General features: G+C 40.3%; 1 protein-coding gene across 3 annotated transcripts; it reads right to left on the bottom strand.

Annotated features, from left to right (window-relative positions):
• Positions 1-42,622: 42,622 nt before the first annotated feature.
• Positions 42,623-118,733, bottom strand: MYRFL (myelin regulatory factor like). 3 transcript variants are annotated; one of them, XM_072146703.1, is made up of 25 exons: positions 118,410-118,733; positions 111,236-111,326; positions 109,604-109,662; positions 103,546-103,783; positions 99,372-99,463; positions 99,125-99,275; positions 96,487-96,682; positions 95,260-95,336; positions 94,124-94,234; positions 93,439-93,529; positions 90,960-91,160; positions 87,073-87,181; positions 85,514-85,623; positions 82,669-82,832; positions 82,354-82,444; positions 78,707-78,786; positions 77,660-77,734; positions 77,393-77,448; positions 77,035-77,199; positions 75,988-76,050; positions 72,762-72,849; positions 71,573-71,647; positions 51,460-51,568; positions 47,697-47,771; positions 42,623-46,060 (listed from the first exon to the last, which is right to left on the bottom strand). In XM_072146703.1, exons 1-25 carry the CDS (start codon positions 118,462-118,464, stop codon positions 45,974-45,976), a joined length of 2,709 nt encoding a protein of 902 aa, XP_072002804.1. In that variant the 5' UTR covers positions 118,465-118,733; the 3' UTR covers positions 42,623-45,973. The 3 variants fall into 3 exon arrangements, with proteins under 3 accessions (XP_072002804.1, XP_072002805.1, XP_072002806.1); XM_072146704.1 differs by having other exon boundaries at positions 77,035-77,196; XM_072146705.1 differs by having other exon boundaries at positions 82,384-82,444.
• Positions 118,734-120,886: the final 2,153 nt, after the last annotated feature.

Genomic DNA, 120,886 nt, shown 5'->3' with positions numbered 1-120,886 from the left:
TCTGTTACCCAGGGGCAGACAGTAGATTCGCAGTGGAATATTTCTAAAATAACTTGATACCCAGGGCCTAGGAGTAAACAAAAACATGTTTTATTGGTAAAAATAGAAAATACCTCCCTAAAAAAATGTAATTTGTTTCTTGGTGAACATCTTCTGTAAGCATGCACTGCATAAAAGTCTAGAACTATGCAGAAGATAATTGGAACTTTACGGGCAGAAATTTCACTGTTTGAATGTGCAATTTGATTGAACTGTTTATGCAGAACCACTTTGCTGTAGTCTATGATTTTATTTTATGACAATGTACATGTAAAGGGATCATAGTTGTCATGGGTGATCCTCGGTGTGCCCCAGCGCTGTACGCCCCCCCCCCCCCCCCCCCCGGCGTTTCCTGGTTCCTGATTTCCTAGGGCACGTACAAGCCGGCTTCAGAAGATTTAAAGGGACAGTTAATTGGTGCTGGCCCTTTTCAGGAAATTGATAAAGCATTCCCTGACGGATCTTTGAGCCTATGACATTAAGGAAAATCCCTGTGATGTCCCTGAGTATTCCTGCATTCCTGGTTGTTCCATTTTCCTACGTTCTTGTGCGTTCCTGCTCCCGTGTTCCTGCGTTCCTGTTCCTGTGTGTTCCTGTTCCGGTACTCCTGTGTGTTCCTGTTCCCATGCTCCTGTGTGTTGTAGTCCGTTCCTGTGTTCCCGTTCCTTTCTGCCTGGACCTCTCTTTGCTGACCCCGGATAGGACTTGACCTTGCATCTCTGCCGCTTGCCCTGACCCTGTGCCTGAACCTTACCATGAGACTATCTCCTACAAAGGTACCTCCACCTTGGCTGCCACCGCAGGCTAGTCGCACCTGTGGATCGACCTGGTGGCACTGCGCCGCAGCAAGACCGCCGCAGTGAAGACCAGGTGCCACTTAGATTGTCACCACTCAGGTGTCGGCTAGTACCACCTCCCGCCGTGGTCCAGAGGATCCTGACAATAGTATAATAAAGTGTATATATAATATGTAATTTTTTTAATTAATCCGTGAATAACCAAGCAATTTGTGGCCTTAAATTGTATCTTTTCAACAATATTTGCATATATCCGTAGTACAAAAGTATAAGAAACTTTGCATATTTTAGCAGAGAAAAGGGTTTCTTTGTTAACTTATCTAGCCTTTGGCAACTGACACTCTATATGCTAAACTATGTCTGGTGTATACAACTCACAGAGATGTCATTTTACAGCTTTACAAAGACATCTATGGAAAAGGAATGTCACAGAGAAGTCAGAAAGAAGTTAGAGATGGTAGAGACATGCTAATGAAGGTAATGTCCAATATGACCCTACTACTGCTTCTGTGTAAGAGACTCATATTAGCAAGATCTCCGCTATCCACAGGATAGGGCCTAATAGGGCTTAATCAGTGATGAGACCCCCACAGATCACAAGAACGAGGAGTCCCATGGGGTCTCAGGTACCTCAGTCGGACCCCTCGTTGCTCCTGGAGATTAATGGAGCAGATGGCCGTGCATGACCGTTCTGCTCCATTCATCTCTATTCATCTCTATGGAGCTGAAGGAGATCGACGAGCATACATTGAGATGTATGGAGGGGAAAACCCCTTTAAACTTCTTTGTAACCAGGCACTTCAGGGAGTTTCAGTCATGCTGCTTGTGAAACTGAATTCACTGAAATTTCTGAGGGAGTGAGAGTCCTTGCATCATTGTGTAATTTTATGTAAGAGATGAACTGCAGGTCTAAGTGGACAAGAAAGCACTTTGTTCTGATAAGATCCCTTGTCCCTTGTACTACTGATTTATGCAAAGTGTGTTTTAAAAGTTATTGACCATTTAAAGTTATGTAGCAATTAGATATTGGTTTTGGTGTTGGTTTTCTTTAAATTTAATTGAGATGATATTTGATAGCTTTTTATTTTTTAAAGAATATATTTATTTTTTTCATTATATTTTTGCATTTGTGAATTTTGCTTATTTAAAAAGCAATACTGAAGTGCAACATTACAGTACTTCTGCAGGACAGATAATTGACAGCTGGGTTATCTCACTGCCACTAATAGAGCACAGTTAAAAGGATGGTCCAAAATTAGGTAATGATGGCCTATCCTTAGAATAGAAGTAAGTGTCCAGCACCCAGATACCCCATAATGCAGCTTCTACAGGAACTTGCTGTAATTCTTTTTGTTAAAAAATTACAACATTGCACATTGCATATTTGATGTTATTGTCATGTATTTGTGGCATGTTTTTTCTCAACAAAAACAGAATTCTGAGAATCATGAAATGTATGTTTAGGAATTTTATAAACACAGTACTGGTTTTACTGGTGGGATATTTCCTTTAAAGGGCACCTACCACCACAAATCTACCTATAAAGGTAGATTGGGTGGTAGGTGGATCAATGGGACGTGAGGATAGCCCTTTTAAGGGCTAATCCTCACGTCCCTGCACTTTTTTGATAACTTTTATTAGATATTTATTCAAATTTACTTATGCGGCTACTGGGGCGTGGAGTAGCCGCATATGAGATTACACAAGGCGGCTACTCCACGCCCCGGTAGCCTCTTTTCCCCTCCTACTCACCCATCTTCGGCGCGCAGCTCCGCGTAGCTGCGCGCCCTCGTCCGGCGATCCTGCCGTCTGCGCATGCGCAGAAGAGCAGGCCCGCGCCTGCGCGGTCACTGCTCCGAAACAGGCGATGGCCTGCTCTTCTGCGCATGCGCAGACGGCAGGATCGCCGGACAAGGGCGCGCAGCTACGCGCCGAAGATGGGTGAGTAGGAGGGGTAAAGTGGCTACTGGGGCGTGGAGTAGCCGTCTCGTGTAACCTCAGATGCGGCTACTCCACGCCCCAGTAGCCGCATAAGTAAATTTGAATATATATCTAATAAAAGTTATCAAAAAAGTGCAGGGACGTGAGGATTAGCCCTTAAAAGGGCTATCCTCATGTTCCATTGATCCACCTACCACCCAATCTACCTTTATAGGTAGATTTGTGGTGGTAGGTTCCCTTTAAGCTGCATTTTTAAGGAAACCTACCACAGGATCCCGGCCGAAATTACCTCCTCACACCACCCTCTGGGCTCTTTACCACTGACCCTAGGACATATTTTGTTTAGGGACAAAAACCGCTAGTTTAGGCAAAAAAGGATTCTATAATCTATAGAAATGAGGCTTTGGCGCTTCACTTACGTCACCCTGGCAATTCAGCGCACCTCCGATATTTAATTATGCCCCCCCCCCCATCTTCGTTGTGTTCCTCTTCCTTGGACCGAGAGCCGGTGATGTCACTCGGCTCTTCTCGTGCATGTGCAGTCAGTGAATCTTGCACAGCCGGTTGTGACACATTGCAGCTGTGTGAGATTCACTGACTGCACATGTGCGAGAGGTGCCAAGAGCTGAGTGATATCACCGGCTCTCGGTCCAAGGAGGAGGAAGGCAACAAAGATGGTGTGTACATAATTATCGGAGGTGCACGGAATCGCCAGGGCGACGCGCCGAAGCCTCATTTCTATAGAGTATAGAATCCTTTTTTTGCCTAAACTATCGTTTTTTGTCCCTAAACAAAATATGTCTTGGGTTCAGTGGTAAAGAGCCCAGAGGGTGGTGTGAGGAGGTTATTTCGGCCGGGATCCTTTAAGTGTTTGACAAGCTATCAATTTGGAATGCAAAAAACCTTTACTACAACGTATCTTAGGACTGCTTATTTTTGTCAAACTCAGAAAACTGTACTTATGGACATCTTTTTTAGTGTAAGTAACTATATGGTTATGTAAACAATTATTTGATAATGATATCCAGACTACTATCCTCTGTGGGGCACATTTACTAAGGCCCTTGCTCCAGTTTTCCATCAGACTTTGCACATTATTTCTAGTGCAAACTACTTGTACAGGTATTTTTTGGCGCAGCTGCACTAGGCATCATTCGACACAAATTAGGGGGAGTTCTGGAGCTAAGTGTGACCGTGCGGCAGATTTATCATGTAAAGTCACACAGAAGTGTGTTGCACGATCTATGTGAAAGGTGCACCACAAAAAAGTTAGTGAACTCTATCAAGCCAGTGCAGGGAGCGCCACATTTATGATTTCTGGCGCCCATTGTCATGAATCTGGTTCACCCTGATCTATACACAGGCAAACAGATTTTAGTGCAGTTTGCACTACTCTTAGTAAATGTGCTCATGTATCTTTATATCATTCCTGATTTTACTTTATCTAAAGGTCGTTTTAGGTGGATTTTTTAATGATCTATTCTACCAGACATACTTGCTAAGACATTGGTTAAGAGTAATGTGATACAAATTCCTCCAACGTTCACTGTTTTCCTCTAGTTGAACGTATTCTTGTTCCAACTCTTTTCTTTCCTTCTCCTTCCTCTGTTCTTCAAAGATAGAAAGCTGTGTAGAACAGAAACATGTAAGATAAATCTAAAATAAGGACCTGTCTTCTCCAATACCGGAGTCCTGCTAATAGGCTATTGTCAACGTGCTCACTCCATGTACAGTTGAAACCAAAAGTTTAGATACACTTTAACACGTGCATGTTTTTCTCACATCTGACATGAATTCAGAATAACTCTTTTCTGTTTAAGGTCAATTAGGATTACCAAAAATATTTCCCAAATGCAAGAATAATGAGAGAGAGAGAATTTTTAAAGGGAACCTGTCATCAGAAATTGGCCTAATAAACTAGTATGTTGCCAAGCAGCTGAGCAGTTTCTAGATGATGTTTCTGTGATGGCCTGGTGTGGTGGCATCAACCAGAAAATCAACTTAGAAGTGAGATGTAAATTGGTTTTATGAAGTCAAGGAGGTGGAGAGTTGAACACTGAAGTTAAGCTCTCCCTACCTTACAACGCTAACTTCACTATAATGGATGGTCCTGAATCCCAGGGACATCATTGACTAGATCTACTGTCCATTGTCCATTGTATGAGGAGGTGTTTAGAGGCAGGGAGAGCGTGACTTCAGTGTTAAACTCTCCTCCACAATGACTTTATACATCTGAGATCTCACTTCAAATTTGATTTTCCTGCTGATGCCACCACACTGCGCCATGATCTAGAAGCTGTTCAATTGCTTGACAACACACTGGTATAGGTTTATATAGGCCAATTTCTGATGACAGGTTTTCTTTCGGGCATTTTTATTACTTTCTGCAAGGTCAAATGTTTACATACATTAAATATGTTTTTGGTACGATAGCCCTTAAACTGTATGACTTGGGTAAAATATTTTGGAAATCCTTCCACAGGCTTTTCCAATAGATGGTTGGAATGTTGACCCATTCCTACTGACAGATCTGATGTAACTGAGCCACGTTTGTAGGCTGTCTTGCTCGTGCCTGCCTTTTTAGCTTAGCCCATAAATTTTCTGTTAGATTGAGATCAGGGCTTTCAGATGGCCATTCCAAAACATTTATTTTGTTATTTTTATAGGAAATCTACCACTAAGCACACTTGCATGTGTGCCCCCTCTAGCAGGATCCACTCTTCCTCTGCCCTTGTTTTTACAATAATATATGCAAAATATATGCAAATAAGCCAATTTTTAAGCCACTTGTAACCAGTTTGGCAATATGCTTTGGGTTATTGTCCATTTGAAAGACCCACGTGTACCCAAGCTTTAATTTTCTGGCTGATATCTTGAGATCCAATATTATCACATAATGTTCTTTCATCAAGATGCTATCCATTGTGTCATGTGCACCAGTCTCTCCTGATGTATGAACATGATGCTGCCACCCCAATTTTTCACAGCAAAGATGTTTTTGGTCTTTGTTCCTGCATGCATTTGCAATAATTTATCTAGCTTTTTTATGTTTCTTTTGGAGTAATGGGTTCTTCCTGGCAGAGTGGCCTTTCAGCTCATGTTTTTGCAGTATTGGTTTCACACCCTTACTGCCAACATATTCACAAAGTCTTCTACTTTTGTTTTTGGGTTGAAATGCACATTTAGGTCCAACACACATTCATCTCTGGGACACAACCTGTCTTAAGTGGTATGATGAAAAATTCCCCTTTGTTTTCATCAATTTCTTTTGTATATCAGTAAAAGTATATGCAGCAACTCGTCGCACATTATTGTTATATGTGTTTCTTATTAAACCTTCTCTCTACTGTAATCCATGTCAATAGAACACAAGAAATTGACCAATCCCAACCCTAGAAGTACATAAAGCAGTCATGGCATGTGTATGTACATTTCAGTGCTACTTTCCTTATTAAATATATACAATGTAATGCATTTACAGATCTTACCTCTTCTAAGTAACTAAATGATCCTGCAATTTCTTTTGTCTGAACTAACTTAGTTGATGCTTTTACGTTTTCTGACCTAGAAAAAAAAACAAGTCATTGAATGAATATGCATTACAAGTTCCTGTATTATTTCACTGAAAATTCACTTTGTCTTACAGTTTTCCCTGCACAGCAGAAACCTTCAGTTTTATATAAATGTAGTGTAATTGTTCATTTTGTGTTCAAGTCACTAAAATTAGCTTCATAATTTAAGCTTAGGGAATTGCAGTGTTTACTTGTTTTTATGTTTTTGCCAATGTACTACAAAATATTGTTTGTGGATGAAATTATACAGTATATGACATATCAGCATTAATTTATGCTACAAAATCTTTATTATGCAATTTTAATACTGCAGTGTTTTAGTATTAGTATTTGGAAGGAAAATCCACAAATGGAGCCTATAGAGAAGCAGAATATAATGTAAAACTTTTCTGTATTCGACAAACATTTCTGCCTGATTTGCTTCAAACTACTGATGGAAAATACTAAGGAAAAGGATCATATGTCAGGTTTCAGGGGTAGTGGACCCACTGGACCACCGTGGATGATGAAATAAGCCGACACCTGGGACCGAAATCTAAGTGGTACCCGGTTTTCACCAGCAAAGCAGCTTAGACTTGCTGCGGCGTGGTACCGCCAGGTCATTCAACAGGTGCGACTTTGTTCGCAGTGGCAGCCAAAGCGAAGGACAAAGATGACAGGTAGATTTGTGGTCGGGGAAAGGCAGTAGGTTGAGACAGGCAGCACAGGATCAACGTCAGGCACAAGGCAGGGATACAAGCTTTCTCAACGGCATAAGCACAAACATCAGGCGGGGAATGCTCGGAGAGACCGGCTTTTATGCAATTTCCAGGGAACATGCAGCACCAATCATCGGTGCACTGGCCCTTTAAATCCCTGAGCACCGGCGTGCGCATGCCCTAGAACGCACACTCACCGGGATGCTGGAGCCTATACATACATAGTATATATGCTGGAGCCTATACTTATATAGTATGCGTTATTATAAAATAATCAGAGAGATTACATTTCTTTATATTTACTTGGAACCTTGGAAGTGAATATATTTGAAGTTGGAATATGAAGTCAGTTTGTTATGTCCTATTTGATATGTCCTTCTTGATGGAGATGAAGTTGAATTAAATAGAATAAAAATTTAAATAGTCCAATCCAATTCATTACAATACTTAAGGTCTCCATTGCTATGCCCATTTATTAAATACATATGAAATACATTGTGATAACTAACATATATGGTCCTTTGTTTTAGCTGAGATGATTAACAAAAATAAAACAATTACTTTGGCCGTGTTGATCGTAAAATTTCTCCTTTTATCTTTGGCATGTCCTGCTGCATGAAACTTGAATGTGGTCCACACAGCTTACTTCTCTGGTCCTGAGAGTGACGGCACTACAAAGCAAAATGGATGTCAATGTCAGATGGCTGTAGGAAAGCAATACTTCTGAACAGTAAACATCACTGTCTTGTTTTCGGAGTGGGACTTTTCTGAATACAAAAGTGGTTTAGCAGCACTTTCAGAGCATACATATTAATATGGGAAACTCATTTTGGGGTAGTGTATAATTCATAAGCACAATTTATGAAAAGTGACATTTACAAATATATTTCCTGAGCAGAATGAAGTGTAGAAAAACCTGAAAAATGGTAACATTTAAGGAAATAAAAATGTAATTGTCTAAACTATTGATGATGAGAATATTAAAAAGTTAGAGAATGATAGGTTTATTAATGTAGTAAGAAGGGATTTATCTACATGCAGCTAAATTATTGGGCACAAAATAGGGATTGTAAACTGGTGTAGAAGCCCGGAAATAGCCGCAATTCCTGGTGCACCTACAGACAGTCCCCGGGTTACATACAAGACGAGGTTCCATAGGTTTGTTCTTAAGTTGAATTTGTATGTAAGTCGAAACTGTATATTTTATAATTGTAGATCCAGACAAAAATTTTTTTGCCCCAGTGACAATTGGAGTCCCAAAATTTTCTGCTGTAATGGGGCCAAGGATTATCAATAAAGCTTCATTACAGACACCTTACAGCTGATTATTGCAGTCTGGGAGTAAAGTAAAGCATCCAAAGAACTTCACCAGAGGTCACAGTGAGCCAAGGGGTCCGTCTTTAACTAGGGGTTGTCTGTAAGTCGGATGTCCTTAAGTAGGGGACTGCCTGTATTTCCTCTATTATGCCATCTCCACTCCAAGTGGGTGTGGAGTGGCATAAACTGGGCACAGCCAGCAGGAAAGTGGCCCAGGATATGGGACAATTCTCAGGAGTGGATTTATCAGGGGGCCAGAACCGTGTGATAAATCCAGCGGCTGCCATATAATAAATGTGCCCCTAGGTGTATTATCTTGGAATATTAGGGCATAGCCCTTGAATCACAGACAATCACAGAAATACAGACCACTAAACAAACCAGACACCCAAAAAATACAGACTAAGAAATTCACTGCCTAAATATGGACTCAATATTCTTATAGAGCGTTTAGGCAGTCCTCGCCCCTTATCCCCCTTGGGAAATCGTCATGTCACCTTATTTGTGCAATTTTTCTAACAGTCCCATGTGTGACATCATGTGCAGATCCTTTGCACAAAGATTTTAGTTTCTGCAATCAGTGTAAAAGACTAAATGAAACAGTAATGTGCATTAGTTTTATTCCCCTCAATTTTTCAGTAAGAATGACAAAAAAACTATTCCATATAAAATTTAAAAAAATCATAATGTGATTGATGAAAGTAAAATGGAAGTCTATACAATTGAAAAACATGACAATTTGAAATCAGTGTCGCCATTTGTAATGTAAAGCTACATTTTTATTTCTTCTCTGACAATATTTCCACTTTCAACATTTATTAGTTAAATATATTTAAATAATATGGTATATAATATGGCCTCCTCTCATGTTGTCATCTAACCCTGTGCTGTTGTATATCTCAGAAGGGATAAGTTTGTTACTTAGCTGCCTAAAACTATGCACAAGTATTATATAAATAATTGCAAATAACCATTGGTACCTGGCAGTCTTCTGCTGTCTGGAGGTTGATAGGATCTGGTGTCCCACAAATAAAAACATGTAGAAAAGCCTTAGATGCTGCACACCCCTCCTTTACACAGTAAAGGGAAGATGAAACTAATGATGAAACATCAACCATGATGAATGAAAAGAGGCTGTTAAAAGATTGCAGGTGAGCTGTCTGGCCCTCTAACAATGTGACTGCTAGCAGGGTGGCCTCTATCCATCCATTTTATCTTAAAAATTAGGATTTTTACTGTCACTGTGACAGCTGGGAAAACCTTTACATGTAAGCTTCATTTGGGCAAACTAAAACTAAACTTTTATACAATTGGACTATTTATATTTGTTTGATACTCATGTTTTATTTTTTGACTATTAGAATTAATAATTTAGCTTGCACCTTTATACACTCTACTTAAGTATGTGATAATTATATTGTCATTACTTATAGGTTTTATGTATTTAGACGCTGGTGTTATTTTATTGTTAACATTTTAACAGTTCAATGCTTTTATATCATGACATATTGGCCCAAATGTATTATTATTTACTATCTTGGCAATTTGCCTCACTAATGTGCTGAGTGGGCAAGATTAATGGTGACCGGTGCACAGTCTTCATTAATAGGGTGCACCCTACACGTGCTGATGGTGCATAAACTGAGTGCACTAGTTTTTTTTAAACTGGCATTCACCTTTTAGCTGCGCAGTATTGTGTTGTGGCGCACATAGTGCTGTTGTGCCAAAATACTGTCTTAAATGCATCATAAATACATGTGCGAGTATAGACCTGGAGGGAGAGACCGATACTGGGTGGGCAAAAGTTGCTCTGACCCAGAAGTCTCAGGGTAGAGGGAAACAAAAAGGGGACAAGAGCGCTCTCCTTGTGTAGTACGATAAAAGATATATTTATGATTAAAACAATGAATGGGTGCTCACCTTGAAGCACAATAAAATGTGCATGTAGAATGAAAAGGGAGGTTTCCCGGCGCCGACCTTCTTCACCTATATTTGCCCAGGTAGAGGCCAATAGGTTTTTGCAGCTTGTTTGTTTCTGAATTCCAGTACTTATTTAAAGCATACAAGAAAATTTCCTCTCCCATACAAACTGTAGGGGGAGGAAGATAGCCCAGTTTTAGACCCAAGGATTTAGGTCAAGACCCAGGGTGGCCGGGATGCAAAAACATATTTAGGAAAAAACTCTCAAAGCCGCTCGGCCAGCGGCCAAAAATATCCCTTTTGCCACCCGGGTAGGGGATAAAATATAACTTTTATTGGTTATTGAATAAAAATGAAAGCAACTGAACTGAATTGTTAAAATACACAAGGGGCAGTAGATCGGAGGTCGAATATAGCAGGTCGGGGATGCTTAATTGAGACTGAGATACGTAAGTATTGCTGCTGGAAGGATTGATCAGTTCCCTCTCTTCTTGCAAACAAAGTTGCAGTGAACATCTAAATAGAGATGAAAATTACTCTCAAGGTCATCCCTACTCTGCCTGCTCAATTTGCATAGCCTATGTGTGACTTCGACCTAGGTGAAACCTTTGAACTGCCCTATGCTGATTAAAATATTTCGCTCAACCAGGCCCTCCCGACATGTTTCGCCGAAACTGGCGTCATCAGGGGATTAGGGGCTGACTGCAAGGTGGTGAGCGTGTGTTAAGGGTTTATATCAACTATCAAAGAGGACTCATCAGAGGGCGCCAGTCGCCATAGGAGAAATAAACCTATGCGAAGGGCTTTTAAAAGAAACAAGGAGTCAGGAGCCTGTCTTAAGATCCTGGATAGGCTGATTATTCGCATGGTCCCTTACCTGAAACCGGATGTTTACAAGGATGGGATTCTGGGAGGTGTCGTCTACTTTCGACGTCACAGGATTCTTCCGTGGGATGGGATTCCGCGCACGCGCATCGTAAGGGGGAAGGCAGCGCATGCGCATTGAAATCCTTTCGGTCTCTTTCAGAACAGAAGTGTCGGCTCATGCGCACAAGGATCTCAGTACGTACATACGGAGCCAAGTGCCTGCCGAAAGTGTCAGTGTGAAGATTGAAGATAAAGGGAAGAAGGAAGGAAAAACTGGGTAAGTATTTGTTGGTTTTTTAACAAAAGACATATACTGTCTAGTTTGTCAAAAAAAGATCATTTGCAGCCAGGTCATGACTTGTATAGTTATAAATAAATGGCCCCATGGTATAACACCCTATGGTTCCTCTAAATGAGTCCATAAATGTTTAAAAGTCAAATAGATGACAATAAAAATCGTGTTGTTCTTCTGCATTCATTTAGTGTCCATTCAAAATATGCAAAAGTTGAGATGGTTGTTATTTGGTGCATCATTGATATCGGATAGCATATATTGAGGCATGCTATAAGGCAAAAGAGCAAAGCATGTAAAGAGACATAATCGAGATGTATTAGACAGCATGTAGCTGTCATATCATAAAAGAATCCAAAGGGTCCATCGGGATGACTGTAAGGAGGTAGGTAGACACAAGAGGCATTTTCATAGATAGAGGAATAATCCTCGTTCATGAGGTTATAAGAATGGTAGGAAGGAAAAACCTTCATTTAGTCCCTTTGGACTAAGGCTCTCCAATCTAAAAATCCATTTGGCCTCTTCTTTCAATAGTTTTTGGTCCAGATTGCCTTTACGTGGACCCAGTCTTACCTGTTGTAGGCCCCAGAATTTTAGACATCCCTGGTCTCCTCCATGAAGCATCCTTACGTGGCGAGAGATTGGAGTGTCTTCACCGTTTCGTATGGTGCTGATATGTTTGGAGATCCTTCTTCGGAACTCCTGAATTGTTTTCCCAACATACAACTTTGGGCAGGGGCAGGTGGCAACGTATACAATCCCCTTACTGCGGCAGTTAAAAAACTGTCGAATTTGATAACATTTGTTGTTGATGGGATTGGTGAATTCTCTAACTTTAGGCAGGAGGGGGCAGAAGGAGCAGTTTCCGCAGGGGTAGGAACCTACGGTGGTTTGCGTGAGCCAATCTTGCGGTGTTTTGGGTTTAGACTCTAGATAGCTATGCACCAATTGGTCTCGTAGATTGGGGCCCCTCCGGTACGTAAGTTTTGGGGTTGTACTTAAGACTTCCCCTAAGTCTGGGTCTGCTTTCAATAGAGGCCAGTATCTCTGTAGAATTCCTGTCACCTCACGTGTGTAGCCATCAAATTGTCCTATACATCTAATTTGGGAGGGAAGGCTTGGCTTTGGTGCCTTTGGTCTCAGGAGGTCCTCTTGGTGTAGATCTCTGGCACGATGGAAGGCTTTGTTCAGAGCTTGTTTCGGATAGTTTTTGTGTCTGAATCTTTTGTAGAGATCCTTACATTCTGTCTGAAAAGTCAAGTCATTCGAACAATTTCGTCTGGCACGCAGGTATTGGCCCACCGGTATACCCTTCTTAAGGGCCGGTGGGTGCCAACTTCTGAAGTCCAGGAAATTATTAGTAGATGTAGGCTTTCTATAGATTTTAGTGTCCAGATGACCTTCAGGGGATACAGTGATGGTTAAGTCGAGAAAATTTATTTGGGTGGCATGTATCTCATGAGTGAAATGCATGCCTACCTCGTTCTGGTTCAGTATTTTTACAAAGGCCTCAAAACTTGGTTTGTCTCCTTCCCATAAGATTAGTATGTCGTCTATAAAACGACCCCAAAATTGTATGTGATTGGTATAGATCTCCAGAATTTCAGAAAAAACAATAGTCGCTTCCCACCACCCAAGAAATAAATTTGCATAATTTGGGGCACATGCCGTGCCCATGGCGGTTCCTCTGACCTGCCAAAAGAAAGTGCCTTCAAATAAAAAATAATTGTGTTTTAGGACAAACTCAAGAAGTAACAACGTAAACCGGTTGTGTGCTTGATATTGTGTGCCCCGTGTGGATAGGAAAAATGAGACTGCCTTTAGACCCAAATCATGGTAGATGTTACTGTAAAGGGCCTCAACATCAAGTGAAGCCAATAGAGTGTTTGGAGATATGTGAATACCTTGCAGGCGGGAAATGGTATCTTTAGTGTCCCTGAGATATGATGGGAGGCTTTCAACAAAGGGCGCCAAAATTCTATCAATGTAGATACTGGGGTTCTGTGTAAGATTATCATTCCCCGAGACAATAGGTCTCCCTGGCATAGGGAGACGTTTCTTGTGCACTTTGGGGAGTGCGTAGAAGGTCGCAATGGTGGGTGAGGAGTTAAACATGAATAAATATTCATCTTTTGATATCAGTCCCTGTTGCAGGGCATTGTCAAGAATGATTTTTAATTCGCCAAGGAACATGTCCGTGGGGTTCCTCTCTAGTCTGGTGTAGGTCTCTGTATCATTTAGAAGTCTTCTGCACATATCAATATAGTCTTCTTTATTCTGTATAATGATGTTACCGCCTTTATCAGAAGGCTTTATAACTATATTGGGGTTCTTCTTTAGTTCCATAAGTGCCAGCTGTTCACTAGAGGTTAGATTCGATGCAATCTTACTTTTAGATGGCTTCAGGTTTTTAATGTCTGCCGTTACCAGTTTTACGAACATATCAATATGTTGGTATTGTGAGAAGGTTGGTGTAGTTTTGGACCGAGGTCTAAGATTGGTGAATGGTCCTATGGATGAGGACAAATCTTCCATATTCATGGATCCCCTTTCATTTTCTAGTAATAGATCTTCTAGAGCCTCTAGTGCCTCTTCCTCTCTACTCTGTGAGGACTGTGAGTCTTTACTCTTAGACATGTGACATTTGTGCAGTGCAAGTTTGCGGGCAAAGAGATTCACATCTTTGACCCATGTGAAGTGATCAAACCGTGGTGTAGGGGTGAAAGATAGACCTCTTTTTAAGAGGTTCAGTTGAGCCTCCGTGAGGTTATGCGTGGAGAGGTTGTATATTTGTGATACAGAGGTGTCTACATTTGGCTCTTCAGGTTCCAGCGTTCTCGCTGACCTTGAGCCTGTGTCCCTAAAAAAATAGGGGCTGTGGGTACCGGGGTAGGAGGAGGGGCCATCAAAGTTATATTTTTCGAGGGGGTTTGTATATTGGATAGAGTTTGTCCCTGGGAAAGGCTTGTGTAACCAAGTTGTCCCGCTGTGGACATAACGTTTCCCGATGGTACAGGCACTGAGAGAACAGGCCCTGGTTGAATCACACTTGTGGAAAAGGGTTGTAAATTGTTTTGCAAGGAGGGTGTATAAAAGGACGAAGGTGCTACTGTACTGCATGCTGTTGCTGTTGTGTGTACAGGATTAGATCCAGGTCGTCTGCCAGAGTCAGTATTTGGATTATTAGAATGTTTAGCACGTTGCTGTGGTCCCTTGTTTCTGAATTTCCGTTTGGTATTACGTGTACTGTTTGATTTGGAAGAGGTACTAGATTCAGCCCCAGAGAATTCTGATTCAGAGATATCAGTTTGTACGTTGCTATAGTATGGGCGACTAGTACGCTGTTTCCATGTATAAACTTCACCAGTGTCAAAATCCCTTCGGTCTCTTAGATATTTGCGATGTTTCTTGTCTCTGATCTCTTTTTTGAGTGTTTCTATGTTTTTTTGTAATTTTAGTTCAAGTGTCGCAAATTCAGGAGCGCTAGCGAAAGACCCAATATCATTGAGTTCCTTCTCTAGACGTTTACTTGTTTTGTCAAAGACCTCCCTTTCATAGGATAGAAGATAATTTATTAGCCTTAGGGAACTATCAGTCAATAGCCGTTCCCAGCCACGTAAGAATTCAGGGTCTTCTCGGTGTGAGTTTGGTGTTAGAGGTATACGTAAGCCTCTGTACACAAGACCCTGCTGAAGGTAGGTCTCAAAACTTGCAATCTCCCACCAAGATCTAATATTCTGTTTATATGTCTGTTGCAAGTTATGAAATGCAGAGTGTATATCCGTCTGATTTAGGGGAATTTCGTTGGTGGAGAATACCTGAAGGGCCTCAGTGGTGAATGATTCAAAGTTTAACTTTTGTGATAAAAAGCCTGCCATGCCTATATAGAAGATGCACTGAAGGAATTGGGTCACTGGGATGTGGGGTAAAACTACTGTTCCCCTACTGCCGTGTTTATTTAAAGCATACAAGAAAATTTCCTCTCCCATACAAACTGTAGGGGGAGGAAGATAGCCCAGTTTTAGACCCAAGGATTTAGGTCAAGACCCAGGGTGGCCGGGATGCAAAAACATATTTAGGAAAAAACTCTCAAAGCCGCTCGGCCAGCGGCCAAAAATATCCCTTTTGCCACCCGGGTAGGGGATAAAATATAACTTTTATTGGTTATTGAATAAAAATGAAAGCAACTGAACTGAATTGTTAAAATACACAAGGGGCAGTAGATCGGAGGTCGAATATAGCAGGTCGGGGATGCTTAATTGAGACTGAGATACGTAAGTATTGCTGCTGGAAGGATTGATCAGTTCCCTCTCTTCTTGCAAACAAAGTTGCAGTGAACATCTAAATAGAGATGAAAATTACTCTCAAGGTCATCCCTACTCTGCCTGCTCAATTTGCATAGCCTATGTGTGACTTCGACCTAGGTGAAACCTTTGAACTGCCCTATGCTGATTAAAATATTTCGCTCAACCAGGCCCTCCCGACATGTTTCGCCGAAACTGGCGTCATCAGGGGATTAGGGGCTGACTGCAAGGTGGTGAGCGTGTGTTAAGGGTTTATATCAACTATCAAAGAGGACTCATCAGAGGGCGCCAGTCGCCATAGGAGAAATAAACCTATGCGAAGGGCTTTTAAAAGAAACAAGGAGTCAGGAGCCTGTCTTAAGATCCTGGATAGGCTGATTATTCGCATGGTCCCTTACCTGAAACCGGATGTTTACAAGGATGGGATTCTGGGAGGTGTCGTCTACTTTCGACGTCACAGGATTCTTCCGTGGGATGGGATTCCGCGCACGCGCATCGTAAGGGGGAAGGCAGCGCATGCGCATTGAAATCCTTTCGGTCTCTTTCAGAACAGAAGTGTCGGCTCATGCGCACAAGGATCTCAGTACGTACATACGGAGCCAAGTGCCTGCCGAAAGTGTCAGTGTGAAGATTGAAGATAAAGGGAAGAAGGAAGGAAAAACTGGGTAAGTATTTGTTGGTTTTTTAACAAAAGACATATACTGTCTAGTTTGTCAAAAAAAGATCATTTGCAGCCAGGTCATGACTTGTATAGTTATAAATAAATGGCCCCATGGTATAACACCCTATGGTTCCTCTAAATGAGTCCATAAATGTTTAAAAGTCAAATAGATGACAATAAAAATCGTGTTGTTCTTCTGCATTCATTTAGTGTCCATTCAAAATATGCAAAAGTTGAGATGGTTGTTATTTGGTGCATCATTGATATCGGATAGCATATATTGAGGCATGCTATAAGGCAAAAGAGCAAAGCATGTAAAGAGACATAATCGAGATGTATTAGACAGCATGTAGCTGTCATATCATAAAAGAATCCAAAGGGTCCATCGGGATGACTGTAAGGAGGTAGGTAGACACAAGAGGCATTTTCATAGATAGAGGAATAATCCTCGTTCATGAGGTTATAAGAATGGTAGGAAGGAAAAACCTTCATTTAGTCCCTTTGGACTAAGGCTCTCCAATCTAAAAATCCATTTGGCCTCTTCTTTCAATAGTTTTTGGTCCAGATTGCCTTTACGTGGACCCAGTCTTACCTGTTGTAGGCCCCAGAATTTTAGACATCCCTGGTCTCCTCCATGAAGCATCCTTACGTGGCGAGAGATTGGAGTGTCTTCACCGTTTCGTATGGTGCTGATATGTTTGGAGATCCTTCTTCGGAACTCCTGAATTGTTTTCCCAACATACAACTTTGGGCAGGGGCAGGTGGCAACGTATACAATCCCCTTACTGCGGCAGTTAAAAAACTGTCGAATTTGATAACATTTGTTGTTGATGGGATTGGTGAATTCTCTAACTTTAGGCAGGAGGGGGCAGAAGGAGCAGTTTCCGCAGGGGTAGGAACCTACGGTGGTTTGCGTGAGCCAATCTTGCGGTGTTTTGGGTTTAGACTCTAGATAGCTATGCACCAATTGGTCTCGTAGATTGGGGCCCCTCCGGTACGTAAGTTTTGGGGTTGTACTTAAGACTTCCCCTAAGTCTGGGTCTGCTTTCAATAGAGGCCAGTATCTCTGTAGAATTCCTGTCACCTCACGTGTGTAGCCATCAAATTGTCCTATACATCTAATTTGGGAGGGAAGGCTTGGCTTTGGTGCCTTTGGTCTCAGGAGGTCCTCTTGGTGTAGATCTCTGGCACGATGGAAGGCTTTGTTCAGAGCTTGTTTCGGATAGTTTTTGTGTCTGAATCTTTTGTAGAGATCCTTACATTCTGTCTGAAAAGTCAAGTCATTCGAACAATTTCGTCTGGCACGCAGGTATTGGCCCACCGGTATACCCTTCTTAAGGGCCGGTGGGTGCCAACTTCTGAAGTCCAGGAAATTATTAGTAGATGTAGGCTTTCTATAGATTTTAGTGTCCAGATGACCTTCAGGGGATACAGTGATGGTTAAGTCGAGAAAATTTATTTGGGTGGCATGTATCTCATGAGTGAAATGCATGCCTACCTCGTTCTGGTTCAGTATTTTTACAAAGGCCTCAAAACTTGGTTTGTCTCCTTCCCATAAGATTAGTATGTCGTCTATAAAACGACCCCAAAATTGTATGTGATTGGTATAGATCTCCAGAATTTCAGAAAAAACAATAGTCGCTTCCCACCACCCAAGAAATAAATTTGCATAATTTGGGGCACATGCCGTGCCCATGGCGGTTCCTCTGACCTGCCAAAAGAAAGTGCCTTCAAATAAAAAATAATTGTGTTTTAGGACAAACTCAAGAAGTAACAACGTAAACCGGTTGTGTGCTTGATATTGTGTGCCCCGTGTGGATAGGAAAAATGAGACTGCCTTTAGACCCAAATCATGGTAGATGTTACTGTAAAGGGCCTCAACATCAAGTGAAGCCAATAGAGTGTTTGGAGATATGTGAATACCTTGCAGGCGGGAAATGGTATCTTTAGTGTCCCTGAGATATGATGGGAGGCTTTCAACAAAGGGCGCCAAAATTCTATCAATGTAGATACTGGGGTTCTGTGTAAGATTATCATTCCCCGAGACAATAGGTCTCCCTGGCATAGGGAGACGTTTCTTGTGCACTTTGGGGAGTGCGTAGAAGGTCGCAATGGTGGGTGAGGAGTTAAACATGAATAAATATTCATCTTTTGATATCAGTCCCTGTTGCAGGGCATTGTCAAGAATGATTTTTAATTCGCCAAGGAACATGTCCGTGGGGTTCCTCTCTAGTCTGGTGTAGGTCTCTGTATCATTTAGAAGTCTTCTGCTCATATCAATATAGTCTTCTTTATTCTGTATAATGATGTTACCGCCTTTATCAGAAGGCTTTATAACTATATTGGGGTTCTTCTTTAGTTCCATAAGTGCCAGCTGTTCACTAGAGGTTAGATTCGATGCAATCTTACTTTTAGATGGCTTCAGGTTTTTAATGTCTGCCGTTACCAGTTTTACGAACATATCAATATGTTGGTATTGTGAGAAGGTTGGTGTAGTTTTGGACCGAGGTCTAAGATTGGTGAATGGTCCTATGGATGAGGACAAATCTTCCATATTCATGGATCCCCTTTCATTTTCTAGTAATAGATCTTCTAGAGCCTCTAGTGCCTCTTCCTCTCTACTCTGTGAGGACTGTGAGTCTTTACTCTTAGACATGTGACATTTGTGCAGTGCAAGTTTGCGGGCAAAGAGATTCACATCTTTGACCCATGTGAAGTGATCAAACCGTGGTGTAGGGGTGAAAGATAGACCTCTTTTTAAGAGGTTCAGTTGAGCCTCCGTGAGGTTATGCGTGGAGAGGTTGTATATTTGTGATACAGAGGTGTCTACATTTGGCTCTTCAGGTTCCAGCGTTCTCGCTGACCTTGAGCCTGTGTCCCTAAAAAAATAGGGGCTGTGGGTACCGGGGTAGGAGGAGGGGCCATCAAAGTTATATTTTTCGAGGGGGTTTGTATATTGGATAGAGTTTGTCCCTGGGAAAGGCTTGTGTAACCAAGTTGTCCCGCTGTGGACATAACGTTTCCCGATGGTACAGGCACTGAGAGAACAGGCCCTGGTTGAATCACACTTGTGGAAAAGGGTTGTAAATTGTTTTGCAAGGAGGGTGTATAAAAGGACGAAGGTGCTACTGTACTGCATGCTGTTGCTGTTGTGTGTACAGGATTAGATCCAGGTCGTCTGCCAGAGTCAGTATTTGGATTATTAGAATGTTTAGCACGTTGCTGTGGTCCCTTGTTTCTGAATTTCCGTTTGGTATTACGTGTACTGTTTGATTTGGAAGAGGTACTAGATTCAGCCCCAGAGAATTCTGATTCAGAGATATCAGTTTGTACGTTGCTATAGTATGGGCGACTAGTACGCTGTTTCCATGTATAAACTTCACCAGTGTCAAAATCCCTTCGGTCTCTTAGATATTTGCGATGTTTCTTGTCTCTGATCTCTTTTTTGAGTGTTTCTATGTTTTTTTGTAATTTTAGTTCAAGTGTCGCAAATTCAGGAGCGCTAGCGAAAGACCCAATATCATTGAGTTCCTTCTCTAGACGTTTACTTGTTTTGTCAAAGACCTCCCTTTCATAGGATAGAAGATAATTTATTAGCCTTAGGGAACTATCAGTCAATAGCCGTTCCCAGCCACGTAAGAATGGACCCTTTGGATTCTTTGGATTCTTTTATGATATGACAGCTACATGCTGTCTAATACATCTCGATTATGTCTCTTTACATGCTTTGCTCTTTTGCCTTATAGCATGCCTCAATATATGCTATCCGATATCAATGATGCACCAAATAACAACCATCTCAACTTTTGCATATTTTGAATGGACACTAAATGAATGCAGAAGAACAACACGATTTTTATTGTCATCTATTTGACTTTTAAACATTTATGGACTCATTTAGAGGAACCATAGGGTGTTATACCATGGGGCCATTTATTTATAACTATACAAGTCATGACCTGGCTGCAAATGATCTTTTTTTGACAAACTAGACAGTATATGTCTTTTGTTAAAAAACCAACAAATACTTACCCAGTTTTTCCTTCCTTCTTCCCTTTATCTTCAATCTTCACACTGACACTTTCGGCAGGCACTTGGCTCCGTATGTACGTACTGAGATCCTTGTGCGCATGAGCCGACACTTCTGTTCTGAAAGAGACCGAAAGGATTTCAATGCGCATGCGCTGCCTTCCCCCTTACGATGCGCGTGCGCGGAATCCCATCCCACGGAAGAATCCTGTGACGTCGAAAGTAGACGACACCTCCCAGAATCCCATCCTTGTAAACATCCGGTTTCAGGTAAGGGACCATGCGAATAATCAGCCTATCCAGGATCTTAAGACAGGCTCCTGACTCCTTGTTTCTTTTAAAAGCCCTTCGCATAGGTTTATTTCTCCTATGGCGACTGGCGCCCTCTGATGAGTCCTCTTTGATAGTTGATATAAACCCTTAACACACGCTCACCACCTTGCAGTCAGCCCCTAATCCCCTGATGACGCCAGTTTCGGCGAAACATGTCGGGAGGGCCTGGTTGAGCGAAATATTTTAATCAGCATAGGGCAGTTCAAAGGTTTCACCTAGGTCGAAGTCACACATAGGCTATGCAAATTGAGCAGGCAGAGTAGGGATGACCTTGAGAGTAATTTTCATCTCTATTTAGATGTTCACTGCAACTTTGTTTGCAAGAAGAGAGGGAACTGATCAATCCTTCCAGCAGCAATACTTACGTATCTCAGTCTCAATTAAGCATCCCCGACCTGCTATATTCGACCTCCGATCTACTGCCCCTTGTGTATTTTAACAATTCAGTTCAGTTGCTTTCATTTTTATTCAATAACCAATAAAAGTTATATTTTATCCCCTACCCGGGTGGCAAAAGGGATATTTTTGGCCGCTGGCCGAGCGGCTTTGAGAGTTTTTTCCTGAATTCCAGTACTGGAACAGGATGCGGTGGCGCTTATCACGGAATAAACTCCCCGGTAAATCTTGTTAAAAATGCTTAAGTTTATTGCTACGCGTTTCGGTCCGGTACCCGGACCTTCGTCAGGCATAAGAATACATTACAATTAGAAGGGGTTTATATACATATAAGAAATATACATGAAAGTGAGGCTCAGAGTGGTTTCCGGTCATGTGATGAACGGGGCTCGGCGGGTTACCGGGCGCCGCTCAATATAATCTATTAGCGAGAGAAATCTACCAAATTATATTTGGGAACACAACATAAACATATTTCATAATCAACAGTGTATATTAGAGTTTATTATTCCCCATTATTTGTGTGTGGAGACAGCTACATAACATACCGGGAGATGTGGCGTGTCTTGGTTCCCATGGCAACTAAATCCACTCAGGGAGTATCAGGAAGTCGGGGAAGCCCGTAGCAAGCCTATTAGAAAAATGGCTTCTAGGCAAGTATACTATAGAGAAATAGGGTTAAAGTGGAAGGGTGCAGTCAAGTGGTCTTATTGTAATTTGAGGATCAGAACTATTATATCCCGCTCACAAACAACCCCTCAGACATCTATCTAAAAGAATACCAAAGTCTGATTAATACAGCATATCAGAACAAAATACTGAACAAAAAAGAAAAACAATTTTTAACAAATGACCACCCCGTGCTCTCTATATTCTACCACCTTCCAAAAGTGCATAAGGACGAAAAAAAAACCCCATTATTTCGGGGATTGACTCACCCAGAGAGAGTTCCTGACCAAAAGCCTTCTTTTTATATTAGAACACAACTTCTTTATGTTCGAGAATAACATCTACCTGCAGAAGTGTGGTACTGCTATGGGCACTCGAGCCGCCCCTAGCTATGCCAACCTGTTTATGGGGCGGTTCGAGGACTCCCATATCTATAGCACCCCACACTGGCAGAAGAACATCAGATACTACAAACGATATATCGACGACTAGTTTGTAATTTGGCAGGGTTCCAAAGAAGCATTAAATTTCGTCGACACCCTCAACTCCAACACATGGGGACTATCGTTCACCATGAACATCGAAAAGGAGAAAATTGTGTTTTTGGACTTAGAACTATCACAAGGGGTAGACAGTATAAACACTAAAACACACTTTAAAAGGGTAGACAGTAATAGTTTTTTAGACTACACGAGCGGCACTACCCGAAGTGGCTAAAAAACGTTCCCTTTAGTCAGTTTCACAGACTAAGGAAAAACTGTAACCACATATCGGATTACAACACCCAAGCAGAAGGAATGAAAGAAAAGTTTAAATAAAAAAACTACCCTCTAACGCTTATAAACCAAGCCCTTGATCTAAATAAAAACAGATCACAAGATGACTGTCTAATACCAAAGAAAAAAACTTATCAACAACCGACAAATGTGAACAAATCATCTTTCTCATTAAATTTCCTCACCACGTATGATAGGGGAAATAAAACAATAAGAGAAATATTGAACAAACATTGGGGGACCCTACGAATGGACCCCTTTTTAAAAGACATAATACCCAATCAAGCAGGAATTACGTTCAAAAAAGCAACCTCTATTAAAAATCTAATCGCCCCCAGTAAGCTGAGAGATGTTGCCTTAAGGAACCCTATAAGAACGAAAATAAATGCCCCACAAGGAGTGACTAAATGTGGCCATAAAAAATGTCTCTGCTGTGAGATTATTAACCATAAATCCACTACTTTCCGATCAAATAAAACAAAAGAAGAATTCAAAATAAAACAAGCACTATCGTGTGCATCTGACTATGTTATCTACCTGGTTGATTGTGCCTGTGGTCTGCAGTACGTGGGTAGAACCATTCAGACCCTTCGAGTACGTATGAATGGCCACCGACACAAAACCAAAATAGGATTCTTAAAACAGAGCCTCTCAAAGCATCTACTTCACGAACACGAGAGGGACTTTGGAAAAATTAAAGTTACCCCGATCGAACAAATTCCACGAGATACAAGGAATCGAATTAAAACATTAAACCGAAGAGAATCTTACTGGATCTTCAGATTAGAAACTCTTCACCCCTACGGACTAAACGAAGCAATAGAATCGGTATAATAAGAGATAAACATCTCAATTCCACATAGGACTTCTAACAATCATACATAAGGACAATAAAGCCTTAGCAAATTGGGCATCCATAAAAACTTACCTCTCTAAGTTCAGATGATCTCTAGACGACTCCTGAGACTCGACCTATACTCACCTCATGCAGCCGATAGAAAGAAACTACTAATCATCTCACCGAAGAATTATAGGCCTTTTGTTCCATCACGGCTTCCGTAGTGCATCATGTTGCTAAGACAACCCTCATGACAGCTCCGGGGCCCACACTGCCGCTAGGATGACTTCACTAATCTGCGCCAAACAAGCGCTGAACAGAGCGGTTCAAATTACAATAAGACCACTTGACTGCACCCTTCCACTTTAACCCTATTTCTCTATAGTATACTTGCCTAGAAGCCATTTTTCTAATAGGCTTGCTACGGGCTTCCCCGACTTCCTGATACTCCCTGAGTGGATTTAGTTGCCATGGGAACCAAGACACGCCACATCTCCCGGTATGTTATTTAGCTGTCTCCACACACAAATAATGGGGAATAATAAACTCTAATATACACTGTTGATTATGAAATATGTTTATGTTGTGTTCCCAAATATAATTTGGTAGATTTCTCTCGCTAATAGATTATATTGAGCGGCGCCCGGTAACCCGCCGAGCCCCATTCATCACATGACCGGAAACCACTCTGAGCCTCACTTTCATGTATATTTCTTATATGTATATAAACCCCTTCTAATTGTAATGTATTCTTATGCCTGACGAAGGTCCGGGTACCGGACCGAAACGCGTAGCAATAAACTTAAGCATTTTTAACAAGATTTACCGGGGAGTTTATTCCGTGATAAGCGCCACCGCATCCTGTTCCAGTACTGGAATTCAGAAACAAACAAGTCATAAATACATGTGCAACCAGAAAACTGGGGCATCTGTTTCTTACTTGCTAAAGGCTTATGTAAGCCCCTCTGGGGCTCCGGTGTACCCAGAGCGCCTGTTGGTGTTCAATGCTCTGGTGACTCACATGCCAGCATATTGGATAGACTGACGGCATCCCCTCTTCATGTGGGTCACCTGGCTGTTGTCTCCAAAGTGCTTACAGCATCTGCTCCGGGGTGGTGCCTGGTACCAATGGGCCCTCATACATGAGATCCCTGGTAACTGAGTCAGCTGGGAGCAGGCCCCCTATGAGAGCCACCAAGGACACACTTGGATACTCTCTTTTACCCGTGAGGAAGCCACTACACATTGGTGTGGATTTGTACTCAATTTTGATTATGCTGCTCTTTTACGTTGCACCATTATTTTTGCTCATTTTTCTTAAATATTGCAATTTGGTTAGGTGTCTCACCTTATATGGTGATTTATGTGTGTGTGGGAGGGATATGATAGTTCTGGATTAGTACTAGCCCTTTGATGATTCACAGAATGTATGTAAAGTTTTCCCTTTTTTTAATTTTATTGATGATTGTTTGGGGCCATTTACACACCAATCTTATGTTGTGTCTCATATATTTCTTAAATGCAAGATTTGGGATGACCACATCTCTTCCTTGACCTGGCCGTCAAACCAAACTAAGCAATCGTTGAAGAAGAGCCTTGGTGAGAGAGGTAAAGAAAAGCCCCTATATCACTGTGGTGTGGCTGAGCTCCGATAGCGAGGTGGTAGAAAGTCCCACAAAGTCAACTATCACTGTAGCCCTGCACCAGTCAGGGCGTTATGGCAGAGTGTGCCGACAGAAGCCTCTCTCCAGCGCAAGACATATGAAAGCCGCATACAGTTTGCAAAAAAAACACATGAAGGACTCCCAGACTATGAGAAATAAGATTCTATGGTCTGATGAGACAAAAATTGAACGTTTTGGTGCTAATTCTAAGCTGTATGTGTGGAGAAAGCCAGGCAATGCTTATTTTTACAGGGTGGCAGTGATCATTCTCTGTCTGCCCCTCCACTAATTTATGATAATAGATCCATGTTCTCTGGATTGCAGGGGTCCTGTTCTCAATACTGGTGGGGATCCCAGCAATCAGCATGTTTTCTCTTCTACAACATCTCCCTCAGTTCCCTCATACCCCACTGTCTCAGGAATTTCTCGTCAGCGGCTCACTGTGTGACTCTCTTAACATCTCTCTAAGCTCTCTAATTTTCCTTCCAGCTTTCTGTAAAAGAGATTTTAACTAAATCTAAGCTATTGATTTATATATAAAAAGCATGGGGTATGAAGACTTCTGTGGGAACCTGTCATCAGGTGTGATAGTGAAAACCTGATGGCAGGTTCCCTTTAAGTGTAAAGAAAGCAATAGTGTCTTCCAATGTTTTTTTCAAATTTAAAACTGAAAAGTGTGGAATGCATACTCTAGTAGCCCTGAATGAACCCCAATGGGGAGATTTATCAGTAGCAAAACTGTTCTAGTTGCTGTCAATCAATTATTTTCCCACAACAATTTATAAAATGAAGCTCTAATTGGTTGCCAAGAGCAGCTAAAGCTGTTTTTATCTCAGACCCTAGTGACAAATCTCTCCAAGGTGTCGAATTTCTTTTAGTAATGAGTAAGAACTTTGGTTAGTACATCATGTAATTTATTCTCAGCATAGCTACGGATATTTTTTGAAGGCCTCAGAGGTTTTTTATGGAACAGTGCCAACATATGGAGAGGAAAAGAGATCTGAAACACTCATCCACATGTAATACTGGCAACATATAATAGTGTTATAGTGGCAATATATTGCCACTAGACTAAATTAATAGATGTGACCACCGCCACAGCACCCCGACACACGTTTCGTGTGGGGGTGGAGGAAGTGACGGCGAAACGTGCGTCGGGGTGCTGTGGCGGTGGTCATTACTTATTTGCTGGCAGTTTTGGTATTATGCAACCAAAATTGTATATACTGTGATCTTATTGATTTATGTGCATTTGGTAAATGCTTGTCATGTATTTTGAGATTGTTGACCATCGCCACGCTCTTGTTTCTGTGGATTTTATTCTATGTTTTTAATGTTTTTTGATGGCCATATTCATAATAAAGTCTGCATAACATATTCTAATTTGAAGTGGTTATGAGTATTACTTGATAAGATTATTGTGGTCCTATATATCTTTATTGGTATTGCATGTTTTTGTATCGGTAGTAGGAGTTGTGTACCTAGTATTGGGTTTTCTCTTTGTTTGGTATTCATTGAATATATATGCACACCAAACTTTTCTGTTTTTTACAGTTAATAAATAATTGATGCTTTGTGTTGCTCTGTCCCATAAAATCTCAATAAAATCAAGTTTGTGCCTGTAACATGAGGAAATGTTCAAGGGGTGAGAATACATTTTCAACCCACTGTTTGATAATGGGGCTCATTTAAGGGTCACGGTGCACTTTTGTCGGACTGTTCACCTTTTTCGGGGCTAAAATGGCTTGCACAAGCATTTTAGAAGTCTGTGCACTTGGATTGTGGTGCACCCGCCCCTTTTAGGGTGCAGCTGTGCTGGCCTCCATGTGACACAAATTAGGGGGCGTGCCGTCATACTGTCTTACTGATTCTGACTGATCGTGGTATTTAACTTTTAAATTGTGCCACAAGCCCTAGCCCTATGATGCACCACTAAAAAGATGGTAAACTCTGTCAGACCTGAGCGGGGAAGGGACACATTCATGACCGGGTATGTAAATGTACCCCAAAGTGTTATTTAATATACTATCTTATTTCACTGAGAAATAACCTTTTTGCAGTCCAGAGCATTTCTACAATACCGGACAACAAAATCTCAGGTCATATACAGTAGTCCTTTAATGAGAATGGAGTAGGTGATAAACATTGTCAACTTGTCAGCTTTTGTCTCTCGGGAGGGATAAAAATAAAGAATTTGTGATACCTAATGCCCATTGAATAGTTGCTGATTGGAGAGTGTCTAGTTTTTCTCAAGAAGTGAATGCATTATACATAACATGGACATCACTAAGAAGCAGCAGTTCAGGTTGCCTTGTCTGCTATTGTCTGCAGTCATACAATCTGTCCTCATTTAATATTCTCTGTTATGTAATGGAATCGCTGGATTTCCTGTGTATTGCTCCAGTTACTTACACCAGTGTTGTCAGTGAAGTGAGGCACATAATACACGATACTCAAAGTAACACACCAGGAGTGAAACAATACACAGTTTTACAGAATACATTATCACATGTAAAGAACCTCTAATGTCTCACACAATTCCTAGAATTAGAATTTATAGAACTGTCTTTTAGGGGTATCATGGAAAACTCCACAGGGGCCAGTCAGGTCTAAGCAAATAAACCAAAAAACTTAACCTGCTCCTGCTTCATGTTTCTGTATGTGATACAATAATTTCTATTTTTGCATTTATGTTTTTCATTCCCCTTTCCCAAATGCAATAATTATTGTTATTTATTAACAAGTGGTACCATTTAATTTAAAATTTTAAATAGTTAAATAAAGATTTGCATCATTTTCAAGTCTTCATTATTTTGGGTCAGTACAATATTTACAGTTTTTATTATGGTTTAAAGGACAACTACCACCACAATGAAGGATTGTAAACCAAGCACACTGACATACTGGTGTGTGCCCTCTCTGGCAGGATCCTCTCTTCGTTTAGCTTCTCATGCCCTAGTTTTTGCAAAATAAGGCTTTCAAAATTATGCAAACAAGCAACTCCAGGCTCCACAGGTGTTGATGGAACCCCTAAGGCTAATTTGCATAATTTTTAAAGCCTTTTTTTTCTCTTAAAAACAAGGGTTTAGGAAGCTTAGAAAGAGCAGATCCTGCCAGAGGGGGCTCACACCAGTATGTCAGTGTCATTGGTTTACAATCATTGATCCTGGTGGTAGGGGTACGTTAAGACCTTTAATCCCTTTTGGCCTCAGGGACAAAGCCTCATTTTTAATATCTGCCCTGTGTCACTATAAGTGGTTATAGCCTTGGAATTCTTTAACATATCCAGGGGAATTTGAAACTGTTTTCTCAAGACAAATTGTACTTCAAGTTTAAAAAGTTGGATAATATCTTTTGTGTTTACTTAGGAAAAAAAAACTAAATTTGGCAAATAATTAAAAAAAAAGTTTTCATTTTCAAAGTTTCAATCTTTTGAAGCAGATAATCATAGCACCCAAATTGATTCATACATTCTTACATTTCAGAAATTTCCCAAATGTCTGCTTTCTGTTGGTATGGTTTTTTAACCCATTAAGGACGGAGGGTTTTTTCTCTCATTTCTCGCTCTCCACCTTCAAAAATCCATAACTTTTACATTTTTCTGTGTACAGAGCTGTGTGAAGGCTTATTTTCTGTGTTGCAAATTTTACTTTTCAGTGATTCTATTTATTATTCCATGCCGTGTACTGGGAAGCTGTAAAGAAGATTCCAAATATGGTGACATTAGCAAAAAACGCAATTGCGTCACTTTCATGTGGGCTCAGTTTTTACAAATTTCAATGTACGTTCCAAATAACACTTCCGCTTTATTCTTTGGTTCACCGCCAGCAATAATCGTTTTTATATTTTGATAGATGGGGCATTTTGAGACATGGAGATACCTAAAATTTTTACTGTTTATTACATTTTATATCATTTTTAGGGAATGGGGGGTGATTCGAACTTTTAGGTTTTATGTTTTTTTTTACTATGTTCTAAACCCTCTAGGGTACATTAACCCAAGATGGTTTGATCATTCCCACCATATAATGCAATACTACTAGATGGCATTTTTATATAGTATTCATTATAATGAGCCACTGGCCCCCTGGTAACATTCGGGAGAGCAACGATCGGAACCAAGGTGGCGGTGCCCCCATCAGCAGCACCGACCGCTGCTATTAACTCAACCTCTGTATGAAAAGGGCTCAGCCCGTGAGCCCTCTTTATACACCCCCAGCACCTCTGCACCGTACATGTGCGGCACAGAGCATGAAGGAATTAAGATTCCACATATTTTACTAGAATGTTATGCGTCTAAGAATTTGGGTGACATTTTTGGGAAAATCGCCAAAAACTGTATTTAGAGGGACCTGCTCAACTTTCAATTGAAATATCTTCAGACAATACATTAATTTTGGATGGAAAATTATACATTCACAATGGTCCACAAAGTTCCCGATACCCCATATGTGGTGGTAAACTGCTATATGGGCGCATAGAATGAAAGGAGCGCATCTTGAGCAGATTTACATTGTCAAATTGTACAGGCTATATATTTTTTTTAATAACGTTTATATAAAGGGACTTATTTTTTTGCCACATGAGATGCACTTTTCCGGTACATAATTTTGGGGAAACTATAGATAATTGATGAGATTTTATTAACTATTTGTTGTTGTAAGAAATAAAAATCATCAATTTTTGGGTGCCGCCATCTTGCCGCGGATCATCGCTCCCTGGTGACATCACGGGGAGCGGTGATCCGTTGCCATGACAGCTTTGGGTCTCACGAAGGCCCGAAGCTGTCTCGTTTTAACCCATTCATGAATGAGGAGTAAAATCCCCATATACTGCCATATTGCAGTATGGCAGTATATGGTAGGATCGATCAGACAACCTAGGGTTAAAGTACCCTAGGGAGTCTGAAAAATAGTAAAAGTAAAAAAAAGTTTTAAAAAAAAATTATAATAAAAAAACCTAAAAATTCAAATCACCCCCCTTTCCCTAGAACTGATATTAATATTAATAAACAGTAAAAATCATAAACACATTAGGTATCGCCGCGTCCAAAAATGTCCGGTCTATCAAAATATAATAACGCTTTTTCACTGCGTTTAACCCCGTAACGGAAAATAACATCCAAAGTCGAAAATGACATTTATTTCCCATTTTGGAAAATATAAAAAAATTAATAAAAAGTGATCAAAAGGTCGCACAGTCCTAAAAATGATAGCAATGAAAAAGCCATCAAAAGTCACAAAAAATGACACCACCCACAGCTCCGTACACCAAAGTATGGAAAAGTTATTGGTGCCAGAAAATGGCAAAATTAAAAAAAAAAATTTGTACAGGAGGTTTTCATTTTTTTAAATGTATGAAAACATTATAAAACCTATACAAATTTGGTATCCACGTAATCGTAGCAACCCAAAGAATAAAGTAGATCTGTCATTTGGGTTACACAGTGAAATACGTAATATCCAAGCCTACAAGAAAATGTCGCAAATGTGTTTTTCACCATTTTCACTGCATTTGGAATTTTTTTCCTGCTTCCCAGTACCCGGCATGGAATATTAAATACCGTCACTACGAAGTTCAATTTGTTACGCAGAAAATAAGCCATAACAGAGCTCTTTATGTGGAAAAATAAAAAAGTTAGAGATTTTTGAAGGTGGGGAGTGAAAAACAGAAGTGAAAAAACTAAAAAAAAAGGCCAAGTCGTTAAGGGGTTAACTGTTTGTATGGGAAAGTGATATTTTTGGGGCTTATATTTATTTTTTATTTTAATGTTTTAGCTGTTGTTTGTTTCTTTCCTTTCTTTTACTGTATATAAACTTGAACTGAACCTGGCTCTGATCGCTGGTTTAAGTCCAATACAAGGTATTGTAGTGCAGTGTAAACAGTCTGGCATGCTAACGCATGCGCAGACAGTTTACAGTCAGAACCAGAAGGGGTCTGACTGAGCCAAACATCGGGCAGCCCCGGGCACTTGGCAGACCTCGGGGCTGCCCTGAAGAGGATCATCACTGGGGGTCCGATCCTTAGGGGGAAGATCAGCCAGCTCCAATCACAGGGGTTAGAGTGTGGTCTCATCTGCTGCTTATGGTGCCAGCACCGTTCGTGAGCCTGTGCCAGAACCTGGATGTCATAGAACGTCCTGGTGTGTGTTGTACCTTCATGCAAAGATGTTCTATCATATCCAGGTGCATGTAGGTTTTAAAAAAATAAAACCATTTGACAAAAATTATATTGCACACAGTTGCAGTTTTTTTTAATATCGATTTGGGAATTGTGCGCCCCTTTTAATCACTTTTGTCACTTTTAATTCTGTTGATTTGCACATTTGCACATTTTTTTTGTTACTTGATTGTCACTTTTTTATTTTGATTGTTTTGGGACAAGGGGATTCCTTTGATGTTTTTGTTTATGTTGGATTCTAAGAAAATTGTTTGATTGAATCTAAAATGCATACCAGATCCAAGCTGGAGTAGATTTTAGTTCTGGTGCAGAGGATCAACATCAAACCAATGGTATTAAGAGAATTGTTCCATTATTGTTTGTTACCCCATACTTGTAGTCATGACAGAATAAGGGATAACAATCTGATTTGTGGTGGCCTGACTGCTGGGACCAGCACCAATTACGAGAAAGGGACCCATTTTCACCAATTGCATGAAAAGACAAGTCGATTATGCATTGAAAATCTATCTAAAACACATCCTTTCACTGTCTATGAGAGGTCAGGAGATAGACACAGAATTGAATGGAATGCCAGGACACATGCTCAACTTAGCACTTCATTTAGTTGATAAAAGCTGGATCCCTATTCTTGTGAACTGTGGGAGCCGTTGGACCCTCACTATTCAGATTGTTATTACCTATTCTGTAAATAGTGGAAAACAATCAAAGTTATAGAGTCAGGAAAATATTAATATGTATTTTGAAAAGTCCAAAAATAAACATTATTATAAATTAGATAAAGCAGTGGCAAAGCTTCATGATTACATTATGGAACAAGTGTTAAATTTAATACCAATAAATTATATCTTTCAGGCAGAATGACAGTTAATTAAAAAGAGTTGTCTGCTACGGAGCAGGTTGTCATTTATACTGTAATTGCGTTATTTCTTCCACTGAACGACACATTTCAGATAAAACATGTTTAATTAAATTATTATATTGTATAAAACCATAGCTGACATGGATGCCAAGTCTGAATTACCCGTGATCTTTCTTAACCCCTTAACGCTGAGGCGCTTTTTCATTTTATTGCGTTTTTATTTTTTACTCCCCCCCCCCCCCTTCTATAACTTTTTTATTTTTCCACGTAAAAAGATGGTTGAGGGCTTGTTTTCTGTGTAAGAAATTGCACTTCATAGTGACTTGTGGGCTTGGATTTTATGGCTTTCACTGTGCACCCTAAATGGCACATCTAATTAATTCTTTGGGTCAGTGCGATCACGGGGATACCAAATTTATATGGGATTTATAATGTTTTCATACATTACATTTTTTTTTTAAATATTTTTTGTAGTGCTATTAACGTTTTTATACTTTGGTATTCAAAGCTAAGGGTGGAGTAATTTTTAGCAACTTTTGATGATGTTGTCAATGCATCTATTTTTAGGACTGTACGGTCTTTTGAACACTTTTTATTGAATTTTTTTATGACTTCTAGGATTTATTTTACTATTTTTTTACATTTTTTACTATTTTTTTACTATGTCTGATCGATCCTACCATATACTACCATACTACAGTATGGGAGTATATGGGGATTTTCCTCCTCATTCATTACAATGTACAAATCACACATTGGGGCACATTCACTAAGGGTCCGTGGACTGAATTTTCTTCGGGTTTCCCGACTTTTTCCGTTTTGCGCCGTTTTTGGTGCACGCAATCGTATTTTAGCGCAATCGCCGTGGCCATCAGACATCCCAACCAATTCGAACTCAGCATGGGATTTAACATTCAAAATTGTGTTGCAAGGCATGCAGTTACATGCACCGGGAAGAAGAAGGTGAACTCCAGCAGACCTGAGCGTGGAAGCGACACATGCAGGAAATTGGATGCACGATCTTAGTGAATCGCGGCAGCTCCGAATCCTCGTCGGACAACGCACCTCGGGGATTGCGATGGGTAAGTAGATGTGCCCCATTGTAATGAATAGGGTAAAACGAGGGTGTTTGGAAGATCCCGAGGCGCTCATGACAACCAATCGCTGCCCCCCAATGACGTCACTGGGAGCCACGATCTTCTCCAAGACCATCTATTCTATTAACACCCTCGATCGGTGGGTGTCACTGGTAAGTGTTTGCTGCAATATGCAACAAACACTTACCACCTATGGAGAAGGCTGAGCCCGTGAGCCCTCTACATTCACTTGCAGCTAACGTGTGACGTTTTACTACGTCACGCGATGGTAAGGGGTTAAAGTCAGATGTTTTTCAATGCCATCCTCTTATAACTTATTCATAAATTCAAAAAATGAAATTGTCATTTTGTGCCCTTTTCCTGATATTATGGCACACTACCTTTCCAGTTCTAAGACATGACATGCATAAATATTTCAAATGATCGGAAATCTACCATCAAAGTCAAGCATGATAAACCAGGGGCACTTACTCATTGATCCAGACATTGTCACTGTGGCAATCTTATATTTGTAATCCATTATCTCCTTCCTTCTGAAATCAACATTTTGAATTATGCTAATTAGCAGGGACTTTGGGGGTGTTATTAGAGCCCCTCCATGCTACAGATTTACAATATGTGATGGGGAACTCCCACCCCCTGCTCCCTCATTTGTGACTGCTATGGTCTCAGATCAGCAGCACACAGTTGGAGGGAACGTCACAATGTCTGAACCACCTGGAAAAATTTTACAACTTGCTAACTTACAAACTAACCTTATCTGACCAAACAGTTATAACCCATGTGCTCACTGCGTCCAGAACGCAAATAGCCAAGCATTTAAATTCTACAGATCTTTCAAGCATACTCCAAATGCATATGCATATGGTGCACATGAACTGCACAATGGAGTACCTCTAAACAGCTAGAAAAAACAAAGGAGACTCCTTTAAAGATATAGGAATAAGGCTGCATTCACACAAACGTATGCCCACCGGGCCTAAACTAGCCGCGTTGGAGAGAAGGAGGGGTGACCCTCCCCATAGTGATTCATAGCGCATGGTGCAAGATAGGACATGGGGGGCGTATGTATGGCCACAAGCTTGCGGCCGTATATACGTCCCCGCGATGGTTGTGTGAATGCAGTCTTAAATTGATTAAACACAATTCGCATTACTAAATATAACCTGTGTACAAACCTGTTTACTTAGTGAAATATTTAAACCTATTATACTTTTTATATTACATTTATGCAGTAGGCACAGCTTTATCTTTTAAGTACTGTTTGATTTATGTCTTTGAAGTAGTAAATTATTGTACCACTGTTTTCTACAAACCAAAGCATACTTTTGTCAAAATGTTATGTTGTAATTTTATTGAAAAACCTAATAAAATTCAATGGCTGTGGCATATTATATTGTGATTTCTTTCCTCTTACTTTTACTCAAACTTTTTGGAGTACATTAATTCTTCAAGTTCTTGTATGTTGAATCCTATGAAAATGTGGAATGCAAATACAAAGCTTTAACAGAAATGAGTTCCAGTTAAAAGATCAATAATATATATAAGAAAATGCTAAATAATACAAAGTGTGAGTGTAAATGAGTATAGACTAGCCTTTACCATCTATACTCATTTATCTGGTTCCCATAATGGGGTTTCTTGCTTGCATTTTTACATTTGTTTTCTTATTCATTATTGTTGCTTTTATTTGACCATAATTTCAGTTTAGTGCATAGACTACACTATATGGCGTATAGACTACATATAAATATATACTCATAGTATAGACTACACTATATGGCGTATAGACTACATATAAATATATACTCATAGTATAGACTACACTATATGGCAGTGGTGGCGAACCTATGGCACGGGTGCCAGAGGTGGCACTCTGAGCAACCTCTGTGGGCACCCAGGCCATCACCCCTGCAGAGAGTTTCCAGACATGACTCATAGTCCCCTCCTGCAGTCCCTGGCCACCCAGGTTGAGCTGTGATCAGTGCGATTTTAAAGCAACACATAGTTAGCTGCCCAGGACTAGAGGAGGAGCAAGGAAGTGCAGACAAGGCTGCGTTATTATGGGAGCTCCTGCTGCAGGCACCGCAATTCTTTCTCTTCAGGTTACCCTGGAAGGAAGCTACAATGATAATCTGAATTTCTCCTTTTTCTTTCAACTACATTGGTGTCCTTTAGGACACAATACAATTAAAAACTGTGACAAAACAGGTAGTAACATGTTACTGGTTAAATTGCCACGTTGGCACTCTCTATATACATAAGTGGGTTTGGTTGTAGTTTGGGCACTCGGTCTCAAAAAGGTTCGCCATCACTGCTATATGGGGTATAGACTACATATAAATATAGATAATTACAGCAAGACTCATAGTATAGACTACACTATATGACGTATAGACTACATATAAATATAGATAATTACAGCAAGACTCATAGTATAGACTACACTATATGACGTATAGACTACATATAAATATAGATAATTACAGCAAGACTCATAGTATAGACTACACTATATGGCATATAAACTACATATAAAGAAATATAATTAGAACATGACTCATAGTATAGACTACACTATATGGCGTATAGACTACATATAAAGATATATAATTAGAGCAAGACTCATAGTATAGACTACACTATATGGCGTATAGACTACATATAAAGATATATAATTAGAGCAAGACTCATAGTATAGACTACACTATATGGAGTATAGACTACATATAAAGATATATAGTTAGAGCAAGACTCATAGTATAGACTACACTATATGGCGTATAGACTACATATAAAGATATATAGTTAGAGCAAGACTCATAGTATAGACTACACTATATGGCGTATAGACTACATATAAAGAAATATAATTAGAACATGACTCATAGTATAGACTACACTATTTGGTGTATAGGCTACATATAAAGATATATAATTAGAGCTAGACTTATAGTATAGACTACACTATATATATTCATTTGGGATAATATTGTGAAAGGTTTTGCTTAGATAATGTATATTTGTCACTGGCATAAACAATAGCAGACATTAGTACTTTCTCCTGGTACAAGGGTCCTAGGGAATTCCTGGGCATGCATGACATCCATAGCTGGATATGTAAGGGAACGTTTTAAGAAGGAATGGAAATGCAGGCTGGCCTATAAGAAGCTTAGGTATACAAGATCTTACATATCATTATCCTGCATCTGAAAGAAAACTAGAGTTGTTCCATCTAATCACAGACGTCTGGTTACTCCTCTGCCCTTTATGAGGAACATGCGCAACCTCAAAAAATATAACCTACACAGTGCCCAAAATAGCTTTTATCTTATACATATAGAAGTGTTCACAATACACACACAAACAAATCTTATCTATTTAGAGAGTAATATTATGGTGCCAGAAAGCTATTGAACCCAAAACATTTTTGGAAGTCTGACTGCCCACTCTTTGGTCATACCTGGTGTAGGCAGCTAAAGATACATTCTCTTTTCTACCATTGTAAATGTCATAGTTGACAGCTATTCAATTTTGGGCAACTAAAAGACGTTTGTTTATTCTCAATGGACTCTTAAACAGTATGCAATAATATACTAAAGCACCCCCATAAAACAATCTACTTGTTGAGTGGGATCAGTTTGTATGATCTTCAACAGAATACTTTACCTTTCCCGTATTCATGGCTTTCTTTTTGCTATCCATAGTGAGCTTCTTAAGTCGTACATCTGGCTCCTTTGGAGGATCTAACTCTTCACTGCGTTACTGCATCTTACATGCTAGTGAATCAATTAATTATGCATAGGTTAAGAATCTACTGTTTCCTTTTTCAGACAGATCTGAAGATCTTTCTAGTGATGTCACATACTCACTTTGCTGCTGAACCATGATCTGGTACATCTCAGGTAGCTTCAGTGGATAGATGGTTCATCTCTCAGATGTGATTTTATCCACCATGTACATGATTTTTATTGCAGCAACCCATTTCCAGAGAAAACACAGCAAAAAAAATAAAAAAAGAATCATGCATAAGTATCATCTTTAATGTATAGTTTTTTATGTGTAACTGTAATAAAAAGAAGACAGGAAAAACAAGAAAAAGTTCTTTTTATTGTGCATATCAGATGGTCATCAAAATGAGGCATGTAAGGGAATTAAAACAGCCACAGAATCAGTTGATCGCACAACAGGCATCCGTTGGTTCACAGATGGATATTGGTGAGCTGGAAAGAAGGCTCTGCTACAGTTGATGTTACAACTTTGTTTATTATTGCATACACAATGTGTATCAACTTAGCTCGTAAGCCTTCTTCAGGTTTATATTGGAGACATCTATCTATGTAGTAAAGTATACTAAGCCCCCTAGTATGCACAGTCCTCTCCAGTAGGCACAGCCCCCCCACCAGTATGCACAGCCCCCCCCCCCCAGTATACACAGCCTCCCCCAGTATACTTGAAGAAATAAAAGACTAAATCAGTTACTTACCTCCAGTCATGCTCCGACTCAGCCGCTGGTATCGCCATCACTTCTCCCGCCTAATGCTCTGTGCCGGGACGCCAGAGCAATTGAGCAGTGCAGCCAAAGAGACCTGCACCGCTCTGTATATTAATTGCATTTGTGTTCTTAAAGAAACAGATGCAATTCATTTCATGGTGGGTGATTCGGGAAATGGCAAGGGGTGCCCGAATCACCCACATTACATACACCCAGGCTGCCGCTCCTGTCAGATCTTGGGCACCTGCCGCCTGAGGCGAGATTGTCATCTCGCTTCATGGCACATGCTGCCCTGCTCTGACGGGCGGAAGAGTAAGAACAGTATAGGTGACCCTAATAGTGTATTGTATTTACCCTAGTAAACTTTGATTTGATTGGACACGAAAAGATTTCCATTCAATAAAACTTGAAATAATGAAATGATTGTAGGAAAAGAATTCCAAGGCTTAGCTATACACAGCAATTCTTGAGATGGATGGAGAACTATTGTTTTGTACCCACCCCACTATTCTAAGGTGGGCTTCATGATAATAAATAGTAGAGTATAGAAAATTCCATTAGAGATTATATATATCTTATGTATGCAGATATTTCATATAAATGGATGAACTCTTGGATGAACTCAGTTAAGACAACTAAGTGGGAAGAGTAGTCCTGTAAGGAGCTAAAATAGGGCTCCAATAACAGTGTTACATTATCTTTGAAAGTGTGGGAGAAAAAGAGTAAGACAATGATGGTTGCATTGTAGTGCTGTGAGGTGTAGTAGGCCATGATTAAAAAAGGGGTGGAATAAGTGCTAAGAAAATTAGTTTATAGAGGAGAGTATGGACTTGACACAGTGGGGCAAATTTACTTACCCAATCTTGTCGCGATCCCCGATCCGGGCAGTCCGACGAAGATGAAGTCCGGCACGATTCACCAAGATCGTGCGCCCGAGATCCGGCATCTGACGCTTCTCCGCTGAAGTTCACCTTCTTCTTCCTGGTGTATGTGAGTGCATTGTCTTGTGACACAATTTTTGATGCTAAAACGCGTTGACCAATTTGTGTTGCGTGAAAGCCAGCGCAGATGCGCCTAAATCTAATCGTGTGTGCCAAAAACCCCTGTTAAATTCGGTGCAAATCGGAAATCACCAGGAAACCTGACAAAAATGTGGTCCGCGGACCCTTAGTAAATGAGCCCCAGTATGTTTTTCTCCCTTTTTTAATGGTAAAAGTGATAATGATCACTGGTTTCTTTTAAATTGTGTAAGATGGGATTGTGGTAACTGTACACACATGGAGTTGGCATTCTGGACCATGATTAATAATTGCAGGCTTTTCAAGATGTTCTCCATATTGGCCCAGGAAGCCACATAGCTTGGTGGAAGTGCTATAATTTTAGCACCCAATGTGTTAATTAACCTCTTATTAGCTGTAAGATTATCTGTTTTGGGATAGAAATGAAAAACTGAAACACCCACCTGACAGTAGCTAGCCTATCTGGCATACTATATCATCTATACCGCAGAGAACTGTGTGTTGTGAAAGCAGATAGCCTCATCTCTAAAATGACACCAGAAGCCTTGTTCTAGGTGCTAAAGTGCCCCGGATAGTGGAATCTGAAGTAATGCTCTCCCAGTTTAGGCAGTCTCACAAAAAATGTGTATCTTTTCAGCTTAATTGCATTTGACTATAGAGATGATTTGTCAATGTAAAATAAAATAGTTGTTAGTTAAGAGGAGAAAATAACGGTTACTGGTGACAGGTTCTCTTTGTGGAAAATGTATGACAGATGGTTTTCCATATGTGAGTAGCTGCTGTTGTGCCAATTTACTGTCAACCACCTTTTGCTAATAAATCGGCTCCTAATTTTGGTGCTTCCTGCTTTTTCATATTGCAATATCTTTTTGTGACTCACCAAAGATAATATTCATACCTTCTCAGAACATAATTCTACTACTAAATAGTGTTAAACTCACCGTAGCCTATTCTAGGCTGCCGTCCAAGAAAATGTGTATAAACAGCCAAGTTGTTAAGGTTAGCAATTACTCATCTAAGCTACTGCTAGGTCGGGAAAGACTAACTTGACAAACCTATTTTCTTATATTCAGCAGATATCAGACATTTGGTCATTTTTGTCTAAACCTTGCCTTAAAACATTGGATTTTAAAGCTTTGCTTTATAACAGTCCTTTTAAATACTTTTTACCTATTTGCATATTTTATATTTATAGCTTCATTATTGCATGACTTTATTCTCCTTAAACCCGTAACAATTACATCTCAAAACTAATGGAAATGTTAAGAGCAATGATGTGTCTCAGCAGCCACACTGCGGCAACGGATTTGGATTAGAAGAGTTTGTGTTGTAATGCTTAGTGGTGCATCAGAAACGCCAGCTGTGGCTCAGGACTTTAATCCTCTGAGCAATAATCATATTGAAAATCATTTGATGCACACTATGTCTACACAGGTGTAACCCTATAAGGAAGAATAGGCAGGTCAGGCAGGGATAGAACTTTTTTCATTTTAAAATTTGCTATGTTCTCACCTCTCACCATAAAACACTGTCTGATCTGTGAGCAGCATGTTATAATGAAGGAAGGTGTTTTATAGTTTTGTGGGAAATGATTTCATAAACGTCATGTATCTTCTATTATATCACTTCTCTCTATGCTTAGAAGCAGTTACCAAGTCATTGGGATAGTCCAGCAATTGAAAGACCCATCTATGACTCTACATGCTGTCAATGAACAGTTATACATTAGTTTTTTAATAAAACTATACATTCAACATACTGTTAAATCTGCTAAGCTCCTGCAGCTCTATAACATGATGCCTACAGACTGGACTTTATTTTCATGGTGGTAGGTTCCTCTTGAGTAGAAAATTACTATGCAGAACCAGCAGGAGCCAGGGGGTAAGGGTATACTTTTTTGTTACACCTGCCTCACCCCCCACAGGGGTTTTTCAAGATTCTAGGAAAATATTAAGACACACAATATATTTCACGTCACTTTAATAAAATAGCTTAACGTACTTCAATCCAAAGAGTAAGTGTTAGAGGATAGGGCATTAAAAGTCTAGGGGCGCTAAAACCCTCTAAATAATTTTGTGTAAATATAACCACGGTCAGTGTATTTTCTCATTTATATGCATATAATTTTATTTCAACCAGGAAACATATGTAAATACTAAATATCAATTATGACAAATCCTTCACTATTACCCACAATAAGATAAAGGAGAAAGACAGGCAAGACAGAAGAAGGAAAAACAGGCAAGAATAAAACAAATCATATTTAATGGCGATATGTTAGTTATATACAGCTATTTTTATTTCTTTTATAATGAAAGGCAAATGTTCTTTAAAACAAATATGTGCAACCAAAACTGGGATCACCGGAATGTGTTTGACCATTTTTTTTTGCCTGGGATCTGCCCCTAATATATAGAAGAACACTGAGGTGTCTGTAAACATAATAGATGTATACTGAAAGAAATTAAGGTACAGGAAATCAGAGTAGGTCTCAAAGTGCTAGCAAAGAGAGAACCCCCATCCCTACACTGCAGACAGGTTGGAGGCAGAATTTACATTAACCGATGCCAGCACAAACAATACAGTACACAAATTACACTAGACTGAGGACTGACTGGTGGCAGTGTGTATATTAGACTGAGGACTGACTGGTGGCAGTGAGTATATTAGAATGATGACTGATTGGTGGCAGTGAGTATATTAGACTGAGGACTGACTGGTGGCAGTGAGTATATTAGACTGAGGACTGACTGGAGGCAGTGAGTATATTAGAATGATGACTGATTGGTGGCAGTGAGTACCGTATATACTCGACTATAAGCTGACCCGAGTATAAGCCGAGACCCCTAATTTTACCAACAAAAACTGGGAAAACCTATTGACTCAAGTATAAGCCGAGGGTGTAGTATACAGCCTGCCCTGCCCCAAGTAGTATACAGCCTGCCCTGCCCCAAGTAGTTAGTATACAGCCTGCCCGGCCCCAAGTATTATACAGCCTGCCCTGCCCCAAGTAGTATACAGCCTGCCCTGCCCCAAGCAGTATACAGCCTGCCCCAAGCGGTATACAGCCTGTCCCAAATGGTAGACAGCCTGCCCTGCCCCAAGTGGTATACAGCCTGCCCTGTCCCAAGTGGTATACAGCCTGCCCTGTCCCAAGTGGTATACAGCCTGCCCTGCCCCAAGTGGTATACAGCCTGCCCTGCCCCAAGTAGTCAGTATACAGCCTGCCCTGCCCCAAGTAGTCAGTATACAGCCTGCCCTGCCCCAAGTAGTCAGTATACAGCCTGCCCTGCCCCAAGTAGTATACAGCTTGCCCTGCCCCAAGTAGTATACAGCTTGCCCTGCCCCAAGTAGTATACAGCCTGCCCTGCCCCAAGTGGTATACAGCCTGCCCTGCCCCAAGTGGTATACAGCCTGCCCTGCCCCAAGTAGTATACAGCCTGCCCTGCCCCAAGTAGTATACAGCCTGCCCTGCCCCAAGTAGTATACAGCCTGCCCTGCCCCAAGTAGTATACAGCCTGCCCTGCCCCAAGTAGTATACAGCCTGCCCTGCCCCAAGTGGTATACAGTGTGCCCCAAGTATGCCAAGCTAATAAAAAAAATAAACTTAATACTCACCCTCCGATGATACTCACCTTTAATACTCGGCACAGCTCCTGGTCCTCGGCGGCGGCTCCTGGATCCTCGGCGGCGGCTTCTCTCTGCATTCTTCACTAGCCGGCAGTCGCGTCCATGCGAGCTGCTGGCGGGCGCGCACTATGATGCGGCGGTGTCGCCGCCGATGACGTCATCAGCGCCGACACCGCAGCATCATAGTGTGGGCCCGCCGGCAGCTTGCATGGACACGACTGCCAGCTAGTGAAGAATGCAGAGAGAAGCGGAAGCTGACGCTGAGGACCGGGAGCCACCGCCGAGGATCCAGGAGCCGCCGCCGACTTGTGGCAGTGAGTATATTACACTAAGCACTGACTGGTGGCAGTGTGTATATTAGACTGAGGACTGACTGGCGGCAGTGAGTATATTAAACTGAGGACTGACTGGTGGCAGTGAGTATATTAGACTGAGGACTGACTGGTGGCAGTGAGTATATTAGACTGAGGACTGACTGGTGGCAGTAAGTATATTACACTAAGCACTGAATGGTGGCAGTGAGTATATTAGACTGAGGACTGACTGGTGGCAGTGAGTATATTACACTAAGCACTGACTGGTGGCAGTGAGTATATTAGACTGAGGACTGACTGGTGGCAGTGAGTATATTAGACTTAGGACTGACTGGTAGCAGTGAGTATATTAGACTGAGGACTGACTGGTGGCAGTAAGTATATTACACTAAGCACTGACTGGTGGCAGTGAGTATATAAGACTGAGGACTGACTGGTGGCAGTGAGTATATTAGACTGAGGACTGACTGGTGGCAGTGAGTATTTTAGACTGAGCACTGACCAGTGACCAGTGAGAGTGGGTATATTAGACTGAGAACTGACTGGTGCCAATGAGTATATAAGACTGAGGACTGACTGATGGTAGTGCACATATAAGACTGAGGACTGACTGGTGAGATTGAGTATATTAGACTGAGGACTGAATGGTGCCAGTGAGTATATAAGACTAAGGACTGACTGGTGGCAGTGAGTATATCAGACTAAGGACTGACTGGTGGCAGTGAGTATATCAGACTAAGGACTGACTGGTGGCAGCAGTGAGTATATCAGACTAAGGACTGACTGGTGGCAGCAGTGAGTATATCAGACTAAGGACTGACTGGTGGCAGTGAGTATATCAGACTAAGGACTGACTGGTGGCAGTGAGTATATCAGACTAAGGACTGACTGGTGGCAGCAGTGAGTATATCAGACTAAGGACTGACTGGTGGCAATGCTTACAGTGAATTTGTAATTTTAAAAAATATCCAATCTTATCATATATATATATGTTTTAATGGCTATAATAAGCAACAAAACAGTATACTATTTAGCTTATTTTAGAAGTGGGACTTTTATTCTTAGAGCCCTTAAGGGGAGAATTTATCATAAGTGTCTGAGAGCAGAATTGTTCTAGTTGCCCAAAGTAACCAATCAGAGCTCAGTTTAATGTTATGAACAGCTGTGGGGAAACAAAAGCTAAACTCTGATTGGTTCCTGAGGGGAAACTAGAACTGTACTGCTCCAACACTTATGATAAATATCCCCCTTCTTTGCATGGGACATGTCTGGCAGGACACAAAGGCCATGCAGCTTCCAAATATAGAGACTATCAGTGTTATGCTTTCCTATAAGCATACTTATAAAAGAAATACCCATGAGACAAAATATCCTTATGTACAGTGTACAATGAGAGGCTGTATAGCCCATTATATTTTTAAAGTGGTACAAAGCTGTAATAAAAATTAAGTTTGTACTTTGTATCTAGCTCAGCATTAGGTATTTGTTTCAAAACTGCTTATATTAAAATATACTTAATTTGGACTCCAATGACCTGCTGTTGGAGCTTGTAGAGGTTTTGAAGAGGGGTGAAGAGGTCAAAGCTTCAAACTTGGTCATCATCAAAACCACAAAGATAAAACAAATGAATAAATAAAAAAGTAATAATTTTGTTTCTTATTGTATTAATGACAACTATATACCAGATGGTCTACAGCAGTGGTATCGAACCTTTGACACAGGTGTCAGAGGTGGCATTCAGAGCACCCAGGCTATAGCCCCAGCACAGAGTTCACCAGACCCAAGTCACAGAATTTTCTTGCAGTCCCAGGCAACTTAAGAGATGCTGTCTCAGCGCTATTTTAAAACAACACAACCATGACTGCTTTGGACTGCAAGAAGAGTTAGAAGGTGTGGACAGGGTTGGATTATCTCCTGCTGACCCCACGATTCTTCCTGTACAAAAGGAACCTTGGAAAAAAACTACAAAAATAATCCAAATTTGAACTCCTCCTTTCAACTGTGTTGGTGACCTCAGGAGGTTGATAAGATTGAAAGTTGTGGAAGAACAGGAAGCAATAAGATACTACTTAAATTTCTGTGTTGGGACTTTGCAATAGTGAGTTTGGTTGTAGTTTGCCATCACTGATCTATCTTCTGGTAATGGCCTACCACAACATAATAATCTGTTTGTATTCCAGTTGAACATCTTTACCCAGTTCAAGAGACATTTACATGCACATTTAACAATGATTTGGAGGGAACCTGTCACCTCCTTTACCACTGACAAACCCCACAGTACCTTAAAGCTTATTTTATAAGTCACACATTGGTGGCTTTAGATAGTTTACTGATGCCACCATTTCTCTAAAAGGCAATTTTATTCCATCCTTTCATCCAACAGTCAAGCTTCCCCACCTCATCCCGTCACTCTCCTAAGCAAACCCCTTATCCAGCAACATCATCCTCTTTTGGGGCCGAGAAATTGAACATGTGCAGTCGGTGCATCCCCTGGTCATCGACAATGTGCACAATAGATGTTCAGAAATTCTGCAGCACATGGTCTGTGCACTTGTGAAGCCAGCCAGGGATGTTGGTGTGGAGCTCACAAATGCACTGCACCTTGCTTAGGTTATCAGACTTACAACGATGACATTAATGGATAGGGCCATTAATGTCATCGTCGTCCGTCTTAGAACCTAAGCAAGTTGTAGTGCATCCGTCAAGCTTAGGAGCATTGAGGGACGGATCAGAATTGGATTAGCTCCCACGCCTCCTTGACTGGATCAAGGGGATGAATAAAATTGCTGTTTAGTGGAGTGGAATCAATGAACTATATACAGCCACCAATGGAAGACATATGAAGTAAGCTTTAAGGTACTGTGTGGAGTTTGCGGGTGGTATGAGAAGTAACAGGTTCCCTTTAAAAGAAATGATGATGAAAATACAAGTCAATTTCAAAAACCTCAGTTTTAAGAAAGTTCAGCATTGACCACACTGTGGTACATAATAAGTAATAAAGGTGAATATCTACATGTATGCTGAGCTGCTGTAATTCTTTATTACATTTTTGATATAATTTAGTTTGAGTTCTGAAGTATACTAGACTGCATTTGTAGAAGTTGTGGTACTTCTCTAAATGACATGTTGGCAAATCTTGTAACATCAGAAGTTAACAGAGCATCACTATTATCCACACCTAGCATTGGCTAACCTGGTGACAACAGCTACATAAACCTTGTACAGTCAATATGAACATGTCTGGACAAATAGTAATACACGGTCTAATTACATTCCCGATAAAAATAAAGGAAATAGTCTGTGTATAGGATGCCAGCAAAATGTTGATCTGTCGAACAGTTTGCAAGATCCTAAAAAGAAAACAAAATATCATCAGTTTTATAAAAAGACATTAACATTGACACCTGTCAGATGCAGAATATTGTGCTCTGAGATTCAATGATGTTTAAATGAAAAGACCTTTTCTACACACCTCCAGTGAGTGACATAATGTTATTTCCATATATTTGAATAGAAAACCTTGTAATTTATTTCATTTTGCAAAAACCTACAGTAGATTATTCAGAATATATTGTATGAATAAAACAATAGTTGGACAAACTATGGCTATAAGAAGTCAACCCAAAAAGTTAAAAGGGATAAAACTGGGAAAATAAATTATATAAATTACAAAAAAATTCTATTCCTGAAAGTACAAAGCCACAATAGTGCCACAGCATTTCACTTACATGCTATTAAAACCCAAAATGTTAGTCATACTAGACTATGATGTGAATGTCCCTTATTCAGGGATATTATAAAAGTATCAATTCAGGCATATGTAATATGCAATTATAGTTAAGGCTAAAACGGCTTGCACAGGTATTTAAGAAGTGTCTGCACTGCTATTGTGGCCTGCATGCGATACAAATTGGGGGTGTGCTGTTAATTCGGACCAAGCGCCGTATTTACCTTGCAAATTGTGTCGCACACTGTATGTTAAAGGTGCACCACAAAAAAGATGGTGAACTCTGTCGGACCAGTGCAGGGAAGCGACACATTCATGATTTCTGGCACTCGATCTGAGGGAATCGCCTCACCCAGCATTATACAGGGGCAGAGCGCTCTTAGTGCGGTTTCCGAATTTCTAAGTAAATGTGCTGCAATGTCTCTGCAACATGTTTCACTGCCTAGTAGTATCACTAGGAAATGGGACAGAGCTAGAGCCATAATTCTGAAAATGTAGATCATCACAGTTAGGGGTGCTACTAGGAGAAGCTGGGCCTTATAGCTGTCTTCTGAATGGGGCCCATTTCCCTTAACCACGACATATGCCACTGTTTTCTATCTCCCTTATACCTGCATATTGCTGCAAAACTCGAAAAATATATTTGGAGGGCTCAACTGCAAGCTTTGCTTGTAAAGTGAGTTTATGTCAGGAGCGGAAGGGATGAAGAGGCAGGCCGTGGGTGGAACATTGATGAGCGTGGCGCCAAGTGAATTACATATGCTAAGAGGAGGCGCCTATTCGTTTTTGAAATGCAACACCCCTGGGATTTGAAGGCAGGTAAAAAAGTTTAAGAGCTCTTATTTCTTGAACCCATCAACACATAGCTATTATAAAAGCTTGTCTTTGCTCTACATTACAGTGTCTATGGAAACCTGTTACCAGCCATTTGGGACTGGTACCGTCGTTAAGCCTAAAATAATCTATTTTAATGACTTTATTAGTGACTTTATTATCACTAAAACAGTGACTTTATTAAATGTCATTATAATAATAAATCGGAATATTCTGTGAAATGTGGTACCTCCAGAATCCTTAAATTGTCACTGTTGTAGATTCCAAAAAGTATTCATTCTGAAATATAATCTTCTAATATGTTGTAATATGCCATTGATATTTCCTGTTTTCCTTAATCAGTCATAAATACCATGTAACATCAGTGAAATCAGTAGTACAGACACAACCATAATGTTGTAGAATATAAGAATTGATGAACTTACTGGCGTAGCGACTCGGAAATGGTATTCACTGTCAAAGAGACGCGCTACTGGGAGAATCCACTGGTGCTGGAGACCCTGGAAAACAAAAAAAAGTTATAAAAGGTCATTATATTGTGGTACTACAGCAATCATTCTCTCTAGAGATTTGCATATCATATGGAACTGAACAAATCAGTGACATTAGCTTCATTTGCTAGTAATCTTAATATGCAGCTTAATAGGAATTTCCAGGTTCTCAATATCAATGGCCTATACTTACATTAAGCCATCAATATCAGATTGGTGGGTGTCAAACTCTATGCACCACCATATGATCTGCTGAACAAAGGAGCTTCATTGTAGTTGCCTCTTAATTATTGACTCAATATAGGATAGACCAGCAGTCATAGGCATAATTACCAAGGTAGTAGGCACAGCAGCTGCTATGGGGTTTGTCATCTAGGCAGCCATATCAGCTTAGACACAGGGAATAGTTATGGTAGTTATGAAGGTGGCAGGCAAAATGTTATTTAAAGGGGTATTCCAGGAATCAGCATAATTCATACACAAATGGGTACTCAAAATATAATCTAATATGTAATTAGTTGTTATTTAAAATGTTGCTCCCCTTAGCAGAAATATGCTGTTGACATATACTGTAATGGAGAATTAAAATGCTTCTGGTCCTTTAAGCAGTCCATTGATTTCCTCCGCGCGGTGCAGACACAGGACAGTAGATGACCGCTGATCACATGTCCACATCACATGTCCTGCACCTGCCTGGACAGGTCATGTGATTATCACTACGTTTGACTGTAGTGGGTTGGTTGCAGTGCATCCAGTATGGCCAGTGTTGTGGTGAGATGGCCATTTTAGTGATACAATGTGCAGTGATGGCAGTTACACATCATTACTATGATAACAGAGCAGGACCGTCTGTTACACTGGGAGCAGAGCATAAGAGGGAGGAGGAGTTACTGAGCACTAAAGGATCATGGAACTTGTAGTTTCCAGTGGCGGGCATCTTGGTGATAACTCTGCATACTTTAGAGAGGCCATACATTTTGTAAATCATAAAATCAAACTATTTAAGCTCCATTTTGTGACTAATGACATTGAGTTTTGTTATAGTCATTTATTTATAGCATCATGGGTTTTTATCAGACGTTCATATTCCCGGAATACCCCTTTAACGGAATTTTATTACAGAACTGTGTGTATAACCCTTCACACCCACATTTCTTATTTGTACCATTCCCAAACTATAATATGAAGGTAATGTGGCTGTTAGTACTGTAACATTACTAAATAGATTATCATTGTGACATTTATGTGTTTCATGTTTTTATTATCCCTGTAGATGACATTATTTTGTGTTTATCACTGTGACATCACTGTGTGAATAATTCTTCTAATATGAACTATCTCTGTTTATTGTTCCTGTACTGTGACATAATTATATCTATTACCCATTTACTCTTACATCGCTGTGTGCATTTTGTGTTCAGTGACATCACTCTGCTGTGAGATCAATGCCTTTTTATTTGTGTACTGTGACAAAACTGCATTGATCATCTCTGTACTTTAACATCTCCTCTATAATTATTTCTGCACTGTGACACCACTGTATCTAAACCTTTTGAAAGTGTAATGTTGGAGTGGGGGTCCTATTCCAAGTAATTCACAACCAATACATCACTCCAGATCACCTAGATCCTTGGCCTCACCTGTGAGTGCACAGATCCACCCATGGCGTCCACAGGTAAAAAACAGGTAAGTAACTAAACAGTCAACGCACAGTCATGACCGAGTCATGACTAAGAGCACGTTACGGTGCTAGAAACGTGTTGACTGTTCAGTTACTTACCTGTTTTTCACCTGTGGACGCCATGGATGTAATATAATAAAGGCGATTTTAATCTGATGAAGAGTTGGATCTTTGAACTTTCTTCTGCCCTACTCCATGTCCCCTGTGGGGACTCCTTGTCACTGGTTAGGTCTTTGCCATCAATACTTAAAAAGCAAAACAAAAACTTTAAGGAACTCATATTGGTGAAACCAAATAAATCACTTTATTTCCAGAATATATAAACTTCTAACTATCTTATGTAGCAGCCAAGCCCATAAAGACAGTTTGTAAGTTAAGTCTGTAAGGACTTATTTACCTTATTTGGCTCCAACAATACAATTTAAGACAAAAAATATATCTAAATATCTACTTGTATGTATATATAATTTACAATAACAAAAAGAAAGTACTTTCACATTAGATACTAGATTATAGGGTTGTATAGTAGTCATAAAATAAAGCAAAATAATGTATTTATTAGACAGCAGTGTGGATATAGCTGTAAAGTACAATATGGCACATTTCACTGCAATAGGGCTATAGAAAAAAAACAACAAATTACAACAACTTTAAAGAATAGCGAGCAAATCTCAGTTATGTATGGTATTGGAGTAAAAGGCTTGAAATATTGTAGAGAGACATTTCAAATGTTAAAATGTTCTTATACTAATTGAAACTGAAAATTGAATTGTTTTGTGTAAGAATAGGAATGGCAGTACGGTAACTTATACTATGCAGATCATGGAAACCAGTAAGAGGCTTGTACGGCGGTTCTAAATTTGTGAAAAGTACCAGGAACTTAAAGAAGGTCTCTCCCCAAGTAGAAAATGCTGAATGGCACACATTTATGATTGCCGCTGTGCCCCTGATCAATTTGGTGTTTATTTCAGGGATCAGTGCCTGTCCACCCATTCAAATTGCCCCAAAGTTGATATTAGAATTAGTGTATGCTATCCAAGCGGTGGGAAACTTTTATTTTCATACAACTCAACAAGACACACCTCCAGAGAAGAATAAAAGCTCAGCTTGCATACTGTATATAGCTCTGTGCAGCAGCACTACTTTACATTCAGACATCTAGCCAGGAAAATAGGAGTTATATATATTATATAGTGTCCAAGAGAACAGTAATTCATTTCTCAGTAATACTCCAGAAAGCCATTCAAAATGGCAAAGCACTGCTTAAAAATAATATCATTTTGTTTTCAAGGAGCATATGAACAATATTCTGATTGTAGAGATGTAGCACAATCTCTTGATCGGTTGTCATTTGGAGGGGAAAACAAAATCCCATGCTACTTACCTCGTCTGATTCGTCAACAGTAACGTTAGTTTTCTCTCTTTTTTGACCACTGTAGTTTTGAATTGGTGGTCATGTCACTGTTGCCACTTCAAGCCCAGGAGGTTCAACAAGACACCAGAGGACCAGGGAGTTACCATAATATACTTACTCCATCTAACTTATATGTAATGTAGGGTCATGTCCACACACAGGCCACCCATACTTTTTTTTTTTTGCTATGTGCTCAATCATTGCCAAAAAAGTTAACTTTAGAAAAATGCAAATGAGGTTGCAGTATTTCAGGAGTTTCTGCAGGGCATCTCATGGCTCAGCCAAAACACGTCAGTCTCATTTTCTTATTAATAAAGTGAAGTTTAGTCATGGAAGGATAATAATGAATATAAGCAGGGGCTGGGGATGGATAGTAATGAATATAAGCAGGGGTAGGGTTGCATGTATGGGCATAGCCCTAAGTAACATAGCAGTTAGTTCAGGTAAGTAAATCATGTTGATGGATTCCCTTTACGTATCCTTTTGTGCGACTATATAATACACACAGACCTACGCTGCTTTCATATACACATCTCAGCACATTGATCAGAATGAGTGAAAAGACAGGATCTCAAAACTAGCACATCATAAACTCTATATACCTGAGTTGACTCTGGAGAAGCTTCTCTTTTTTTCCTGTTGTAAGTTCCTCGGTTGCAGATGTTTCCCAGTGTCATCCTACACTGGTATATGATCAGTGGTTCAGTAGTGCTATAAAACACAATTAAAATGTGAACTATAACAACTGTATATTTACTTACTAACATGTAATTCCTCTTTGTCTCGTCTTCAGTTTTATCCATCCAATATAAGAAAATAATACTTTCACAGCTGTAGCCTTCTTTTGTTAGCATCAATCATAGTGAAAAAGTTATGACTGGCCTCAGACTTTTTGTGACGATATATAGTGGGGGAGATTTACAATGCCTTTACAGGGCACGCTCTATTTGATATACGCACACCATACACTTTAGGAAGGCCCACTACATAGCAATCTGCTGCAATGCTTGTGCATAACATTATAACTGCATTATGCATTGGTACAAGACCTTTTCTACTTTAGAGTAAGTGTGCCTTTAAGATTTTTTTTCTATTGTCAACAGTAAGAAAATTATATAACTTGTATATATCCTGTAAATAATTGCAAGCTAGGACATTAAAAATATTTGAGATCTTGTTTTTTTAATGTCATCTATTTACAGGGACATAAACTATTACTGAGATTTATTAGTACAATCAATTTCCAAAGAATCACTTCTCATTTGTCTTCTCTGTGGGAGTTGATAATAAAATTTCTAGTTACAATCTTTGAAGCCATCAGCATTTGTGCGGGTATTTGATGGAGCCCGTTAGTTATAAAAACCTCTTCTTATCATCATTAAATGTTAAAACCCATTTACACCCAGCTTTATGTAAGCTAGATTCAATAATGAGGCTATTGAAAACTGAATAATATCAAAATCATCTGACTGAATGCTACTTACAAGAAATGAATCATAATTTTAGCTGTAAATGGACTAAGAAATAAATGAACCTTAATTTCGGTGTTCATGTTCCTCAGTCCTGATATTAATACTATTCACATTACAGTTTCATGTTGAATATGGTACTTAAAATTTTGACTAAAATTGTCAAAAAGAGAATAAAACTACTAATATAAAACATTTATTTTAGAGCACTGCAGCCTGCTGTAGCTCTGATGTATGCCAAAGCAAATTACCTGATTGCAGTTTGTACAATCTAACAGTATGATACAACTCTCACTCCATATGTGGCGGGTTCTATGTTTTTTTTTTTATAGCAAATACCCTTCTGCTGTATTACAATCAACTAACTGTTGCTGGAGTTAATAGTAACTGTGGAATCTGAGTCCGTAAATGTTAATAGGCTCCTGCAACAAAACTGTAATTGTAGTAACATATTGCAATACAGACGTAGTGTAGTGTATTGGTTCGGGAATCAGACTGTTGTGGGTTAAAGTACTATATAAAGACTAAAACAATACATGTGGGACATGTATCTTTATGTATCTTGTTTTTTTGGGTGCATTTTTACAACTACACAAGGGTCCTAAGATGGAAGCTTGTTGGTGTGTCTTTTGGCAATGTTCCAAATTGGTGCAAAATGCTTAGTTCTAAAAAAAAAAAACAACTACAAATTTGAAAGAAAGAAAAAACCCTGCAAATCAAAGACAAAGAAAAAAAGACATGCATCATCACATAAGCAACTTTAAAAAGTGGCAAAAGAAAACAAATGATACATGTGCCCAACAGAGTTTTAAAAAATATATAAAACCCCTAAAACCCCACCTTTTTTAATGTCAAATAATTTTATTGAAGTAAAACACAGAAAATGGCGTGATACCGGACTGTTTTAAAGAATCCCTCAAAGGGGATAATGTTGTATGGATGGTACTACAAATCATTCTGATGATAGTTCTCCTATTAAATCACATAGGAGAAACCATGCAGGTGCAAACCAAACTTTTTATTGATCAGATAATAAAATAAACAAGCATAAATGGCCTTGACACTTTATGGCCAAATATATGTTTTCATGTTTTGTGAATGCGTAAATGGAAAAGATTCACAATGTCCAAAACATTGTGAATCTTTTCCATTTGTGCTTTTTAGCCTCAGCAGAATATAAAATGATCAAAAGGTGAAAGTACCCCAGATATAGTATAAATATAAACTACAGTTTTTACACGCAGTAATGTTTATAGTAATGTGTTTTGTGTGTCACAAGATGTACACATAAAGACAATTAGTGATAATGAAATAATAAGTGACATATATAAATTCAAGAATTTCCCTGTGATAAAAATAGCATAACAAACTGGCATATTCTTTTTTCCATTCCAACCCACAAACTACCAGCTTGCACTACATTCTATAGAAAATATAATAGTGCCACTGAATTAACATTAACTAAACAACAGATAATGCAATGACAATAATGCTGCCACAACTAAATCCTATAGGTCCACGGAGACCCAATATAGTGCTTCAAAGAATCATACTATAAACATTGGTTTATCCCAAAGTAATTAAAATGAAACATAAAAAAATATCCACTAACCAAAAATAATGCAATAGGAAAAAGGGATGCATACAGATCAAGGGTTTGGAGACCCCAACGTCTTTATATACATCTGGCACAGGCAAAACATAGAAACATCCAAAACCAAAAGCCAAACACATATGCACCAGATGCCCAGCACCCAATATTACTTGACCACTCATACAAATGGGTGCTGGAGAATGCACTTAGAGTATACCACACGGGTTCTCCAGAGTGGAAGCACAAATTTCTATGATAGCTACTGATTGTTATAAGGTACACATCTATAATGATGGAGATGGCAGCCTCCCACACAGCGGATTGAATGTGGTAAATGGTACATGTAGAGGAGAACTAAGCATAATTCCTAACATTGACCCTAAGCAAGGGGTGAGCAGACAGTTGGGTCAATCACTCTCCAGAGGGTTTTCCACAGAGGCTTGTAAAGCTCAAATCAAAGCAGGGGATTGGGCTTTATATGTCTTTGTACAGAAATGTACAAAAATGGCAGAAGTGATGGGGATTTAATAACAAAACAAGTAGATTACAGTTCAAGGGAATACAATGTCTGCATAATGGTACTATAAAATGGATTACAGTGAAAGACAACACAGGACAGCATGCAATGTTTTTCAGTGGATTACAAGAAGCAATGTAAAAAAAAATGAAAAACTCAGGTCCTGGTAATCATCTGTATTATATCAGTGAACACTTTATTATGAGGACAAATATGTATATATATATATATATATATATGTATATATATGTATATGTATATATATGTATATATATATATATATATATATATATATATATATATATATATATGTGTGTGTGTGTGTCTTTTAAGTCAATTTGAATCTGGTTGGCCTCTTTCTTTCATAAATCCTCACAGACTAGCGAAAAACTACAAAATGTTAACAATAAAAATTTCTTAATGTGGAAATGAAGTAAAACAGTTTTGCAGTCTGATAGCCAGAAGGTAAATGTGAGTGGAATATTTACTGAAGACTGCATTATTCTGTACATGCTGCAGCACATGTAGTAAAGTATGTAGAGTATCATACTCCATGGCCAAAAGTATGTGGACAACTGATCATCACACCTCCTAACATCTGGGGATTTGTGGCAACATAGACAATACACTAAAATCTAGAAAAGACAACTCTTTCTAAACTAAAATTAATAAAGTTTTTAACGGTTCTTAAAAAAACATGCAGGATGTATAAGATTAGGTAATATTTATAGAACCAGCTCCAAAAGATAACCCCTCATGATGCTTGGAAAACCCTCAATTATCCATAGTTAGATGTAAACTTTTAATAGACATAGGGAAAGCATGCAAGAGGGAGGTCCAAGGGTATGCATAATTAGCAGGCCGGACCGCCGGACATCTTGTCCCCACACTCAGGGCTGCTAATTATAACTTTCATTTCTAGGTGATCCAGACATGTCAAGACTAACAGAGGACAGTGCCGGGATAAACATCAAGAGAAGCACTGTACTGCTCCGTAGCCCAGGAAAAGATAGGACATGTCCTAGCTTTTCCCGTATTACGACGCCGTGGCCCATATGTGTCTATGGAGAGGGGCGGGGGTGAGTGGTGCTCACCTCCTCCTCCTCTCCCCGCGCTGCCGTGTGCCTGCCGTGCTACGGTGCGGCGGGCACACGGCATTGTGCATGTAGCCTAACATAGAATTGCCCAACCACACGGCTGTCCATTGGGTGTATAAAGAGGTCAGAGCCACTTGATATATCTTGTGTGAGTAAAAGGGCTCAGTTTACATTAAGCACTGGCTCACGATAAACCAGCATTTGATAATCCCCACACACACACACACAGAATGTGAAAAACTAAATTGGAAAATTTAAAAACTAAATTGGAAAACCCAATATGACTTTTAACCTGGGATTAAACAGACTTTCCAGCAAAATATCTGTGTAACATACCTCTGTAGTGAATATATCTGTATATTTGTCCATCGTGTGACAGAGGACTGTAAACTTGTTTCCATTTGAAAAAGAAGACACAATTAGGGTGTGAACCAAGATATGTTATCTATTATAATGTTTTATAAGTTGGAATTTATTACCTTGGTTTTAAGATTCAGATTATCGTAGTCAAAGATCACTGGGAAGTTTTGAATGGGCATCTACCCAGGGCTCAGCAGTCCAATATGTTTTCAGCACCTGTACATCTCGGGACCTACCAGCAGAATCTCATTTATAAATGGAATTATAAATGAAATGGTTGCCAATTTTATTTCTCCATTGTGTGGTTTCAATATGATATAAAAAAAAAAAACCTAAGTACAGCAGTGACACTAATAATAAAAAAGTGAAAAAATGGCATTTATAAGTCTTGTATTTTTGTAATTTTCTTACTGGCTAGTTTCTCTAGCTGAATTTTTCATGTTATGTCTTCCATTAGGTTATTGATTGAATAATTGATTCAATTTATAAATTAGCTTAGAAGACACCATAATGTAGTGGTTAAAGCCATTGCTATATGTTGAAATCCAATGTGTGAGTGGCAAAAATATCTATTACAGTTACTCAAGTATAAGCTAATGAACCTAATTTTACCCCATAAAACTGGGAAAACGTGTTAACTCTAGTATAAGCCTGGGGTGGAAAATGCATTGGTCACAGCCTCCTCCAGTAATGAAATGCCGAGCAGTGTCCCCCCAACTAATAAAATGCCCAGCAGCTTCCTCCAACTAATGAAATGCACCAAGCAGCCTCCCCTCACTAATAAAAATCCCCATGCAGCTCTCCCTTCACTAATGATATGCCCCATGCAGCCTACCTTCACTAATGAAATGCCCCATGCACCCTCCTCTCACTAATGAAATGCCTCATGCAGCCTCCTCTCAATAATGAAATGCCCCATGCAGCCCTCCTCCAATAATGAAATGCCCCATGCAGATGCCCCTCGATTAAAAAAAAAAGAAATAATAATATACTAACCCTCTGGCACCCCTCTTCCCTCTCATTTTCATGTTTGACAGTGCGGCAGAGACGCCTCCATAAAATGATATCATTGTGCGCACAGGCAGAATGCATAGACCCAACTCTACCCACACCCGATCCCACGCCCTGCACACAGTGCAGTGGATGGGAGTTCCAGTAATATATAGAAATATATAATGCACGGATGTTCTGAACACCTGCATCAGAACTGTAATTGTAACTGTAATACAACTGTAATATTGTAGTTGACACAATTTCAGCACGGCTGTACAGTAGAGGGAACTTCCCTGCATTATATATTTCTATATAATGCAGGGACTCCCATCCACTGCACTTCACATCTTTGTGTGCATGAGCAGGAAGCCACGGGAAGAAAAGGAGTCCCCAGGGAGAAAAAGACCTGCTGGGAGTATATGAGTTAAATTTTTTCATATGTACTCGTGACTCGTGTATAAGCAAAGTGGGGCTTTTTCAGCACAAAAATTGTGCTGAAAAGCTCGGATTATACTCAGGTATATACAGTACTTATAATATTTAGATAGGTTCCTTTTACACATTTATACATGCGAAGCAGGGAAAATCATGGTGGAGTCTTTTATAACAAAGAAGAGGCGGTTGTTGCGTCTGCCACTATGTCTCACAATAAGAAGTTGAAAAACTGCGTCCCATGTTGCCTTTTTAACCCCTTATCTACGCAACTGTTTTCCACATTAAGGCCTGGGCTATATTTCATTTTTTTCCATCAATGTCTTCTGTAAGTTATAACTTTTTATTTTCCTGTCATCTTAGCTCTATGGGGTCTTGTTTTATCAGGACAGAATGTAGTTTTTAATAGCACAGCTTTGGGTATCACATGCCTTACACCTGAACATCTATTAATCCTTTCTGTGCAGTATATTTAAAGAAGGACACAAATCAGAAATTGCTTTTTCTAATAAAAATTTTCAGCATTTATTGTGGAACAAATAGGTCTTTAGGTCAATATGCATACAAGCAGTCCCCGGGTTACACACAAGATAGGGTCCATAGGTTTGTTCTTAAGTTGAATTTGTATGTAAGTTGAAACTGTATATTTTATAATTGTAGATCCATAAATTAATTTGGTTACCCAGCAACATAACTTGTCCTGCCATTAACATTCACCCACCATCTCCTTCATATGAAGTGATGTTCTATACGAGAATACTGGACTGTAAACTATAACATCATTAGCAACAAATCCAGGTTTTACAGAGCTTCAATCCTACCTTTGCTATGGAGTAACACACTGTCCCATTTATTTATTTTTTTGATATATGGGAAGGGGATGTATCTTAGTTCCAACCCAACATTTCTTTGGAAAGGCATCAATGGCACAAACTGAATGGAAGGTCAGTTGAAACACATTTTGGCCTTATGGTAATCTTTTGGTATTTAGACGCATTTACATTGGTCTAAGTTTAACAGTTAAATCGGAATATCATCTAAATCAAGGACCAAACCACATCAATTTTTCATACAAGTAAATGAAATTATGCGTTGTTTAACAACTCTCATCTGTACATTTTGCTGTTATAGATCGCTGCATGCCAAAAGAATTACAGAGCACATCTTTATGGCCTAACTTACCCACAGATGTGGTTATAAAGTTCTTGGCAGCTATAGTTTGCAAGTATCTTGGAGAACATGTGAATAAAACAATATCAATTAACAGCCTAAACGAATACAAAAGAGTTAGAGTCTCCATGCCAAGTAAATAAGTGTCTCTCCCTGCAGCTCTGTACACACAAACAAGCATTCAGTGGCATGGAGCCAACATAATAATTGTTTTGCTACAGCAGCCACAATTTGTTAAAAGGACAAGTAAATAAATTGAACAGAGTGGAACTTGTTTTAAACAACAAAAAGGATAATCACAAGCGGTGATAAATGAAATAAATGGTTAATGAAACCTTGGTAAGCAATGTAATCTGGGTACAAAACATTTTTATTTACACATATAAACTCTCCAGAGCCAAACTAGGAAACAATAACTATGAGCATGGATACATTTGAGCTATAATGCTAGGAGGTGGGGGAAGGGGGGGGGGGGTGCTGCCAGTAAGCCTACAATGTACAAAAATATTTACTGGTGGGACAACGTATTAAATCATATAAGCGGTGGAGCAAAGGGAAGATCAGTGTGTGCACCGGTTCCAGACAGCTATCTTATGTGGGTGGAGGCTTCCAGACTTTTCCAAACAATGTCTAAGGTAAGTTCGGAGATTCCCATGGATATTAGATGATCTGATCTTGGTTAACAACTCTCTATATCTGTTAGTTTATTTGTATATAACTTTTCCGCTGCTGTATATGGAGACATACTGCTCAAATGTCATCATGGCATTTATATGTCTGATGCACATTGGTGGCGCCATCTTGCATGCTATCGGTGCCCCCCGCCCCCGTAATGGGATTGGGGGACATCAATGAAAGTTGCTATGAACCTTACCGGGGGTCTTATACAGATCCAGTAAATTTCCAGTATATTGAAATATAGTAGTATTGCAGCATATTAGATCAGAGGTCAGACCTCTTAGGGTTCAAGTACCCTAGGGGGATCAAAATAATAATAGAAACCATTTTTCAAATCACTCTCCTTTCCTTAGAACAGAAATAAAAATAAACAAACACAAATGATTAACATGTTAGGTATCCACATGTTCCAAAATCCCCCAACTATCAAATTATATCAACGATTATTCTTCATGGTGAACGTCGCAATGCAAAAAAGCCAATTTGTCACCTTTTTAGTATAAAAATTTGAATAAAAAGTGAACAAAAAGTGGCACAGTCACCAATATGTTATCAATTAAAACATCAGCTGTTTCTGCAAAAGACACTTTACACAGGTCCATACACCAAAGTGTGAAAAAGATAACATAATAAAAACTATATAAATGTGGCATCTACTTGATCGTACAGACCAAAAGAATAAAGGAGTTGTCTCATTTGACTGCAATGTGAAAACTACGAAGATCCTAAGAAAATGGCGCAATTGTGTTCTTTTTTTTTTAAATGTAGCGGCAAATGTAGATGCACAATTTGCAAAATGGATCAAGTATAAACATAACTAACAATTATTATTTTACCACTAAGACTACAAGTGGCATGGCCTAACGGAAAATTAATTCAGACAGCCCTGGGATCTTTCAGTGGACCACAGGTTGCCATTACATACTTAGCCACTTAGACATTGAGGCCCATGTATGATCGCGGTGTCCAAGGGTGCAGTGCTGATCCAAGGGTTTGGCATTTGATCAGAAGAAGAAACCTCAATGACTGCCGTAAAAACACGGTAAGACATTCGTTAAAAGGTAAAGCAAACTTATCAAGATCCATGGTCTGGCACCCCCCACAGTAATACAGATGACACTGGTGTGCCACAAGGCTACGTCCTGGGTACCAAACTCTTCTATATCTATACGTCTAGCCTATGACAGCTCATTACATTTCTGCCCCTGACATCAAATAGTATTTACATATTATTACCTAATTAAGTAATTGCTCCTATCTGAATATTTATGAAATTTATCTTTTCAGAAGAGTCATGTGAACTCATTGTCACCTGCTGAGAATTACATGGCTCTTTTATCTGTCTCCAGTGGTCACAATCTCCCGTCTGAACTGTACCACACAGACTCTACATAGTTGGGAGCACAAATCATAGTTTACAGGAGACGCTTTTGATAACAGTAAGGCTTCATGCACAGGAACGTAATCGGACGCAGATCACAATCCCCATAGACATCTATGGCACCCAGTCAAGGTGCATTGAGCACCTGCTGTCTCACAGCACTGTGACCATGCATGGAAAAAATAAAGAACATGTCCTATATTTTCTTGTATTATAGTGCCGGCAGCTAGTCTTTCTATGGAGAGGGAAGAGGTGATATGCACTTACATCTCCTCTCTCCTGCACATGGCTGGATGATTGCCAGGGCTGCAGCATCCATTCGCGTGCATGAGGCCTAAAAAGGTTGTTAACAGAACCTCAAAGTTTTTTTAGAATTTTCTCTATTGTATACTTTATTTTTAAAACTAGCTTGAGACAAATGATGAAGGACATGACCCAGTTCATGCTGGAACATAGCAGCAGCAGTGCCCTACAGTTGCTATGGTTTTCAAAGAAACCGATACAGTATTTCTGCTTTTAGTGAAAACCTGAGCTTTACCTCACCAAAGCTGACTAATGAAAATAGGTTATTACTTCGGAACAAAATGTACAGTAGGTACTTCAAAGAATGGTCTATATCTTAGTTTTCCTTAGGTAAAAATTGGTTTGCCACTAGGATGCATTGGTGTCATGTTTGAGAGTTTCTTTTGTCATATTTTATAAGATAATAATCAAATTAATTGTATGACTGTAATCTTTTGAGTGGCACATCTGAGAATAAAGTAAAAGGGAAAAGTGATCTTTTAAAGGTAAAAAAGCAATGTAAGCTAGCACTAGGTCTACCAGCATATGCCGTAAACCACGACCCTCATCCCCCCACCTTGCTATGGATTTACCAGGCAGCTACGACCTTTTGATAAATCCGGCAGGCGGCTGCTCCTGGAGTACAATTTTCCCTGCTTGGTGTAGAATTGTAACGTGTCGTAACGTGTACGTAACGTGTATGTAATGTAACGTGTAGTGTCGTAACAGGCGCCAGTGAGACAGTGCAGTGAGACAGCGGGTGCTCAATGAACCCTGACTGGTTGTTATAGACATCTAAAGGGACTGTAATCTCTGAACGGATCATGGTCCCTATTACATTTGTGTGTCTGCTACAGTCTGCAGGCATGAGGCAAAAATCCCCTTGTGCAAGCCCATTCCGTCAGCAGGTGGCACTCCTTTACACCCCTCCACGTCAATTGGTATAGAAGCCCTGAAATAGGTGCCATTCCTGGCAAACTGCAAGGCATTGCACCTATTTCAGGGCGTGAATATCAGTTTTCAGGTGTACAATCCCTAAAAAATCTGCCTTGACTCCATATTTAGGATAAACTAGCATCTATGTTATATTTGTGTATACTTTTTCTAGCAGAATTATTAATATCTCAGTTTCTTTGTTGTAACTGAAAGTATGGAATTGGATGTTGACTAATAGTTAGAATGTTGCATTCTAAAGCAGATTTTTATTTATTTTCTTTTCTATATAAAATCAGGTTTTTTCTTTTGTGCACAGCATGCCTTTCTACTCTTCCCTATACCTCTTTAGGTTGGTTTTATGGCTACAATGAATATTGAAAAGAGTAAACCTAAACTTCAATCTTTTGATATGCCATTTACTTAATTTTTTTTTATTACATCCTACAAAAGATGTACCCTCCAAGCCAACAAAAGAAGCATCAGTTAAATCGATGAACACAGAGATCATCATTTAACCCCTTAGCGCTCCGCGCCGTAGCTGTACTGCGCAGCTTCCGACGATTAGCGCTCAGCGCAGTACAGCTACGGCGCGAGCGCATAGGATTTTAGAATTGTCACCACGTCTCGCGACGTGGTGACATCGGGACGAGATTTGGGTGACAGAGGCAGGAGGAGTTCCTGTCTCCGTCACCCGACCAATCAAATCGGTCCCGCCCGCCGATCGCCGTGATTGGCCAGTCAAACCTGACTGGCCAATTACAGCGATTTTGGGCTACAAAACGTGGTTTTAGCCCCTTCCTCTTCCTCCAGCGGCACCATTTTGGTTTGGTATCGCTGGAGAGAGCGTTACTGTGTGCACCAAAATACACTTTTACACTATAAATAGTGTTCTGATCCTTATCTGATCCCTATTGTTCCCTACAAATTCCCATCCCTATCTGTTTTTTCCTGTGTCCTGTGTGTTCCCTGTGTGATCGCCTTGTGTGATCCCACGTGTCTTCCGTTTTTCCCTGTCTGTCCCTTCTGAACCCAAACGCACTTTTCAGTGCGCTGTGTTAGCGTTGTTCTGCACTGGACGCACTTTTCAGTGCGCCGTGTGAATAGCGCTGCACAGAATCTTTAGCAATCTTAGCGGTAGTTAGTTTGTCTTAGGGCAAGCTAGGTGCATTTGTAGCGCCTTTTTGCGCGGTGCACATAGGTTTTTTTTCGGTGCCTGGTAATATTTTTTTCCAGAGCGCCCGTACGTAGCTACTTTTTGTGTGTGCCATCTGTGCGGCTGGTCCGTGTGGTTTGGTGTGCATTATCTTTTTTTTTGTGTGCTATCTGTGCGGCTTGTCCGTGTAGTTTAGTGCGCATTATTTTTTTTGTGTGCTATCTGTGCGGCTTCTCCGTGTAGTTTAGTGCGCATTATTTTTTTTTGTGTGCTATCTGCGCGGCTTGTCCGTGTAGTTTAGTGCGCATTATTTTTTGTGTGCCATCTGTGCGGCTGGTCCGTGTGGTTTGGTGTGCATTATCTTTTTTTTTTTGTGCTATCTGTGCGGCTTGTCCGTGTAGTTTAGTGCGCATTATTTTTTGTGTGCTATCTGTGCGGCTTGTCCGTGTAGTTTAGTGCGCATTATTTTTGGTGTGTGCCATCTGTGCGGCTTGTCCGTGTAGTTTGGTGCGCATTATCTTTTTTTTTTTTGTGTGCTATCTGTGCGGCTTGTCCGTGTAGTTTAGTGCACATTATTTTTTGTGTGTGCCATCTGTGCGGCTTGTCCGTGTAGTTTGGTGTGCATTATCTTTTTTTTTTTTTTGTGTGCTATCTGTGCGGCTTGTCCGTGTAGTTTAGTGCACATTATTTTTTGTGTGTGCCATCTGTGCGGCTTGTCCGTGTAGTTTGGTGTGCATTATATTTTTTTTTTTGTGTGCCTGCTAGACGGTTTATCCGTGTAGTTTGGTGCACATTATCTAATTTTTCTAGTTCTCTATTTTTTTTGTGTGCAATGTCTCAGAAGACGTACACCGTGTTGGAGGCATATAACATGCTTGCCTCTGACACCGAGTCAGCTAGTGGGGATGATGGTCCCTTTTACCTATCATCATCCTCCTGCTCATCTTCCAGTGACCTGGAAGGACCCCCAAGAAGGCGCCGTAGGGTTCCAGGGACTTCTGCAGGAGAAGTGCCTGGGACTTCTGCAGGAGAAGTGCCTGGGACTTCTGCAGGAGAAGTGCCTGGGACTTCTGCAGGAGAAGTTTCTGGGACTTCTGCAGGAGAAGCGTCTGGGGCTTCCACTGACCCCACATGGGTAGCCCCAGATAATTATACCCCTCAGGTCCCTGACTTTTTGGGCCATCCTGGAATTAACTTTGACACGACAGGGCTCAGAGCTGTGGACTTTTTTAAGTTTTTTTTTGATGAGGAGCTGTTGAATTTAATTGTAGTCCAGACCAATCTCTATGCTGCACAACATATTGCCCAAAACCCCACGTCCTTTTATGCACAACCCTACAGGTGGACCCCTGTCACTGCAGCAGAGATGCACAAGTATTGGGGCATAATACTCCTTATGGGGATAGTAAAGAAGCCTTCAATCAGGGACTACTGGAGCACAGATATACTGTACCACACCCCCATGTTCCGCATGGCAATGAGCAGGATGCGCTTTGAAGCCATCCATAAGTTTTTGCACTACACTGACAACACACAGTGCCCACCCAGAGGTGACCCCAGTTATGATCGGTTATTTAAGGTCAGGCCCATATTAGATCATTTTAGTGCCAAGTTTGCCCAGGCATATACCCCCGCAAAACATGTAAGCATAGACGAGTCCCTAGTACAATTCAAAGGGAGACTTCACTTCCGCCAGTACCTGCCCAATAAGAGGGCAAGGTATGGTGTGAAGATGTATAAGCTGTGCGAAAGTTCATCAGGGTACACATACAAGTTCAGGATATATGAAGGGAAGGACTCCACTATAGTGCCCCCAGAATGCCCCCCCTTCCTGGGTGTTACAGGGAAGATAGTGTGGGATTTAGTGCACCCACTGCTGGACCAGGGCTACCACCTCTACCTGGACAATTTCTACACCAGCACCACCCTGTTCAAGTACCTCACTTCCAGAAATACTGCGGCATGCGGCACTGTACGCAGAAATCAGAGAGGTCTCCCTAAGTCGCTGCTTGGGCAAAAACTTAAAAGGCACGAAAGCAGGGCACTATGCAGCGACTCTGTATTGTGTGTTAAGTACAAGGACAAGAGAGAAGTCCTTGTATTAACCACGATACATGAGCACACCACCACCCCTGTCCCAGTACGAGGTGCCAGTACAGAAACCCCCAAGCCAGACTGTATTTTAGATTATAACAAATACATGGGAGGGGTGGACTTGTCTGACCAGGTGCTTCAGCCGTACAATGCCATGCGGAAGTCGAGGGTGTGGTACAAGAAGCTGGCCATGCACATGATGCAGATGGCATTGTATAATGCTTATGTGCTGCATCGATATGCCGGCCAGAGGGGAACTTTCCTGGAATTTCAAGAGGTGGTAATAAAGTACTTTCTTTTTGGAGACCAGGAAGGGGGGAGTGCTAGCACATCTGGAAGTGAGGCCCCAACACGTATTGTACCAGGGCAGCACTTTCCAGGAGTAGTTCCCCAAACAGCCAGCAAGGGAAGGACACAGAAGAGGTGCAGGGTGTGCTCCAAAAATGGCATTCGGAAGGACACCATTCATCACTGTGAGACATGCCCAGAAAAACCAGGGTTATGTATGAAAGATTGCTTCCGAATTTATCATACATCCCTGGATTTTTAGAGTACTCTGTTGCTACCCTGACGCACAGCTTATACATCATGCCACATGCCGCACCTTCCCTTCTAAGCCCTGCCATGTGCCCAGCCTGTAGATTACTGTCCCGTATGCTTTACCCGGGAAAACATGCATCATGATTTTTAGGGTGTTTGTCTCCCATGGCAGCAGCTGGGCACAAAATGACATAATAGATATTTTTTACTATGCACTATCCATTATGCACTTTTTCAGGGGTCCACCTGTGGGGTTAAAATGCTAACTATACCCCTAGATTAATTCATGGAAGGGTGTAGTTTCCAAAATAGGGTCAGTTCTTAGGGATTTCTACTGTACTGGCCCCTATTGGCATCTACAAATCTTTCATGATGCCAAAAAGAAAAAAAAAAATGTACAATGTCTGTGCTCCAACAAGTTATTCCCTTTTGAGCCCTACCGTGTCTCCATCCTACAGATTATTGCCTCCTATGGGGTATTGCCCTAACCGGGGTAACCCGCAGAATGATTTTTGATGTGTTTTTCCCCAGTGGCATGAGTTGGGCAAAATACTTTTGTCACTTCAATGGCATATTTGATAAATTGCAATACAATTGTTTCTCTGCACTACTCACTTTGTATTAAATTTTAGCCAGCACCTTAGGGGTTAAAATGCTCATACAAGCCTACATACATTCTTTGAGGGGTGCCCTTTCCAAAATGGGTTCACTACTTGGGGGTTTCTATTGTACTGGTACCTCGGGGGTACCCCCCATTACCAATCTAGTGAAAACGAAGCTTGAAAACCAAAATTGTGCTTCTTTCTTCCTGACCCCTGCCGTGTGCCCAGCCTGTAAATTATTGGCACATGTGTGGTATTGCTGTATTTGGGACAACCCGCAGAATGATTTTTGGGGTGTTTGTCTAAAGTGGCATGGGTTGGGCACAGTACACGAGGCACTAAAATGACATTTTTGAGATAAAAACACAATTTTTACTCTGCACCCTTTACTTTGCATTCAATTTTGGCCAGCGTGTTGGGGGTTAAAATGCTCATACAAGCCTACATACATTCTTTGAGGGGTGCCCTTTCCAAAATGGGTTCACTACTTGGGGGTTTCTATTGCACTGGTACCTCGGGGGTACCCCCCATTACCAATCTAGTGAAAACGAAGCTTGAAAACCAAAATTGTGCTTCTTTCTTCCTGACCCCTGCCGTGTGCCCAGCCTGTAAATTATTGGCACATGTGTGGTATTGCTGTATTTGGGACAACCCGCAGAATGATTTTTGGGGTGTTTGTCTAAAGTGGCATGGGTTGGGCACAGTACACGAGGCACTAAAATGACATTTTTGAGATAAAAACACAATTTTTACTCTGCACCCTTTACTTTGCATTCAATTTTGGCCAGCGTGTTGGGGGTTAAAATGCTCATACAAGCCTACATACATTCTTTGAGGGGTGCCCTTTCCAAAATGGGTTCACTACTTGGGGGTTTCTATTGTACTGGTACCTCGGGGGTACCCCCCATTACCAATCTAGTGAAAACGAAGCTTGAAAACCAAAATTGTGCTTCTTTCTTCCTGACCCCTGCCGTGTGCCCAGCCTGTAAATTATTGGCACATGTGTGGTATTTCCGTACTCGGGACAACCCGCAGAATGATTTTTGGGGTGTTTGTCTAAAGTGGCATGGGTTGGGCACAGTATATGTGGCACTAAAATGACATTTTTGAGATAAAAACGCAATTTTTACTCTGCACCATTTACTCTACATTCAATTTTGACCAGCGTGTCGGGGGTTAAAATGCTCACCACAACCACCGATAAATTCTTTGAGGGGTCTAGTTTCCGTAATGGTATCATTTATTGGGGGTTTCTATTGCACTGGCACCTCACAGGCCCTGCCAACATGACATGGCACTCTAAATCCAAACGTGTGAAAACGGAGCTGGAAAATCAAAATTTCACTCCTTCCGTTCTCATCCCTACTGTGTGCCCAGTCTGTAAATTATTGGCACATGTGTGGTATTGCTGTACTCGGGACAACCCGCAGAATGATTTTTGGGGTGTTTGTCTAAAGTGGCATGGGTTGGGCACAGTATATGAGGCACTAAAATGACATTTTTGAGATAAAAACGCAATTTTTACTCTGCACCATTTACTCTGCATTCAATTTTGACCAGCGTGTCGGGGGTTAAAATGCTCACCACAACCACCGATAAATTCTTTGAGGGGTCTAGTTTCCGTAATGGTATCATTTATTGGGGGTTTCTATTGCACTGGCACCTCACAGGCCCTGCCAACATGACATGGCACTCTAAATCCAAACGTGTGAAAACGGAGCTGGAAAATCAAAATTTCACTCCTTCCGTTCTCATCCCTACTGTGTGCCCAGTCTGTAAATTATTGGCACATGTGTGGTATTGCTGTACTCGGGACAACCCGCAGAATGATTTTTGGGGTGTTTGTCTAAAGTGGCATGGGTTGGGCACAGTATATGAGGCACTAAAATGACATTTTTGAGATAAAAACGCAATTTTTACTCTGCACCATTTACTCTGCATTCAATTTTGACCAGCGTGTCGGGGGTTAAAATGCTCACCACAACCACCGATAAATTCTTTGAGGGGTCTAGTTTCCGTAATGGTATCATTTATTGGGGGTTTCTATTGCACTGGCACTTCACAGGCCCTGCCAACATGACATGGCACTCCAAATCCAAACGTGTGAAAACGGAGCTGGAAAATCAAAATTTCACTCCTTCCGTTCTCATCCCTTCTGTGTGCCCAGCCTGTAAATTATTGGCACATGTGTGGTATTGCCGTACTCGGGACAACCCGCAGAATGATTTTTGGGGTGTTTGTCTGAAGTGGCATGGGTTGGGCACAGTATATGAGGCACTAAAATGACATTTTTGAGATAAAAACGCAATTTTTACTCTGCACCATTTACTCTGCATTCAATTTTGACCAGCGTGTCGGGGGTTAAAATGCTCACCACAACCACCGATAAATTCTTTGAGGGGTCTAGTTTCCGTAATGGTATCATTTATTGGGGGTTTCTATTGCACTGGCACCTCACAGGCCCTGCCAACATGACATGGCACTCCAAATCCAAACGTGTGAAAACGGAGCTGGAAAATCAAAATTTCACTCCTTCCGTTCTCATCCCTTCTGTGTGCCCAGCCTGTAAATTATTGGCACATGTGTGGTATTGCCGTACTCGGGACAACCCGCAGAATGATTTTTGGGGTGTTTGTCTGAAGTGGCATGGGTTGGGCACAGTATATGAGGCACTAAAATGACATTTTTGAGATAAAAACGCAATTTTTACTCTGCACCATTTACTCTGCATTCAATTTTGACCAGCGTGTCGGGGGTTAAAATGCTCACCACAACCACCGATAAATTCTTTGAGGGGTCTAGTTTCCGTAATGGTATCATTTATTGGGGGTTTCTATTGCACTGGCACTTCACAGGCCCTGCCAACATGACATGGCACTCCAAATCCAAACGTGTGAAAACGGAGCTGGAAAATCAAAATTTCACTCCTTCCGTTCTCATCCCTTCTGTGTGCCCAGCCTGTAAATTATTGGCACATGTGTGGTATTGCCGTACTCGGGACAACCCGCAGAATGATTTTTGGGGTGTTTGTCTGAAGTGGCATGGGTTGGGCACAGTATATGAGGCACTAAAATGACATTTTTGAGATAAAAACGCAATTTTTACTCTGCACCATTTACTTTGCATTAAATTTTGACCAGTGTGTCGGGGGTTAAAATGCTCACCACAACCACCGATAAATTCTTTGAGGGGTCTAGTTTCCGTAATGGTATCATTTATTGGGGGTTTCTATTGCACTGGCACCTCACGGGCCCTGCCAACATGACATGGCACTCCAAATCCAAACGTGTGAAAACGGAGCTGGAAAATCAAAATTTCACTCCTTCCGTTCTCATCCCTTCTGTGTGCCCAGCCTGTAAATTATTGGCACATGTGTGGTATTGCCGTACTCGGGACAACCCGCAGAATGATTTTTGGGGTGTTTGTCTGAAGTGGCATGGGTTGGGCACAGTATATGAGGCACTAAAATGACATTTTTGAGGTAAAAATGCAATTTTTACTCTACACCATTTACTTTGCATTAAATTTTGACCAGCGTGTCGGGGGTTAAAATGCTCACCACAACCACCGATAAATTCTTTGAGGGGTCTAGTTTCCGTAATGGTATCATTTATTGGGGGTTTCTATTGCACTGGCACCTCACGGGCCCTGCCAACATGACATGGCACTCCAAATCCAAACGTGTGAAAACGGAGCTGGAAAATCAAAATTTCACTCCTTCCGTTCTCATCCCTTCTGTGTGCCCAGCCTGTAAATTATTGGCACATGTGTGGTATTGCCGTACTCGGGACAACCCGCAGAATGATTTTTGGGGTATTTGTCTAAAGTGGCATGGGTTGGGCACAGTATATGAGGCACTAAAATGACATTTTTGAGATAAAAACGCAATTTTTACTCTGCACCATTTACTTTGCATTAAATTTTGACCAGCGTGTCGGGGGTTAAAATGCTCACCACAACCACCGATAAATTCTTTGAGGGGTCTAGTTTCCGAAATGGTGACATTTTGGGGGGTTTTCTATTGTACTTTTACTTCAGGGGCTCTTCAATTACACTGTGGCACCACAAAATATTTGCAGCCAAATTGGCCTTCCAAATTCCCGGTATCGCTAACTCTGTTCTAGACATCGCTGTGCGGGGAAACAGCAGCTGACATCCACATGTCTGGTATCGCCGTACTCGGAAGAAGCAGGGCAAGAAATTAGGAATATATATTTACCTCAAATTCCTTCTGAATGTATCCATTTTAGGGCTAAATTGGAAAGATTGAAATCCAAAATTGAAATTTCAAAATTTCCACTCTATTTTCATATGCTTCCGGAAAAATAATTAAAGGGTTAACAGACTTCCTAAATGCTGATTTGAATAGGTTGAGATGTTAGGTTCATAAAATGGTGTTACTTGTGGGGGTATATAGTACATAAGCCTTTATACGGCACTTCCAAACTGAATTGATCACCAAAAAGTTCGCATTTTTCAAATTTCAAGAAAATCTGAGAAGTTGCTACTAAAACTTCAAACCTTCTCACATCCATAAAAAAAATGGAAACTTAAAACAAATAATGGATATAAAAAGAAGACCAATGGCAAAAGGTTTCTATAAAAAAAAATTTGTGGTATCACTTTTTGTCTAAAAAGTATAACATTTGAAACTTTGAAAATAGTCATTTTTTTCAAATTTTTCCTAAATTTTTGAATTTTTACCCCCCAAAAAAGGAACGGATCACCGAAATGACACTACTAACATAAACTACAATGTCTCACGAGAAAACAATCTCAAAATCACAGAGATATCTTAAAGCGTTGAAAAGTTATTACCACAGGAAGAGACACTGGTCAAATTTCAAAAAAAAGTTGCGAGCCTTAACCTGCAAACAGGCTGCGTCCTTAAGGGGTTAAAGTATATACACATTAGGTGCATTGGCAATTTCTAGAATTGGTTTATTCCAGGAACAATGCTTTAGATAGGAACCAGATAAATATATAATAAAAGATCTAGCTTTCTATAGATTCATCCAATTTTCAGAATGAAAAAGCAAGAAACGAGAAAGTAAACACTGTAGCGTCTCTGGTTAAGCTACTTTTAACCTTTTCAGGACTGATAGTACAGATACTCCAGAGGCAGGTGAATAGAAAAAAATGCCTTCAATAGATTAATAAACTAAGTGTCCTAGTACCATATCATATTTCTTCTTTTGATTCCTTTATCCAAAATTATAACATGCTTAGATTACCTCTTTGGTACTCTAAGAGTTTTACCTGATACATTTCCGTACCTTTTTCCCAACCACAGACGACAGCAGACATTTGGGCTGCCCTCATACATGCCCCAACACAGCACCATGTACTGTAAATTAAAATTATAAAACACATACAATAGTTAATACAGTACCATAGATCAAAGCAATCTTACTTACTTTATCTCCAAGGTAATCCGTAAATTGATAGGGGTGTACTTATTTACTGGAATTGCATAGAAATAAATACCAGACCTATAAAGTAAAATCATACAGAACTCATTTTAATGATTTTGTAACAAATAGTTTAAAGGCATTCTCCAGGCTGTGTATAGTTTTTTCTATTTAGACCGTTAGAGAAAGGGCTTTTTACTTTTGGGGACAATCTATACAAAGTATGGTGCACCCACACTACATGATGAAGTGGAAAAAGTGGGGGAATCTTGGGCATTTATTATAAATCCACAATATGTTGTGTGGTCATGAATAAGACACATATACATTTGCTTTAAATACCCATTGACATACCATTCTCAAGTTACAAGTTCCACCGTTGCCCTACCCAATACTGTATGTCTACAACGTATGCTGACACCTTTATTGCCACCACACTATATATTATCCTCTTAGTGGCCTCCATGTAGTAAAATGCCCCCTTACTTTGACACTGCACCATATGTCATGAACCCTTCATGTGGTCAATACATGCTAAATAATTTTCTTGTTGCCCCCACACTGTAAAATGTCCCCCTGAAGTCCCCTATAATGCTCTCTTCTTAATAATGCCTCCATTCCAGTAGTCCTTACTCATAATGACCGCCTTCCTTTAGCTCCCATCCATTTAGAATGCCCTATTTTCAGTAGCCCATTCCTTTTAATGCCCCATTTTCTGTAGCCCCCAATTAAAACATCCCTATCCTGTATCACCCCCATTTATAATTTCCCCATTTTTTTCACCTGGGACTACTGGAGGAGTGGGAAAGTGTAGACAGATCTGGATTATCATTGTAGCTTCTGCTCCGGCCCTGACAATTCTTCCTGTTTATGGAACCCTGGAGCAAAGCTACAATGACCATCCAAGTTTCTTCTATTTTCTGCTTAATTGGTGTCCTCAGGGTGCTGATATCAATGAAAACTGTGCCAGAGCAGGGAGTATAAATCTCAAATTAAATTTCTGTGTTGACACTTTGCGATAAATTAGTGGGTCTTGGTTGTAGTTTGGGCACTCGTTCTCTAACAGGTTCGCCATCACTGGTCTATAGCATAGTATATAATAAGAAGTTGGGATAGTTGTATAGGTCACTAACTCAGCCCTTATGTTTGCTCAATGTCCTAATTTGACTGCAAGGGGATTCAGAAAATCTCTTACCCACACTGCAAGCTTTTCCTACAAAAGTGGCGGCTTATTACTTGCTGATTCTCCATAATCTGCATAGAGCTGATTGAGGTGTCAATCCCTGAAAAAACAAGAACATATGAAAATATAATAACATTCACTGAGATTATTATGTAGTCCTAAGAAACTAAGCAAAAACATTATCTCCATTTAGACTTTTTGCACAAACGACAATCTGTTATATTTGAAAAGATACCGTTATCATATAATTATACTATGATAACACTGTCCATAGAATTTAGGAAACATAACAGTAAGTAGAAAGTATTGTATATTAGAAGTTTTACAGTATGTTTTTGTTTTAGAAGATTGTCCAGTGTTGCAGCGCCATCTGGTGACAACTGACTACTTTACATCTAATGTTGGTTATTTAGATTTCATGTATTTTAGGGTAGTGGAGGACTGGGATTAAAGAGTAATTAAACCTCTGAAGCAATTGTTTTTATTTTTTAAATGAATAGTGCAAAAAATAGTGAACTTTGTAATAAACTTTATTAACGAAAGCAGCTTATCTGTGCCCTTTACTGCTTGTTCCTTATGCAATGTATCTGAAAGTCTTATGAGGTCCATCTACTTTAGAAAGATAAGGACAAGATATATTTAACTATTTCCATATCTAGAGAATACTTCCCTTGATGATGATTTATCTGTTTGAGGAGTCATTAGGGACTTTTTCAGTTTCCTTTATTTCAGCTTTCAATGGTGTACAGAGAGAGAGAAAACTGATGCACATAAACTGTTTAAATAATGTAAACAGGGCATTTTCCAAGGTTTACTATTTTCATCTGCATTATTGACTTTATTGGATATTTAAGTTACACTTTAAATTATAAGCATTCTGCCTGGATTCCAATTCAAGCTTTATACTGATTTTTGGTCATGATCATTTCAATACAGCTGTTTTATATGGCATCCTGTGAGTTCTGTAGCACTCATTCTTCATACTTGTGTTGATATAGTTTTCACCTTCTTTTCTGCACCTGAAAACTTTGCTCCTGATTGTACTACAAACCTATCATGACCAAGTGAGCTGCATAGATTAGTACTTTTTTATTTCTTTTGTTATTATTAGTAGTAGCAGGATTGTGTAATATGCATTTATATCCCATGATTGGCCAAAGGAAATGTCCTGGAAGTGCTACAATGTGCAATCTCTAAACTCAACTGCTCCACAACCCATCTACACTTCTCTATGTGACTACTGTAGTATCCAACCAGCAGACAAATTAACATTACGTTCATGATGCTTCCTGCTCTTGTCCCGGGATCTACCTGATTTTTTGGTGTTGAGTGACTGCAGGTTACCTTTCCAGTGTATATCAGGGGGTTACTAAGTGTGCTCAGAGAAGGGCTATAATGTTGATACAGCCTCCAAAGGTCTTTTAGAACTTTATGGAGCACGCAGTATGTAAAATAAATAAACAATGACAAATTTTAAGAAATTATAGTAATGCAATCAAACATAAAAGGAAGCCAGCAATAGGCCACACCCTTTTGGTCTTTCCCAAAGAAACACAAGCAACAATTCCCTACACAAAAATTAGAATTAGGGTAAACAGTTTTTAACAAAGTAATTGTGCATTCTGTTCTCTATCATCAGAAGCACTTTTTCTGGCTCCCTCATGTCCCTATAGAGAATAGTATACACATTGCCAAAGAGTTTTTATAATAAAACTGGCTTTTAACAAAGTTTACTCTTCTGTATGCAGAGCTGTGTCTCTAGTTCAATGGGAGTGGCCAATGAAGAGTGGGGCAGACATGTGTCCTGAAGGGGGAAAGCAATGGTGTGGGAGGAGATATGGGCACACAGGAGGTTTCTGATTATTTGAAATCAATGCATGCATGGAGCAGTTTCTAAGGTTGGGGGGTTGCACCTCACTGAACGGTTCCCATATTGTGCTGCTTGCCCTTTTCTTTCCAGAGTTATGGAAGTAGCTTTCTGTTACAAAGCTACTTGTTAGAAATCCTTCTCAGCACCAGTGAAGTGGAAGGAGACTAACCTCTTTCTGCCTGTGTCCTAAAGCTTTGTCAATAAGCATTCCTTAGTTCCCATGATACTTTGTGTTCTCTCATGAAGCAAATCCAGTGAGATTCCTACAAGTAAATCCAATGAGCACTGCATAGTGTGTAGAAACTATAGAATCTATATTAGACTAGCCTGACAGCTTTTATCTCATGGAGTATGCAGCATGTTATAAGTTATAGAAACCAGCAGTGAAACAATGACCTGAAGTTTATAGTCAGTGCTGTATGGGCATCAAGGGTTAACAGCTTTCCAGCTGTGAAGACAGTGTCTTAAGGATAGAAGCTGGGGCAGGTTGCTGCAGATGAGCCCAAGACACAGCTTAAGGTGCAGAGACAGACAGAGAAATCTCTGCAGAATCACACATAGGGATTGATACGGAATATTTTAACTCACTATTCTTTGCAGGAGAATTCTGTATCCAAAGATCTGCATAGACACATGACTCCCCAACAAACTACATGGTGCAGCCTTTCATGACCTTTCCCTCCCTCCAGAGTGAACAAGGAGCAGCCCCTCCCTTCTGTGAAACCGGCTTGTATCTTTAGTGTGTTTATGAGCTCATGGAGATAAGCAGCACAGCCAGTGGAAACAACTACTGCAGGAATAGGTGAAACTGAGGAGGATAGCAAAGAAACTGCAGGTCATTGGTAATGAAAGGAATAGGCAAAGTTGTCCTACTTCACAAGAGCTATTAATATGTGAAAAGATCAAAGGTTGAATATTCCTATATGTCAGCGATGGCAAACCTTTTAGACACCGAGTGCCCAAACTACAACCAAAATCCACGTATTTTTCGCAAAGTGCCAATGCGCAAATTTAAGCAGTAACTTATTACTCCCTACTCTTTCACAGGTATAAATTGTATAGGCACCTGAGGACACCAATACAGTAGAAATAAGGAGAAGAAGTTTGGATTATCATTGTAGCTTCCTTCTAGGGTCCTGGGCTGCCTGGGACTGCAAGAGGCCTAGAGTCCTGTCTGGCAAACTCTACCCTGGAGTGATGGCAAGTGTGCCCATATAGAGGGCTTTGAGTGCCACCTCTGGCACCCGTGCCATAGGTTCGCCACCACTGCTATATGTTAAGTACACAGACAATTATTTATTAATGGTCCAAGCCTACTGAAGTGAAAAAGTTGGCCAATTAAGCTATAGCATAAAAGCAATAACTTACAGTCGCTTGAAAATCCTGGTTTATTGTGCCATTTTCCATTAGTTTCAACTTTACTGAGATTCCCTACAAAAAATTAGAAATGGTTATGGAAATATATTGTGAGTAAAAATGGAATATTTCCATCTCAATAGTATTGTGGTACAAGTTAGATCTAGAGCATACTTGTGTGCAGAAAGTCTTCAATGTACACAGATTGGGGGTCATTTACTAAGGGCCCAATTCGCGTTTTCCCGACGTGTTACCCGAATATTTCTGATTCGCGCCGATTGTACCTGAATTGCCCCGGGATTTTGGCGCACGCGATCGGATTGTGGCGCATCGGCGCTGGCATGCACGCGACGTAAATCGGGGACGTGGTCAAACGAAAACCCAACAGATCCGGAAAAACCGCCGCATTTAAGACAAAAAATGTGTTGCGAAAAGTACACTTACCTTCACCAGGTATAGGCCGGTGAATTTCAGGGCATTCCAGCGCGCCTCCGGGGAACTTCAGCGCAGCAGCGCCACCTGGTGGACGGCGGAGTAACTACCTTAGTGAATTCCGGGCGGACCCGAATCCACCGCAGAGAACGCGGCGCTGGATCGCAAACGGACCGGGTAAGTAAATCTGCCCCATTGTTGTCTCCAATTGTTGAATCCCGAACAGAACGTCTCCAGTAACTAACCTGCCCAGTGCTGTGAGAAGAGGCTGCTTCTGGTGCACTAATGGTGCACTAATCTTTATTGGATGTCCTACACAATGGCACATTTATTCCTCGGCTATGTACAAGAGCAGGTGGGTCTAAACACGTGTGGAAACCAGCATTGGGCATATGAGATGTACTTCCTGAAAGGGGTTAAAGGAAAACCTGCAGGAGTTGCCATAACATGGGTTTAGCACACTCTGTATTTAGTTTTTCCATGACAGAATGGTTTAGCTTTTATTTTGGTATCATAAAACTTTACAGTTCTTAGTTGGAGATTTCTGATTTAGCTTGACTAAAGTAAAATGTGTCGTTTGCCGGAGTCTATTTCATCAGCAGTGTTCCCTCATGACAATACACTTACGTGGTTCTGAATACAGCCATTTTTCATAACTCATATCTCTCATCTTGCTTTGCTGAATTGAACAGCAGTACTCTTGATCACAGGGCAAGATATCGCAGAAGCTAATTTCCTGTCCTTCCGCTGATGAATGTGGGGTAGTTGTAGACATAGAGTTTTTTATAGCTGCTGAATGAAGACATTGTTATATGATTAAAGATTATGCATTCAACTACTTTATGTACTTTTATACCATGTAACAGAAACACAAAGACATTCAAGGTTACCCTAGCAGAAAAGAAAGAGCTCTTGTAATAATTGTAACAATTTTGTAACACAAAGAGAGTTGCAATATATATTTATGTATGGAACTGGAACATACTCATCGTTGTGTAAACTGATGGAATCAATGAACTTGCGATGTCTGTAAAATTATTCCTGTGGAAATCGAAAACAATTAGTAAATTATTATTATTATTCTTCTAATTATTATTATTATTATTATTATTATTATTATTATTATTGTGGTGCAGCACAAGACTAGTGGTGACCAGTTCTGTCCTGTTGGAGCCTAATACACATTAATGAATCTTCTCCATTATTTTTACAGAATGTAAAACGTGTGGCCACGATCATGTAAAATACTTACTGTGTGGGAGGTGGTTCCCGCTCAATGGCTTCTTCTTGGACATAGAGGATGTACAATGTGGAAATTGTAAGAGCACTAAAAGACAAAGACATAATTTTTACTTACCACCAAAGTTAAATCAATTGTAAATTGAGTAAAAAGTAAAATCAATTGTGTATGCCCCAAACTCTCATGTGTATTACAACAAAAAATGACCTTTAACCTTTTACAATGCTTATCATCCAGGGTTATCTTAACCTTCAAACAGAAAATTCAGTTTTTTATGCAAGTTTTCCAAAAGCTTATAACCTGTTGTCAGCATTCAGGGGAACCCACTGAACCACCGCAGACAATGACGTAAGCTGACACCTGGGAGCGGTGTCTAAGTGGTATCTGGTTTTCACCAGAGCCCGCCTCAAAGCGTGTTGGACATATGGGTACCACCAGGTCGCTCTGCAGGCATGACTTGGCCCCCTGGTGGTGGCCAAGGCTAGGTGCAGAATCGTGAGGCAGAGTCGTGGACAGACAGGAGGTCAGGACAGGCAACACAGGGTCAGAGTCGGGGACGTAGCGGAAGGTCCAGACAGGCAGCACGGGAGCGAAGTCAGGAAAGGACCAATTATCGGTCGCCGGTGTTCTAAGATTTAAAGGGCAAGTGCACATGCAATGGAGCGAGGGGACCGCCGGTGGAACATGGACAGGTAAGCAGGGCTGCTGCAGGCAAGAGGGGGCACATGGAGGCATATGGGTTGCAGGAGCACCTGTTATATATCCCTTGAACTAGGTTAAAATTTAGAAGGAAAACCTTGTTTCCAGTGCTTTGTCACAAAGCATTTTTGTCAGAAAATCTATCTGTATTGTAAATGGTTTATATACACAACCTGCATACAAAATAATATTAAAAATATCTACAGGTACTAAGTGGTGAACATCAGCTACAGATGTGGCCATTTGTATGGGGCTTTCAGTCAATGGAAGTAACAGAAATAGCTGTTCCATTGAGTCTGCAACCTCCTTATAGAGTATTGTGCTTTATAAATCTATATATTTCCATTTTAATTTACTTACCAGAGGGCCATAACAGAGATTAAAGCGATTACAGTGGTTTGAAAAATCCTTTTAGAACATTGTTGTTGCTTGGTTGGAACCTGGAAATATAAACAAAAGAGAAGAAAACCACAGAGTGAGACACATTTATTAACACCGCCCAGACAAAGATTAGTCTTTACGACAGTGGTTTATGTCCCCATTATTAGACAGTATTTTTAACTTAAACTGCGACATGCAACACAAATTAGTGGGCGTTCCGAAGCACAGTCGGACCATGCGCCAGATTTAACATATAAAGTCCGACAGAAGTGAGTTGCACACCCCATGTTAAAAGTACACCAAAAAAAGTTGGTGCACTCTGTAAGGTCAGTGCAGGGAGCGCCAGATTCATGAAGAACGTGCGCCAGAAATCCTGAATCTGGCACACCCTGCACACTACACAGGCAAACTGTTCTTAGTAAATGTGCCCCATTATGCATACCCAGAACTCTAGTACCTTACATCTAGTACCTGTACATCTAGTACCTTATGTACCTTTTCTACTGTTGCTCACAATCTATTTATTAACTACTAGCTGTAGCTCCTGGCGTTGCCCGGGATACTAAATAACTGATCATAATGTAATCCAAAAAAGAAGTTGGTACTCCCAATAAAGTCAAGAATTTATTTCACCTTGTGCAACGTTGCAGTTAGCCTTTTTCAAGCACAACAGCATGGTGCACAAGCCAGATATATATTGGTACAAACTAGTGAGGTCATCAATGATGTCACATCCTTTAACACAATAATTTCCAATTTCTTTTTTACAGAGTTAATGCAAAGTGTTAATAAATATAAACAAATGCAGTCCCATTTAGCTAAACAGTATCAATAAAGGAGTGTGACAAAGTACAGTATTGTGTATGTAAATATATACAGGCGGTCCCCTACTTAAGGACACCCGACTTACAGACAACCCATAGTTACAGACGGACCCCTCTGCCCACTGTGACCTCTGGTGAAGCTCTCTGGATGCTTTACTATAGTCCCAGACTGCAATGATCAGCTGTAAGATTTCTGTAATGAAGCTTTATTGATAATTCTTGGTCCAATTACACCAAAAATTTTGAAACTCCAATTGTCACTGGGGCAAAAGAAAAAAAATTGTCTAGAACTTCCATTATAAAATATACAGTTTCGACTTACATACAAATTCAACTTAAGAACAAACCTCCAGACCCTATCTTGTATGTAACCCGGGGACTGCCTGTAAAGTTCACAGCCCTTCCAGGAAAAGTTAATGTCCACCTACTTTGAGATGATGGCGATACATAGACGATATCTTCCTTATTTGGAGACTCTTTGCATTTGTTTCATACAGAACTTAATTAAATTCGGCTAATTAAATTAATTGATGGTGCTCTGGTCACAGATTTGTATGTAAAACCAACCGGCAAGAATAATCTCTTGCTGTATAAAAGTTGCCATCCGCGCAAAATGATAAGATCATTCCCACATTGCCAGTTTCTCAGAGTTAAGAGAATTGTGTCTGATGGATGTGACATCACTGATGACCTCCCTAGTTTATACCAATTTATATCTGGCTTGTACACCATGTTGTTGCGTTTGAAAAAGGCTGACTGAAGCTGAAACATTGCACAAGCTGCATTTTTTCTAAATAACTGATCATAGCTATAACAAAATAGAATGGGTTAACAAACAATATTTTATTTGTATCTATTTTTTTTTTATTATTATTATTATTATTTATTTATAGAGCGCCATTAATTCCATGGTGGTGTACAATCCTGAAGGGGTTCACATACATTACAGACAAGAACTAATACAAGTACAAAATACAAAACTACAGTGATCAGGAGACAGGTGGGAGGAAGACCCTGCCCATGAGGGCTCACAATCTATATCTCTGAGAGTCTCTGTCTCCGACTGTCTCTGTCTCTGACTGTGTCTGTCCATCTTTGTCTCCTGCTGTCTCTGTTTCTGTCTTTGTCTGTCTCTGATTATCACTGCCTCTGACTGTCTCTTATTGTCTCTGACTGTCTCAGACGGTCTCTGCCACTTTCTCTGACTGTGAACGCCTATGACCATCTCTGTATTTGTCTCTGAATGTCACTTTTTCTATGGGGGTATTTATCAGAAGTGTCTGAGAGCAGAACTGTCATAGTTTATAAAATTACAGCTGATGTTTTGATTAGTTTCTGTGGGCAACTGGAAATGTTTTACCTCAGACATTTCTGCCCCCTCTCTATCCATCTTACCTCACACATAAGCTGTCTTATATTCATTATAGTAACCAATCAAAGCTCATATTAATGACCTGTGGCAAAACAGCAACCAATCACAGCTCAGCTTCTAACTGCCACAGCAGCAGGCAATGGCTCCTGTATTTGGTGGTTAATAAATTTATTTTGGAAAGCCTGAGGTTAAAATTTTATCTCAAAAACAAGTCTTTGACATTCCCTGAGTCACAGAGAGCAGCTGTGCAAAAATTTTTGATTTTAAATGCGACAATGCAGATTCCTTTAGCGGACATATATAAATACATACATACATACATTTAAACTGCTTTATATATTAGACTAGCTGTAGATCCCAGTGTGGCCCAGGATAGAAAATAATTGCTCTTAGCTATAACAAAATAGAATCAGTTAACAAAAAATAATTTATAGCTATCTCTCCCTGTCTGTCTCTCACTCTCTCTGCCTGTCTCCCTGCCCGTCTCTCACTCTCCTTGCCTGTCTCTCCATCTCTCACTCACTCTTCCAGCCTCTCTCACCAGGCCTGTCTCTCCCTCTCTCTGCCTGTCACTTACTCTCCCTCTCTCTGCCTGTCTCTCCCTCTATAGGCCTGTTTCTCACTCTCCCTCTCTCTGAATGTTTCTCATTCTCACTCTCTCTGCCTGTTTCTCATTCTCCCTCTCTCTGCCTGTCTTTCTGTCTCTGTCCCTATCCATCTTACCTCACACATAAGCTGCCTTACACTCATTCCCTATAGTAACCAAAGCTCAGAGCTCAAATTAATGGCCTGTGGCAGAACAGCAACCAATCACTGCTTAGCTTCTAAATTCCACAGCAGCAGCAGACAGTGGCTCCTGTATATGGTGGGTAATAAGTGTATTTTGGAAAGCACTGGGGGGAAATTTCAGCTCAAAACCATGGTCTATGGCGTTCCCCGAGTCACAGAGAGCAACTGTGCAAAATTTGGTGATTGTAAAAGCAACGGTGCAGATTTCTTTAGCTGACACACACATATACACACATACATACATACACACAAGCACACACACATACATACATACACACAAGCACACACACATACACACACACACAGACATACCCTCAACTTTATAAATTACATTTTTGTTGAGTTATACTGCAACAGTTCCATTACATGCAGTATCCACTTGTGCACATGTGCTTTGTATTTTGCTAAAAGTAGCCGTGTAGCCCCAATGTCCTGTCTTGTGGTTTTCACTTCAGAATACTTTATTTTATATGCGTTTTTATCAATTTCCAATAAAATATAATCTTTTATTTATTTCAATAGCATTTCCAGCAGTTTGTCATTTGGTCGTCTATGTCCTGTTTTCAGTGGCTAGATGTAACGTACCATACATGTATTTAGCTAGAGAAGGTACATAAATGATACCTTTTACTGTACTTTACCTGAAGTAGTTCTTCTTTTCTTCCACTAACCTTTTTTGGTTTTATTGCAGGTGCTTTCTTTTGAAGTGGGACCTGGCTGATCTTACTGAACCTGTAACGAAATGCAATATTTAAACAATAAAAGAGAACCTAATCTTAGGATACTCTATACTCCATTCCCTCTTCTCTGTAGATTAATATTCAAATCCAGCAGTTTTTTTTTACATTTCTACATTTTGAATATTGCTCCAACATTCATTTTAATCATTTTGAATATCCCATGATTAATCCATTCATAGTGCTTCAATTTTAAGACTTCATCGACCGTTGTCTAACCTTGAAGGAGACCTTTCACTGGTGGTTTGTTTTAAGCTGCTTATTCGTTTTAATTTGGCTAGCTTCTGGTTCCACAGCTCAAGCTCCTCGATCCTCATTTCAAGGTTATTTGTCAGTTTACAGAGCTGCTTCACAGCACCCACATTTTCCATAAAGATTTGGTCCTAAAAGGAAGAAAACACAAGAATGACAAAATGTTTCTATTTCACTGATTTCTACTGCAGGAAAGTGGTCTGTCACATTTAGGAGACCTTGTCTAATCTAAGACCCACTGTACTTGTTATATCACAGGGGAACCTATGGTTGCAAACCAGATGTGGCTGTTTTGATGGCCGCATCTGGCTTGCATGCCATGGCTCCTATCCAGGGGCGTAACTACAGCAGTAGCAGCTGCTACGGTAACTGTCATGAACAGGGGTCCGCATTCGGCCGTATGTCCGTGGCCCCTGTTGTGCCCCCGGCTGTAGTTATGCCCCTGGATGTAATCGGCAGAGCAGCGCAGGAGTACGCAGGGTTAATTCAGGGGCGGGCACTTCCTTCTCGTCTTTGCAGCAACCTCCTTCATGTCAGAGGGAGGGGAGGCCTGCAGCCAATCCCAGCGCTGGTTGTCAGCAGCGCGGCAGACTTGACCTCATACAGAGGAAAGGGACTCGGAGAACGTCCAGCAGGAGATAAAGGAGTGAGCTGCTGGGAATCAGCCAAAGATAAGTCTTCTCTCCCCCCAGAGTCTCCTCTTACAGACTGCCTTAACCACTTAGAGTCCTGTGTGCAACTCTGAAGCTCCTGAGTGTCCCTAAAACACATACAGATCCCTCTACATCATCCCCACATATCTTCCCCCACCAATGGATTTCTACATTAATGTGAGGTTCTGCAGCAGCTGAGATACGTAATAGCTAGGACCCAAGACAAAACTGTGGTGCATGTCAGTAATATATGTGGCGCACGGTACAACTAAGCAGTAACAGCCCCTTTAGGTGCAGATTTTTCTGTCTTGTGGGACACAGAGCAGCCACGACACAAAAATGTGCAGACACGTTATAAATACATGTACGAGCTCCAAAGATGTTCTATCCAGTGCAAAGTCACCAGAAAACTGATGCAGACACTTTAACAAATGTGTATTATAATGTTCTGCGGTGACTGGTGCGTGTATTGGGAGGTCCTGTAGTAGGTGGCGCATGTAATAGGAGGTTCGGTAGTAGCTGGAGCGTGTATTGGGAGGTTCTGCAGTGGCTGGCACGTGTAGTGGGAGATTCTGTGGCAGATGGCACTTGTATTGGGGGATTTTGCAGTGGCTGCCACATATATTCTGCAGGTTCTGCAGCTCCTGTTCCTACAAGTCCCTATGGCACCTTCTTTTTTGTTTACTTTATTTAAGACCAACACTTTTAAAGGGCCACTGACAGAACAATTGCTCCAGCAGTCATTAGTATAGCAAGGAGTGTTCCTCTCTGCTGTACTAAGCCACTACTGGGGCAAAACAATAGTAATTCCCTGTAAAATAAAAGATAGATAATTTACGTTGGAGCTTGCCATGCATGACATCTCATCCAGAACTCTGACTGCTGCTTTCTTCTGGCACTCTATCATCATCAGGTGGGAAAAAGCCAGCTTCCAGTCATGCACATTAAAAAGAAGCCAGCGTGCTGGACGAGATGTCCTGCATTGCAAGCTGCAACGTAAATTATCTATCTTTTATTTTACGGCAAATTACCATTGCTTCGGTCCAGTTGTGGCTTAGTACAGCAGAGAGGAACACTCCTTGCTGTACTGATGACTGCTGGAGCGATTGTTCTATCAGAGACCCTTTAAACATATTGTACAGCTCTCGCAGAATTATATTTTAAAATGTGTGGTATATCATATAGTAATCAACATTGTAGACAATGGGAAGTTCATGGGCCCAATCCCTCCTAGGCTTCTTTGGTTTAACTAAAGTGTTAAAACATCCTGCTAAATGGATTTGTTATCTGTTTTATTCACTTCAACTGTCTGGGTGCATCCATAAAGACTCTATTTCATTTTACTAATAATGCAGCAGACTTTGATATTTTGACTTTAAAAATACACAGTAAGGCTATATTCACACTGCCGTTGCCCGCCCGTACCGTACCGTAGCGGGCAACGGCAGTGTACGGGGAGAGGAGGAGGAGGTGAGCGCAGCTCACCCCCGCCCCTCTCCATAGCAACCTATGGCGCACGGCCCCGTATTACGGGAAAAGATAGGACAGGTCCTATCTTTTTCCCGGGTACGGAACGGTACGGTGCCGCACGTGTGCGGCACCGTACCGCTCCCGTAGGGTGCCGTGCGCCCATAGGAGTGTATGGGGGACGTATATCGGCCGTATATACGTCGACCGTATATACGTCCCCCATACGTTCGTGTGAATATAGCCTAAAAGCTACTGCCAGTTTAGATTTTTTTATATATATATATTATTTTACTCGTTTTAATTTGTGTGTAGGTTTTTTTGTGCATGGCAGTGAATAACAACATTTAGAGTTCTACTTTACTCCAGACACATGGACCATAGACTCAATAGTCTGAATATGCTTATTGAGGTCTATTGGAAGGGTTTTCTAGACATCTGACCAGTGTAGAAGTCATTCTTCACTGAATAGGAGAAAAGGAGGAGTGATCATCACCATTTGTAAAAGGTAGATCCTAAGAGACTGTATCTAGTATTATATCATTATAATTCATTGTAGCTCATATGACATGAGTCTGATTGCTCAAGAGACCAATTATTAGCAAATATGTGACAGATTAAACTGTATTGAATAATACATATATTTATAAACACACACACATTTACACATATACTGTACTGTATATAATTACCTTATCTACCATGAGAAGGTTTTCTATAGTCTCTCCATTTTGGCATGTAACATCGCCTGTTTGTTTAACAGCATGTGGTAAAACATTTCTCACCTCTTGTGCAATTATACCTGTGAAAATACAAGACTTTATCTTTCATCCCATACATCTTATTAGAAATTTTGATAATACCACATGCATGCAGTCCTTGTGTATCTGACGAAACAAGAGACATCAGAACAGAAGCCCAATGGACCTTAAAGGGGTTTTCCAGTGAAAGGAAATTCTCAAATTTCAATTCAGTGATGTTAACACAATAAACATAATTTTTAACCCTTTACAATTTTACTTAGTTTTATTGCTGTTTTGGCGTCTACCACTCAGTGATTGTCAGTGTAATATTCCAGGGTGTGGGTGGGGACTCTATAAGCAGACACATTATGATCCCTCTATTTCTGTGAGCTGACAATGTGGTTAGACTATCAGGGTACAGGTTTATATACACTTTCATTTACCTTCTGTACATTGTACTAGTATCTGACACATAGAAAGAGAGATGAGACAGGTCATAGATGATGAGATACATGAGATGCCTATTAAATAATAACACAGTTAGCACTCCTAATCCACAACACAGTAGATCTGCTGTGCCTTCCTCTACTGATAAATAACTTATCTGACTGTAGCTTGTAGGTCTCCTCATGCTGCTGCTGCTGCTGGCATGAACTCAGTGTATGTGCATCAGTGAGGGAGCTCTTTCCAGGACTGCAAGGGGCTAGAGTGCAGGGAGCAGTGAGAGAAAAACTCAGATCTGCGGCCGTTGCACAGAAATCCAAAATGGCTTCCCTGACCCTAAGTCAGGAGTTAGTTACAGGGTCGTGTCTAGGGGAAACTGAAATTGTGTACACCAGAACCGATAGAGACAGGTTGGAATTATATTTGTGAAATGCTGTATTTTTGTTAATAACAGTGAATTACAGAATTTGTCTCCTTTATAGATAATGTAATAATAGATCACATGGCCTTTTGCTGTGTTTTTCTATTTTTTAACTTTAACCAAAAGAGTCTCAGGCCTCGTACACACACCTGCGCGTGTGCCGTTGCCTGCGACCTGGGTGACATCGGCAGGAGAGCTGTCTTTAGATGTTCAGAATCCATATTCAGCTTTTTTTTATTCTTACACTCAAACAAGATGGAATAGTCTCTGATTTATGTCATACAAATGTATACACTAAAAACCAATGGTATACACAGAAGATAAGGAGAGCATTGCAAAGATTGAATCTGTTAAATCTGTTATGGATACCTGAGGAACTTCTTGAGGGTCTTACAGTCAATCCTTTAAGTTTTTCAGCTTTATTTTACCTCCATCTATTGTATATCTCTATGGCCTGGCTTACAGTATGAGCCAAAGGAACCAATGTATCTCTCACATCATTGAGGGAGACATACAACTATGATTTATTCTTTATTGTTTATCTGATATAAAATTGCCTTCCTAAAATACATACCATGCTTCACATTAAAAACCAAATGAATATATTCTAATAAAAAAAAAGTTAAAATAGGAGAAATGTAACCTGTTTCATGAAGAGAATCAATTCCCATGACGGAAGCAAATTCAGGTCTGTAATCGTACTCTACCAGCCTCATCTGAGCTATTCTCCTGAGCTGCTCCATTGAGTCAACCTAAAAAAATAAAAAATCTAAAGTAATAAAGTCTTCTTTATTCATGTATGATGCTTGAAGACTTGGCTATACATGCTTTGAATCATCCATTTGGCCTCAAAATCCTTTTCCCGTTTCCCATTTAGCTGTCATTGAAGAGAAATCTTTTCTTTTAATGCAGTTTTTATTTAGCAATTTAGCTTCTACTTCCACCAGGAGCGTCAATCAACAGTTATGGCTGTGATTGGCCAGGCGGGACATGTGCCCCTCCTATATAAGAACTGGGTCACATGTCCCGAAGTCTTGAGGGAAAAAATAGAGTTGTAATAAGTGCACAACTGCTCTTTCCAGGGCAGACAGGGAAAGAAAATACACAGAAAAAGGGCAATTATTTCCAATAATTGCCTTTAAAAGGGCAGTGTGAAGTGTGATAGTGACTTACTGAATCATCATTATCAATTAGAGAAATAGCAGCTCTCTTGCATCCATTTTTTTTTTCAAAATAGCAGTGCTACTGTATGCTAAACCCATACATACCCAAATTGCAGAATCTGTGGGGGTGGTTTACGAAGGTCCTTGCAGCAGTTTTCTGGAGGACTTTGCACATTCTTTTATGTGCAAACTGCTTGTACATGGATTTAAAGAGGACCTGTCACCCCAAAAATGAGCCCCAACAAATGTGCCCCCCATAATCCTCTTCCCAGCCCCTTTCTCCCCAGCCAGTTCTTTAAAACTGCACGCCCCTGTGTAAGCCTGGCGCTGTGAAGAAGAAAGTCTGCGGCCACGCTATATGTAAAGAATACCGCGGCCACAGTATTCTTCATATACAGCGCGGCCGCTGTATATGTATGAAAAATACTGTCGCCGTGCTGTATATGAAGAATGCCACGCTGTGTATACAGGTCCCCACTGACAGGGGTGTGCTGGGGGTGTGTCAGACGGCCCCCTAATGAATAAGGCTGACTGCACTGACACAAGATGCGAGAATCCGACCTCTTTTTAAGTAAGAGGTCGGATCAGTTTAAATCAACTTAGCACAAATACATTTTTTTTAAACTGGCTCGGGAGAAGGGGGCTGGGGAGAGGATTATGGGGGGCACATTTGTTGGGGCTCATTTTTGGGGTGACAGGTCCTCTTTAAGAAATGTCTCCGACACAAATTTAATCACTGAAAGGGGCGTTCTGGTGCACAGTCGGACCGTGCCCCACATTTATCATGCATAGTGCGACATAAGTGTGTTGCACCCCCCATGTTAAAGGTGCAACAAAAAAAGGTTGGTGCACACTGTCAGAGCATTGCAGGGGGCGCCAGATTCATGAAGAACGTGCTCCAAAATTTATGAATCTGGCTCATCCTGCACACTTCACGGGCAAACTGCACACAGTGCAGTTTTCACAGTTTTTAGTAAATGTGTCCCTGTATTCACTGCATCTGCATCCACTTTTCTCAAGATAGAAGTTCCACTGGTTGCTAAATCCTTATTTTCCTAAATTGTAGACCATTGCAGTCCATATTCACTGCATCCATTTTTTTTCTCCAACATAGCGTTGCTACTGTTTGCTCTATCCGCATAGTCATAAGCTCCTAAAGTGAGGTGAAAAGAAGTGCAAATGTTTTAAAAAGAAACAGTTTTAAAATGTGGAAAGCAGGAATTAAGGGACAGAGACAGGGCTGGCTCCAGGTTTTAGTGGGCCCCTGGGCGATAGAGCCTTAGTGGGCCCCTCCGTGGGCCGCCCTCCAGTGGCCACACTGCCCCCCCTCCCCTGCGGACACACTGAACCCCCTCTCCCCCTACGGACACACTGAACCCCCCCCCCCTCCCCCTGCGGACACACTGACCCCCACCTCCGGACACACTGAACCCCCCCCTGCCGACACACAGACCCCCTCCCTCCCCCTGCGGACACACTGAACCCCCCCCCCTCCGGACACACTGAACCCCCCCCCCCTCCGGACACACTGAACCCCCCCCCCCTGCTGACACAATGACCCCCCCTGCTGACACAATGACCCCCTCCCTCCCCCCTTTCCCTGATGACACACTGACCCCCTCCCTCCTGCCTCTCCCTGATGACACACTGACCCCCTCCCTCCCCCCTCTCCCTGCAGACACACTGAACCCCCCCTCCGGACACACTGAACTCCCCCCTGCTGACACAATGACCTCCCTGATGACACACTGACCCCCTCCCTCCCCCTCTCCCTGATGATACACTGACCCCCTCCCTCCCCCCTCTCCCTACAGACACACTGACCCCCTCCCTCCCCCCTCTTCCTGCAGACACACTGAACCCCCCCCCCACCCTCCGGGAAAGAAAAAAGAAAAAGGAATTCACCTTTCCTGGTTCCCCGGAGCAGCGCCTGCAGCTGTCTTCGGCCTGGGACTCCCGTACGCGCCGGCTCTGAAGCCGGCACACGTGATCCGATGACGTCATCATGTGCGCCGGCTTCAGAGCCGTCGCATACCCTGCGGAGTGCTGCATCGTGGGAACCGGGACAGGTGAGTTCTAGATTCTGCCTCTATGCTGCGCTCCCGACCAGCGCAGCATAGAGGCAGAAAAGTTATCGATCCGGATGGTGATCAATTGTACCAGTGTCTTATAGCGACACTGATACAATTGATCTGGGGGCCCGAGTGGGCCCCTCCAGTACCCCAGGGCCCCGGCACTTGCCCGGGTTGGCCGGGTGCTGGCGCCGGGCTTGGACAGAGATATGACTGTGGTGCTGCAGCTGGTGATGGAGCTAGTACTGCAATGAGTGGAAGGGCTTGCTGTATTCCCATAGCTTTTTTACCACTATGAGAGTAACCGGTCTGAACACCCTGAGTGCCCTTAATTGCAGTGAAAGGAAGGGTTTGTGGTTTTCCCATTGCTTATTTTAATGCTATGAGAGTAACCGGATCTGAACACCCTTTAACCTCAGTGGCGCCAGAGCACCTTTAACCTCAATGGCATTAAGAGCATTTATATTTTTTTCTTTAATTCCTTTTTTAATGCTTTTGTTTATTTCATTTTTTTAAATTATGTTATTATTTTAAGTACTTTCCCTAGCCCATTTCTGTCAGGGCAACTACCCTGTTATTACCCCCATTTCAGCCTTCTACCTCTTACTACCCCCATTTTACAGGCAGTTAAAATTTGGGTCCCCATTGACTTCAATGGGGTTTATGTTTGGGGTCAGGTCCGAGTCCCAAACCAAAATTTTTCTAGATGTTCAGCCGAACTCATCAAAACAAAATTTCGAAAAACCCACTCATCTGTTGTATGTAAAATAATATATACTAAAACCAAATGCTACTATTAATAATGTCACTACTTTTGTAATAATATTGGTTAAAGGTAGCTTGATGAGGATACGGTATAGGTAGGAAAAACAAAAGAGTTGTCAATATTGGTAGTTACTGTTTGTTAAGTATATATGATACAAAAGTCTTTTGTCTTGGAGTACCCATCAACTCCAAGCCCTGCTTGGACCTAGTCCATATCTTCATCTTCTTCAGTAGTCCGCCTAGACTACCAAAACCTTCTCTATGTTCTGCCTGCATGTTCTCTGACATCCCACATTCCCTACCTCTTCTCATGCTGATGATGGTATGAAAGTGAGAAAATTTAAACACCAATATCATTTATGAATTTATAGTGGTAAAAAGACAAAATCAGGATGACTACTGCATGTAAATACTGTAGAACGTTTCTCAGGTATTCCTCCACACCGATCGGTGTTCTGATGTGTTGTAAAGCAGCCATATCTTGTGTGTCAACGTAGAACAGAAAAGCATAAAGGTTCCTTGGGGCTTACCTCTTGGATGTTCCTCTTCGCTCGACTGTCAGAAGGATGCATGACTGTCCCCATCACTTTCACATTGCCACAGACAACCAGGGCTTCATCTGGTGAGTCAGTGTTAATTCCTACTCGACCGTGAGACACCACTGTCTCTGGGACATGCCCTTTCTGCCACAGGACATCATTATCATTCTCAAACTGCCCAGGGTTTGATGCCTAACATACAAAGCACAAGACAATATTTTCTGAAATTCATGACAAGTTTATGTTTAGCTGCCTGCATGTTATGCAGAAGCGGAATGGGATTTTAGAATAATGAGTTCATTAGACTAGTAACATTTCCTATTAATATAAAACACGGTTTTCAGGATCATAATAATGATGGAATTGCCGGAGCAGGCAGGGTATTGTAGTTTTATTTAAAAGGGACAAAGAGGCTGCATTTTGAAAGGCTGTGTCCTCACATATGTCCTCAGACTTCCAACCTCTTCAAGTAAATGATAGGTATGAGTGATGAGAGTTAGACCCAACTTATCCAATGCTCACGGCCTATCCTTAGAAGTAGGCATCAATACTCTAAAACCAATTCGAGCTAGGGTCTATATAAGATCCGTGCCGCCATCATCCTCAATTTACAAAATACACCTGAGGAGGCACTAGTTAAAATTGTTCTGTGTGAACACTGGTCTATTTTTTCCTAGCAGCATAAATTAATATTGTACCACAACCAGTAGTCTCCTCTCACAAATCACACTTGACCAAGCTTGTGTTATTCTGTCTACTTATATCTGGATTCTTATGACTTCTTGACTTATTTTTCTGGTTATCTATTCGGTACTTCATTGTCTTCTAGTTTTCTGACTCGGCTCTGGCAACTTTTCTTATGCGTTTGTTTGTCTTGTCTGTTGTTATCACTTATATAGTTAAGTAGGCACTGTTGCCCAGTTCCTGGCCACTGCCTATGGTGGTTTCAAGAAAGTAGGTAGGGACCATCTGGTGAGTTCAGTTTTAAGGCTCAAAGTCTGTGTCTGTCTTTCTGCTCCTTGCCTGCCCTGTTACAGTATTTTATGCACTGGCAATGCAGAGTGCCAAGCATGCAGAGTATTTTGGAAAGAGAGAGGGTATTACTTTATTAAACAGGAAAGACATGGGCCAGTACAGATGAAGGAGGTATGTAGTGGATTGTGCCAGAAACGTGCCCTGGGGCACAATATACCTCATATGCTTATCTGAAGTAAAAATAAAAATTCTGCCAAAAGAAGGCAAGTAAAAAATTTATGGAATATGTGGGAGATAGGAATTAGGATCTCACAGGGAACATGTTACTGTTATGGTTATTGTTAACTATTATTATGGTGGTTATTGCTACTGTTACCCCCTCCTTTCATATGTACACTCTTCTCCTACCCTTCCCATTCCCATCCCTCCCCTCTTCCTGTTCCCCTTTGTATTACTGCATTGTTATTTGCACCAATGCAATCTGGTTACCCTGGGGGGGGGGTCACTGGGTTTATTAATTCCCTGTACTGTATAATTCTGTTTAAAAAACTAAATAAAAATGTATGTTAAAAAAAAAAGAATTGGGATCTCAAAAACATTGAACATTGAGCAACATTGAACACTGAGTTATAGTAGAGTAACTGAAAACATAGAAAAATTATGTCTTATCCTAATATATACTTAAAATAAAATAATCTTGAATGAGCCCATTTCTGCTTTGCCCTTCATCAGAGATAAGATTACCCAGGTTCTAATTAGGTTCTAAATATAACTTCACCCATGCCCTAACTTTACCCTACTTCTATGTTACCATCTTTGATGGGTCTTTTTATTTCAAGGATAAATATAGGTTAATGTTATCCTGTGTTTTGCATCTGCTGACTTACATAGACACTTGCAAACCATCTTGATGACATCTCTTCTTTCACGTCCAAGTCTGAGTGATGAAGAGTCACATGTGCTGACATAAACTCTTATCAGAGAGAATAATGTGTTAAGATAGCACGGCTATCTTCATGGGGCGTCCAGTGGGAATGTGTTTTTGGGGCTACATATATATATGTCCCAGAGCATGTGCTGGGCTATCTATATATGCTAAGAGGGCATGTGCTGGGGATATCTATCTATATATATATATATATATGGTAAGAAAAGATCCAAGCAGCATCAAAACACACAATGAGTAAACAAAATAAAAAAAGCGGGTGCACGCCTATGAGGGCCGGGCATCAGGTCCTTCCGTTATAGAGACAAATGGAAAAAAAGGCAGCACACCAGATTGTAGTGTAAAATACCTTAGTGAATTTATTCCATGTGAAAAAGCAACGTTTCGGCTCCAAACAGTGAGCCGCTCTATATACGGAGAGAGCGTGTACTGGGGCTATCTATATATATACTTATATGTCCTGAGTTTTTGCAAGACTAGTGGTATTTGTTAAGGCTTCGCTTTTTATATTTTTCAACTTAAAAAAATAAATTCAGAATTTAAACATACCCTCACAATGATCCTTTCAGAGACATGTGCTACTACCAGATAAGATTCCTCCTTACTAACAGCATACAGGCCAACCACCAACATAAAGTACCTGTGAAAATAACAATCAAGAATGTATACAAAAAAATAGAGTGAAAAAAAAAATGTATAACATTGATTCACATAATAACATTTATATGCTGAAACCAGAGAACACTTTTAAAGGAAATCTACCACATGGATACAGATGAGCCTCAGAGGCCCCTGGCTGCTTCACAGAAGCCCCCTTCTGGCTCTGTCCCCTGATAACTATCCCTCCTCAGCCAGAGAGCCAAATGGAGGCATGAATAACTAGCAAACTACGGAGCCAGAAGGGGCTCTTGTGATGTAGCCAGGAGCCCCTGAGGCCCATTTGCATATTTCAAAAAGTCAATCTTTTTTCAAAAACGTAACTATTAGAAGCAAAACAAAGAATGTATCATGTTTCAGGGGGCACATCCTAGCATGTGGTTTCTTCCAAAAACAGCCTCACATCTGACCGTGGGTAATGTCTGGTATTGCAACTAAGTTCTATTCATTTATATACAGCTGAGCTTCAATACCAGCACTAACCATTGTCAGGTGTGGTGCTGGTCAGGAAAAAAGGCAGCCAAGTTTTTTCAATCCATGGACATTTCAATCTTTAAGCACATGCATTATACACTACCTCTGATCCGGATTTGGCTTCCCTTTCTTCCTCATATTATTTGCTGTAGTTTCGCTGAAATGTAATCTTCCCAGAGTCACTTTAGTAACTTGATCTGGGGGTAAAGTAACCCTAAAAGAGATAAAACAAATTGATTTGGCACTTGATTGTTTATCATACCAAATGTGCGTATTATTTCACATTTTTATAGTATGTATGACGTCTCATGTTCTTGTGAATTTTGTGCTACTTATGATGAACTTCCTGATAACTCATTAAGAATTAAATTTTTTATTTAATTTGAAGTACAATTTTGCTTGTTTTGTAATTGACTTCACAATATATAATATATTTATTAGTTTGTGTAAATGCCTTTTCCTCATTAACAGCAGTAGGAAAACACCTATATTTGTGATGTTTTGTGACATTTTTGTAATGTTTTATTTAAGTTTTAGGACACAAACTAAAAGTGCAGTTGGACAGCCTTACACATATGTGTGTCCACACAAAGATAGCTGTTGAGAACCAATAGACCCATCCCTTTAATAACCTGTAGTGAGATTGTATTGAAATAAAATGTTCCATTATATATTTACTACCAAACTATGTACAATATGCTAAGCTCTGGCTGCTCCACAGCATGCTTCCTATAGATAAGCCACTATGTAGAATAGGCTCAGCTCCTCCTGCAGATAATAAAATACATTGGGCCAGATCTATTATTCTGGCCGTTCCAGTTTTCTGTCTGCCTTTGCACATATAAGAACGTGCAAACCAAACTACTTGCAGATGGATTTAATAAGTGTTTGCACCAATATTGTGTCGAAAAGACAGAAAAAACATGTACCTAAAGGGGTGTTTTAGTGCTTAGTCAGAGTTTGCGACACATTTATTATAGCAACTCGACAGAATTGTGTAGCGTTATGTAAGTTAAAGATGTACCTAAAAAAAAGTGCACACTTCCTATGCAGTGCAGGGTGCCCAGATAATTAAAGACCAGTCTTCAGTATTCAATTATCAAGCGTACCCTGCAGAGTCGAAAGGCATGCTGCATATAGTGCAGTTTGCACTATTTTGGAGAAATCTGGATCAAAATATTATGGAAAAGTCATCCGATATACATCTTAAAAATTTAAGGGCGATGGAAAAGTACTTACGTAACAGGATTGAAAGGTCTTTTAGAACGGTCAGATTGAGACTGTTCAATGGTGATTGCCTGATTCATAGCTTCTACCTATTGGAACATTTGATATATTAACATACTGGAAACAAATTGACAACACACAGAACGTTTATATGGTGCCAATGCTACTGCTAATTTTGGTAGGTTGTGTATTTGACTCACTTAAACTATTAGCTCTGACTGGACATTGTGAGACGAGGGCTACTTATAGACTTTACATCTATTATTTGAGGAAATCACTGTGAGGTCAGTCTATAAATATCATGGAGAATGGTAACACCAGGTAAAATGCTGCAATGCAGAGTTATAAGAAAAGATGGAAAATACATGTTTTTAACAAAGCAGACATGTCCGGAAAGGAGACACTTGACTTCTTTCAAACTATCACTCTTCTGTACTTGTCCAAACATTTTTATTCAAATAATGAATAATTTTGCTTTGCATAGTTTCCAGCTTTTTCCATTTAGGTTCAAAATTCTCCTGCTATTACATTTATTATCTTTCCTTATCCTCCCTTTTGGTGGGACATATCCAGATATATGTGTTATGGGGATTAGTCTTTCAAGACAAGGTCTTGTGGCATTGTGTCACAGAGTGATATGTTATATGTATATGTGTATATGTGCCACCAACCGGCGTTTGTGTTGTTTTGCATGGTTTTGTTAGTGTTTTTATTTTGTATTAATCATTATACTTTTAATCTATTTTTTTGTCTAAGACATAATAATCCATACAGAAGTATACTTGTAGAAAAATAAAAAAAAATAGGAAAAAGTTATTAAACATTTGTCATTGTGGTTCCAGAACAAGGTTTAGGGGCTGACACATATTTGCTTTATTTTTACCTGCATTGAATAGTTCAAGAGACGGCAGTGTGTCATACAGAGGGATGACAATTTGAGAAGACCCCACTGATTTCCCTGCCCGACAATACAGAGAGCTACATAGTTGTTTCATCATTTCCCTATGTCTATTTGCTGGTGTTCTCTACTTTGTTGTGAAATCCCCAAGGATTTTCATGGCTTTCGGTTTAAAGCCATTTCCTTGCATCGCTGGTGTCATAAGCTAAAAATGATCTGCAGACTTCATAAAGGTCAGTAAAACTATTCCATAGTCTAAACTTACATAATATTCCAGTGCTGCTCCTACATAACTACATAAATGATTAGAGAAAGAGGAATGTGCCTGGAATGCTACGTACCTTAACCCCAAAGACTCTTAAATAGAAGTTGTCAACAGGATTCAGGCCCAACTGGGTTTTGACATATTTAGGGTTTCCAAGCACTCGGATGTGAACTGTGACCTGAAAGTGGTTCTTTTTCTGGCATACATATGCATCATCCACCGTTGAAAAGTTAAATCCTTTGTCAGTGATTACTTGGTATCCAACAGCAGGACTAGAAGAAAGAACAGGATGATTCATCTGCTAACTCATTACCTTACATGAAAAATGAAAATAGCATGGATTTATTTTTAGTTATCATTAGTTCAGTTAGTTTTGTCATTGTACAAACCATGAACGCTGTTGGGCTTATTTTGTTGGTAATACCATTAAATAATTGACCACAACTCTGGATTATTGTGATATAACATGCCCATTCCCAGAACACAACTCTGCAGCAATCATTACTTGAGAAATGTCACGTGAAAAAACATCATGTGACATGTAGCTCTAGGTGGCAAATGAGAAACTTTAACAGGGTAAGTATAAGGTGTTAGGCCATTTGCACACAAACGTTTTTGTGTTTTGTTTCCTAGCACCAGTATTTGCTAGTAACTTGCAAGTGTATGATCCTAGTGACCCTGTGGAAAAACTCAGGGTCTAAAAACTATTCTTCGCTATGTTTGCAGCACTACCCACACATAGAAATCTATGGGAACGTAGAAAATACTGATCTAACAAAGTTGTCTGTGTGCCATCCATATTTGCAGAACAGTTATTTAGCAGCCTTCTGTGCTTTTCTGCATGTGACATACAGATGACACACGGCCCATATTTACGGAGGATAAATGAAAAACAGGCAAAATATGCAATGCAAAAATGAAACTAAAAGCCCTAGTTTGAGGTCAGAGGGAAATAAAGGTCAACCAAAACACTTCTTTTACTCTGGCCACAAACTTTTGGCTCTCTTGTCTGGTTTTTCAGTCCATATCACCTTGGACAAATATGTTTGTGTGCAGCAGAGCTTACTCTGTTAATTTTGTACAAGTAGCCAACCACTTTAAGGCTCTTCTCACCTCTTGTCCTTGTTGAATTGAGAGTCCCTTCTCTTGAGTTTTACTAAATTACATTAATGTCAAACAGCAAATACAAAAGCTCTTAAACGCAACAATCACTTGCACACTGAGGGAGTTTATCACTGAAGTTGCATCATTGAAAAAAAAAATAAAAACCTAAAAATTCTAATCAACCCCTTTCCCTAGCACTGATATAAAAATAAATTGCAAACATGTCAGGTAACGGCATGTCCCAAAAGTACCAATCTATCAAGATGTAAAACCAATTTTTCCCATCCGTTACCTTTAACAGAAAATAGCACCCAAATGTCCAAACAGGCCCTTTTTTCAATTAGGACCATCAGGGCCTTCGTCATAGATGATGATCTATGACGAAGGACCTGATGCTCTGAAACGCGTCAGATGTAGATGTGTACAGCTTCCTATCTTTGCATCTGCCTTTTGCCTGTATTGTAACCATTTCTGGATGATTAAAGCTGCTCTACATTTTTAACGGATCAATCAAGTTTTTTCTTGTTGTCTATATGCTCTACCACTATGACATAATACAGCCTTTTTATTTCCTTTACTTATGACCCCCTGGGTGGGGAAATGATAGCTGTGGCGGATTGTACAGCTTCATATTTTGTGAGCTTAAATAAAAATATATGGAAACTAAAATCAATAGGTAATACAGTCCAGAAAATAGTAGCAATAAAAATATGATCTCGACCTGTGGAAAATGACACCTTACACAGCTTTGTACACCGTAGTATAAAAACATTATTAGCATGAGAATATGGCGAAACATGGCATTTTTTTGTACATAAATCTGTTTTGAAATCTATTAAAATATAATAATAATTTGGAGCGCACAGTAAAACTGTGCAGACAAGACAATGAAAACCCAGTGCAAATTAAGGATTTTTTGTCAATTTCACCAAATCTGGATTTTTTTTTACTGCTTCACAGTACAAGGCATGGAATATTAAATACCGCCACTCTGAAGTACAATTTCCTATGCAGAAAACAAGCCCTCATAGAGCTCTGTACACAGAAATATAAAAAAGGGCATCATCTGGAAGGGGTAAAAGGGTACCTGCCACCAGCCCCCACACTTGTAAACCACAAAAAGTACCTTATATGTCAGTTTTCAAAATTGCGAGCCATGTCTTTAGAACTATCCAACTACGGTATTTGAAAAATGCACTTATCATCCCAGCAGTCAAGCAGCTAGTCTATGTCATGGCCACCTCGTCAGCTAACTACGCCTCCTGATCCGGAGAAAGGGCCTAAGTAAATGTGCCCAAAATTTTATAAAAATATAAAGAGCTAAAATATTGCAGTTGTAAGTTGTAACTCATGGCTACTGGGTCACCGCTGATATATAAACCTAATGTTTTTAAGGTAGGACATGCTACAAAATGCAATCAATTTGTATAGGTGTATTCATTTATGCATATGTATTAGTTGAAGCAGTTTTGGTAAAACTGATGCAAAGATGCTGTTTAAAGGTTGAAAAACTGATACGAATGATAAAAAACGGATATATCTGTGAATAATCTGTTACATCCTTTAGACATTACAGAGCAGTTATTTGAGCCTTTTTTCTGATTTCTTACATTTGCTGAGAAAGTGCATTGTACAAGCTACTCCAGTTTGATGTCTGGAAGGGTTTCCATGTTAGTGACTGATAACATTTGTCAATGGAAGATACTGTCTGTTCATCGCTTTCATATCCATGCCCATCCATCATACAATCAGAAGGTGGTGCTACAAGGAGAACAACACAGTCTTAATATACAATAGTTGAATCAATTCTACATCATCTCAAATAAACAGATTTACTGAAGGTTACAACATCATTACTTTGTCTTGTGTCCACATTCCAGGCCTGTGACCAGTTCTCTCTCTCTTCCAGGTGCACAAGCTTTCGCTTCTTGGATGAAGAAAATGAAGACCTTGATAGCAAAGTTAGGAAGATATTAATGCTGTGAAATTACTACCATATATCAATCTTAGGCTAAATTCACACTGCCGTGAGCCCGCCGCACCGTAGCACGGCAGGCACATGGCAGCGCGGGGAGAGGAGGAGGAGGTGAGCGCAGCTCATCCCCGCCCCTCTCCATAGGAATTAATGGCGCACTGCGCCGTAATACGGGGAAAGATAGGACATGTCCTATCTTTCCCCGGACTACGGAGCGGTACGGTGCCCGTACAGGGCCGTGAGCCCATAGAAGTGTATGGGGGACGTATATCGGCCGTATATCTGTCGGCCGTATATACGTCCCCCATACTGTAGTGTGAATGTAGCCTTATGCAAAGATTTATCATGAAGCTAATTTTTTGAAATTTTTTATTCTAATATTGAGTCTTCCAGTAAATAGGGTCTATAGGGTGTATAATTTACATAGTAGGGACACATTATAGTCAGAGGCTGCTGGAGCTAAATAGGAAGTTTCTTGTTTCTATAATCTCCTATATGCTCCTGCTGATTCTTTAGAGAATTCTTTATAGATTTGTCCTCTACCATATATGTGCAGTATACATAGGAGACATTAGCGCAGTTAGTCTCTACCAATCAGCTCTGAGACAACTGAGAATTAGACAGGAGCATACAATAGACTTGTGGTCCGTTGTTTTCATCTTGCATATCATCCGTGGTGTATGTTGCACCCCCACCAATGTCAGTTTTAGGACCTGCACTACCTTTTGTGGCCCAGACAGTCAGCTTCTGCATATGACAGTGAAATCCATGTTTTTTTGCATGAGCCAATATAAAGTAAATAGGGACATGTGTTAGGTGTAAAAAATAAATCTAGCACACGTCTATTTTACATGTTCATGGGAATGAAGTTTTAGAAATAGAACCAACAGATCAGAAACGGATAAAAACACAGGCAATATATTGTTAGATTATTTCAGTACACAAAGTTTGTGCACTGTGACAGATATAGTACACTGACATGCTGGTGTGTGAGCCTCTGGTGGGATCTGCTCCTTTTAGCTTTTTATTAATAATAATAATAATAATAATACTTTATTATCCCAAGCGGGAACTTAAAGTGTCACCTCTGCAATACATCAAATTGACAAAACATCACATATATAAAAAGAACTCACATGAAAAGAACACATATACAATAAGACAGAGTAAAAACACCAATACACATAAGTAAATTTCACCCGATATTCAATTAATAGTTACTTAAATAAATTATAAAAGTAATAAAATAGTACCCATTTTTCCAGTAGTCTTATTTTCTAAAACATTCCTATTTTACCCCCAATTGCGGCATTTGACAGCTCGAGAGCGGCCGGTATAAACGTCTTTTTAAATCTCTCCGATCTGCAACGCAAGAGAATAAAACGGGAGCTAAAACCACTAATCTGTGCCTGCAGCACGCCATGCATTGGATGGTCACTGTTATTTCTAATTTTTTCCAATTTCCTTATTATCCCGCACTGTACAAGTTTCTCCCATCTATCAAATTGCAGACCCACTATCGAGGAGGCTTTCTTAATTATTTTATCCATCTTTTGACAGTCCCTACTAGAAATACAGTTGCCCCAAGCCACTAGGGCAAATGCAAATGCACTGACCATAACCGTATTATAGAAACCGACCAACATAGTCTTCGGGATGTCAAATGCCCTTAGTCTACGTAAAAAGAATAGATTACTATTAGCACGTCTGGAGACCTTATCAATATGCTCATGCCAGCTTAATTTATTGTCAATGATCACGCCCAGATATTTATAGCTACCAACCTGCTCCACTTCTGTCCCTGCTATATTAAGTGGTTTGGGCATAACGCCCTTTTTTCTTGAGAAATCTATAACCAATTCTTTCGTCTTATTTACATTTAATACGAGACCATTTGAGCTGCACCATTCGGTAAATGTATTCACTGACTCTCGGTATTCACCGTCGTCCCCCTCTGTGATACAGCCCACCATTACCGAATCATCAGAGTATTTTTGAAGAAAACAGGCCGGATCATTTTTCCTAAAATCCGAAGTGTATAAAATAAACAAAAAAGGAGCTAACACAGTGCCCTGGGGGGCCCCCGTACTGCACACCACCTCATCAGACCATATGTCACCCAACCTAACCCTCTGCGGTCTGCAGCGCAGATAAGTCATCAGCCATTTGATCATGGTTGGTTCTATCTGCATAAGCTGCAGCTTCGACTCTAGCAATGCTGAGATGATCGTATTAAATGAGCTGCTAAGGTCAAAAAATGTCAAACGTACTTCTGTTTTGGGGGATTCAAGATGAGCACATACTGTATGTAACAGGTTGATTAATGCATCATCTACCCCCAGCCCACACCGATATGCAAATTGTAGTGGGTCTACAAAATCCTTCACTACACTAGATAAGTGCCGCATAACCAGTCTTTCTAAGATTTTCATGACCACCGGGGTCAGCGCTATTGGTCTGTAATCGTTTAACGTTTTCGGTCGAGGGACTTTATTCACAGGAACTATGACCGAAGTTTTCCATAAAGTTGGCACTATTCCACATTGTAGGCTCATATTAAATAAATGTGTAAAAACCTCACCTAGCTCTCTACAGCACGTTTTCAGGACCCTATTGTCCAACATGTCTGGGCCTCCAGCTGTACTAGATTTTATCCGTCCTAATTCTAGTACCACATCCTCGACTTTAATCGGTGGCATCATCTCCTGTTTTCCTCCCTCGTAGTGTTCCCCCTTTAAATTTACACCATCCCATACATTACTTCCCGACACTATGGAATTACTCATATCATCAAAACGATTAAAGAAATATTCAATTCGTTAGCCTTCTCTATATTCCCTGTTTACAAAAAAAGGCTTTTTAAATTATGCAAATAACCCTGAGGGCTCCAAGCTACATAGGTTATAATGGAGTCTGGAGCCCCTGGAGCATAATTTTTAAAGCCTTTTTTTTAGTAAAAACAAGGGCATAAGAAGCTTAAAGAAGAGCAGACCCTACCATAGGGGGCACACACTTGTATGTCAGTGTGCTTGGTTTACAATCCTTCATCCTGGTGGTAGATGTCCTTTAAGTCTTCTGCCTATAGGATTACCTTCCATATAGTTTCCAGTTTAAAGGGAACCTGACAGCAGAAATTGACCCAATAAACCACTACCAATATGTTATCAAGCAGATAAACACCTTCTAGATCATATCTATTTTATGGCCCAGCATGGTGGCATCGTCTAGAAAATCAACTTTGAAGTGAGAAGTAATTTGGTTGTATAAAGTCAAGGAGGCAGAGAATTTAGCACTGAAGTCAAGCTCTCCTAGCCTAGAAAGCCCCTTCACTGTAATTAATGGTCCTGCATCCAGACACATTGCTAACCAGATCTCCTTCATTTTGAGTCTTTCCCAGTTACATGAGTTTTTTGATGTTGAAGGAAAAGAACCCCCCCCCCCTTTAAGGGCAGTATTTTGTCTTAGCTGCCATTAATAAAGTGGTAAAATATTTTTGATGCCTTTTCAGCTGTCACTGTATAATGCTGCACAGAGTAGTCACCTGATCCCTGTTTTATTTCTGTAGTAAGTGGGAAGTTAAAGCATGAAGTTAGTGAGATACAGTTTAGATGAAATCACAAATACTTTTGTGAAATTGTACAAAAGTGATATTTACCACCCCAAGAACCGAAAAGAGTTTTTTGAGGACAAACACAACTAAATAAAGAGGTCTATTACTACAGTGACATCTGGTGGAAAACTACTGCATATGCACTGCTTACATTTCTGTGCAGGAGAATCATCTATTTCTTGGACCTGAATGTATACAACGTATATCTCCATTCACTGACAACGAGCACAGATCTTGAAATGTCAGTGTGACACATTTTTGGACAATTTCAAGTATTTTCACTTTAAAGTGAATAAAACCACTTCACAAATCTACATAGGTAATTGCTGTCATAGAATGAACTATGTTTGGAAATGTGAAGGTATTTTTTACAGATGTCAGATTTTATGAGCGATTCTTTAACTTGTAGTGAATAACTAGTGTGACAGTCACATCATTAATGCAACCTGCTGCTTGGGGAGACCCTCTGCTGAGTGTATGGATAATTGTATTCCATGCACGATGGTGGTGGAGAGCCATTCCATGCTGTGCCTTGGCTGTTCACTTTCATACAGTTGTCCTGTGAAGCAGAAAGGGCATGGATGCCAGAATTCAGAGACTGCTCCACGTATCTGCAGGATCCTGAAGAATGTGTCGAAAGCGAAGGTTGAAGACCAATGGACCAGCAAGTAGGGTGGATTGGACCTAAAATGGAAGAATATTATATTATGAAAATATATTATATTTACAAATTGCTAAGAATCAGATTAAAGGATATTCCATCCCAGACTTTTCTGTGCCAGACCGATAAAAAGACATGGATGTCTTCTCTGGGACCCACATCCATCTGTCTCATAATGGGTGCCCACTTCTTCTTCAGACTGCTGAGCTAGCCAAACAGGCTTGGCTCTCTTCCCTCACTTAAATGGGAGTTTGTGTGTTCTTCCTATATAATTAGTCTGTTCTGGTCTCCACTTATATGTGAATATTAAAACTGTGCATTGATAGCTTAACTAGCTTCTTATGAAACTGAACATATTTTGCACCATTTTTTAATAATCCTTGCATGGCACATCAGATTTACTAGGAGATACCAGCCCCTCATGCACAAGAATGAAATCTGAGCCATTTCCTGCATGCTACTGATTGCAGCTATAACCTTCACACCTCTATTTCAACCCAGACTCAGGGCTGCCATCATGGGGGAGTCTAGTAGGATTGTGTTCAGGGGTCCCCCGAAGGGTTCACAGTACCCACAACCACCACCACCAGCACTGTGATGAAGATCCGCAATTATTCTAAATTTTAAAAAAAATCTAAATCATGGTGTACACCCCTGAAACGGAAAAGGAGAAGACAGACCCACAGGGGCGGGGAGAAGAAGCTGAAAGGTGAGTATAGATTTTATTCTCCCCAAGAGGGCCCTACCGTGGACATTACACTAATGATGTGGGGGATTTACTTAAAGGGATGCACCTGGGGTGGACATTTCAATAAAAAGGGACATCTGGGGGTGGACATTTCATTAAAGGGGGGCATCTGCTGTGAACTGGGGGGTCTGACTGTGGACTGGGGGGAGCTGACTATGGACGGAGGAACAGACTGTGGACTGGGGGGGGGGCTGACTATGGATGGGGGAACAGACTGTGGACTGGGGGGGCTGTATATGGACTAGGGGAGCTGTGTATGGACTAGGGGGGCTGACTATGGACTAGGAGGGCCGAGTATGGACTGAGGGGACATGTGCTGGGGGATATCTATATACTGAGGGGACAAGTGCAGGGGCAATCTATAAACTGAGTGGGCACATGCAGGAGCAATCTATATACTGAGTGGTCACATGCAGGAGCAATCTATATACTGAGTGGTCACATGCAGGGGCAATCTATATACTGAGTGGTCACATGCAGGAGCAATCTATATACTGAGTGGTCACATGCAGGAGCAATCTATATACTGAGTGGGCACACGCAGGGGCAATCTATATACTGAGTGGGCACATGAAGTAAAGTAGGGTCTTGTCAAGAGTCTAGCTTGTCATGTCATGTAAAAATGTTTTGGTAAAAAAAAAAAACTGTATATATAATGTTACTTATTCAAACATGAAATAGTTTAAAAATCCCAGTTCATACAGAGCAGAGCCACACTACAACCGGAAAATTGTGCCTGTAAAACTGTAGCGAGTTACACTACCTAAGAAGACAAGAACATGGCAGATCCTGCTGAGATGGTGGGTTCTCATACATAATAGTCATGGTAAATAATTACACAATAATCTTGCAATCCTTGCACTTCTGCTAACCAGTTTCCTCAATAATAAGACTCTTATCGGGCTAGTAGCACTGCTAATCATTTTATTAAGGATTATTACTTTGTAAGTGTTTTTGAAGTCTATTAATAATCTATAAGTTTAGAAAGTACAAACCTAAAACACAGAATTTTATATTCACTGACAGCAAGATGAGTTAGTGGAAGTCACATATTAGCACCTCACTGAGGCCGCCTTTACACGTGGCCACAAGAAGGGGCTTGGGCCGATAGCATATGCATTTTGTGATGGATAACAAGCACCGCATGTTTTATATGTAAAGAATGCATAACTCTACATCTCTTTACAGCTGAAATGTGCTTCAAGCCTCATCAGGGCTCTTGAATTGCATTTCAAAGCACAATTCATGCTCCATGTGTGAACGGCAGCCACCTCATTCTGTTAAGGGATTGTAAAAATGTTAAAGTGAATAGATCCACTACAGGACAAACATAACACCATTTATAGCTATTCCATATTCAGACTGATGCAACGCTCAACTGAGATCTGACCCAATGTAAACAGAGCCAGAGCCTGACCTCAGCCAGAGCCTGACCTCAGCCAGAGCCTGACCTCAGCCAGAGCCTGACCTCAGCCAGAGCCTGACCTCAGCCAGAGCCTGACCCCAGCCAGAGCCTGACCCCAGCCAGAGCCTGACCCCAGCCAGAGCCTGACCCCAGCCAGAGCCTGACCCCAGCCAGAGCCTGACCTCAGCCAGAGCCTGACCTCAGCGCAGCTTCCATGCCCTTGTAATCAAATAGGTGCATGGCATGGGGAGACAACCCCTTTAATGTCTAAAGGTGTGTTCTGGAAATACATTTCTCTATTTCTGTAAAGCCCCACTATTCGATGGTCATGGGTCTGCATGGTCTTTTAAGCAATAGAAATGACTGGGTCGGTCACATAATTTTTCTTTCGTGAAATATGACTGTAAAATATCTTTAATTGATTCATATTTATGTGTTACCAACTGGGCCAATTAATTGCTTTGTGACCAACCCTGTGGGGCCTTTGAAGCTGAGGTGGAACTTGAAGCTCCTGGACTACAATTCATAAAAAAACAAAATAAGGTCCTCTCTATCGTGTGCCTTATATAACTTAGGTATACATGGTCAGAAGTCATAGATCATATAATGATAGCATATTTGATACCTAATACGGACTCTGACACCTGAGACTGACACTTGAGTGTCTTCAGAGATCAGTGTTGCATACATACACTGCATCTACTTCCTGCCTAGCAAACAAGCTCAATTGACTTATGAGGCAATGTGACAATCTTTAGGCCTCACATGTCAGTGTCAGAGGCTTGTGTACTGGATACACTGAAAATATTTCCTGCCTAGCAAACATGCTTAAAGGGGTTTTCCCACAAAAGAAAATTATTACATTTCAATCCCATAGTGATGTAAACACAATAAAGATCAGTTTAACCCCTTACATTACAAATTCACTAAGTGTTATTGCTGTTTTAGCTCCTATCACTCCCTCGGCTGCTCAGTGCAAAATCGCAGGGCGGGGCGGGGACTCTCTAAGCAGATACATTATGATCCATCTAGTTCTGTGGGGTGGCAATTTGGTTAGATTATCAGGGTACAGGTGTATATACGCCTTCATCTGGCTACTGACATTGTGCTAACACACTGACACATATAAAGAGATGAGACAGATCAGAGATGCATGATGCCTATTACACAGAGGCTGACAGACTTTTACACTGTTACATTGTGAGCCCTGCTACATCTGACAGCTATGTGCCTGCCTTCCCCTTCCCCTGGATCACTTATCTCCTTGTAGTTTGCAGTCTCTCTCTCTGCTCATGATCTCCTGGCAAGATGTGAGTGTCTGAGCTCCGTGCATGGGGCGTGACTACAGGCACACAGCAGAGACAGACAGAAATCTCAGCTCCACGATCTCACACAGAAGTCCAAGATGGCGGCCCGACCCCAAGTCATAAGTCATAGGGTCGTGTCTAGGGGCAACTGAAGTTGTGTACACCACGACTGATAGCGACAAGTTGGACTTATATCTGTGAAATACTGTATTTTTGTTAATAACAGTGAATTGCAGTTGTTATTTTGTTATATACAAAAGAAACTTGTCTTTGTGGGATTACCCCTCTAAATGATGTGACAGTTTTTAGACTCACAACTCAGTGTCAGAGGCTTGTGTACTGGATACGCTGCATATGCTTCCTGCCAAGCAAACAAGCTCAAATGACTTTTGTGCCTAACAATCTTTAGACCTGTCATCTGTGTCAGAGGCTTGTGTACTGGATACACTGCATATACTTCCTACCTAGCAGCAGACATGCTGAAATGATGTGTGAGTCCGATATTTGACAGTCTTCAGATCTCGCTGTCAGAAGCTTTGTGTAGTGGATATATTGTATCTTCTTACAAACTGTGGCAATGAGGAAGAGAGCAGTGACAGAGGTAACTAACCAAGCATCTAGTGCATTAGTTTCTTACACTTGCAGAAGCTGCTGCTAAAATCTTCTTAGCTAAAGGCAGGTAATTAATAAATGACTTATAGCTACTGTATATGTTAATCATGTGCACACATCTCTTAACACTAGAAAGCCCTATAAGTGTGTTTAACCCCTTGACGCTCCGCTCCTTAGCTCTACGGCGCAGAGGTGCGGGGGTTTATGAAGAGGGCTCACGGGCTGAGCCCTCTTCATACACAGGTGGGGTTTGTTGCATATTGCAGCAAACCCCCACTGCTAATAACCGTCAGATCTGAGGCTGCATGGTTTCTGCAGATTCGTTACAAAGAGCAGTGGCTCATTGTAATGAATACTGTGCGAAAATGCCATATGCTGCAATACAGTATAGCTAGTACAGCATAGTATAGTAGTTTCAAAAATAATTAAAAAAAGATTAAAAAAAAAAACTAAAAGTTCAAATCACCTCCCATTCCCTAGTACTGATATAAAAAGTAATAAACAGTAAAAATCACACAATAGTTTTCGCCACGTCCCAAAATGCCCGATCTATCAAAATATAAAAATGGTTATTGCCAGCGGTGACCCCAATAACGGAAAATAGCACCCAAATGTCCGAAACTCAACTTTTACACCATTTTACATCACATAAAAAAATTTAATAAAAAGTGACCAAAATGTCGCACAGTCCTCAAAATGGTAGCAATGAAAATATTGGCTCATTTTGCAAAAAAATTACACATCACATAGCTCTGTATACTAAAATATAAAAAAGAGTTATAAGTGTCAAAAGATGGCGTTTTTTTTTCCTTTTTTGTACACAATCGTTTAACTTTTGAAAATATGTTAAAACGCAATAAAACCTGTATAAATTTGGTATCACCGTGATCGTACCAAACCAAATAATAAAGTAGAGGTGTTATTTGGACCACATGGTGAAAGTGGTAACGCGAACACGTTTTTTCCAATTTTACCACATTTGGAATTTTTTTACAGCTTCCCAGTACACAGCATGGAATCATAAATAATGCAACTGAGAAGTAAAATTTGTTACGCACAAAATAAGCCCTCACACAGCTCTGTACACGGAAAAATGAAAAAGTTATGGATTTTTGAAGGTGGAGAGCGAGAAATGAGTGAAAAAAACCTGCATCCCTAAGGGGTTAATGCCTAAACAGTTGTGATACCAGTAATGCATATATTATACCTATGTAATAAAGTAGAGATCTAGTTTATAAAGTGGAATTTTTATATTACATGCAGCACAGTATGTATGTGTGCAAATGTCTGTACCTAGAAAGTCATCTATTTAGATACAGGTCATTCTTTAAAAAAAAAGTATGTTCTGTATGTTGTACTGAGCTGCACTGTGCAAATTTGTAGTGTGTTTCATACAAAACCATACAATGTAGTTATTGGAGCCCCAGAGGCTTCAGGGCCTGGAATCAACTAATCACGTTACCCATTTCGGCTATGCTTCAGGTTAGAAATACATTCTTTTCACTGCAATGGATATATATACTGAGCAGCAGCAGGAAGTGTTGTCGAAGGTTAGTCAATCAAGTATCTTCTTATTGCAGTCATTTGTCGTTATAGTGAAAACATTGGAAATTGCATTGTACTTATGCTGCAGATTTGAGCAGCTAAAATACACAGTGAAAATATAATTCACAATACTGTACGTACAATATATAAAGTATATTATTCTTGACCTTTGCAGTTCCTTTTGGATTAGTACCTAATTTCTTCAGTAGTAATTAACCCTACTCACCATTGATCTGTGGGGGTGAACATGGCTCTGATCCTGAATCGGGTGGAGAGTCTGGTAATCTGATTACAGGAAAAAAAAAGGGTTCTGATTTAACAAATCAGGATAATATACAGATGTTATTGGATCACAGCTCAAAACCTAGAATTAAGTGTATACAGGCATTGGGTCCGACTTATCAGGCTATGCCTATGTTCTATATATCACTAGTGAGAATAGTTTCTCCAAAGTCTCAAACAATGTGTATACGTTGCCTTCAAAAAAAGCTAGTTTAGTTACAAAAGAACCAAGTATTTTCCAACGTTACAATACTTCAAATTGTGAATTAAAAATGTGTGGGATTTAGGTCAGATAATTGACTCTAACCTCAAAGTACAATGCATTAACCCGTCAACTGCATGAACCCTTAGCATAGCTAAGCAATAAAATGTGAGAACACTCAGATCTAATAAGTTAACAGTTCATAAAAACACAGTTTATTTTCAGTAATATAATTTCCTGTGATTTATATAAACAAAAAACGGCAGCAAACTAAGAGAACATTTAGACGAATTGTATATCCTATTGTTATTGGTAAAATAAATACACTGCAGTGCAGATTTGTTGCAATTTTAGAATCAAATCAGGAATGCTTTTATCCATGTGAAGAAGAAAAGAAGCAGAGGTTGTGGTCAAACGACCATATGCCAAAAAATTCCAACAGGGCGTTCCTTGTATAAGACCTATTTATTATTAATCTAAAAAGTAATACATTAAAAAATTTATTATAATAGCACAAATAGATCTCCTATAGTGATTACCCATAATTATATGGATATCTGATTCTGAAAATAATAGATGGTCTGAAACAGACTGTACTCAGTCCCAATATCCAAATGATTATGCTGAAACACCTTTTATGTTATTATAATTTTTCAATGTATTATTTTTTTTATCTATAATATATAGATTTTGTACAAGGAGCTCCCAATTTGAATTTTTTTTGCCTATGGTCATTTGATCGCATCCAATGCATCATCCAGCCTGGATTGACATCTGCCAGACTAGGTATTCCTAGATTTGTTTGTACAAGTAGAAAATAAAGACTTCCCCTTATCCTTTTTGATCCAACTTTTTTTTTTAAAAGTGTCCAATCCACACAATGTGAACCTAAAGTTTTAGAAGACAATTTTGTACTGTCTGAAGGAGAGTTGTTTTTGTAATTCTCATTGCTACAATGTCTATGAATTTGTAAAACTATGTATTTAGCAATGAAAATGAAAATATTTGCTGTATATTACAGTAGCATTAAAGTAAATTGATTTTAAAAAAAATTTACCCAATGCAATTTGTCTCAATGTGGAAATTGTTGCAGAAAATAAATAAATGATCATGTCACTTTTTAGTGTTGTTTTTTTTTTTTTACATTGAAGAAAACCACAAGAAAACGACAAACAAACCTTGTATGAATGTGGATTTCATGCAGATATTTCCAGGAAGTGGCATCAGGTAATAGGTGAAAACAAGAGGTAAAAATGCAGGAAACTAAATTGCATCAAAATAGCACTACACAGAACTCAAATCTGCATGACATCATACACCAACACAGATATATACAATACATTGTACAGAATAATTCATAAAGTGATAACTTACAATGCTCCAAATGCATAGTCACTACTTATATATTCTTCAAGCATTCTCGTATCCACCATAGGATTATCCAAGGCTCTGTGCACATCCTGGTCTGCAATATTACATAAAATTTATTGTTCTCAGAGAAACTATATGATCATATTAATATAAAATATATCATAATAAGAAAATATCAAAAGTATGATTACAGATAATATTCAAGAGGCAGTCAAGTCAACACTGTTTAGTCAATTAGAAATGACAAAGCACCTAAAAAAAAAACCCCTACCAGACCACTTTTCCAATCTGTGTGGACATTAGCTATGAGTGATGCGATTCACTCCCTTAATGCCCCTATCTCCCTGAATAGGTAAAAGAGGTAGTAAACAATTTACCAAATTTACCAGTTTGCCATATTTATACTACCAAATGTTTCTCAGAAAAACAAGCCAAACAATTCCCCAGAGGGGTTATTGTGAAATAAAATAACTTTTATTGATCCTACTCTTTTTTGGGAAAAAAGCTTTTTTTCAGAAAACACATCTCTTGTTTCAGACAGCCTCTGCTGTTTGTCAATTCCCGCTGACAGAAACCCAGCCATGCTATGATCACCAGTATTATAACAATAGCAGAGTTGCTATTGTAAAATATATCTTTATATCTGGTACCATCAACTGTCCCTAAACTGTTTAATAGCCCATTTCCACACTTCCCTCTTTTCTTACAGATTAATCAGAGGGAAAATGGTGAGGTCAATCATAATGGAGAAGAGCAAATTTTAAAGTTCCAGTGACATCTCCTATATCTCCTGGGAGCGGGCCCACTCTGTTAGGTAGTTACGGCCTCTGGTCGGTGCAATATTATTGCTGGCCCGAGTGGTGGACCAGCGGCACTAAGATGTACAGCCTGGTACGAGGTTCCCATGCTAGTGGATGGTGGCTGATGACATCACCTTGATGCATCCGGCTCTCTAACAAACAGGCGTATGGTCCCATCCCCTTATGAAACAAGCAAGGAGGCTTGTTCTTCTGATGAAAGATTGAGTGAGGAACTCGATTGAGTTCAAATCCCATTTTGCTATTGGTACCAAAGGTTCCTTCAAACTTTGCTCCCACATGTGACACAGGTATTCAGTGCTTTCGTAGGAGTAGAATCTCTGCCTATCACCCTCACCCATTCTTAATTAATTCCGAAGCCTGAGAAACCTAAGATGGAAGCGCTATTTACAGACTAATCTCTCTCCTAAATGCTGTTTTAATGATTTTTACGAAATAATTGCCAAACCCGAATGATCCTGTGGCTCCCCCATATGATTTATAGGGATCAGGTATGTTTCCTACCATGTCGCCAGGTAGGCGATAATACTAGAAAAATGATTGGTCTCATAGATGCGTTAAAAAAATGGACGAACCTGCCCTTATTCTTAGCTTTGACAATGAAAAGGTCTTTCTTTCCAAGCCATTCTTTGGGCATACACACTGGACGTGACCGTACATCTTAGTAGTTTCCAATGGACAGATCCTGAAAGGCTATGATTTCAAATAAAGAGCCTATAGTTCTAGGTAAAGAGATTTTACTTGGGTCTGGTGATTCATCGGCCACCAGCTCCTCCAATCTACGTATATAGCGGAGCTCCTGTATTCACTCCACAGGAGTAGGTGGGTGGGGGATCTTCCAGTGTCGAGGGATCACCTTGCCGCCGTAAGAAAACAGCGAAGGAGGCCCTTTTTGATGGAGGAGACTAGATCCTATGAAGCGTGAGCGGGCACTTTTGTACCATCGTGATAAGATCTTATAATTCTTCTCCTGTGCGCTGCAGGGTAAGGGAAGTTTGTGGGAGAATAATAAAGCTTTTTCCGATTCCGCTTCCGTAAGGGTAGCTGATAGTTCAGTCTCCTATGCAACCACAAACCCTGGATTCCCCCGGGAGGATCCAGTGAGCAGTATAGCGTATAACTTAGATAGGAAGTGGGCTGGGGGCTAGGAGCCTAAGCGGGGCCTCAAACACAGTAAGGGACACCCCAAATCTAGAGTCAGGGGTCAGAGCTTACATATGACGCTAGCTGTTGATATTCCAGCCAAGATAGAGGGGTGTCCGGATTTGAGGCTCACAGAGTGTCCCAAGCAGCTAGTTACGGCCTCTGGTCGGTGCAATATTATTGCTGGCCCGAGTGGTGGACCAGCAGCACTAAGATGTACAGCCTGGTACGAGGTTCCCATGCTAGTGGATGGTGGCTGATGACATCACCTTGATGCTCACCACCTGACCCATACGGGTATCTGCTTTTGCTTCCCAACATAGAAATCTCCTTCTCCACATCCCTGGGGGAAAAGCTGGGTTGTTAAATAAGGGGGTGGGAGGGCCCTGCAATCTAACCAGGGAGCCCCGAGAGGCCAGTCTGTCCCATTCATGAAAGAAGTATGGGGGAAAAAAGAAAGTCTGTGAAGCTCTCTGGTCTTGGGCTGGCTGCAACCATGGAATAGTAATAATGTGGGGGTGAGTAAGGTCTGTCTCCAAAGACACCCACTGCTTGGATGCATTGTGGTAATGAGCTCAGATGCTGAGTGGTATAGTTTAGGATCAGGGAGGCCCATCTCGCCTGCAGATTTAGGTCTGGCGTGAGTGGCGTAGCTGATCCGGCTTGTCCTACCTCCCCACACGAATCTTCGGAAAGCCGATTTAAGGCTAGTAAATAATGAGCCCGGAGCACGTATTGGTAGGGTTTGAAATAGGTAGAGGAAACGTGGCATTACATCCTTTTTGAGGATGTTAATACGTCCGAACCATGATAGGTTGCTGTTACGGTATCTAGCCAGGTCCCCTACTGTATGATCTAAAAGTGTTTTGTAATTAAGATTGTAAAACCGGGAAAGGTCTGCCACGATATCTAACCCTAGGTAGCAAATGTGCGATCTCTGCCATTTAGAGGGATGCTTCTGTCTCGGGGAGGGAAATAGTTTAAGTCTTCTGACTTGGATAGGTTGACTTTGAAATTTCTAAGGAGGCCAAATCGGGAACATTCCGCTAGCATGGACGGGAATCGCCAGGCCCAGGCACATTCAGAATTATAGAGATCAGAGCATGGTCTAACCAGAGGGCTTAAGCGTTGGTAGGCCATGGATTGCCAGCCCAGGGCATGGTGTCTCAACCAGAACATGTCGATACGACTGGGGAGAAATAATAGTCCCGTCCATGTGGGTTGAGGATACGCCACATGTTTACTAATTGTGAGTCATGTATAGCATGATGCAGCGTATTTGAATTATATATATATATATATATATATATATATATATATATATATATATATATATACTCGAGTTTAAGCCGACCCGAGTATAAGCCGAGACCCCTAATTTTACCACCAAAAACTGGGAAAACCTATTGACTTGAGTATAAGCCGAGGGTGTAGTATACAGCCAGCAGGCCCCTGTAGTATACAACCAGCCAGCCCCTGTAGTATACAGCCTGTCCCAAGTAGTATACAATCAGCCTGCCCCCATGAAGTATACAGCCTGCCCCAAGTAGTATACAGCCTGCCCCCATGTATTATACAGCCTGCCCCCATGTATTATACAGCCTGCCCCCATGTATTATACAGCCTGCCCCCATGTATTATAGAGCCTGCCCCCATGTATTATAGAGCCTGCCCTAAGAAGTATACAGCCTGCCCCCATGTATTATACAGCCTGCCCTCAGTATGCCAAGCGAATAATAAAAAAATAAACTTAATACTCACCCTCCGACGATACTCACCTTTGATGCTTAGTGGCGGCTCCCGGTCCTCGGCGGCGGCTTCTCTTTTCTTTCTTCACAAGCCGGCAGTCGTGTCCATACGATCTGCCGGCAGGCGCACACCACGATGCGGCGGTGTCGCCGCTGATGACGTCTTCGGCGGCGAAACCGTTGCATCATATTGTGCGCCCGTCGGCAGATCGTATAGACGCGACAGCCGGCAAGTATAGATAGAAGATTATTGACTCGTGTATAAGCCGAGGTGAGGTTTTTCAGCACATTTTTTGTGCTGAAAAACTCGGCTTATACACGAGTATATATATATGGTAGTGCTAAAAACCCATCTAAAAACCCATCTAACTGTGCCAATCTAAGCACAAATCTGGAGATAAATAGACTGCACTGATCTTCCTAGCTTGGTATTATCTGCTAAAGTGTTGTTATTAATACATTCTTCAATGTAATTAATAAAGAATCTAACAAAAAAAGAAACTCCTTTAGATGTGACATCACACAATGCCCCGTTGTGACATCAAAACATACCTTTATGATATCACTTTTCAATACCCAGTGTGACATCATAATGCCCTACTGTGACACCCCATTGTGACATTACAATTGCCATCACATTTTTCATCACAATGCCATACTATGGCATCAAGACACCCCATTGCGACATTAACAATGGCCTTGTACAACATTATGACAACATTAGAAGTCCATTGTGACATCACAATGCCCATTTATGACATGACAATCACTCATGTTGACATCAAAATGCTCCACTGTAACATCACAATGTAACTTTATGATGTCACAATGTTATTATATATTACGATGCACCACTGTGACATCACAATGCACCATTGTAATATCAGAATGCCCCTTTGACATTGCCATAATGACATTATAATTCCCATTATTTACATTATAATGCCCAGAATGACATCACAATTCCCTACCGTGACATCACAATGCCCCACATTGGCATTGGCTATAATGACATTACCATTTTTTACATTCACAATGCCTAGAATGATATCAGAATTACCTACTGTGACATCACAACAATACCCCCACATTGCAAGTGTGACATCACAATCCCCCATGGTGACACTAAAATGCCCGTTGTGACATTACAATGTCAATTGGAGACATCACAATGCCCCATTGTGTCATCAAAATGCTTGAAAGTGTCTATTATGAAATCATAATTCCCATGTGCAAATCGCACATTGTAGTGAATAGGTTAAATCCAGACAGCCTCGGGTCTTTCTATTCTTTACCATGCACAGCCAATCGCCGCTCCCCTGATGGCCCGACGGGGAGCAATGATCTCCGCCAAGATTTTTGAAGCCGCCAGCGATGGATGGGTTAACACTCGCGATCGGTGCGGTGCTATCACCGATCACGGGTGCTACCGGTAAGTGTTTACTGCAATATGCTGTGGAGAGGACTCGGCCCAGGAACCCTCTTCAAGCAGAAGGGGTTAAACAGATGTCTTCTCAGCTGAATATTTTCTTTGAGATGGTAGAAGTCAAAGGATTGGCCACCACATTGATTGAAACATGCACGTTAACATTATTATTAATTGTATTAACATACTCAACAATTAAACAAGATTTAGTGAATAAAACATTAAGGTAAAGAATCAAGTCCGTTTCATGCTTTATTTTTGTGCTGGATTTCAACCACTTTTGGCCTGAGGGCATGGGATGTTTTTCAACTTCAAGGGGCCACAATTGTAACCATAAACATAGAAGCATCACTTATTACATTACAACAATACAGCTGGTAACCTAAAAACAACAAAAAAGTGCAGTCTAGAACTAAATGTCACGCCAGAAGCATCAAAACAAAAATACTAAAAAAAATATATACCACTACAGAAATGTCCACCATCACAGTTTGGCACAAAAATAACCCCATCAGTGGCAAATAATGCAGTGCAAACCAAAGACCACCCCATATGGGCCAAATACTGTCATATAGCACAATATAAAACATTAGGCAATAACCAGAAAGCATGAAGCTTGTGGGCCCCAATCTTTAAGAGGCACTCCACCGCCAATGCTGTTATGATATTTTGTCTCAAAGAAAGATAAACTTGTAGTGGGATCCAGCACTCCATATTAAATTTAGAAGAATAAAAAACCTAGCACTGATTGGCTGAGGCTCAGTGCTAGGTTCCACTTCACTCCTGCACAGCTCGGGTTTTCCTATATCACAGAGAGCCTGGAGTGCAGGATAATAGAGCGGGTAGCCGCAGAGCAAAGCTCCTGCACAGCAGGTACTGGCAGCTTCCATGTATCTGTGCAGGCAGAGGTGGAGGGCCAGCTCCTTGTACTACAGACACAGCATTCAACTTTATCTTCGTACTAGGGTACGAGTTTAAAACATTGTGCAGCCAACATCAAGACCCAGGGCAGAGCAGTTCATGGTGCAGAAGGGTGCCAAGTATTGTTGAGTAATTCCTTTGCTTCATAAACTTTATACTACCTGGGGTTCCTGTACCATCAGGCACATTACTGATGGAAGACTCATTAGTTAGCATTGGCAACATGGGTGTAGGCCAAAATTGGTGTCAGTGTGTGCAGCTTTTTGCACCATTGGCCTCATAGACAGTAATACAATGCAGTAAATAAGTAATCAATGCATGTCAAATAACCTTGAGGAACTCTTACATGGTATTAAAAATTCCATAAAGCTTACCACAAAAATTGAAACATAAAAAATACATATAATTGATATGAAAATGACCTAGCAATACACCTCTGATGTTATTAAGCCAGCAGATTTAAATAAAACTTAAAAACTATGCCAACATTTAGGGTTTTGTCATCCAAAAAATAGTAAGCGATAAAAATGGCTGGTATCAATGTAAATGTCCCAACTCAGAGGCTATCATATTTTCAGGTTGATTTTTCTGAAAAGCAACACCAATGGCTGATTTATAAGTAAAAATGTTAAACTTGTATATTAAAAAAATAAAGGACTTTTGGATTGAAGCAATGAAAAAAAGAAGGAGCCAAAAAGTGTCTGGCATTAGAGAATTAAAGGGTTTAGAACACTGTATTTTAACTGCAGTGTCCGGTTTCATAAAATCATAATAAAACTAGTATAAATGTGGTAGATGAATAAATAGAGACCTGCACAAAGGCCTAATATCACAGAGAAAAAAATAAACTAAGACCTCACAAACAGCCATGGATATAGTTACAGTACTATAACAAGTAAAAGTACTACCTGCTGTATGCTGCATCTGCATGGGATTGAATTTTTGGAAGTATTGCCCCCTAGTTGCAAAGCTGTAAGGAATGAATACTGCTATAATACGGTGTGTGATATATGGCTCATATGTTTTCCGACAGAGATGTACTGTGTAACTGTGTATCTGTAGATATTCATTGAGATGATAAACTATGTTACTTCATAACTTAACAGAATAAATGACTTTACCTTCAATGAATTGCTGTAATGCCTCATTTTCCCCTAATACATCCAACCGATCCATGATAATTACCTCCACAACTGTTTAAAGAACAAAATACTTATGAAAGAAGTTAGAAATCCCAGACGGCTTTACTAGGCCATACTTCATGATGAGAATGCATTACGCAGGAGGCAGAAGGCAAACCGGTGTAAAAACCACTTCATTTACATGATCCATCATCTCCACGCAGTCTTTCGAGAAAACGCAAAAATTAGGTCAAAATTTCCTGAATACAAATCGAAAGATGTTTTTAATTCAGCAGAAGATTAGAACATGACCATCCCTTCCTGGTTCAGAAGACCTTTGCTCTACAGGTAGAGCACATGCGTAGACACCAGAGTAATAACCATTAATTCTTATCTAACATTTGTCCTTCCATGCAGCAAAAATATTTTTACAATGTATGCAATCAAGGATCATGAGATACGCCTCCCAGAGTTTTTATTTGGATGACACAGCAGCAAATGGATGTCAGAAGGAATAAGTAATGAAGAGTCGTAATGGTCATATAACTAGTTCTAAAGTGATAATCCAGAATATGATGTAATCCGGCCCTAGAGGTATGGAACCTGACAAAAGACAGAGGATCTTTTCCTTCCTTATTTGTATCTGCACAGAAGTCTTTAGTGATGTGTTATATACACAGAGGAGTAACTTGTATTCTATTGCTATTGTTTGCATGGAGTAACAGTGATATATAATTTATTTATCCCCATTTCATGAATAACCATCAAATGTTTGTATAATGGAAAGCTAAATATATTTTAAATACACTTTCTGTATCAATTCCTCACATTTTTCTAGATCTGTCATTCTATAGAAAGCTTTTATATTTATTTCCTGTGGATAGAGATAAGTCCGTGGTCATGTGATGTCACACAGGTGCATGCCATGTTATAGTCACAATAGCGTAATCTAATGAACCACGCACCTGTGTGACATCACATGACCATGGACAGATCTCTATACAGAGGAAGTAAATATAAAAGCTTTCTATAGAATGACAGCAAGAAGAGATCTCTAAAAATATGAGGGACTGATTCAGAAAGTATGTTGAAAAATTGTATATTTCTTCATCACATAAATGATAAAATTTAGTTGCTGAAACAGGAACACAAGCCTTGACAATCTGGTTAATGTTTTTCAACTGCTTTATTTTTCCATTTACAGAGTTGCATGTGGGCTTGTCATTTTCACTTCCCTGTGACAACCGCTACTATTTTTTGCAATATTGTTTTAGTAAGCTGGAAAATAATTCCAAATGCAGTTACACCATTTTCTTAAGAACAAATGGTTATGAATATAATGCCATCTTACAATATGGAAGAATAGACTACACCAGTATAGCTAAGATGAATGGTTATCTAGTGGGTACATGTAACCTGAAAATCCTGGTTCCACAGATTATAAATAAATAACTCCAAACGAGTGCTGCTATCCATTTTTGTTATAGTTATAGCGCCATCATGTCCAGAAGCACTTTGCAGACCATGTGGTACATATATAGACAAAATAAGACATTACAGTGTAATTAAATGTTCAGATGAAACAATAAGGACCCTGTTCACAAGAATTTACAATCTATGAGGAAGAAGACGGGTGGGCATGGAAGGAATAAGGGACTAAATACATGAATGAATGAATGAATGAATCTATATATACACACACAAAGGGAATGGAGCAGAATTGTGTATAAGAAAACAGCCGGGTACACGACTTCGATGAGGTTCAGACAGGAACCGCAGCACAGCACAATCAGATGATGAAGCAGCACTCCGTATAAACCAAATTAGTGATTTTATTCCACCATAGTATTGCAATACTATGGTGCAATAAAATCACTATTTTGGGTTATACGAAGTGCTGCTTCATCATCTGATTGTTCTCTCTCTCTCTCTCACCGGCCACTTGTCCAACTGCTCGTTAACACTTAATTTCTAATCAGCCAATCACATGGCGGCAACTCAGTGCATTTAGGCATGTAGACATGGTCAAGACAATCTCCTGCAGTTCAAACCGAGCATCAGTATGGGGAAGAAAGGTGATTTGCGTGCCTTTGAACGTGGCATGGTTGTTGGTGCCAGAAGGGCTGGTCTGAGTATTTCAGAAACTGCTGATCTACTGGGATTTTCACGCACAACCATCTCTAGGGTTTACAGAGAATGGTCCGAAAAAGAAAAAACATCCAGTGAGCGGCAGTTCTGTGGGTGGAAATGCCTTGTTGATGCCAGAGGTCAGAGGAGAATGGGCAGACTGGTTTGAGCTGATAGAAAGGCAACAGTGACTCAAATCGCCACCCGTTACAACCAAGGTAGGCAGAAGAGCATCTCTGAATGCACAGTACGTCGAACTTTGAGGCAGATAAGCTACAGCAGCAGAAGACCACACCAGGTGCCACTCCTTTCAGCTAAGAACAGGAAACTGAGGCTACAATTTGCACAAG

Source organism: Engystomops pustulosus, chromosome 4, assembly GCF_040894005.1.
Source record: "Engystomops pustulosus chromosome 4, aEngPut4.maternal, whole genome shotgun sequence".
Classification (NCBI taxonomy): domain Eukaryota; kingdom Metazoa; phylum Chordata; class Amphibia; order Anura; family Leptodactylidae; genus Engystomops; species Engystomops pustulosus.
The sequence above is the reverse complement of the archived record's forward strand: the minus strand, read 5'-3'. Positions and strand labels throughout refer to the sequence as shown.

Coding starts and splice junctions, on each gene's coding strand:
- MYRFL (XM_072146703.1), bottom strand. CDS start 118,464: ATGGATCGGTTGGATGTATTAGGGGAAAATGAGGCATTACAGCAATTC. Junction 103,784..109,603: donor TTCACCCCCACAGATCAATG/GTGAGTAGGGTT, acceptor CTTCCATTTTAG/GTCCAATCCACCCTACTTGC. Junction 76,051..77,034: donor ATGGCTGTATTCAGAACCAC/GTAAGTGTATTG, acceptor AATTTTTTGTAG/GGAATCTCAGTAAAGTTGAA.